At 40.0% G+C, this 144,179-nt stretch overlaps 1 pseudogene; it reads left to right on the top strand.

Moving 5' to 3' along the window:
• Positions 1 to 26,131: 26,131 nt before the first annotated feature.
• LOC122477121 lies at positions 26,132 to 106,475 on the top strand (annotated as a pseudogene).
• The last annotated feature ends 37,704 nt before the right edge of the window (positions 106,476 to 144,179 follow it).

Below are 144,179 nucleotides of genomic sequence, written 5' to 3'. Positions count from 1 at the left end.
ATCTCACTTGAGGTCACCATCTCATGGTTCATGAGATTGAGTCCTGCGTTGGACTCTGCGCTGAACAGTGCAGAGACTGCTTGGGATTCTCTCTCTCTGCCCCTTCTGCTCTCTTTCTCTCAAAATAAATGAATACAATTTTTAAAAAATCAATAAAACTTAGCAAGACTTACCAAGGAAAAAAGAGAAAGGACTCAAATAAATGAAATCACAAAGGAGAGAGGAGAAATGACAACATCACCAAAGTACAAATAATTATAAAAAAATATTATGAAAAATTATTTGCCAACAAATTGCACAACCTAAAAGAAATGGATAAATTCCTCGAAATAAACTACCAAAACTGAAACAGGAAGAAATAGAAAATTAGAACAGAGTAATTGGCAGCAATGAAATTGAATCAGTAATCAAAAAACACCCAACAAACAAAAGTTCAGGACCAAATGGCTTCACAGGCAAATTCTACCAAACATTTAAAGAAGAGTTAATACTTATTCTTCTCAAACTATATTTAAAAAAAAAGGAAAGGAAGGAAATCCTCCAAACTCATTCTATATGCCAGCATTACCCTGATTCCAAAATCCGATAAAGACACCACTAAAAAAACAGAACTACTGGCCAATATCCTTGATGACATAGATGCAAAAATCCTCAACAAAATATTGGCAAGCCAAATCCAACAATACATTAAAAAAAATCATTCACCACGATCAAGTGTGATTTATTCCTGGATTGCAACAGTAGTTAAATATTGGCAAATCAATGTGCTACATCACATCAATAAGAGAGAGGCTAAGAACCATATATGATTATTTTAACAAACACAGAGAAAGCATTTGACAAAGTACAACACCCATTCATGATAAAAACCCTCTGCAAATTAGGTCTAGAGGGAACATACCTCAACATGTGAAAAACCCACAGCTAACATCATCCTAAATGGGCAAAAACAGAGATTTTCCTCCATGGTCCGGTACAAGACAAGAATGTCCATTCTCACCACGTTATTTAATATAGTACTGGAAGTCCTAGCCATAGCAACCAGACAACAAAAAGAAATAAAAAGCATCCAAATTGTCAAGGAAGAAGTAAAACTTTCACTATTTTCAGGTGACATGATACTATATACAGAAAACCTGAAAGACTTTGCCAAAAACCTGCTAGAACTGATAAACTCAGTAAATTCACAGGATGCAAAAATCAATGTACAGAAATATGTTGCATTTCTATACACCAATAATTAAACTGCAGAAAGATAAGTTAAGAAAACAATCTCATTTACAATTGTACCAAAAATAATAAGATATCTAGGAATAAACCTAACCAAAGAGGTGAAAGACCTGTACGCTGCAAACTTTTAAAACATTGATGAAAGAAACTGAAGAAGACACAAATAAATGGAAAGATATTCCATGTTTATGGATTGGAAGAACAAATATTGTTAAAATGTCTATACTACCCAAATAAACCTACACATTTAATGCAATCCTTATCACGATAACATTTTTCACAGAACTAGAACAATTAAAATTGATATAGAACCATAAAAACCTGAATAGCCAAAGGAATCTTGAAAAAGAAAAGCAAAGCTGGAGGCATCCCAATTCTGGATTTCAAGTTATATTACAAAGCTGTAGTAATCAAAATGGTATGGTGCTGGCACAAAGATAGGCACATAGATCAATGGAACAGGACAGAAAACCCAGAAATAAACCCACAACTTTATGGGTCAATTAATGTTCAACAAAGCAGGAAAGACTATCCAATGGGAAAAAGACAATCTCTTCAACAAATAGTGTTGAGAAAACTGGACAGCTACATGCAAAAGAATGAAACTGGACTGCTTTCTTACTCTGTTCACAAAAATAAATTCAAAGTTGATCAAAGACCTAAATGTAAGAACTGGAAACATAAAAATCCTAGAACACAGGCAGTAACTTCTTTGACGTCGGCCACAGCAACTTTTTCCAGATAGGTCTCCGGAGGCAAGAGAAACAAATGTAAAAAGAAACTATTAGGATTACATCAAAATAAAAAGCTTCTGCACAGCAAAGTTAATCAACAAAAGGCAACCCAGTAATGGGAGATGACATTTGCAAATTACATATCTGATAAAGGGTTAATTAATATCCAAAATATGTGAAGAACTTATACAACTCAACATCCAAAAAAAAACAAATAATCCAATTATAAAATGGGCAGAAGATTTCTCCAAAGACATACAAATGGCCAACAGACACATGAAAAGATTCTTATCACTTACATCAGGGAAATGCAAATCAAAACTACAATGAGATATCACCTCATCCCTGCCAGAATGGCTAAAATCAACAACACAAGAAACAACAGGTATTGATGAGGATGTGAAAAAAGGGGAACCCTCTTCCACTGCTGGTGGGAATGCAAACTGGTGCCGCCACTCTGGAAAACAGTATGGAAGTTCCTCAAAAAGTTTAAAATAGAAGTACCCTATGATCCATGAATTGCATTACTGGATATTTACCCAAAAAATACAAAACACTAATTCAAAGGGATACGTGCACCTCTGTTTATAGTAGCATTATTTATAATAGCTAAATTATGGAAGCAGCCCAAATGTCCATCGACTGAGGAATGGATAAAGAAGATGTAGTATGTATACACACACACAAACACACACACAAAAATGGAATGTTACACAGCCATAAAAAGAATGAAATCTTGTCATTTGCAATGACATGGATGGAAGTAGAGAGAATTATGCTAAGCAAAAGAAGTCAGTCAGAGAAAGAGAAATACTATGATTTCATTTATATGTAGATTTCAAGAAACAAAACAAAGGAGTAGAGGGGGAAAAAGGGAGAGGGAGAGAGGAAGAGGGAGAGGGAGAGGGAGAGGGAGAGGGAGAGGGAGAGGGAGAGGGAGAGGGAGAGAGGAAGAGGGAGAGGGAGAGGGAGAGGGAGAGGGAGAGGGAGAGGGAGAGGGAGAGGGAGAGGGAGAGGGAGAGGGAGAGAGGGAGAGGGAGAGGGAGAGGGAGAGAGGGAGAGGGAGAGAGGGAGAGAGGAAGAGGGAGAGGGAGAGAGGAAGAGGGAGAGGGAGAGAGGAAGAGGGAGAGGGAGAGAGGAAGAGGGAGAGAGGAAGAGGGAGAGAGGAAGAGGGAGAGAGGAAGAGGGAGAGGGAGAGAGGGAGAGGGAGAGAGGGGGAGAGGGAGAGGAGGGGGGAGAGGGAGAGAGGAAGAGGGAGAGGGAGAGGGAGAGAGGAAGAGGGAGAGGGAGAGAGGGAGAGGGAGAGGGAGAGAGGAAGAGGGAGAGAGGAAGAGGGAGAGAGGCAGAGGGAGAGAGGAAGAGGGAGAGGGAGAGAGAGAGAGGGGGAGAGGGAGAGGAGGGGGGAGAGAAAGAGAAGGGGGAGAGAAAGGGGGGGGAGGGAGGGGGAAAGGGAGAGGGAGAGAGAGGGAGGGGGCAAGGGGGAGGGAGGGAGAGAGAGAGGCAAAGAAACAGACTCTTAACTCTAGAGAACTGATGGTTACCAGAGGAGATGCCCCCCCCCCCCCCCCCCCCCCCCCCCCCCCGCGGGTGGCTTAAACAGGTGATGGGAATTAAGGAGGGCACGTGTGATGAGCACCAGGTGTTGTGTGTAATTGCTGAATCACTATATTGCACACCTGCAAGTAATATTACCTGCAGTTCACCAACTGGAATTAAAAGCTTAAAAAATAATTCTCTTAAGTTTATTTTTCACTATACCTATTATTGTCTAACAGTTGTGTTTATTAATCTGTTAAACACATGCACTGAACTCTCAATCTTTATATTTTTTAGTTCTAGATGTCCTATTTGATTATTTTTCAAATTGACTGTCACTTTTTATGATTTTTTTTCTTCCCTGCAGCTATTTTAAAGCATATTTTAAAAAAATTTTTAACATTGTTTTGAGAGACAGAGACAGCCGGTGAGTGGGGGAGGGGCAGAGAGAGAGGGAGACACAGAATCTGAAGCAGGCTCCAGGCTCTGAGCTGTCAGCACAGAGCCCGACTCGGGGTTGAACCCACAAACTGTAAGAACATGACCTGAGCCAAAGTCGGATGCTTAACCGACTGAGCCACCCAGGCGCCCCATTAAAGCTTATTTTTTATTTTTTTGAACTATAGTAATCCATAGTCATAGTCTGTGTGTCATAATTTTGATATCTGAAGTCTCTCTGAATTTTTGTCTATTTTTTCTTCCAGTTGTCACAATGATTTTTTTTCTTTGAGTGCCTACTTATTTTTAACTACGTGCGGATATATTATTGAAAAATTATTTGTGAGACAGATTTCAGACATAGAAGACAAAACCTTTCTGTGGAGAGTATTTTCACTTGCTCTTGTCAAATGCCTGGTAACAGTACCTATCCAAGACTACTTTAATCCAGGTTCAGGAAAGGGAGTTCTTTGGATCACCCTGGTGATGGGTATCTAGGCTGCAAGCCCAAATGTCTGGCAACAGTGCTTGTCCAAGATTTCTTTTTTATATTTATTTTTTAGACACACATGCGCGTACACACGTGCACACTTGAGCAGGGGAGAGGCAGAGAGAGAGAATCCAAAGCTGGCTGTGCACTGACAGTAGTGAGCCCCTGGCAGGGCTTGAACTCACAAACTGTGAGAACATAACCTGAGCCAAAGTCAGATGCTTAACTGAGTGAGCCACCAAGGTGCCCCTGACCAAGACTCCTTTAATCCAACTTCAGGGATTGGGAGTTCCTTGGATCACCCTGCTGATGGGTATCTAGGCTACAAGTCCATGCAAGATCTTGTTACTTCTGATTCATTATTATCCTGGAGGGTAGCCACTTAGTTTCAGCTTAAAGTGGATGAGTGGCTTATTAGATCTACTCATTTGGGAAGGTTTCAACTTCTTGTCCCCTTTGCCCATGAGGTCATGAAAACCACAGCTCAGTTTCACAATACTTCCTTTTGGATTCAGCAAATTCCCTTGGGCAAAAGTGGATTATAGTGTCGGGCTTTTCTATCCAGGTCCTTGTCTTCTTCTAGATTTTAGCCTCATCATTTCTTAGCTCTTAGCGAAGGTAATTACTTTTTATGTTTTATCTAGTTTTTTTTTTTAGTTGTCCTTATTTGGGATGATTAGTCCAAATTACTCAGTCTGCCATTACCAGAAGCAGAGGTATACAATATTCTCCTAACTGCTCTCCTCCCCAGTCTCTTCCTTCCAGTTTCTCCTTCTCCCTCACAGAGGTACTGAATATTTCTTCCTCATTGTATCATTTCCCCTGCACGAATCCGTCAAAAGCTTACCATTGAATGTACAACAGAAATCAAATTCCTTAGTTTGGACAATCAGATCTAAAACTCTTTTTTTGGTGTACTTATTCACTGAATACGTATTTACTGTGTGACCCTCACTAGGCCAGGTGCTACCTATTCTTTTTATTCTTACCTCTTTTACCTCTTGTCTTACCTCCCAACTCACATTACACTCCAGCCAAACTGGAATACTCTCTGTAATGTGGCAGAGCTGGGTCAGAACACAGATGGGTTAACGCCTAGGTCAGTACACCATGATCCTGTATTCAGGTTTAAGTCCATTAATCCTGGATATTTATGTTTATTCTAATAAATTAACTATACAAAAGCTGAACACATACAAATTATACTGGCTTTTATAGATTTCTTGTTGACTTTGGGGGCATTTGTCATGGGAGTCTGGGATGTAAGCTCTGGAAGTAAACTATTGCCATCAAGTTTTTAGCAATCACTGTAGTCACAAGGACACCTAGGGAGAAAATAATTCAGGCTTGCTTTGACAAATGTGGGACTGAGTGTGCAATTTGTTCCAGGGTGCTAAGAACAACCTGCTTGCAAACAAATTTACTCCCACCTGCTGGTGGTTGACTGAAATACCAGGCAAAACCAATTTATCACTGGAAAAACAAAAACAAAAACAAAAACAAAAACCAGTTCTGGAACTAGGTCATTCTGGAAACAAGATTCTAGTTTTGGCCTCTGCCATGTAACCTTGGGCCAATTCCTCTTCCTTCTCTAGGCTTCAGTGTCCCCACATGTACAATTCAGGTGCTTGGGCAAAATTACCTGGAATGGCCTTTCCATCTTTGGTAAGCAAGGACTGTCTCCAAGGATGCCTGAGTGACCAGGGACAAGGGATGAAGGATTAAGGGCAGTAGCGGTAGGCTTGACAGACCCACTCCTGTATGTAATGGTTAGTGATATATAGATACTCCCACCTATTTTTTTTTTTCTAATCTTGCACTGGTGGGAAGGAAGCATTTGCTGCAATGAAAGGAAAAAAAGGTACGAGGGAAAAGAGGGGAAAGGAAGGTGCTAGGGTGCTCTGCTGCTTGTAAGAAGGCAGAAAATGATGAGATATATTTTAAAAGTGATTCAAAAATGGTAAAAAAAATAGATGGGTGGTTGTTGAGGTGGGGTAATGAGTTAAATCTTTAGCTGTGCAAAACACTCAGCTACCCCCAGGAGTTCCAAACAGAAGATTTGCAATATGCTGGGTACAAGCAGTCCCAACTCATTTACCAAATACTCAAGGAAAGACAAAGGGAACAATGTTTCTGTTTGAATGTTCTAAATTTTTTTTTACATTTATTTATTTTGAGAGACAGAGCATAAGTGGGGAAGAGGCAGAGGGAGACAGGGACACAGAATCTGAAGCAGACTCCAGGCTCTGAGCTGTCAGCACACAGTCCGACGTGGGGCTTGAACTCACAAACCGTGAGATCATGACCTGAGCCCAAGTCAGACACTTAATCGACTGAGCCACCCAGGCGCCCCTCTGTTTGAATGTTATAGTTAACCAAAAGCGAACTTGAAATCTGTTTTGATTTTATCACTTTTACTTTTTTCTTTAATATTGTTTTGTTTTTGAGAGAGAGTACGAGCATAAGCAGGGCAGGGGCAGAGAGAAGGGGACAGACGCAGAGAACAGAGGACAAGGACACAAAGCAGGCTCTGTGTTGACAGCAGCGAGCCTGACATGGGGCTCAAACTCAGGGAACTGTGAGATCATGATCTGAGCTGAAGTCGGAGGCTCAACTGACTGAGCCACCCAGGTGCCCCTGATTTCAACACTTTTAAATGACATGCCATCACTGAGTTCTATTTGTTGACTGCCTGTCTGGCTTATGCGCTCTAAAGAGGCCTCTTTCTAAACTTGTTTCATTTTTTTAAGCTTTTTATTTTTTAACGTTTATTTATTTATTTTTGAGAGACAGAGAGAGCATGAGTGGGAGAGGAGCAGAGAGAGAGTGAGACACAGAATCTGAAGCAGGCTCCAGGCTCTGAAGAGGTTAGTACAGAGCCCAACGCAGGGCTTGAACTCATGGACCCCGATATCATGACCTGAGCCGAAGACGGATGCTTAACCAACTAAGCCACCCAGGTGCCCCTTTAAAGTTTTTTTAATATTTATGAGAGAAAGAGAGAGACAGAGACAGAGAGAGAGAGAGAAAACGAGCGGGGAGAGGGGCAGAGAGAGAAAGAGAGACAGAATCGAAGCGGCCTCCAGGCTCTGAGCTGTCAGCACAGAGCCAGATGTGGGGCTCTAACCCATGTACCACGAGATCATGACCTGAGTGGAAGATGGACACTTAAAAGACTGAGCCACCCAGGCGCCCCAAAACTTGCTTCATCTTGGAGATGGGAAGGACAGAGGGTAATGAGTGGAGGCATTTCCTCATTCTCTGATATCCTTCTATCCCACAGGACTATGTTCAGGGTAGTGGAAAGAACAGATGCCCTCTACACAAAATGCCAGGCTTTTCCATATGATGGGGCCAGAATGCTGGAACAGTAGAATGGCCTGCTCTCTAGGGGCTAACTCCCTTAAAGATACACTTACCTTTGCCTTCTTTTCCCCTTCCATGGTGTCAGCCAAGAACACTCCAACTCTGCATCCTCTAGTTGGGGGGTGGTGGTGAGGAGTAAAACAAAGGCAAGAGAAATGTAGTTTAAATTAAATCTTACAGTTTGCAGCCCACTGATAGATATCCGAAACATGCAGAGAGTGACCTTCCTTGAGGAATGCATGGCTGCCTTACTTCCTTAATGTTTGTGTTTTGTTAAAAACTAAAAGTAACCTTATCTTAACAACAGCTAGTCCTCAAGGTCCTGAAAGCCTTGCTTCCAAATTCCTTAGAAACTTACTTTATCTCTATCTCCCTCCCTCCACAAACTTAAAAATATATAATCAGTCACTCCTCACAACCCCAGTGCAGCTCTTTCTGGCCACGGGTCCTGTCCCAGTGCTTTAATAAAATCACCTTTTTGCACCAAAAACGTCTCAGGAATTCTTTCTTAGCCGTTTGCTCATGAACCCCATTAGAGGGGATGCTCCTGGAGCCCAATTTCTGTCCTACTGAAGGTTCACTATTGCTGTGGCCAGAGTCCCCTCATAAAACTTATTTGCTGACCCTCCTCCACTCCACCCAGAGGCGAGGCACTGAGGTTTACTGGAGGCTCAAGCGTCTGGGAATGATAAGCAGTCTAGTACCTCCTGATTCCCCCAAGGTGTCCAGCTCTTTTAGAATACAGATTCAGCCAGGGCACTCAAAGCACTGCACTTCCTTCACCAAAACAAAAACAAACATAACAACAACAACAACAACAACAACACCCACCAAACTCTTGGGCACACGCTCTTCCAAGAGAAAAGCAAATTTTGCATTTTTGCAGAGGCGGAGGTGCTGCAGGCGGAGGAGGGTAAGTCAAGCAGCTGATTCCGGCCCAGTCCTCCAGCAACCAAGGTGCTGAAGCCTGCCCCAGGAGAAACCGCAGAGGCCTGAAAGAGCAGAGGACTGAGCAGCGCCCTAGTTGGAGAAGGTAGTAGGATTGCACGTCTTTTTGTGTGGCTCCTGGAATCTCCCGATTGGCTAGGCAGACGCTGCCATGGAGTGGGCGGAGCCAGCGGCGCAGCTGGCTCAGTGCCCACCCAGTTGCAGATGGGACTGGCTTCAGACCGAGCGCAATTCAAAGCACAGGACGTGTGCTACGGGCGCAGCGTGGAGTAGAGCTCCTACCTGGCTGCTCCTCTCGCCGCTCGCGGGGCTCTGGGCTCCTGAGCGACTCCCGCACTTTCTGTTCCCCTTGGTTTCAGTTCTTAAAAGTGATTTTTTGCGGAAGACCTACCGCCTCCTGCCTCCCTCCCCCAGCTCCCTTTCGCCTCGTGCTTCCTGCTCACCTCCCTCTGTTCTTTTCCTGGTCCGAGGCCTTCCCTGTGGTCGGTCTCAGCTATGCCATCCCGGGCTTGCTGGGAGCCGCTGTCCTCCTACGGCTCTTCGGAACCTGGCTCCTGGAGGGTGACGACCCCCCCCCCTCCACTCACCTTGAAATTCCACTTTGGCCTGTAGTGAATCCTCCTCCGATGTTCCCAACGTCATCCTGGACCTCTTTTATTGGTAAGCGGGTTGCTAGGCTACGGTGAATGGAGAGGAGGAGAAGAGAGAGGTGGCGGAGGGGGTGGTGAGTGGGCGAGTGATCTCTTGGTAGGAGCCCACTGGGGGGACACATAGACCTGGGCTTCTGAGCCCCCCCTATGCAACCTGCCCTTCGGCCCCTGAAGGGGTTGGTGGTGGTGATGAGGGTGGCCAGTTAAGATGGAGCCATGTGTTTCAGGCTATATATTACAGTGGCACCTGATAGCACCCAGTTTCAGTGTGTGCCCATATAGCAGGGGGTGAGGATACCACCACCCATTCATTCCCAGGGACTAAGGTTCCAGGCAGTTTGTGGTCGCAGGCATTGGCCATTGTGTGTGCGGGGGGGGGGGGGGGGGGGCGGTGAGGGTTGTTGGGTGTTAACATTACACAGAACAACCATTTTATTTATGTAAAAGAATGAGATTATTTGGGAAGAGCAGAGGAATTACAATTTGTGATAAGCTATGGCAAACCATAGGCAAGTCTGAAGAGACAAAGGGAAGGCCAGCTTTTATTAGGTTTTAAGGAGAAATTGGGGAGAGTTCTGGACAAAAGTTGACTGGAGAAGAACAAGAGTTTGAGGATGGGGGCGGGTTTCTCATTGGCTGTAGGTGGTGGTTAGTGTGTCTTGCTGGGTGGGGCGGGGATCTTCCTGTTCTTAAAGATAAGAGATAAATTCCTATGTGAAAAGTGCCTTCTTTTGGCAAAGTAATTATCTTCCTTCTTGCTAGTTTTGTAGGCTGCAGTGAGAGGTTTGTACTTGAGAAGTCCCACTCCTGGGCTTCCTGACTCCATTTTAAATGATGTTTCCTTCATTTATTTTCACATATCCCCCTTTTGATCAAGATTTTTCCTCGAAAGTATTGCTGAACAAGAGTCAGATTTTTTTAAATTTAGTGGTTTGTCCCTCAGTACCAGGAAAGATCTTCTTCAGTTGTCATTGACCCACATTGGAGGGAAAGTGCATAATGATTGGAAACCATCAAGGCCACATTTGAGGAATACGGAAGCGTAGGAAAGAGAAATCTCAGTCACTTTCCATCTAAGGTCTATGTCTTGTCAAGGTCATAAACATTGGAGATCATCTTGAAGTGCTGAGCTAGCATCACCCTATTTGATGCATTACTTCTGCAGAGATTTGACAGGCATCAGGTCAAGTTTAAAATTAATTATACAAGCAGGATTAAAAGTAATATGACAAATACAGTTTATGTGATGGCTCCATATGGAGACCCCAAACCCAGCTAAATAGATCAAAAGACCGGGGGTCATTAAGTGAGATTTGTTGTAACCAGTGCACTTGTTCCCTGATCTTGTGTAATTGAATTTCTGCGTCTCCAGATGAATTTATACATGTGCAACAGGTGGTATTTGTTATTGCACAAATACCTCCTTGTTCAGCAAGTAGATAACCAAGGGTTATGTGATTATCTAAAACTACATTAGTCAGTCAAGTGATAGTCAGTGGGCTGATATTGCTGTGGAATTGGCTAGCTCTCCTAAGGTTAGGGGGAGATATCTGATCATGTGTTCACTGGCACTTACTCCAACCCAAGGAAGAAAATCTCTTCCGATGGAGGCAAACTGGGAGTCATGTATGCCCCCCAGAATTTCACATTTAAGATGCTCTGGAAGCCTAATGGGGCAGACCGATGGGAAGTCTCTTGATTTGTTAAGGATGTTAACAGGAACAGTTAAATGCCCCAATAGCATTGAGTTCCAAGTTGCCAGCTATCTAAGCATTCATATGCCCATAGGAAATACTGTCCATTGCCAACAAATCCAGGTGGAGCATAGGAGACTCTAGCTAAGGTCTGGTTTTTGATAGAGCCCTTAGCTGGAAATGTCCTGATTGACCTTTTCAAGCCATGGGTCAGAGGAGTTGGGATGACATTCTGTGAGAGTCCATTTTTTCCTAAAGTCCATTTTTTTATTTTCTAAAAACCTTGCAGGAGCACCTGGGTGGTCAGATGGTTAAGCGTGGGACTCTGATTTTTGGTTCAGGTCATGAGCTTGGGGTTCATGAGATTGAGCCCTGCATCAGGCTCCATGATGACAGCACAGAGCCTGCTTGGTATTTTGTCTCTCCCTCTCTCTCTGCCCCTCCCCCGTTCTCTTTCTCTTTCTCTCTCTCAAAATAAAACATTGAAAAAAAAAAAAACCTTGCAAAAACCTTGCAAAGAGGAACAAATGTATCTGTATTTCCCTTGGGTACAGGGAGACATATTGCAGTTAGATAAGGAGAAGAACCTGGGGGAGTGAAGATGGTACAACTGGCAAAGATGGAGGGATTTAACTGAGCTAGTATGGTTATGACTAAGGAAAGTTTGAAACAAGATGTGGGAATGCCTGGTCACAATAGCCTAACCCTATAGTTAACATCTATAGGCTTTTGGTTGTATCAGCAATGGTATTTGGGACTAGAAGGAAATTCGTTTTAGGTAACACCAAGGGATCTCTGACATCGTGAACAGATTGGAGCTTCTCGTGACAGATCCAGCAGTCAGAAAGGTTACCCCATTTTGCAAAGGATTGGGAAATGTGGACATAAGGGCATTTTCTTTCCCAGAGAGGGCAAAGAAAGAGTGAGAACAACGAAGGGACAGAAGGTATATGTGTCTGGTCCCATCATCTTGGGAAAGCTGTTTCCTTCAGCTGCCATCTGCTTCATTTCCTCGAAATCTTTATTTTCAGGTCACCAGATGGTGTGCAGGTCTCGTCAGGGTTTGGTGTTTATATGTGACCCAGGAATCCAAAAGTTTGTTCCTTGGAATTTGGCAGCATGTGGGTTGGTTAGCAGTACCTGATAGGGGTCCTTTCAATGGGGTTGAAGAGAGTCTTTCTGGTCCTTGTGAGTGGTCCTGGTTCTGGCTTAGCTTGTACTGAAGTAGCCAAAGGCAAATATGCTGCTTCATTTACTTTGGAGGGAGTTAGAATTACATGTCTAGCACTGTGTTTTCCATATTCTCTTTTCATATAAGAAACACCAGTGAGCCATGACTAATTAGCATCATCCAAAGGACTTTCCTATAAGTTTTCACAGGGAGTCAGGAACTGATCTGTCAAACAGTCATGAGGAGTATTATCTTAGAAGAGGGAAGAAGTGTAGCAGGGTTAAGGTTCTTATAGTTGAAAAAAAAAGTTATATGAGGAGCTGTTAGCAAGAGGGAGGATTTCACAGGAGGTGAGATGACTGGCTGAAAGGTGTTGAGTATGGTGAGAATTTAGGTTGGAATGGAGGCTAGTAGACTATGAGGGTTGGGAACAACAGGGTGACGAGGGATAACATTATTGTTTACATTGTTCTGAGATCATGGACAGACCTCTATCCACAGTCATTAGGATTTAGGAAGGGTTCTATTTTGTGGGGCACAAAGGGGGTTAGAGGGGACTCCATGACTATTTCTTCAGTGGCCTTAACTAAGATGGCAGTATCAGGAATGGCTCTGAGGCAAGGGAGGTAACCTCAGGCCACAGGGTCTAGCTGTTGGCTATATTACCCTGTGGGTTGATGGTGGTCTCCACGTTTTTGGTTGAATACCCCAAGGGTATTCCCTTCCTTTTCATATGTAAAAGGAAAAAAAGGAAGCTGGTAATTGGGATGTCCAAGGGCAAGGGGATTTATTTTTTTTATTATTTTTTAGTTTATTTATTTACTTAGAGAGAGAGAAAGAGAGAGCTGGGGAGGGGTAGAGAGAAAGGGAGGGAGAGAGAATCCTAAGCAGGCACTGCACTGTAAGCTCAGAATCTGATGCAGGGCCCGAACCCACAAACCATGAGAAACCTGAGCTGAAATCAAGAATAGTAGGCTCAACTGACTAAGCCACCCAGGTGCCCCTCAAGGGCAAGGGGATTTATTTAATTTTCTTTTAAGGTATTAAAGCTAGGTCATCCCAAGCTTCCTAATTAATGGGGTCAGGTTTGGTGTTCTTTAGTAATGTATATAAAGGCTGGGCCATGAGAGAAAAGTTCAAAATCCATTTCTGACAGTAGGCAGCCAGGCTGCCTGAGAAAATCTTGTAATTGGCAGTTAGTCTTGAGTTTGGGGAAGTGCAGGGTGCTATGAAGCCTACTTGGATCTAGGTGCAGCCCTTGTTCTGAGATTAGGTGCCCTAAATAACGAACTTGAGTTTGAACAAACTGCAGTTTTTCCTTGGAGATCTTGTGTACCTTTAAGGCTAAAATTTTGGATAGATGGATGCTACCCTCCTGTGAAAAGGGGACAAATGATTAGTGTCCTTAGAACTAGCTCTAGTGCCATTAGAGATGGAACAAATAAATGACCTTAAAGGTTCATTTGCTTCACCTAATTGGCTATTTTGGTTGTTGCTGTCAAATTATAGAATTTATTTCTCTCTTTTGAGAGAATTTCCAGCATGGTATTTCTCCATGAAATCTCAGCCCAGTAAATGAACGGGGGGTGGGGTGGAAGACTAAGGAGTAAAGGGTGAGTATCTCTTAGAGGGCCTAAACAAAAGGTGATAGGTTCAGAGACAGGAACCTGTTGAGGTTTGACAATCCCCTCCCATTTGAATTGTTGTAATACTCAAGGCAGGGACTGTTTAATAACAGTGGGGTTGAGCACTGAGGGTGTAGTTCTGGTGTCAATAACAACACAGAGATTCATTCCTAGTCTGGAGAGTTGTTTCTCTGAACTGGTTAAGAGCAGGATTGGGAAAATCCCCTGTAGTTCCTTGGAGTCCCGTCATTGGCGGTTAGGAAGGCACTGGAAAGGTTGCTTAAAGAACTGAAGGCACTTGAAGTGCTTAAGCTTGTAACAGTCTTTTCCAATGCTCTGGATTTTTGCAATAATGACAAAGATCAGGAGCATTTTGGTTTTGTTTAGGGGCCTCCATTTATCAGAGTTGTAAATTAGGGACTTCAGTGGTCTTCCTTGTAGTTGAATCATCTAGGGTGTGGATGAGCTGATTTGCTAATTAACTAAACCTGGAGTGGACATAGTTTTCCATTCCATCATGGTCCTTTTTAACTAGACAAGATCCTGTTTCTGCCCATTCATGACCATAGAATTAAAAGCTACCCCAGTGGACTCAACATTTAAAAGAAGACCAGAATCTTCTTTGAAAACAATTTGGAGCTGGCTGTAATAATTATGCACTGGGCTCATTGGGCTTCTGGGTATAAGCATGAAACTTTTTCCAGTTGACAGGTTTTGGGAAAGCCCTAAGAATAGACTGGTAAAGTCATTTCACAATTGAAAGAGCTTGATCATATAACAAGTCAGGGGGACAGTGCCTCATTTGTAGTTCTAGAGATTGTTCAAGATTATGCTGGTTGGCAGTGTTATCCACTGTTGGACCTGGCCCCTCACCAATGAGCACGTGAACTAATACAAATCTGAGAAACTGTGTTGGTAAGTTTGGAAAACTATTAAATTCCTCAGCAAATCTATGAAGATCCTCAGTCACTTTGGGGAAGTTTTTGACTATAGCTCATAATTCAGTCCAGGGAACTAAGAAATTAGGGGCTTAGGTTAAGCGTCCGACTTCAGCTCAGGTCACGATCTCGCGGTCAGTGAGTTCGAGCCCCGCATCGGGCTCTGGGTTGATGGCTCAGAGCCTGGAGCCTGCTTCCGATTCTGTGTCTCCCTCTCTCTCTGCCCCTCCCCCGTTCATGCTCTGTCTCTCTCTGTCTCAAAAATAAATAAACGTTAAAAAAAATTAAAAAAAAAAGAAAGAAATTAGGGGCTTAGAATTTGAATCCTCAGGGGGTTTGACTTTATTTTTTGAAAGAGAGAGAGAGAGCAAGAGAGCACACATGTGCATTCGAGGAGGAGAGGGCAGAGAGAGAGAGAGAGAAAGAGAGAGAGAGAGGGAGAAAGGGAGAGAATGAATCTTAAGCAGGTTCCAGGATCAGCATGGAGCCTGACTTGGAGCTCAGTCTCATGATCTCATGAGTTCATGACCTGAGCCAAAATCAAGTCAAACATTTAACTAGCTGACCCAACCAGGTGCCCCTGGAGTGTTTGACTTTAAAGGGGAAGATTTTTTTTCTCCCCTGAGTTGTTAATTTTAGCCATTCTGACTGGTTTGAGATTGTATCTTATTGTGGTTTTGATTTGTATTTCTCTGATGATGAGTCAATGTTGAGCATCTTATTATGTGACTGTTTGCCATCTGGATGTCTTTTTTGGGTAAGTGTCTATTCTTGTCTTCTGCTCATTTCTTCACTGGATTATCTTTTGGGTGTTGAGTTTGGTAAGTTCTTTGTAGATTTTGGTTACTAACCCTTTATCCGATATGGGTGGGTTAAATGGGTGATGGGCATTAAGGAGGACACTTTTTGGGATGAGCACTGAGTGCCATATGTAAGAGATGAATCACTAGGTTTTCCTCCTGAAGCCAAGACTACACTGTGTGTTAACTAACTTCAGAATTAAAAAAAAAAAAAACTTTGGGAAAAAAAATAAAGGGGCAGGTTTCAATAACTTTGGGAGACGAGGACACAGGGAGAGATTCAAAAAGAGGAAAGTTCAGTGAGAGGATTAGAATGAGGAAGTGAGAATATTAAAGAAGGTGGAGCCAGCATAGGAGGGAAAGAGGAAGATGGTAGTAGGGACTCAGCATAAGATGGTTGTTGCATGTCCATAGACCAAGAAAAAGGAGTGGAACAATATGGTACCTGAGACCAAGAGGACAGGGGAGAGGAATAAAGGGCTTTAGAAGCTTTTTTGTCTTCCTTTTTTTTTTTTTTACCTCAGTTAATTTGGAAACATTATTTTGTGAAGAGGTGATTTTTGAGTCCTGAATATATTTTTGGAAGCCTCCAGGTACCAACTAAAATAAGCATCCCGTGTACTCTATTTTTAAAATTTAATTCCAGTTAGCATATAGTGTTATATTAGTTTCAGGTGTACACTATAGTGATTCAACACTTCCATACATCAGCCAGTGCTCATTCCAACAAGTACATTCCTTCCATGTAGTCTTATTTAATTTTAAGTTCAGAGTTTTCTAGTTTGGGGGTCAGAAGTCCCCCTAAAGGCAATTGAAGTTCTAAATTATTTTTGGCTAAGTTGGTCCAGGTAGTTAAAAATGTACATGAGGAGGGACCATAGTTTCAAAACTGTAAAATCAGTCAGAGTCCCAGAAGAAAGACCCTCTTGAGAATGTTTAGAAGATTGTAATCCCATTACTCAAAAACCAAGTGAGTACTCACCAAAAAGGATGGAGCCTTTAAATAGATCCCAAGGACAGGCAAAGAGCTCATCCAAAAGGAGGGAGCTCAAAATCCAAGAGGAGAATTATTGAACCGGAAGTAGATGGAGACTTGCAGAAGTGAGGTGCACAAAGGGCTCTCTCTGTGTGGATACCTCACTTGATTCTGAGAGTTGTTGTCCTTCGGGGTTTGTCTCCTTAGGATCCCACTTCTGACCACCAAGTAAGTTAACTGTAAATAGAGCAAAGAGCAATTTTATTTAAGTGAAACTATGAGTTTATTGGGAAAAGCAGAGAAGTTGCAATTTGGGACAAGGAAGCTATGGCAAACCATAGGCAAGTCCGAAGAAACCAAAGAAAGGTCGGCTTTTGTTAGGTTTTAGGAGGAAATTGGGGAGGGTTCAGGGGAAAAAAGTTTATTGGAGAAGAACAAGAGTTTGAGGTTTGGGTGGGGTTCTCATTGGCTTCAGATGGTGCTTAATGCTTTGTTGCTGGGGCAGGGAGGGATCTTTCCTGTTCTTTTTTTTTTTTTTTAAAGCTTTCTGACAGCATTTTTTTTTAATTTTTATTTTTTTTTCAACGTTTATTTATTTTTGGGACAGAGAGAGACAGAGCATGAACGGGGGAGGGGCAGAGAGAGAGAGAGAGACACAGAATCGGAAACAGGCTCCAGGCTCTGAGCCATCAGCCCAGAGCCCGACGCGGGGCTCGAACTCAGGGACCGCGAGATCGTGACCTGGCTGAAGTCGGACGCTTAACCGACTGCGCCACCCAGGCGCCCCAAGATCTTTCCTGTTCTTAAAGACAGGAGATAAATTCTTATGTGAAAAGTGACTTCCATGGCAAAAATTCTCTTCCTTCTTCCTGCTGGTTATGTAGGCTACAGTGAGGTATGTACTTGAGAGCTCCTCTTTCGGGGCTTCCCATCTCAATGTTAAATGAGGTTTCCTTTATTTTCACATGGGTAAAGGCTAAAATTATTATTTAAAAATTTTTTTTTTACATTTATTCATTTCTTTTGAGAGACAGAGACAGAGCACTAGCGGGGGAGGGGCAGAAAGAGAGGGAGACACAGAATCCGAATCAGGCTCCAGGCTCCGAGCTGTCAGCACAGAGCCTGATGTGGGGCTCGAACTCACAAACCGCGAGATCATGACCTGAGCCGCAGTCAGATGCTTAACCGACTGAGCCACCCAGGTGCCCCTAAAATTATTCTTTTATGCTGTATTGACATCTTGTAAAATCAGGAGAGCCTCGAATGGACTAATCATAAGTTCCTTTTCACACTTTGTTCCCCACCCCTCATAGGGTCCACTAGGCAACAATCCTCCTTATCAAATGGACTAGATGTATTCCTGTGTATTATCTTTGGGTAGTGGTTTCAGTTCCCTATCAGCCAGCACAGTAATTCAAACAAGCCAATCACATAACTCAGGAAGCAGGGGGTACCTCACCCTCCTAATACTACAAAGCCTGCTTTTCACAGATTCTTCTTTTTCTTTTTCTTTTTTTGAGGGGGGGCACAAGTGAGATAGAGAGAGAAGCAAAGCTCACCTGAAGCAGGGCTCGTGTTCTTACCTGAAGCGGGGGCTCATGCTCATGAACCATGAGATCATTACCTGAGCCCAAGTCAGATGCTTAAGGACTGAGCCACCCAGGCACCTTCTCACAGATCCTTCTGATTTATGCTATTTCAGAGTGCAACCCTCATGTGTTCTGCATGGTATGCAATGTTCTCTTTTGGACTGTGAATGTATGTGACTATTGATCTTTTCTGTCTGGAGTTGGGTGATGTGTGTTTAGCCATCCCTATAACTCTAGGATGAGCCTCCTTACCTCAACAAAGAGGAGAAGAGGAGGTGATTAAAACAATTGTCATCACACACATGATGATCCAGGCACAATCAAAGAGAACTGGTGAGCTTTTACTAGCTGTTCCTTGACCAACTGTTCTGTGATATAGTGAAGGCTGCCTGGGACAGGACCACCAATTCCTGGTGGGCTTGTGCTCTGGCCTGGGTGGCACTGTGTCGTTTTTGTTGGATATTGCCATCTCTTCCTTCCTTAATATAAGAATTGGAGTTAATTGACTGCATCTCAGTGTGAAGTGCCTTTGAGTTTGGGCTCAAAGTCAAACAGTGTGTGCCAGACAGTGTCTGAGGCTCCCACCCATAAAGGTAGCAACAACCCAGCATCCTAATCGGTCAGTACTTGAGTCCTTCTTACTAGGGGTTGGGTTAGTGACTTGTTAGGCAGTGACCACTGCTTCTAACCTGGTGAGCATTTCTGGTTACTTGGGGCAGCCAGCCATGTGGTCATTGTGATTGTGTACTCCTGGGATGGCCCTTTGTTAGGTTTGCAGATAGGAAGGGGATTACTACCACAGGGAGAATTAATGAAGCATGGCACCCTGGTTGCCTTAATAGTTATTGTCCTGGACAGGGTAGTGAGCTTGCTTATCTCCTGTGCTGTTGCTTCCCTTGCTGCTACCTACACACTATCCTGACACCAAAGGATATTGAAGTGCACACCCATGGTTGCTTGTGGCCCAGGAATTGATGAGAAAGGGGGAAGAAACATGTAGTATTAAACTGTTATCCCAATGCAAAAACCCCTCTCCAGTGCCAAAAAGCAACCATTGCTATAGGGGAGGCCCCTAAACCCTGATGATTCTGGTTCTGGTTGAAGAAATTTATAAATCTGAGCAGAGTAGAGAGGAGCCCCCTGGAACAAAGTATATCCAGTAACAAACAAGCAAAAAGAATGAAAGAAGGGAAAAAAGAGTGCATCAAACCTGAGTATAGGTGAATGTGATATTGTGATTTATAAGAAATAGGTATTTAATCATTCAGATGACTAAAATGTATTTTTCATATATATTTGGCCTTTGTCCGTGATTTCTGGCTCACAGCTTCCCCACAGATTTGTGTCCCCCACAGATTCATATGTTGAAACCTTAACCTTCAATATGACTGTATTTGGAGACATGGCTTTATGGAGGTAATCAAGGTTCAGTGAGGTCATGAGGGTGGGGCCCTAATCTAATAGGATTGGGTCTTTATAAGAAAAGGAGGAGACACCAGAGAGCTCTCTCCCTGTCTTTGTCCACTTTCATGTAAAGGAAGGCCATATGAGGGCATAGAAGATAGCCATCCACCAAGGACAGAGGTCTCATCAGAAACCAACCCTGCTGGTACCTTGATATCTGACTTCTAGACTTTAGAACTGTGAGAAAATAAATTTCTGTTGTTTAAGCCACCCAATCTGTGGTATTTTGTTATGACAGCCCTTGCAGACTAATTCAGAGGATACCAGATGTCTTTACATATACAGTTGATTCTTGTTATTTGTGGTAGTTACGTCCTGTAAAAGTCACCATGAGCACAGAACTAGTGAATAGGAAACCATTGCTCCTAGTGGAAATACCTGGTTACATTCTTGTGAACCTCTGGTCACGACATTGTCATCAACCAATCCAATACATAAATTCATTTTATGTGTATTTCTGTTTTAAAGGCCTCTTATTTTGTGTATAGTGTTGCTTCATTTAAATTGGTATTTAGCATATATTGTTGATTGACTTACATTGAACTCACTGATATCAGCACTATAATTCATGCCCAAAACATGTATTTTCTCCATAAGGCACATCACAGCCTTCTTGTGCTTAGGAACACTAGACAGGACATCAGCACTACACGTGGGGGAAAATTTAAACAGTGAAATCACTAACAAAAAGCACACAAGTGTGAATGACATGGCACTAAATATGCTGTTGAAAGACCACTTGTTGGGGCGCCTGGGTGGCTCAGTCAGTTAAGGATCCAACTCTTGATTTCAGCTCAGGTCATGATCTTATGGTTTGTGAGTTTGAGCCCTGCATCAGGCTCTGTACTGGCAGTGTGGAGACTGCTTGGGATTCTCTCTCTCTCTCTCTCTCTCTCTCTCTCTCTCTCTCTCTCTCTCTCTCTCTCAATAAATAAATGAACATTTAAAAAATTTAAAAAAGAAAGGTCATTGTATACAGTATGAGAGGTGAAATAAGAAGCTGGAATGCTGCCTTGTCTAAACCTGAGAACTTGTGGGTCCGATGACTCACATATTTTTGCCACTCTGCACATGTTTGCAAATAAGCACCCAAGCGCTGAGTATTGATTTTGGGGTCACAAGTACATTTTAGCAGGTAGACAAATTTGCAGATATAGAATCTGCAAATAATTAGGATCAGCTGTATTATGGTCACAGTGTAAGGGCTGCAACAGGAAACCCCTTATGCCATTTGGAGCCCCAGATCTTATTGTTATGACCAAAGCACTCATTTCAGTTCTCAGAGTACACAATGCTGGGCTCTTGAAAAAGGCAGTAAATGGAACTTCCAACTTCCGTGTAGGCCCCAAGTGGCTTGTTTAATTGAGAGGCATAATTGGCTCCTCAGAGAACTTCTACTTAGTTACAAAGTGGTAAATAGATCTCCTCTACAGTCATTGTTACAGGCATTGTTACAAGCACTAATTAGCCTAAATTCATGTCCCCTGAGGACTCGTTACACCAATGCCACACAGGTCTGTTAGTTGTCTTTATTAGCCACAAAGGAGGGCATCTTTTTTTATTTCAAATATTTTTATTTATTATTATTATTACTTTAAATATAATTTATTGTCAAGTTAGCTAGCATACAGTGTATGCAGTGTGCTGGTTTTTGGGGTAGATTCCCATGATTCATTGCTTACATACAACACCCAGTACTCATCCCAACAAGAGGAGGGCAACTTTAAAGTTCATGTTTTTCGATGACCACCTCACCATGTGGCCCTCTGTCTTTTGGAGCAAGTGCCTATGCCGTTTCCTAGGGAGGCACCACTACTCCCTGAAAGTCTCAGTCAACACCAAGGTTTAAACTGATGTGAAGGCATTCAGGCGTAAATTATGGTACAAGGCCTACAATTAATATTATATATTGTCTTGACATTTGGTAAAATTAGAAGGACCTCAAATGGTCTAACCACAAGTTCTCCTGCCTGTTTTGTGCCTGTGGACAAGGTCTCTTAGCCAAACAACTCTCCTTATTAAACAGACTCAGTGCTGTTCTATCGAGTTTCAGTTCCCTGCCAGCTGTGGAATTAATTATTCAAGCCAATAACATCCTCCCCTGGAAACCAGAGGCACTCTGTCCTTGACACTGCAAAGCCTGTCTCCTACAGACCCTGATTGTTCAGGGTTCCTGAGTGCAACTCGAGTGAGGCTCTCTCTGGTTTGCTGTGTCCTCCCTTTTCAGGCTGTGAGTATATGTGACTGATCCACTGCTGTCTTCACATTTGTCCAGTGTCAGGTGTTACGTTTTTGGCCATCCTCACAACCATAGGAAAGAATCCTTTCCTCCTTAATGGGGTGAATAGGAGGTGATCAAAATGGGTACAGAGTGATGGGCAAGACACAAAACATAGACATGAAAGATACCTGTTGAGTACAGATTTTGATTTTTTTAATGTTTATTTTTGTGAGAGACAGAATGCAAGTTGGGGAGGGGCAGAGAGAGAGGGAGACACAGAATCTGAAGCAGGCGACAGGCTCTGAGCTGTCAGCACAGAGCTGGAGGCGGGGCCTGAACTCAGGAACCACGGGATCATGACCTGAGCCCAAGTCAGACGCTTAATTGAGCCACCCAGGCACTTGTGAGTACAAATTTTAGCCCACTTTCAGGGGCATGTGTGTATGTGGAAAGGCTGGGAGACCCTATTCAATGTTACCAATGGAAATTATTGTCTCTGTTTCATTGGAGCCCAGATGGTGTAATCTATGGAAGTATATTCATGTGGCCTGAGATGGGTGTACTTTTGTACTTACTCTTGTGAAACTTTTGAAGATACAGGTTTTTTTTTCGTCTGGATTTCAGTTTAGGCCTGTAAATACCTGAAGAGATGGTCAGCTATTTGCACGCAGATCACACAGAAATATGTATTTGTTGTGGCCCCAAGATCCTGAGCACTGGCACATGGGTAACATATGGTTGGAAACAGGTAGGAACACATTGCTTTAATTCAGGAATAATTGATGCAACATACTTTGGAATATTACAAAATGAAATGTTATGATTGAAGATAATCGGGAATACGTTTTTAAATGGCAGAAATGAACATGTACCCAGGGGGAAGAAAAGGTAGTTGGGCAAGGTTCTGGGCAGCAGCTCAGCATTGTCCACAGTCTCACATACCAGAGTGTGCTATTGAACATACACACACAGTTTTGTAGGCACTAATGTTCCCTAGCCAACATATGGAAGATCCCAAGTGTCGCAGTGATGCTCAGGGCCTGTTCTCATTCACAAGCCCCTTCTGGCGGGGCGGGGGGGGGGGGGGGGAGTGGCCTCACTGAAGGTCTCAGGTGCCTTGGGTGAATATCTCAGAGACCTTAGGAAAGGCCAGCTAAATTAGGTTTTTGGGCTCAATCCCAACATCTGAGGTGGTCCCCCCCCCCACCATACTAATAAGCAATTCTTGGACACCATCAGGGTGTCTGAAAGTTCAACTCAATTCTGACACTACCTACCTGGAGACTGCATCAGATCCCACAGGTTAAGTGTTCAGTCCCAGAAGACCACCTTCCCCCCGTACCAGATTCTAGTCACAAGTCCAGGTTGTTACCTGTGCTTTTGACTGATTGCCTATAAAAGAGACATTACCACAAGTCTCTCCTAGGGTTTGGTTCATTTGCTGCAGAGGCTCACAGAACTAAGAGAAACATTTTACTTACTATATATAAAATTATGTAACCCAGGAACAGCCAGATGGAAGAGATGCATAGGACAAGGTACGGGGAAAGGGTGCAAAGCTTCCATGCCCTCTGCAGACTCACCACTCTCCCCAAATCTCCATATGTTCATCAAGCCAGAAACCCTCAAACCCTGTCCTTTTGGGTTTTTGTGGAGGCTGATTGACCAATGGCCATTGATTCAACCACCAGCCCCTCTTCCCTCCCGGGAGGTCAGGGATGTATGACTGGAAGTTTCAGCCCTCTAATCACTTTGTTGGTTCTCCTGGCAAACAGACCTTGTCCTTAGGTGCTGTTTATGTGCTCATTCACATAACAAGAGACACCTCTATCAGTCTCAACACTTAGGGAATTTCAAGGGTTTGGAAAGCTGTGAGCCAGGAAATAAGGAGGAAGGATAAGGAGGAAGAATATATATATATATATATATATATATATATATATATATATATATATATCACAATATTACACCAATTCTCTGCAGGGCTACAGTTAGGTACTTAATATATACTCACCCAAGACATCTCTAGGCTTGGAAACACATGACTAGTGAGACACATGCTAGATTCCAGAATGGATATCTTTGAGAAGACAGTGCTGAGGCCCAAGAATCTGAAATGGCTTTGTTGGGTAAGGGTCAAAAGGTTCTTTATATCATATGCCTTATGCCCTAAAAACAGAGGTGTATAAGAGCGAGGTTGACATCTATTTGACAACAAAATGCCCGGTCCCAGCCCAGAAAGGGGAAGTGTGACTTTTACCTGGAAAAGGTAAATTGGTTAGCACAGCTCAAGAGGGCACCAAGGGTGGAAGATTACTTTTCCTGGGTCAGTCAACCAACCTGGAGAGCTGTGTCCATGCTGATTGCAAGGTAGGCCTCTTTAAGGGGTTGAAGTAATACATTTTCCTGAGTGCTGCCTCCTGCCTGCTTCCTTCCCAGAAGGCCAGCTGCTACCCCTTCATCCTGCCTGATAACATGGACCCAGTCTTTGTGCCCCACCCTCTGGATAAAAGCTGAGGAAGAAGTAGAAGTCGGCCTTGTTACTGTGCTTTTGGCTGACTCTCTGTGGGGAGAGAGGTGGGTGGGAGAGTGAGCATGTACACATAGGACTACGTATGTCTTTATGTATACAGGAGAAGAGAAGGCCTTGGAAAATTTATAGCTGGGGTGACCTCTGCTGTATGCTAAGAAACCATGTATTTACTGATAATCAGTGACTTCTCTGGTTCAGCAAAAACTACAAATGAAATTGATTCAGAAAGTTTTGGACAGGATGCTGACAGGATATGATGTTCATCAGAGTCCAAAGTTTGGAGGTAAGCCACTTCTAGACACTTGAGATCTGTGTGTTAAGTTGAATAGAGCTGAGACACAGCAAATCAGTCCCACCAACTAAGCTGACCATTGACATACCTACAGGCTCTACACTTCCGCCTCTCCAGATCCCACCTTCCTGACCTGCAGTGGAGCACTCCTGGGCTGCCAATCTTCAGGCACTTTGTTTTGACCCCGGAGTCTCTCCCACTTCTCTCGCTTTATGTAGAAGAGGGCTTCTGCTCTCTCCACACTACCTTGTGAGGGTACCACATCTGAGGCTCATTCCCTGGTGTGACTGGAGGAGCACTACCCACAGAAATAGGCGTGCAGGACATAGGGCCCTATGCTTCTCAAGCTAGAATTTTCTGTAACATCTGTCATGCTGTAGGGCATACACATTTTTGAACACACATTCTTTGCACCCTGGACACTCACCCTATTCAGTTTGTTGAAAACTGGGCATGTGATCTACTCTATCCAGTCTCCTTTGCCTGCCCAGGCCCCAGGTGCTTGTCCCTCTGTCCCTTAAGCCTTCGACTCTCACCAAGTTTATTGGCTCTACCTCCAGAAAAACATCTTATCTCTTCTTTGATCATGGGCTCCCAATATCAGGCCTTGGGAATCTTGCTGCTGAGTTAGTGCAACAACTTCCTAACCTCTTGTGTGACTGATACCAGTTTTGGTATCTCTAGTCCATTCAACACACTGCAGTCAGCATCATCTTTATAAATCTAGCCTGATTACTTCAGGAATTGTTAATGGCTTTATTTAACTTCCACATAAAATCCAAACTCTTTGGCCTAGCATTCAAATATTGAGAGAATAGATGAGAAATAACAATGAAACTGAAGCACAAACTACCAGGAAGCCAATGAGTCAGTTTCTATATTTCCTCTCAGCCATCCCCTTGGGAAGGGCAAGTAGCCTGGATCACACAGCTTTAAGTGACAGAAAACCTATCCTGAGTCCACAGAGTAGAAGTAATGTTCTCTGACCCAGGGGACACCCAGGAAACCTAAGCCAATGACTGACAAAAGAAAGGGTGCATTAAATAGAGGTTCTGTGGGAGGTTGAACTTAATTCTAAAGGATTAATGAATGCTAAGGGTTTGCATTTGTGCAAACAAATAGAGTTCTTTTGTTTTTTTAATTTATTTTAGTGTTTATTTATATTTGAGAGAGATAGTGTGTGAGTGGGGGAGGGACAGAGAGAGAGGGAGAGAGAATCTGAAGCAGGCTCCAGGCTCTGTGCTGTCAGTACAGAGCCCAATGCAGGGCTTGAACCCATGAACCGTGAGATCATGACCTGAGCCGAAGTCAGACACTTAACCGACTTGAGCCACCCAGGCACCCCAAATAGAGTTTTTTGAATACTCATTGCCTCAGTCCTAAAGAACACACAGCTGTGAGGATTTGGCACATGAAATTAGACTAGTAGGGCCACTATGTTTGGCATGGGAGCCACCTTGAAAACCAAGGCCATTGCCCTAGGTCCTGAACTTTGGAGGTAGGTCTCTTAATTGATTTCCCTTTACTGCACTGGTCCCTGCAGCATGTGAGGGGGATAAGGTGTGGTGCACAGGTTCCAAGGTGAGTGTGCTCCTGAGAACTGGGAAACAGAGTGGAGAGGGCAGAGGGCAGGCTCTTTCAATGACTTTACCCTATAAGGACAGCAGTGCCTTATCTAGGTGGATTCCCTGGGGAGGAGGCCAAAACTCTTGAGGGAGAGAGGGCTGGGTACATGGGAGTTCAGGTGTTAGAGCAGAGCCAACTTCCCCTTATATGATACCAACATTTGCATCCATTGGGCCAGACACTGGTAGGTGTCAAGGAAGAGCAGCTACCTCATTTCTTTATTTCCTTGTTCTCTTATATCTTAGCAAAGTCTAACCAATGAGTATTTAGGTACCAAGCATGTTCTTCCCCTGTTTTAAGGCAAGGTAGCTATATCTTGGTAGGCATCCAGGGCCAGAGTGAGAGCAGCAGGCAAGGGCCGACCTCTGGGGATTGTCAGGTATGGATAGTCTGCATTGTCTCTGAGGTACCTTACCACCTCCTTTCAAACAGATTCTGATTTGTTTATGACCTGATGCCTAAGTGGCAGTGGTGGTTGGGGGTGGGTGGTGGGTTATATGAAGCTTTCTCAGCATGCAGACCTGTGGCACGGGGTAGGTCTTTGGATTGATTTGGTCAAACAGTAAATGAAGGGTGAAATGTAAGAACAACTCAGGACCTTATTTATACAGAAGGGGTCACTGTAGGCTCTAAGTCTGTGGCTGTGTATGTGTACATGGGGAGTGGGGAGGCCAGTAGATGGGGCAGCTTCAGTCTGAATGGAGTGGGCGGCAGGGATGGAGAAAGCAGAGAACAAAGCAGAACACCATGGTGCCAAGTGTTCTTCGTAGGTGATAGCCTCCCCTGCCTGGTCAGTGACCATAGCGTGCTCTAGAGAGGAGGCTTAGCTGAAGGGAGCAGGAGAAGAGGAAGGCAAGCACCTGCTGTGGGCTGTAAATAACAAGGAGGTGAGGTTAAAATAGCTGAGGGGAGTGTTTCACAGGGAGAAAAGAGGGCCTGGGTAGAGATGTACAACTTGATCTAGAAGAGAGTCAGACTCTCAAGATCAAAGAGTGAACATGCTAGATTACATTTTGAATTGCATATAATCAAAGGGGGAAAGATGCAGCAGGAGAATGAGGGCTGATGCTGGACAGAGAGGGATGAAGGTAAAGAAGAATAGTGAGGATAAGAAAGAAAACACTGCCCAGAAATAAGTAGTAATTGGTTTATCAGTAGCACTTAAAACCCATTCAAACCTGCTTCAAAGGCAGGTTGAGCCCAAGCCTGTCCCCATGTCTGTCAGGTCATCAGTGGTAAGCAGGATCCAGACAGTGGCACCTATCCCATGAGAGTCACCTGCCCTTATAAGCCTGGCTTCAAGGAAATTAGGCTAAGGGCTATAAAGTTTAGGGACCCCTAGATCTCCCTATGAGGCCTCCCACTAGACTCAGAGTCAAATCTCTCTTTGTGTCTAAGCTGCAGTAGAGTTTCAGAGTTCACAAACAGAGGCCTCCTCCTCCTACACAAGTTCGCAAACAGAGTCCTTAGTGACATGTCCTGTTAAGGTTTAAATAGGAGCTTTATTACTTCCTTAAGAAGGGAGGGGCAGTGAGAAGAGGAAGAGGAGCAGGAGCCAGGGAAAGCTAGCAAAGCTGCTTCCCTCTGAGCAAGAGGGAAGCCACAGTGTTGTGAAAAGCAGCTCCCTGAGGGCTTCAACCCAGCCCAGCACCTGGAATGACATAGGCTCTGCCATATTGTGAAGTGAAGGAATGAATGGGACATTTTTATCACCCCTTCCTTCATCTGCTCTTTGAGCTCTAGAACTGTGGTAGATACTAAGGAACAGAAGTTGGAGCAGTGAAGTTCTGAAGCAGGAGAGAAGTGGTTATTGCTGCCACTTTTCTTGCCTTCCAGAGCTCATCAGGGAGGATGGCACTGGGATACGGAGCTGAGGCCATCACTCCAAAGATGGATTTTAGGTACCTTATCTGGAAGCTTCTTTTCTTAGTTCTGGCTGCTATAACAAATACTGTAGACTGGGTGGAAACCACAAGACATTTATTTCTTACACTTCTGGAGTTTGAGAAGTCCAAGATCAAGGTGCTGGCTAATTCAGTTACTAGTTAGAGCTTTCAGCCTTTTGCAGAAGACAGCTGCCTTCTTGCTGTGTGCTCACATGGTGGAAGAGAGAGAGTTCTCATGTTTCTTTCTCTTATTATAAGGGCACTAATCATTATGGGGAGCCTACCCTCATGGCCTCATTTAAACCTGATTATCTCCCAAAGGCCCCACCTCCAAATGTAATCATATTGGTGGTTAGGCCTTTAACATATGAGTTTTTGAGGGAACACTAATATGTAGTCCATAACACTTCTCTTTCAATGATACTTTTAGAGATGTGGGGATACTTTAGCTATGTTTTCATACTGACCACTGCTAGCACATAAGATGGCCCTTATGGGCAGATAAAGTAGAAAAAGTTTTCCTTCCTCTGGGATACAGCTCCGTGCCAGGCTTATGGCTTGGTGAGGGGAATATGGACTGTTCTTTCAGCTGGGATCCCATGAACATGGCTTTGTGCTGGCCTTTTAGGGTCCCCAGGATTCCATTAGGAGGGATAGAATTGCCTGAATGGTCTAGAATGAGAAGAATGACCCTGGGATTGGTCTGGGGCCCTGGCTGCCTGGCCCAGTTCAGGTTTGTTAACTGCATAATAGCGTTTCCATCCTTAAAAGACATGTGGGAGGCCTGAAAGACTGTAATAGAAATCTGCATCTATAGAAAACCCTGTTAGTACATAGCACTTTGCCAGGGCTTGTTCACAATAGCCCTGAATGCTGGTGTCTGGGCTGCACCTTAACTCAGAAGCCCATTTACTTCTCCATTGTCATTCAGACAATTCTTTCCAGTAGCACTTTGCTTTCTGAAACACTGGACTTGGAGTAACACATTTCTTCCTTTGCCACTAAGCTTCTGGGCAGTCAGCCTGCAGTGTAGCCAGCAGGCTGAATCACAATAGTCATGCATATTTCCATAGCAGCAGTGTGATGTAATACATAGAGGATAATGTGGCTTTGCTGTAGAGCTAGTTATAGGCAGCTCTGAGCCAATAGAAAATTAAAATTTACTCATGCACAGCGCCTTATAGTTCACTGTATACTTTTAAACCCATAATCATGTTTGAATCCTGCCAATGGAAACAGAGACCTGAAAAAAAAGCCCAGGAGGAAGAAACATAGTGAAACACATGCTTACACATCCAGTTACATTTGCACATTAAAAAAAAACACACATACATGCATTTTCATTCACTCACACAAACATAATCACATGCTGACACATGCACTCATGCACACTTGCACATGCTTTTACATTTATACATTAACATGCTCACACATTTTCCACATATGAACATGCTAGTGCATTTACACACTGACTTCTACACTTACATTCACTCACACATGAACATGCTCACACACAAGGAAAAACATATATTCACTGAACACATAGTCACACGTCTATATGCACAAATTACATATGAACAAGCTCACACATGAAAAGGTTCACACGTTCACACAAACATACTTACATGAACATGCATGTTAAGCCAGCCACACAAGAACATGCTGACACAGTGACATAACACAAACACAGTTACTTGCACACAAACATGCTCACATACACTCATGCTCAGACATTCATGCACATACCTGAAAACGCTGATACATTCTTTTAAACACACATAAAATTACATATTCATCCACACTTGTACATGAACACATTCACACATACAAACTCAGAGTCACTCCCACACAAACATGCACATGCATTCAGTCACATTTATGAGTATACTTCCACATTCACTTACACATAGATACACTTGTACAGTCACAGGACACTCTCACACATGTGTTCAAACTAAGACATTAAAATTTTCACTGACATGAGCATGTGTAAACATACAACCTGGCTCCTACATTCACTGACATGAACATGTTTTTATATTCACACATGAGTGCACTCATACATTTACTCACATACTCTAAGCCAAATCTGTTTGCACATAGCACATTTTAATACAATCACACATGTAGTTACATGTTTGCTCACATGTATACCCATGTTCACACATTTGCTGAATGAACGTATTCACATTATAACATCAAACACCTCATGACACACATTCATTCGCATACAAAATGCTCAGACATTCATGCACATATTAAGACATTAACATGATCACAAACATACTCATACATTCACTCATATGAACTTGCTCAAAAATTAACTCACATATAGACACACTGACATACATTCACACACTTAAAACTTCACTTAAAATTGTACTTGATCACACTCACATACATGAACTTGCTTATGCATTAAAGTACACACAGGAAAAATATTCACATGTTAACACAGACACATACCAACTTGTTCATGTATTAATTCACACACAAATATATTCACATACATGTACATGCTCACAAATTCACTCATAGACATGAACGAAGACAATAATTCATCCATACACAAACATAAACTTTCATTCATACTAGCACATTAACATGCTAAAAACACAGACATGCTCATGCTTTCATTCAGGTATGTTCATGCTCACACACACGAACATGCTCACACATTCACCCACATGAGTATAAAAATGAACATTTCTACATACACAAACATGTTAACACAGTATTCCACAAGAGCACACTCCTATTTTCACTCCCATGCACACAAAAACACACACATTTTCATACATTCACACATGGATATGATTGCACCTACTTAGTTCCAACATTCACTCGTAGTCACATGCACTAACAGAATCACACATGCATGAACAATTTACACATTCACTTAGTTGACATGCTCATAAACACATATACACATGCATTAACACATTCACTTACCCCAAACACACACTCACACATATTAACATGAGCACACATTCACATACAGATAGGACCATATTCACTCAATCACACAAGAACCTACATATACTCACCCACACACATTCACTCACACTCATAGAAGAACACACAGTATTACTTCCATACAGATGAACACACATTGAGTCACATACAAACTTGCTCACGTTTGCTTACACAGAAGAACATACACGTTATCATGCCCCCCACAAACATGTTTGCATATTTACTAACTCACATACATGGACTCCTATTTTCACTCAAACCTGCATTTCAGTAATATGCACACATATCTATACCCTCATACATTTATTCAGACATAAACATCTTTTCACATTCACTCAAACACAGATACATAAAAACACAAATACAAAGCACACATTCACTCATACTCACACATGAACACACACATATGCTTACACATTCAAACATGTGATCATGCTCACATTTATATCACTTGCACAAAAACATGGACATATTCACATATATGCACAGTGAGTTTGCTCACATACTCACATGTACACTCATTAACACATTCATGTACATGGACATGATCAATATTCATACACAGATATTTGCACGTACATACACACTGATGTACTACACAATAACAGGCTCATATGAATGAACGTGGTTACATATTCATTCACAGATAAACATGCTAACATGCACTCTCAAAAATTAACTCTTATGCATGAACACATAGAAACACAAATTCACATTAACATTCACACATGAACAGGCTGAATTCACTCACACACATATATGCTATACATATCCACACAATTACATGTTTATTCACATGAACATACTAACAAATTTACTCCCCTTCATAGACATACTCATATGCACTGACACACACATACATTCATTCAAACAAATATATACTCCAATTAATATGTTTATACATTCACTTGCACACCCAAATATGCCTCATGTACCCTGGGTCACACATTTACTGATATGCATAAGCATACTCATCCTTAAGGTGTTCACATGCTCACATGCACAAAAATTCACCCACACAGACACAAACTTGGTCACAAATTCCTCAAATAGACACCTTTACATGTAATCATTTGCAAATACACACTAACATGGTCACATACGCAAACATGGTCACTACACATTCACGAGTATATTCATCACACTCAAAAATTCACTAACGTTAAAACCTATTCATGGACTCACACGAACATGTTCGTAGATTTACTTGCATAGACACATACAGTCATACATGTTCACTCACAAAAAATATTTAAATTCACTCACACATGGACATACAAATTCACATACAGACACTCATGCTCACAAGCATACACTCACAGAGTTTACACATGCATATTATTACCATGCTCGCACATTCACTTGAATACACATTTACTCACACGGATACACTCATGTGCATATTCTCATATATTCTGCACAGAAACACACTCACCCATTAAGAAGCTCACACAAATGAACACAGTTACACGTTCATTCATACAAGCATGCTTACACATGCATTCACTCAAATAAAATTTGCTCACACATTCACTCATGTAGACACACTCATATGTGCTCACAGTTATGTACTGACACATTTCCTCACTTACATGTGTTAACGCACACAATGGTACCATACTCATATTCTCACAAATGAGTATGCACATACCACAAAGCTCACACATTTACTCACCCATGTAGATAAGCTAACATATACTCATAAGCCTGTGCTTGCACATTAGCTCACAAAATATACTCAACTTTAACATGTCCACATGGACACACTTACACATGAATATGCTAACATTTATGCACATACTTACATAATCACTTATACATGTGAACAGTCCGACTCAAACACACAAACTCATACTTGAACAGGCTTCCACATTTACTGCCACACATATGTGCTTATATACATGCACAGTCATTATTAACTTGCACAAACATGCTCACACACTCACTCACCAAAACTTGCTCAGACATTCACTTAATGGAACATATTTACCAATTCATTCAGTCATGTTCACAGATGCTTGCGTACACACATTCACTTACACATGCACATTAACACACTCACAAATAGGAATGTGCCCACACATTTACTGATAAACATTCTCACACTCACCGGGATGTTCACACAGTCACTCACATAAAGACACATTCACATACATGGATCAAAACTCATGGATTCAAATATGCTAATACTTTAAAAATATCACACAAGTAAACATACTTACAAATTCACTCACACACACACAAATGTGCTAGTATCCATGCACATGGTAACCTGTTCACTCATGCTCATGAATGTGCACATTTACCTAATCACATAAATATACTATTAATACACTCATATTTGAACAGGCTCACACGTTCACCTTCCAGTGTGGACATTGTTATATAAAGGACACAAAGGTGGCCTCAGTTTATTGGTCCTATGTTGACTATTTTTTTCATAGTAGGTTAGAACCCATTAACTCAAAAGCTGGCCAGCACCAAACTCAAATGTTTACACATTAAATTGCTTTAAATATATCCCATATAAGCAGATTATTTTAGCTATTTAGAGCCTAGAGCTTTCCTGCTTTGCATAGCATGCACAACTGCACCCAACATCCGCTAACCATAGATAAGATACACCCTGTAGCTATACAAGACAGCAAGCTGCTGCTTCCCTTCAGCAGTCTTTGACCCTGAGAATCCTCATTGTATTGCTGAGTGGCATTGTCTAGACACATAAGTCCCTACAATGATCATGTTTTTCCCTGAGAGTTACCTTTCCTTCCTCTCCTTCTTAGAGGTGGCTCCCACATGGTAGCCTCTGGAAGGTCTCCTGTTATAAGAGCTATCCCCTGCATGCACACCTGTGAAAGCTTCCTCCAAATAAAGGTCATTGTGTGCTACTGCCAACTTTTGGGCATATCTTTTTCTGTGATCAGCCTCCAGATCCCTAGCACTTGCTACTAGTGGTGGTAAGCGTAGGGGAGGATTTTGGTGATAATTGGGAAGCCAACATAGGATCCACGCAGTCAGTAGGACAATGAGTTGGAAAAATGATCCTGGACATCCTTAAGTGGTTGAGACTCAAAATTTGGAATGTTTCCATGTCAGCTTTGCTGTATTCTATATTTTTCTGTGGTCTCTCCGTGAGTGAGTGTGTATGTGTGTTTAGCCTGACCAAGCAGTAGCACCAGCATTTGAGTCAACCTCTCTCATTGCAATTGACTTTTGGGGTTGGAGGCACTGAGTTCCCTAAGGACCTGTCCACCTGGGCCCCTCATTAGGCAGGCAGTGGACTTTGTAAGGCCTTTGGGCCTGAAGAGGAAAACAAGAGGAGTGGATGCCTCTGGACAGAGAGTGGGCTACCTCTGACCCCATAACAAGCTTCAGCAGGAGTTGCTCCCTGCAGCTGTGCTGGTGATTTGGGACACTGAGATGAGGGGATGGGGACATCCTTGTCCCTGGGGACCACTGTGGCAGGCAAAGGAATCAGTAAGTGAGAGATATTAGGCTGAGGCTGGTCTCTTTAGACCAATTGCAGATAGTATCATTCTAATCACTAACCTGAAGGATATGGAGACCTAATCCCTGGGCCTAGCCAGCTAAAGCACCACTTAAAGTGACTGAAAGCAAGAAGTTTATATTTCTGCCTCTCCCAGGGCCCCAAAAGAGGTGGCTGCCCTACTAAACAAGCATTCCAAACCATGAGATATGTGTTGGGCTCTGCTCACAGTTGCTTTTCACCAGACCACCACGTGGAGAGGAGGTTGGAGTTTTAATTCCCTGGGAAGTTGAGACAGATGGGAGAACGCTGAGCAAGAGGACTGGTACCCTCTAGAAGAATAGATGGTGCAATAGCATCAGGATAGTGATGAGAATTATTTTACCTACTGCTTTGCCGGTAACACAAAAGTCATAAAAACAGAAAAGACAGAAGGGGAGGGCCAAAAAGGTGAGGTCACTTCTAACTTGGAAGAAGGAGTACATCCTCTCATTTATCCCAAGACCCAGTCTTTCCTTAAGAGAGACTTGGCTCAAGAAGCAAATGACAAAAGGGCTGTCTGGCTGTGTAGAATTTATCTGATGGGAAGTGAGCTCCACCTAGCAGGGGCTGAAATTGAACAATTGATTGCCCTAATATGGAATGGAAAAATGTCTCCACTAAAAGACCCCACACAATTAGTGCAGATGGCAGGAGAATGACCCCAGAGAAGGCTTTGGACTCCAATATATAATGTTTCCTTTGGAAGTTTGCCCTGGGTGGTTTGGTAAGAATGTTTGGATTCTGGTACCAACATATTCCTAAGTTCAAAAATTTGCTGGCCCCCATCTTTTGACTCATCCATAATTCTTCCACTTTTCAGTGGGGACTTGATCAACAGTAGATATTAGATAAATTAAAGAAGGCTATCACTTCAGCTTTCCTGCTAGTGCTCTGAGAACAGAAGGTTGTTCACTCTAAAATTCACTTCTGGGAACCTCTGGACCGAATGGACAGGGAAATGCCTTACCTGTGGACTTTTGGTGACTCTCAGACTCAGCCCAAAGATGTTTGTCACTAGAGTGACAACTACTAGAAGTGTCCTGAGACCCTATTGAAACTGAAGCCTTTACTGGAACAGAGCCAGCTACCTTATGGACTGAGATTCCTATTATGTCCTTGTGTTGGGGGGTCTGGAGCTGGTGTATTAAATTAAGAATATGCAGATCATGAGCTGCCAAGCGGGGAGGCACAAGCCACCCACATGGGGTTGTCAGGTACCTCCCTCAGCATCTGAGCTCCCAATTTCAGGAAAATGAAAACCCAAAGGTTATTTTGATTGAAGGGACAGTTTCAGTACATTTGCATGAAGGAAGTCAGGTCACAAGATTTATTACTTACAGATCCAGGAAATGAGGCAGGATCAGGGTGGGGAGCACAGCAAACCAGGGGAAGGGTGGTGCTCCATCCCAGGTCAAGATCAAGCAGAAGGTACAGAGGGTAGCAAGCATCTTATAAGGTGGTTGGGGTGGAGGTCACTAACTTTTCACGAGCTCAACTCTAAGTGGTTATTTTATTTTATTTTATTTTTAAAGTTTTTTTTTTTTGAGAAAGAGAGAGAGAGAGACAGAGAGAGAGAGAGAGAGAGAGAGAGAGAGAACAAATGGGGGAGGGGCAGAGAATGAGGAGACAGAGAATCCCAAGCAGGCTCCATACTGTCAGCACAGAGCCTGACATGGGGCTCAAACTCACCAACCATGAGATCATGACCTGAGCCGAAGTCAAGAGTTGGACACTTTAACCAACTGAGCCACCAGGCACCATCCCCCCGCAAAAGGCACCTTGTAAAATAACCATTTAGAGGTGTGCCGAGGTGGCTCAGTTGATTAAGCATCTGACTCTTCATTTCGGCTCAGGTCACGATTTCATGGTTCATGAGATCAAGCCCCAGCACGGAGCCTGCTTGAGAGTCTCTGTCTCCCTCTCTGTCTCCCTCTCTCTCTCCCTCTGCCCCTGCACCGCACATTCTCTCTCTCAAAATAAATAAACTTGAAAAATAAAATGTGCCTTGGGAAAAGCAAAGTGGGAACTTGTGATGGGAGTCCTAAACTCTGGTCCTTATCTCAATGTCAACTCAGGGTGTGAGTAGGGTTGCTATACTATAAAATGCATAGGTAGCGACTCAGAATAGCTTTTTTTTCTCATCACAGCACTAGGCATGCTTGCATACATGCACCCACACATTTATTCACTGACATGATCATGCCTAGAAGTTACTCACACTGGTGGGTGTACTTATCCATTCACATGCACATGCTCACTCATTCACTCACTCAAACAAATATGCTCAAATCAACATGGTTACACACGTGAAGTGCTTACATGTTCAATCGCCCAAATAATCTTATATACTCAGTTACTTATTTATTCATATGTGTCAATACTGATGCATTCTTGAATTTATGTGCACTCTTTAATTTATGTTCACAGACACATATTTCTTTAAAAACATAAACATGCTTAAAAATTCATTCACATACATAGACACTCACTTTTAATCACTTGTACATCTTCACATACCCAGTCATAGATGCATATCAATATACTAATTATAAAAGCCTGGCTGCTGTTCATTCGTATATCTGTGCTCAAACACACAAACATAAATTTACTCAAGCACACGTAGATAATACATATGCACATGCTCATGTTCAGTTACTAACAATAACATGCTAACAGTTTACTCAAGAATAGTGACATATTAACTCACACAGTCATACACACATATAATTTCATGCACTCTCTCACACAAGCATTCTCAGAATTCACTCCCATAAACATGATCACAAAATCACTCACATATCAGACTTATTTATACTTAGATGTACATATTCACACTTTAATTTATTTTAAAGTTTATTTCAGAGAGAGAGAGAGAGAGAGACAGAGCATGAGTGGGGAAGGCGCAGAGAGAGAGGGAGACAGAATCTGAAGCATGTTTCAGGCTGTGAGCTGTCAGCACAGAGCCCGACACGGGGCTCAAACTCACCAATGGTGAGATCATGACCTGAGTAGAAGTTGGATGCTTAACTGACTGAGCCACCCAGGTGTCCCCATATTCATGCTTTAACTTACACAAAATAACATGATTACAGAAGGAGCATGCTCATGTGTTCACTTTCACATGAACATGCTCATACTTAACAGATACACAATCACTCACATAAATACACCTACATATTAACAAGCTTTGAGATGAACTCACATTCACTTACAACATGCTTACAAGTTTACTAACACATAGACACACTCACATCCATGTGCACACATCTTCATTTGCTCACAGGGACATGCCCACAAATTCATTCTCACAAAGGACATGCTCATATATGCTCACATTCACACAATCGCATTTTCTCTCACACATGCATATAAACACTCACAAACAGGGACATACCCATACATTCAGTCACACACTTGGGCATCCTTAGCATGATCACACACACACATGATAACACATTCAATCATACAAACACATTTACAGAATCATTTGCTTATAGAGACACTCTTACATGTGAACATTTACACAAATCACATCTAGTCTAGTCATACAATCATATTTACATATTTTCATGTGCCAACATTCTCATGTTCACTCATGCACACACCTGTTCTCACCCATGAGCATGTCCACAATTTCACTAAAATTCATCCTCATGTGCATAAACACGTTCACACATTCATTAACACAGACATGCTCAATTTTTGCACACATGTAGGCACACATACATAAACTACCACCATCATGCATATTCACAAATTCATTCTTATAGAAGACACACTTATATATCTAACACAAACACATTCCCTCACACACATTACCAAGCTCAAAAACAGGGCCATGCTCACACATTCACTGACTCAACCTCTGCATTCTCATTAGCTCATACATAGTCACATATACCCTATGTGCTCACCCTCACCCATTCACTTACTCAGGCACATTAACACACTCACAAACAGAAGTAGATGTACATATTCAGTTATACCAGCACATCACACTTACCATAAACTCAAACATTCACTCACACTCAGATTCACTTACACACTCACATTAAATGTGCAATGCACTCATATGTTAACAGGGTCACAAAAACAAATGTGATAGTCACTCATTAACACAAATATACTAATACTTATGAACATGCTCACAAATTCCTTACACTTGGACATACCCAAACATTTGCTTCAATACTCAAATATGTTATATAACACACTCTAAAACATGAAAAAGGTCACACATTAACTCTTACAAATGTACATGCTCATATATATGTACATGCTCACACACTCACTCATTATCGTGTTTATAATTTACTCAAAGGAGCATACTGGCAAATTCCTCACACATGTAGGTACACTCATATACATTCATACCCACATGCTCACACATTCATTCATTCACACAAATATACTCCCACCTTCACTCACTCACATGAACATGTTCACAAATATACTAAAAAATGCAGATGTATCAGATACCTTCTCTCACACACTAATAAATGTACTCTATGCAAACATCTCAAACATTTACCCAGTCACATGAGCATACCCACAAATTCACACACACAGGGACACAAAAATATAAACTCAGATGTTCCCAGTGGCACAGACCCTTACATATACACATTAATACTCTCATAACCAGGAATATGCTTATAGAGACACTCATACACAAACATACTCATATCCACCACAAAGCACAAACCTTCACTCACATAAGAAAATGCACTCACATGTGCTTATGTTCAGATGCTAACATTTCACTCATACAAATACACTCACATTAACTACTTTACAGCAGTGAGTCTGATACACATTCACTTGCTCACATACATATGCTAACATCTGAGCATGTGGTCACAAATTCAGGCCTACACTTGAACGCACACAAACACATACCTCAGCACTCAAGTATCATGACACTAACCCACTCTCATATGTTCAAGTTTGTATATTTAATCTCTTATATATTCCTGCTTGTATATATACATACACTCACACATTCATTCACAGATATACTCATACCTCACTCCTTCAAATGAGCATTATCACACATTGACTCACACAGCAAACATACTCAGAAGAATTCTGTACACACACTCACACATTCACTTACACAGGCAAATTATCATTGACATAAGGAGAAACATTCTCATATAGTCACTTGCACATGGATCTAGTCACGCTCAATAGGAAGCTCACAAATTCAAACACATAAATACACTTATATTCACTGACACATATACATGCCTTTACACAAGTATAGTCATATGTTTGTAACATCATACCCCAAATCCACTTACCTATTCACTACATACAAACGTGCTAATGTGTGTATTTACACTCACAAATACACTCATACAAATGAGCACACACAAATACTCAATTAAACAAATTTATATACCATGGAACACTCTCCCCTGTGAATAGGTTCACACATACACTGTCACATTTATGCTCACATATATACAAATGCTCAACATTCAGTCATAAGAAAAGCTCACTAATTGGCTCACACAAGCATAATAAACATTTCACTCACATACCTACGCACACTAAAACTTGGTTTGCAACCTCAGCAGTTCTCTGAGTGAAATTTGAAATTGGCACTGTACATGGAGGGCAAAGAGAGACCCAAAGAAAGAGGCAGACCACTCCAGATTGGTGGATGGCGATTTCAATAAGCAAGAGAACTTACATACAAGGCTTGTCTTGGGTGGCCACAGAGGAGTAGATCTCCACACCTGCCTGCCATAATCTTAAAAGTTTGTATGGAGGCCTTAATGGGGTTCAGTTACATATCTAGTCCAGATGGTCTCAACAACATATTACCCTCTAAAGGCTGTATCCTTGAAATGGCTCCTAGTGGGTAACATGGGCAGCATGTACATTCCAAGGACAGTGGGGGGATAAGGAGCCTCTGATTGCACAGGTCCAGCTTGTAGGTCAATGTGCTTTCTTTCATGTTTGATAATCTCCTTCAATACTCTGTCCTTCAAGACTGGCTCTTAGAATTTTATATGCCCCCTTCTTTTACATTGTGCCCTGAGTGGTCAGCAAGGGATTTTCTTAGTGTGGAGGTGGCTCATTTGGTGGCTACCTGGCTTCACTACAGGATGATGCCGCAACGATAATATAAGCACATACAAAAGACTGATTAAGATAATGATTCCCAATAAGTAATGGTTGTTCCCACCAAGAGTCCCATGATCCAAATCACTGATTTATCAAGTCCCTTAGGCTGGGGGTTGGATCACTCAAGGCATTCACTTGTGGCCTCATGTGATTCAATAAAGATGGTAAGTTAGCAGACTCATTGAGTATGAACATATAACATTTTGTTTGGGTAATGGTACATGTCTCTCCTTATGAGGCAGTAGTAATGTCTAAGGCCATCCTAAGGAGCTAGAGAGGGGTAAATGCCTACATACCCAACAGTTGGATTGATTGCTTTGCTGGGCACATGAATGGACCCACTGCAGAAAGGTCTTTCCATCAGGGCCCATCCTGTGATTACAGGATACTGGAGCAACAGAAGTCTAAGGTTGAAAAGACATATTTAGTAGGAACTTGTGTGGAAAGGTCTTCCCTTTCTTTAAGAATTACACGTGTCGACTGATCCTAAGATGTTAATGTGACCACAGCATTAGGAATTTTATCTGGTTGGATATACCATTCATGAGCACCATACATGTTGGCCATGGCCAGGGGAGGCAGAACTGTCAGTCATGAGGAAATGGACTAGGGGTGAAATACGTCACACCAGGACCTCCACCTTTCCTCCGCTTTCAGTGGTGCGTGTTCCATTCCAGGTATAGTGTGTTCCAATAGGTCTGGCTTACAGCAAGACAGTAGGATCCCTGTGGAGATTGAATAGTTCCCTCTCACAGAGGGTTGCAAAATAAATCACCTATTTCAGTGGGATGTCTCATTGCAAATTCTAGTACGTAATGCCTTTCCTAAATGTGATGGATCTTGGTATTCTCAGCAGCATAGCATGTAGATCTGTGGTGAAAGTTGGAGCAATAGTTGTTTTCTGCATCTTGCATACCTTTACGGTACTAGGTGTCTTGGTAGGAGTCTTCATTCTGGCATATGGGGCAATCAGCCTTACTGGGTGATCATTCAAATGTATGAAGGCCTGGGATAGTACTTAGGTCTCCCAGTTAAGGTGGTTTTATCTGTTAGTAATTTAATCTGCTGCTTATAATATTCCATTTTTCCTTTCTGTCAACCCTGATGCTTGCAGGTTATAGGGGAGATGGAACCTCCATTCTGTGTCATGTTCTTTTGTCCAGTCTTGCACATCATGACTTTTGAAATGTGACTCCAATCATTGTCTATTCAATGAGGTATTTATATATGTTACTCACCTTTTCTAATCCTCTAATGGTGATAGTCTGATTTGCATGGCTGTAGGGGAGAGCTTGTGGTAGGCCAGATGAGGTGTCCACATAAACTAAGACATATTTAGGACCTTCACTCAGAGGAAAAGGGCCAATATATTCAGTTTGTCAATTGCTCACTGGTTAGGAACTTACTGAATGACCCCAGGCACCTTTGGCAGTTGCCTTGGGCATTGTTAAGAACACATAGGACATGCTGTTACTGCATTAACCAAGTCACCATATTTGAAGGACAATCTAGCATTCCCTGGCATTATACCATCTCACTTGGGTACTATGGTGACCACTCTATGCACTCAATCTTTTGTGTCTACTGAATGGTAGGTTACTAGAGTTCATACCCAGGCTAGCGTATTAGATTCCTGATTGTCAGGGGCTGTCAGCATCTTATGAGCTGGAACATGGGGAACAGTGAGGACTGCCTCAAGTTCTTGCAGGCAAATCCAAATGTCTTCCCACATATTCTGACCCTACAAGGGCTTATTATCATGTACTCCTTGGCTTCCCATTGTTCATGCCATAGGGTTATTCACCATAGAACAGTCCCGCTGTCAGAGTAAAGGGTTAACACCCAGGACTCATAAGAGATCACTAGTCAAACTGCTTTGAGTTCAGCTCACTGGCTGTGATTCATTCCTGTTTCCATCCAGATGGTGTCAGTGTTGGGCCGAATAGTGACTATAGTCTGTGAGGATGGGTTGCCTTGACTTGAGACTAGACCTATCTGTATATCAGGTATCAATGGGAATTTTCCTCATTATGTCTCTGCAGACCTCAGGGGCTGCCACAGGAATGGAGTGGAGGATTTATGTATTCTATAGGGCCTAGTAGCATTCATGTTTCTAGAGACAGTGGACTGGTGGACAGGGTGCTCCTCTGCTGCAAATAGGCATGCGACTTAGTCAGAGTAGGAGTTTGGGCCGTGGTAGAGGTAGGTTGATGGAACATATTCACAATCTACCCCTTGAAAGGAAGGGAGTTGCCTAACATAATATGCTGTTCATTAAAGCTGTTTGATCGTATCTGATTACGTGTACATTCTCAAATATGGTATTCCAGTCAAAGCCTTGTAATATAAACAATGTTTCTAAGTGTGTCCAGTTAGAAGAACAGATTCTTGTCCCAGACTATGAGTCTGGAGTTCACTCTTGTCCAGCAAGAGAGTAGATGCAGAATTGAAAATGAGAGAGACTAATGTCTGGGAAGAGATAAGAGCCTGGAACAGAGGTTTTGTCTATGTATTTAGTGAACACTCAAGATCTTACACACGTGGTGAACATGAAGAAAATCAGATAGTAATCATTAATTTGTGTGTGTAAGAAGCAAAGGGTCTGGGCGGAGGGGGGAGGGCAAGTGGAATTTGTGATCCAAGCATATTGGTGCCAGAGGGAAAGCATTTTCCTGCAGGTAATATAACAAGTTATTCATGATCCCATTATAATATCTCATTAATCAACCTTGGGAGCTTTAGCCCTGTGGCACCAGCTTTCCTCCCTAAGTTTTCTTCTACTTAATGACTAACCTTGGGTGCTTTTGCCCTGTGGTGGCAGCTTTCTGCCCTAAGCTTCTTTAACCCATTTAAGTATAAGGAAGTCTTGAACCTATTTCCCCACAGATTCTTAGTGAACTTATGCAAATATATTGCCATGAAAGCGAGAATACTTACTAAGAGTTTCCAAATTCTAGAGGGAACAGGTAGGGAGAATAGATAAATATTTCATCTCTCATCACAAAGTTATATGTTAGCAAATTTTTGATAGCTTAAGAGCAAAAAAGTTTTTCTTAAATCTGGAAAAACAGAGGGGGCATAAGTCAGTCTGAGGGCAAAGTACAAGTGAGCGTGTGCACATGTACACACACATACACACACACACACACACTGCAGGTGGGATGTATGTGATATTCCTCAGGCACTCCTGGCTTCCCAAGAACAAAGGAAAGGAAAAATCATTAACGGATAGAGATCACAGTCATACAGGACATGGGTCTCCATCAGTTTACAAATATCTTAGTTAATTACAAGAAAAAGGCAATATTATCAATATCCTAATCTGCAGAAACCTGTAGACTCAGTTTCCTCAAGCCCCAACATCACCACTCCATGGAAACATGGGGAACAAAAGTAAGAAGGAAATGGCAGGTATAATTAAATTTCCTTACAACCTGCAGCCCATTGACAAATACTTGAGGCTGGCAGAGTAAAACATTTCTCTAGTAACTCCCTACTGTCTTAATGTTAATGCTTTGCTAGAGGGAAAAAAACAACCATAGCTTGACAATAGGTAGGCCCCCAGTGTCCTGCGAATCTACTTTAACATATGAAAATCTCTTTGAAAACTTCCCCTTGACTTTCCCTCCTCCAACTCCATAGTATATAACCAACCAGTCACTTTTCACAGCTCCAGTGCAGCACTTTCTGCCCATGAGTCCTGTCTTCATGCTTTTATAAAATCACCTTTTTACACCAAAGATGTCTTTAAGAATTCTTTCTTGGCCATCAGCTCCAATCCACCCCACCATCACCCCAAAACCTCATCAAAAGTACCAACAATGTTTCAGACAAAAAGTTGTAAAGATTATAATCTTTTTCATCAGTTCATTCAGTTCAAGTAATTCATTTTTTGTTTTTTAATTTTTAACACTTATTTATTTTTGAAAAATAGAGCATGAGTGGGGGAGGAGCAGAGAGAGAGAGGGACACACAGAATCTGAAGCACGCTCCAGACTCTAAGCTGTCAGCACAGAGCCTGTTGCGGGGTTTGAACACACAAACTGTGAGATCATGTCTTGAGCTGAAGCCGGACACTTAACCGACTGAGCCAGCCAGGCGCCCCTCAAGTAATTCATTCTTGTTGCTCTTCTGTTAGCAGTTAAATGAATTCATGTTTTTCAAATAGAGTTCTATAAATTCTTGTTCAATTCAGTGGTATGATCTTAGTTACCACAAACCTGTACTTGCCGGTCTTTTCCACTAATCTAGTCTCTTTGAAGATGAAGCACTTTTGCAGGACTGCTTTTGCAAAACCATCAGAGTAAAACAATTGTCTGTAAATTGATGAAGTTTTGGGGTGATGGTGGGGTGGTTTGGAGCTGATGGCCAAAAATAATTCTTGAACACATCTTTGGTGGAAAAAAGTGATTTTATTAAAGCACGGGGACAGGACCCATGGGCAGAAAGAGCTGCACTGGGGTTGTGAAGAGTGACTGGTTACATTCTATGGGGCTGGGGGAAGGTAAAGTCAAAAGGGAAGTTTCCAAAGAGATTTTCATATGCTAAAGACTCACAGATTACTGGAGGCCTAGCTATTGTCAAGCTAAGGTGGTTTTTTCCTCTAGCAAAGCATTAAACCTTAAGACTGTAGGGAGTTACTGGAGAAATGTTCTACTCTGCCAGCCTCAAGTATTTGTCAATGGGCTGAAGGTTATAAGGAAATTTAATTTGATCTTTCATCTCCTTCTGCATTTGTTTCCCACATCATTCTCCCCTGAACAATTTTGACCCTTAAATCTCTAAGGTTGCTGAGGGTGGAAGGTCTTTTCTTCTGTAACTTCTTCCTCCTGAATAGGGGTACAGAAATATCCCTATCTATGGATCAACCTTGGACAGTTGGGATATTTATATAGGAATTATATAGGAATTTATATAGGCATTACAGCCTATATTGGCAAAGGCAGCCAATCCATGGTAGACAACATAGATGAACTTCCTTGAGTAGAAAGGATCATCTGTCAGCTAGAAGTTGTGGCAGTGAAGGAGTCTTGGCACCAAGCAGGGAGACACTGAAAAAGATAACAAAATAAGGTTAGTATTATGAGAAAGAGGAGCCTAAAAAAAACCCTTTGGTAATTTTCCTCCAGTCTATTACTGTCATTTGAAGAGAAATTTGAGGTCTTCTACTGGTTCACAGAAATAAGAAGGCATGCTGGCTTGCAAACTAGATTCCTGTGAGGAAGGTACAGGTTTAATTCTTGATATGTGAGTCCATGAGGAATGCCCTTCTTTAATGCAGTGGGAATACATAACATGACTTGATACGAGCCCTTATATTTTGGAGTTAAATCCCCTGCTGTATTAGCTTCCCAGGCCAGAAACCAAGCCAAGTACTTGCTATCATACAGACATGTCTGCAATACCTATAGGTTTGGGCAAATTGCTCTTCACGAGGTCCCCAATATATCTTGAGGTTCCTGTACCTGCCAGGAAGTGACATTCTTTACTCACCTGGTAAGGCTGTTGGGAACTCTGTAAGCAAGGTATCAAGCCAATATTTCGAAGGGGCTTTATTGGCTCCATGTTTCATAAAGTCAACCTTAGTTCCTTAAAGCTGTATGATCATATCTGAGTCTAGGCGTGTCTCTCAAATATGACATTCCAGTCAAAGCCTTGGTAAGATAACCAGTATTCCCAATGGTGTCCAGATTTCCAAGGAAAACAGATTCTTGTTGAACTTATGCCAATGAAAGAAAGAACACTCACTGAGAGTTTTTGAATTTCAGAGTGTTTAGGTAGAGAGAAAAGATAAATGATTCAGTTTACAATTGAATGCTTTATGACATTTCTGTATATCATAGATATCTTAAAAGAAAGTTTCCTCAATCTGGAAGAGCAAATATTAGAGAACCAGCAATATTTCCAACAACAGTCACAAAAACTATAATCTACCTCAGTTCATTTAGTCCCATGTTCCTAATTCTTGTTCAATTTGAATGCAGCTTTTTATTCTGGAAATTCTTACCCATTTTAGTATTAATCTTAAAGATGTCAAATACCTGTATTTGTCCTAAAAGTCCTTTTTGTGAATCTTCTTGAAGATGAAACATGTTTTGTGAAAGAATAACAATTATAAATGACAAAATCTCAGAAATGGACACTGTTAAAAACCTGATAAGAGTTCGTTATGATGCAATTGACAAGGAAATTCAGTTATTTTTCTGACACATAATATCTCAATAATCAGAATATCAAGTGAGGACCTTATACTAAATCATGAAAACTTTTGGAATTGCATATATATTTGAGCGGTTATAGCATTTACCCATACAATACCACCTAAGGTTTACCATTATTTGACATTGCTTTCCAAGTAACTTAGCATATCAAATAAAAAGGCCTAATTGGTCAAAAAGATTTCATTTACCATTTAAATCCTGGGAAGTTTGCTAAACCTTAGAAAGTTATAAAGCACATCCTAAATAGGATTACAGATCATTATAAATCTTATTTATTTAACCAAAATGGCAATAGGAGATTCCAGAGGCTTTTTGGGGTTATATTTAGGGTTATATAATTGTTAGCAAAACTTAGCTTCTTTAACATTGAGAAGTTTTAACTAAGTAATTAAAGAACTGAAAAGGAAAAAACATAAGCTTTGGTTTTCCCAGCAGACAAAAAGAGAAAAAAACCTTTGCATATTATTTTTTTTATCAAGAGCAGATCAACATTTCAAGAAAACTTTGTCTTTTGAACAGAGAGAAAAGCAGAATTTTAATCTTGCATCAGTGTACTTTTAAAATCCATTCATTGCAACCTTAGTCTATCCTGGCCACACATAAAATTCCTTTCCAAAGATTTCCCTTCATGAACCTTCTACAACTTTCTTTTGCATTCAGATTTTGTTCCAAGCCATTTCTCTCCAAACAACCAGTCTCATTTAGGACAGAATTACTTTCTTTTACCTGTAACAAAAATGTATTTCCATTCCTTATATCTTTCTTACACATCTCCTACTTTTTTACCTACAGAGTTGTTTTTCTTACTTTCACCAGTCGTAACTACATTTAGCAGAATTTTAACTCTTAGAAACCTTAGTCTCCAGTGAAAACTTAGTAGTAACCAATTGTGAATTGTTACACCAGAATTCCTTAGATGACTAATTTATGAACTACTTAAGCACAAAGCATGTTTACCAACAGACCCAAATAGCCTTAGTTTCTCTGCAATAAGAAGTCAAAAGCACAAACCTACATTCAGTAATCAATGCTTTAGCACTCCATTCTGTTTGGAAAAGATCTAGATGTCCCTTGAATTCAATCCCAATTATTATGCGAGCAAAACTAAAGTTTCAGGTTACCAAAGACTTTGAATCTTAACAATTACCTATCTTAACGATTACCCATGAAAACTTTGAGACAGAAAAAATTAACCATTAAATCATCCTTTTGCTAACAAATTCTAACAGAGATAACATGAGCTTATTTGACCTTTAGTAAAACTTGGTAGAATGAAAGTTTCATATTTAATGTTGATAACTCTAAAGACAGGTCCATCTTAATTAAACCAACAAACTTCAATTAGTTCAAACACTGAATATGTTTCACCTGCATCCACTTAAAAGTCAATCAGTTTTTTCCATTGTCAGTTTTTACCTGGGACACCAGTGGGGGAATCTGAAACGGACAGTCCAAGGGGGTGCTCTTCACTCCTTGACATTAAGTGTGGGAAGAGGAGCCAATGGTGCCTGAGGCACTGAGGATGGTATGGGAACCAGTTATGTAGGCCACACCCAAGGTGGTGCAAAAACAGGAGGGGGAGGGGAAGGAAGAAGAGGTGAGATGCCTACAGAAGGCAGAGAAGGAAGATTCCTGATTCTGAACCTTGTCAGCTCAGAGGAGCAGACACCATGTTTTTCTTTTTTCCCATCAAAATGGAAATATGGAGTCCATGTCAGGCCAGAGAAGACAAAGAATTTCCCCAAAACCAAGGGAGATTCAGCAACTGCTTGGGAATATTCCTTAAAGTCCCTGTCCTGAGGTAGACTTGGCCACAGTTGGTTCCAATTATCATAGCCATTAATCTGGGAAATGAATGAGGGGGAAGCCCTCACATCTATTAGGAGGATGGTACAGAGAGAAAGAGTCAGCATCCCCTTTGTCAGGAATGGCCTGTGTTTCCTGCAATAACCTGGGTTCTATTAGGAGGAGGCCTGTTTAGACAATTATCATCCAATATATCAGGAGGGAGTTTACTGGCCTGGTTACTGACCAAACACGTTCTGCAAGAGGCCCTTGGGTCCGGATCCCGATTTAGAGCTGTGAAGGCCTGGACCTTGGGTACCTCCGTCTATTTGCCTTGTTTACTAAGGCCATGCAGTGTTATAGGAGATCAGTCCTTTTCTGCATTTTGCAATCCAAATGGTTTACAGTGGGTTAAAAAGGCATTCCAAGGGAGAATCCTTGGGGACTGAAGAGAAGCTCCCATGTTCCTCCTAGAGAGAGTAGAGAAGGTCCATTACCACAAAAAATCCCCCCTGGCTCCCTCGGTTGGCATCCCACATGCAGGATATGTCAGAGGTTCCTAAGGTATCAAAGTGACCTGAGGCATCCCTCTAACGATGTCTCTGTGATCACCAGCCACCTGACTAAGAGCCCCTGAAGGAGGGCATCCTAGGCTACAAATGGGTGTCAGCATATGGACCTGAGTTTGCCTTGCTAAGAAGGCCATGAAGAACTGCTGTTTTTAACCCATGGAAAACACTGGAAAAGTTTTACAAGGGGGAATTACCCAATTTTGCAATTTTAGTTAGTAGAGGACATTGACAGAAAGCAACACAGATAGAAATCCATCACGATCTAAGTGACATTCCAACACATATAGCCTTTACAGCCAACTTCCTAGGAAACAGTTCCTGGTTGGGTTTTAATTCAATAGGATACTGGTTTCGGCTGGCTCCCAGTGGAGGTCTCCTGGCCAGAAGTGGCTAAACCAGGGATGTGGAGGAGATCACATTAGACCAATGAGGAGGAAGCCACACATAAATGTCTTAAGATTGGCAACTGTCCTGGTGACTTAGGTGGCTGTCCCATGCCCATGACAGACAACTTTGTATAAGGACAGGAATAAAGAGAGGGCATCAAGTTTCTGGGTCTTATTGCCATTCCAGCCAGGCTACTAACTTCCACCCAAAAGGCAGGCTTTGTCCTCCCCATAGAGTTGCCACAGATTAGAGGATTGCAGCCTGAGCAACACATGAAAGTGTTCCAGTAAGACCACACTTCTCAAAAAGCCCCTGAAATGAGAGTGAAGGAAGAAAAGAGAAACTACTCAGCAAGTTTGTACCAACTCAGAGTCCAGATGAAAAGACTCATCGCCCTTCATTCAGGTGCCAAATAATGAAGTTCTGGGGTGATGGTGGGGTGGTTTAGAGGTTATAGCCAAGAAAGAATTCTTGAACACATCTTTGGTGCAAAAAAGAGATTTTATTAAAGCATGGGGACAGGAGCCATGGACAGAAAGAGCTGCACTGAGGTTGTGAAGAATGGCTTGTTTTTTGTACCATGGGGCTGAGGGAGGTAAAGTCAAAAGGGAAGTTTCCAAAGAGATTTTCATATGCTAAAGACTCACAGATTACTGGAGGCCTAGCTATTGTCAAGCTAAGGTGGTTTTTCCCTCTAGCAAAGCATTAAACCTTAAGACTGTAGGGAGTTACTGGAGAAATGTTCTACTCTGCCAGCCTCAAGTATTTGTCAATGGTCTGCAAGTTATGAGGAAATTTAATTTTACCTGCCATTTCCTTCTGCCTTTGTTTTCCCACATCATAAATGGCCAAATATTTAAAAGGGGCCATGGTTAAAGGTTTGATGACAGTTCATTATAATGCAATTGGCAGGGGAATTTGATTATTTTTGTGATATAGATAAACATATGGACAGGCACAGAGACTCCATAACTTTTGTTTCACAACTTTAGCCATGAATCAGATATAATACAAAACTTACCATTTTATGAATAAGAGCTGAATCTAAATTGTGTCTCTGGCAGAAGGAACAAGTTAAGGTTACCCACTTATGTGACTAGAGCTTTTTACCAATATTTGAGAAGATTTTAAGCTTTGTAGGGACACCCGAGTAGCTCAGTTGGTTAAGTGACCGACTTCGGCTCAGGTCATGATCACACCGTTTGTGGGTTCAAGCCCCGTGTTGGGCTCTCTGCTGAAAGCTCAGAGCCTGGAGCCTGCTTTGGATTCTGTCTCTCCCTCTCTCTGCCCCTCCCCTGCTCACACTCTGTCTCTATCTCAAAAATAAATAAACATTAAAAATTTTAAAAAAAGATTTTAAGGTTTATATTTGCCCTTGAGTAATCTTATGGAGACTCTGGTCTAAATTTTGGGCAAGGGAGCTTCTTTAACAGCCTGGATTTTGAAAAGCCTCCTCCTTATTTTACCTTCAGTCTCAGACAACTGTGGGCTGTGTTTTAGGCATTTTCTGGGATATTTACATTTCATATACATGGTAAAATTTACAACTTCAAAGATCACAGAAAGAATGCAAGTTTTTCTCCTAGGATTCTTGGGTATATTTTCTCTATTATTGAAAGTCTATTGTAATTACTGCTTAAAATTTTCCTTTGGAGAAGAGGAAGATGGCGGCGTAGGAGGACGCTGGGCTCACCGCGCGTCCTGCTGATCACTTAGATTCCACCTACACCTGCCTAAATAACCCAGAAAACCTCGAGAGGATTAGCAGAACGGAGTCGCCCCAGCCAAGCGCAGACGAGAGGCCCACGGCAGAGGGTAGGAAGGGCGGCGAGGCAGTACGCGCTCCATGGACTGGCGGGAGAGAGCCGGGGCGGAGGGGCGGCTCGCCGGCCAAGCAGAGCCCCCAAGTCTGGCTTGCAAAAGCGGAGGGGCCTGACGGACTGTGTTCCGACAGCAAGCGCGACTTAGCCTCTGGGAGGTCATAAGTTAACAGCTCTGCTCGGAAAGTGGGAAGGCTGGAGGACAAAGGGAGGGAGAGCTGCTGAGCCCCCAGACGACAGAGCTCAGTTTGGTGGGGAACAAAGGCGCTCGCCAGCGCCATCTCCCCCGCCCATCCCCCAACCCAAATCCCAAAGAGAACCAGTTCCTGCCAGGGAACTTGCTCGCTCCGCACAAATACCCAACTCTGTGCTTCTGTGGAGCCAAACCTCCGGCAGCAGATCTGACTCCCTCCTGCTGCCACAGGGCCCCTCCTGAAGTGGATCACCTAAGGAGAAGCGAGCTAAGCCTGCCCCTCCTGCCCCTGTGCACCTTGCCTACCCACCACAGCTAATACGCCAGATCCCCAGCATCACAAGCCTGGCAGGGTGCAAGTAGCCCAGACAGGCCACGCCACCCCACAGTGAATCCCGCCCCTAGGAGAGGGGAAGAGAACGCACACACCAGTCTGACTGTGGCCCCAGCGGTGGGCTGAGGGCAGTCATCAGGTCTGACTGCGGCTCCGCCCACCAACTCCAGGTATACACCACAGCACAGGAGAAGTGCCCTGCAGGTCCTCACCACGCCAGGGACTATACAAAATGACCAAGCGGAAGAATTCCCCTCAGAAGAATCTCCAGGAAATAACAACAGCTAATGAGCTGATCAAAAAGGATTTAAATAATATAACAGAAAGTGAATTTAGAATAATAGTCATAAAATTAATCGCTGGGCTTGAAAACAGTATAGAGGACAGCAGAGAATCTGTTGCTACAGAGATCAAGGGACTAAGGAACAGTCACGAGGAGCTGAAAAACGCTTTAAACGAAATGCATAACAAAATGGAAACCACCACGGCTCGGATTGAAGAGGCAGAGGAGAGAATAGGTGAACTAGAAGATAAAGTTATGGAAAAAGAGGAAGCTGAGAAAAAGAGAGATAAAAAAATCCAGGAATATGAGGGGAAAATTAGAGAATTAAGTGATACACTAAAAAGAAATAATATACGCATAATTGGTATCCCAGAGGAGGAAGAGAGAGGGAAAGGTGCTGAAGGGGTACTTGAAGAAATCATAGCTGAGAACTTCCCTGAACTGGGGAAGGAAAAAGGCATTGAAATCCAAGAGGCACAGAGAACTCCCTTCAGACGTAACTTGAATCGATCTTCTGCACAGCATATCATAGTGAAACTGGCAAAATACAAGGATAAAGAGAAAATTCTGAAAGCAGCAAGGGGTAAACGTGCCCTCACATATAAAGGGAGACCTATAAGACTCGTGACTGATCTCTCTTTTGAAACTTGGCAGGCCAGAAAGAATTGGCACAAGATTTTCAGTGTGCTAGACAGAAAAAATATGCAGCCGAGAATCCTTTATCCAGCAAGTCTGTCATTTAGAATAGAAGGAGAGATAAAGGTCTTCCCAAACAAACAAAAACTGAAGGAATTTGTCACCACTAAACCAGCCCTACAAGAGATCCTAAGGGGGACCCTGTGAGACAAAGTCCCAGAGACATCACTACAAGCATAAAACATACAGACATCACAATGACTCTAAACCCGTATCTTTCTATAATAACACTGAATGTAAATGGATTAAATGCGCCAACCAAAAGACATAGGGTATCAGCATGGATAAAAAAACAAGACCCATCTATTTGCTGTCTACAAGAGACTCATTTTAGACCTGAGGACACCTTTAGATTGAGAGTGAGGGGATGGAGAACTATTTATCATGCTACTGGAAGCCAAAAGAAAGCTGGAGTAGCCATACTTATATCAGACAAACTAGACTTTAAATTAAAGGCTGTAACAAGAGATGAAGAAGGACATTATATAATAGTTACAGGGTCTATCCACCAGGAAGAGCTAACAATTATAAATGTCTATGCGCTGAATACCGGAGCCCCCAAATATATAAAACAATTGCTCATAAACATAAGCAACCTTATTGATAAAAATGTGGTAATTGCAGGGGACTTTAACACCCCACTTACAGAAATGGATAGATCATCTAGACACACGGTCAATAAAGAAACAAGGGCCCTGAATGAGACCTTGGATTAGATGGACTTGACAGATATATTTAGAACTCTGCATCCCAAAGCAACAGAATATACTTTCTTCTCGAGTGCACATGGAACATTCTCCAAGATAGATCATATACTGGGTCACAAAACAGCCCTTCATAAGTTTACCAGAATTGAAATTATACCATGCATACTTTCAGACCACAATGCTATGAAGCTTGAAATCAAGCACAGGAAAAAGTCTGGAAAACCTCCAAAAGCATGGAGGTTAAAGAACACCCTATTAACGAATGAGTGGGTCAACCAGGCAATTAGAGAAGAAATTAAAAAATATATGGAAACAAACGAAAATGAAAATACAACAATCCAAACGCTTTGGGATGCAGCGAAGGCAGTCCTGAGAGGAAAATACATTGCAATCCAGGCCTATCTCAAGAAACAAGAAAAATCCCGAAGACAAAATCTAACAGCACACCTAAAGGAACTCGAAGCAGAACAGCAAAGGCAGCCTAAGCCCAGCAGAAGAAGAGAAATAATAAAGATCAGAGCAGAAATAAACAATATAGAATCTAAAAAAACTGTAGAGCAGATCAATGAAACCAAGAGTTGGTTTTTTGAAAAAATAAACAAAATTGACAAACCTCTAGCCAGGCTTCTCAAAAAGAAAAGGGAGATGACCCAAATAGATAAAATCATGAATGAAAATGGAATTATTACAACCAATCCCTCAGAGATACAAACAATTATCAGGGAATACTATGAAAACTTATATGCCAACAAACTGGACAACCTGGAAGAAATGGACAAATTCCTGAACACCCACACTCTTCCAAAACTCAATCAGGAGGAAATAGAAAGCTTGAACAGACCCATAACCAGCGAAGAAATTGAATCGGTTATCAAAAATTTCCCAACAAATAAGAGCCCAGGACCAGATGGCTTCCCAGGGGAGTTCTACCAGACGTTTAAAGCAGAGATAATACCTATCCTTCTCAAGCTATTCCAAGAAATAGAAAGGGAAGGAAAACTTCCAGACTCATTGTATGAAGCCAGTATTACTTTGATTCCTAAACCAGACAGAGACCCAGTAAAAAAAGAGAACTACAGGCCAATATCCCTGATGAATATGGATGCAAAAATTCTCAATAAGATACTAGCAAATTGAATCCAACGGCATATAAAAAGAATTATTCACCATGATCAAGTGGGATTCATTCCTGGGATGCAGGCCTGGTCCAATAATCGCAAACCAATCAATGTGATACATCACATTAATAAAAAAAAAAAGAGAAGAACCATATGATCCTGTCAATCGATGCAGAAAAGGCCTTTGACAAAATCCAGCACCCTTTCTTAATAAAAACCCTTGAGAAAGTCGGGATAGAAGGAACATACTTACACATCATAAAAGCCATCTATGAAAAGCCCACAGCTAACATCATCCTCAACGGGGAAAAACTGAGAGCTTTTTCCCTGAGATCAGGAACATGACAGGGATGCCCACTCTCACCGCTGCTGTTTAACATAGTGTTGGAAGTTCTAGCATCAGCAATCAGACAACAAAAGGAAATCAAAGGCATCAAAATTGGCAAAGATGAAGTCAAGCTTTCGCTTTTTGCAGATGACATGATATTATACATGGAAAATCCGATAGACTCCACCAAAAGTCTGCTAGAACTGATACAGGAATTCAGCAAAGTTGCAGGTTACAAAATCAATGTACAGAAATGAGTTGCATTCTTATACACTAACAATGAAGCAACAGAAAGACAAATAAAGAAACTGATCCCATTCACAATTGCACCAAGAAGCATAAAATACCTAGGAATAAACCTAACCAAAGATGTAAAGGATCTGTATGCTGAAAACTATAGAAAGCTTATGAAGGTAATTGAAGAAGATTTAAAGAAAAGGAAAGACATTCCCTGCTCATGGATTGGAAGAATAAATATTGTCAAAATGTCAATACTCCCCAAAGCTATCTACACATTCAATGCAATCCCAATCAAAATTGCACCAGCATTCTTCTCAAAACTAGAATAAGCAATCCTAAAATTCGTATGGAACCACAAAAGGCCCCGAATAGCCAAAGTAATTTTGAGGAAGAAGACCAAAGCAGGAGGCATCACAATCCCAGACTTTAGCCTCTACTACAAAGCTGTCATCATCAAGACAGCATGGTATTGGCACCAAAACAGACACATAGACCAATGGAATAGAATAGAAACCCCAGAACTAGACCCACAAACGAATGGCAAACTCCTCTTTGACAAAGCAGGAAAGAACATCCAATGGAAAAAAGACAGTCTTTTTAACAAATGGTGCTGGGAGAACTGGACAGCAACATGCAGAAGGTTGAAACTAGACCACTTTGTCACACCATTCACAAAAATAAACTCAAAATGGATAAAGGACCTGAATGTGAGACAGGAAACCATCAAAACCTTAGAGGAGAAAGCAGGAAAAGACCTCTCTGACATCAGCCGTAGCAATCTCTTACTCGACACATCCCCAAAGGGAAGGGAATTAAAAGCAAAAGTGAATTACTGGGACCTTATGAAGATCAAAAGCTTCTGCACAGCAAAGGAAACAACCAACAAAACTAAAAGGCAACCAACGGAATGGGAAAAGATATTTGCAAATGACATATCGGACAAAGGGCTAGTATCCAAAATCTATAAAGAGCTCACCAAACTCCACACCTGAAAAACAAATAACCCAGTGAAGAAATGGGCAGAAAACATGAATAGACACTTCTCGAAAGAATACATCTGGATGGCCAAAAGGCACATGAAAAGATGTTCAGCGTCGCTCCTTATCAGGGAAATACAAATCAAAACCACACTCAGGTATCACCTCACGCCAGTCAGAGTGGCCAAAATGAACAAATCAGGAGACTATAGATGCTGGAGAGGATGTGGAGAAACGGGAACCCTCTTGCACTGTTGGTGGGAATGCAAACTGGTGCAGCCACTCTGGAAAGCAGTGTGGAGGTTCCTCAGAAAATTAAAAATAGACCTACCCTATGACCCAGCAATAGCACTGCTAGGAATTTATCCAAGGGATACAGGAGTACTGATGCATAGGGGCACTTGTACCCCAATGTTCATAGCAGCACTCTCAATAATAGCCAAATTATGGAAAGAGCCTAAATGTCCATCAACTGATGAATGGATAAAGAAAATGTGGTTTATATACACAATGGAGTACTACGTGGCAATGAGAAAAAATGAAATATGGCATTTTGTAGTAGCGTGGATGGAACTGGAGAGTGTGATGCTAAGTGAAATAAGCCATACAGAGAAAGACAGATATCATATGGTTTCACTCTTATGTGGATCCTGAGAAACTTAACAGGAACCCATGGGGGAGGGGAAGGAAAAAAAAAAAAAAGAGGTTAGAGTGGGAGACAGCCAAAGCATAAGAGACTGTTAAAAACTGAGAACAAACTGAGGGTTGATGGGGGGTGGGAGGGAGGAGAGGGTGGGTGATGGGTATTGAGGAGGGCACCTTTTGGGATGAGCACTGGGTGTTGTATGGAAACCAATTTGACAATAAATTTCATATATAAAAAAAATAAATAAAAATAAAAGTTAATTTAAGATAAAACAAACACAAATGCTTACTATTGAGATATTTACTAATTATAGATTATTCTAGGTTTGTTGCTAAAGAAAGCTGAAATTAAATGATAGAGGAATTAATTTTGATAAATCATTATTTTTTTCTATTTCAGCACATTATCATGAGATAAAAATAATAAAACACTCATATCTACCCTCCAAAAACATAAAATATGATTCAATAATTGTATTCAGATTATTGATTTGCATTTTGTCTTCTTGGGGGAAAATTTATCAGTATATGACATGAATCAAATAACATTAACAAGTCTCACTTGATCCAGCCTGCTGATGCTTATGAAATGCTAATATATTTCAGAAAAGGGAATAAAGGCAAGTGTAAAATGGTAAAATAAGACAAATATGAAAGAAATAACTTTTCTAGGGAAACCAAGTAACTTTTTTTTGAAAGAAAATAGAAAGCCCTTGATTGGTCATATCTTGGAAGAGTGTTGTTACTTACCATCCTCTGTTCATCATTATTTCTTCAAAATGCATGGTACAAAAATAAATAAATAAAATGTAGCTGCTCATTGACTACCAAGGAATCTTAGACTCAGAAGTTGAATCTTGGGTACAATGAATTTCTATTTTTATCCTTATCTCTAAGAACTCCATTTGATTGCAGCCGCTCTGGAAAACAGTGTGGAGGTTCCTCAAAAAATTAAAAATAGACCTACCCTATCACCCAGCAGTAGCACTGCTAGGAATTGACCCAAGGGATAGAGGAGTGCTGATGCATAGGGGCACTTGTACCCCAATGTTTATAACGGCACTTTCAACAATAGCCAAATTATGGAAAGAGCCTAAATGTCCATCAACTGGTGAATGGATAACGAAGTTGTGGTTTATATACACAATGGAGTAATACGTGGCAATGAGAAAGAATGAAATATGGCCCTTTGTAGCAACGTGGATGGAACTGGAGAGTGTTATGCTAAGTGAAATAAGCCATACAGAGAAAGACAGATACCGTATGTTTTCACTCTTATGTGGATCCTGAGAAACTTAACAGAAACCCATGGGGGAGGGGAAGGAAAAAAAAAAGGTTAGAGTGGGAGATAGCCAAAGCATAAGAGACTCTTAAAAGCTGAGAACAAACTGAGGGTTGATGGGGGGTGGGAGGGAGGGGAGGGTGGGTGATAGGTATTGAAGAGGGCATTTTTTGGGATGAGCACTGGGGGTTGTATGGAAAACAATTTGACAATGAATTTAATAAAAAAAAAGAACTGAAAAAAAAATAAAAAAATAAAATTTTCCTTTGTTTTAGAGGTCACACAGCATATGGTACTTTGTCCCTCATTGTCAATCACCACAACATTTTCCACTTGTTCTCTTCACCTTTCCAAAGATTCCACCTCTTGGCATCTCAATCAGGTTTTGTCACAAGTGCTGGGACCTTAATCCATGTTACTCTGCACCCTCCTAACTTTGTAAAACAGCATGCTGAAGTATTAAACTCATCTTACTCTCCCATCTTTTCTGCCAGCCCCAAAGCTAGCAGAGTCATGGACACCCACACGTTCTTCTCTAACCTCAGCTCTTCTTCTAACTTTATTTTAACAAATTAAAACATTTTTTAAATGTTTATTTATTTTTGGTAGGGAGAGACAGACAGAGACAGAGCGCAAGAAGGCAAGGGGCAGAGAGAGAGAGGGAGACACAGAATCTGAAGCAGGCTTCAGGCTCTGAGCTATCAGCACAGAGCCCAACATGGAGCCTCAACTCACAAATTGTGAGATCCTAACCTGAGCCAAAGTTGGACGCTTAACCGACTGAGCCACCCAGGCACCTCTGTTTTTCCAAATTTCTAACTTGAACTTTAGCCTTTAGTTGGGCATCAGTGGCCAGCTGAGCTTCCCACAGTAGAGGCCAGCTCACTGCTACAGCCATTTGTTTCCCTTGCTTTTGCCACATGCACTATGTGTAGTTCCTTCAACAAGTGCATTAGGCCAGCTGGTGTTTTCAGGACATCCCCATACACACACATTGTTCCTCTAACATACAAGCCACCCCCATCCATATACAGGTTGAAGGCCAACCCAGGATTTGTCTTGTGGATAGCTTTTCCCAAGATCCATTTCTTTGGTCTCCAGGCAGGGTCATCAATTTCTGGATTGTAAGCTTGGGAGTTCCTCTGGTGAAATTTGAAACTGGCTCCTGGATATGGAGGACAAGGAAAGATTAAAGAAAAACGCAGACCACTCCAGATTGGTAGGTTGCAGGTTTAATAATCAAGGAAACTTTTTTTGATGCTTGTCTTGGGTGGCTGCAAGAGGAGTAAATCTCTGCACTCATCCACCAGAATATTAAAAGTTTATGAGAGGCCTTAAATGGGCTTCAATCACATATCCAGTCTAAAATGGTCTCTATAACACATTACTCTTCCTAGGCTGCACCCTTGAAATGGCTCCTAGTGTGAGGACAGTGGGCAGCATGTAAATTCCAAGGACAGGGGAGGGAGTAAGGAACATCTGGTTGCCTGGGTCTAGTGTGTGGGTCAACCAGCAGTCACATCATATTGTGTTTTTCGTGTGATCCTGATAATACATAACTATTTTTGAATAAGGTAATTTGTGAGCATGTGTGTAAGTGAATGTAAGTGTTTTTAGATAACTGAGTGAATTGGTGAGATTCTTAGTGTGAGTGCATTCTTGTGCTAGTGAATATCAATTTGTTGCATTTGTGACAATGACAGTTTATGTGGGAGTGTGTTTGTTATAAATGCAATGAGTGTGCGTGGAGTGTGAATGAATTTCTATTTACATCCAAGTGTGTGAGTAAATGCATGATTATGCTTATGTGAGTGAGATATGAGCTATTTTGTGTGCGGATGTTTGAGCATCTGAATGTGAATATATGTTAATATATGTGTGAGAATCTGTCAGTATATGCATTTGAATGAGTAGATTATAAGCATGCTAATATGAGTGAGAGAAATGTTTAAGCATGTGAATGTACTTGAACACTATACATTCATAAGAATGAATGTGTGAACTTAATTAAACATATGAGTGGGTGTTAGGATAACAACATTTGAGCATTGACATGTATGTTTCATGGTGGATTTTAGCATGTTTTGTGTGCGTATCCATGTGAGCATGTCCCTGATTTTCACAATGTTAATATGCATGTATAAGTGAATGTGTGAGTGGGAACATATGAGTATATGTATTTGAGTTCCTCACTTACTCACACGAACATGCTAACCTCCATGAACAACTATTGTTAAAATGTCTATACCACCCAAAAGAATCTACACATTTAATGCAATCCCTATCAAGATACCAACAGCATTTTTCACAGAGCTAGAACAAATAGTCCTAAAATTTGTATGGAACACAGAAGACCCCTAATAGCTGAAGCAATGGCAATCTTGAAAAAGAAAGGCAAAGCTGGAGGCATCACAATTCCATACTTCAAGTTATATTACAAAACTGTAGTGATCAAGACAGTATGGTACCAGCACAAAAACAGACACATAGATCAATGGAACAGAATAGAAAACCAAGAAATGAACCCACAACTATGTGATCAACTAATCTTTGACAAAGTAGGAAAGAATATCCAATGGAAAAAAGAGTCTCTTCAACAAATGGTGTTGGGAAAACTGGACAAGCAACATGCTGAAGAATGAAACTGGACCACTTCCTTACACCATACAGAAAATAAATGCAAAATGGATGAAAGTCTTAAATGTGAGACAGAAACCATCAAAATCCTAGAGGAGAACAGAGGCAACAACCTCTTTGACATCAGCCATAGCAATTTCTTACTAGAATTGTCTCCAGAGACAAGGGAAACAAAAGCAAGAATGAACTATTGGGACTTCATCAAGATAATAAGCTTCTACACAGCAAAGGAAACAAAACTAAAAGACAACCTTTGGAATGGGAGAAGATATTTGCAAATGACATATCTGATAAAGGGTTAGTATCCAGAATATGTTAAGAACTTATCAAATTAAATGAGTAGAAGACATGAATAGACATTTTTCTAAAGAAGACATACAGATGGTTAATACATAGACACATGAAAAGATGCTCAGCATCACTCATCATCAGTGAAATACAAATCAAAACTTCAATGAGATACCACCTCACACCTATCAGAATAGCTAAAATTAACATAGGAAACAACAGATGTTGGTGAGGATGTGGAAAAAGGGTAACCCTCTTACACTGCTGGTGGGAATGCAAACTTTTGCAGACACTCTGGAAAACAGTATGGAGGTTCCTCAAATGTTAAATAGAACTACCCAACGATTCAGCAATTGTACTACTTGGTATTTATCCTCATGATACAAAAATACTGATTTGAAGGGATACATGTACCCCACTGCTTATAGCAGCATTATCAACTATAGCCAAATCACGGGAACAGCCCAAATGTCCATTGACTGTTGAATGGATAAAGAAGATGTGTTTTATATATACAATGGAATATTACTCAGCCATAAAAAGAATGAAATCCTGCTATTTACAATGACATGGATGGAGCTAGAGTGTATTCTAAGCAAAATAAGTCAGAGAAAGACAAATACCATATGATTTCACTCATTTGAGGAATTTAAGAAACGAAACAGATGAACATAGGGGAAAAAAGAGAGAGGCAAACCATAAAATGGACTCTTACCTAGAGGGAACAAACTGATGGTTACCAGAAGGGAGGTGGATGAGGGCGGGGTAAAATAAGTGATGGGGATTAAGGAGTGGACTTGTCATGATGAACACTGGTGTTGTATGTAAGTGATGAATTATTATATTCTATACCTGAAACTAATATTACACTGTATGTTAACTGGAAATTAAATAAAAACTTGAAACTATAAAAGAAAAAAGAAAATAAATTGGTCACACTATCACACATATACACAAATTTGTATACAAATTTCTTCACACACATAGGTACATTTATACTCACGCCCACATAGTTACACAGTCACAACATGCTCATAAATCATTCACCCAAACTTGCTCCCATATTCACTTATTCACCCACATGAACTTGCTCACAAATTCACTCACGTGTACTGGCACAACTACTTACACTCACACTTTCACACATAATCACTCACATGGGTATGCACAAAAATTCATGCACACAGACACATATTCCTCATATGTGTACACTTACACCTAACCTCAAACACATTAACTCACAAAAGATATTCTCACATACTCAATCACAAATGAACATTCTCAGGTTCAGCATGTTCACTCATACACACAGATACACTCACATGACCATGCTCAGAAATTCACTTTTACAAATATACATTAACAAACTCAACAAGTGGGCATGCCTATACATCCACATACACAAGCATGCCAACATTTTCACACATGCTAACAAATTCAGTCATATATACTAAAATGCACATTCACTTAAACACAAACTCACATTTACACATTTTAATAAGTGAAAAGGCTTATACTTTCAATCTCACATAGGCATCCTGATATACATACACATGGTCACACATTCACTCACATGAGTGTGCTCACAAGTTTATTCACACAGACACACTAACATATACACATGCTTACACATTCACTCACAGATACAAATACTTAAATTAACCTGCGTACACACATCACAAACATGAAAATACTTAAATATTCACGCACACACCTAAATATGCATATATAAATGAAGCCATTCATATATTCACTCACATACATCAGTATATTGAGACATTCATTCACTCACATGAGCATACTCAATGTTAATTTGCTTACACATTCATTCACACAAACATTCTTAAAAATTCACTCACATATCAAGTCCTTCCCCACATATCATCATTTATCCATGCTTACACTTTCAGTTACACTTGCATATTAACAAGCTCACATATATAAACATGCTCACTATTTACCAGCACACATGTACAATGCTCACACATAAACATGCTCACAAATTCATGATTTTAAGTATAAGATTCTTGGATATGTATAGGAATTGCATTAACCTATGGTCACATTGGAGAAAACTGGCATCCTTTACTGTGTGGATTCTTCCTCACAAACCTGTTTGTATGTCTCTCCATTTATTTAGATCTTCTTTGATTTCTCCCATAAGAATTTTGTAATTTTCAGCATGCAAACTGCTACATGTTTTCTTAAATTTTTACACAGATGTTGTCTAAATAAAATTTGCCTGGTCTTTGTCCCAGTTTCCTGGCCTAGAGCTTGTAAAAACCTTGGAATTTCTCAACTAATAAAAGTGTCTTTGTTTTTCATAAGCCCATTATATCACACCTGCGTTTATGTAATGAGATGATTCAGTATAGTAACTGACCACCCAAAAGACCAACTGTGGAATTAGAGGGTTGGGGCTTTGAGTCATCCTGATCTTAAGGTAGAGGAGGATCCTGGAAATTGAATTTAATCACGTGGCCAGTGATTCAACAATCATGTTTACATAATGAAACCCCAATAAAACCTTTGGACACTGAAGCTCAGAAGAGCTTCCTGATTGATGAATACATTGATTTGCTGAGATAGTGATACACTCTGATGCCATAAGGAAAGAGTACAGAAGCCCTGCATTTCCTCCCCAGCCTTGCCCTATGTGTCTCCTCATTTGGCTTGTCCTCCTGATTTTTACTGTATCCTTTGTAATAAAATTGAAATAATAAGTAAGGTACTTTTGAGTGAGTTCTGTGGGCCATTCTGGCAAACTCTCAAACTTAAGGCTGTCATGGGAACCCCCAAATGTGTAGCCAGTCATAAGTGTGTGTGACATGGAACACCCAGAGTGTGTCTGGCATCTAAAGTGGGGGCAGTCTTATGGAGGATATAGACACCTCATGTAATCTTATTGCTGTAAAATCAAGTAACAGTCTTATAAACATTATCAGATTTGCTATTTCATCTTCCCCTTATGGGTCTTACAGATACAGATAAAAATTAGATTCATTAACAAGAAAATGGGGAAAGGCAGAGGGGAGAATCAAGGGACTCATCCTAGTAGGAGAAGAATCTTTAGATAGTTATTAAGAAATGAGATGAATAAAGTGAACATTGATGGGGTTGAAACAAATGTATAATATAGGACTGATAATGGGTAAGTAAACCAATAGGAGCCACTGCTTGTTCCCCCATCATTAAAGGGTCCTAAAAACGTATGCTGTGTTTACCCCAGTTTGAAAGAATTTAAAAAGCTAGAAAGCAAAGATTATAATGAGAAACCCAACCTGTAATTGCAAGGGGCAATAATAGGCAGATTAATAAAGAAACAAAAATTGACAGAGGTTCAACCTTCTGCTGGGAATCCAAGGCCACTTTCACATGAGTGAGTGTGTAAAATGGTCAAAGGTTGGAGATGAGAAGTTTATGGGAATGCTTGACATGACATTCCATGTGCTGTGGTATCAAAACCTGCTGGTGAAGCCCTAACCTGGAGCTACAGTTAAATTGAGAGAATATAGAAAGTCAAGGGTTGATAGGATTAAGGTGAAAGTTTAGGTGAAAATTGGAATGTTTAACCAGGCTCATGTGAAGAGGTGGTATCTCCTTTACCTGAATGTTTTGTGGGAATGAATATTAAGTCTGACTGGAACATTTCTTGTACCTAGTGTTGTAAAGTGTAAATCCATGCTTCAGTAAATATTCATTGATCATGATAAATGGGAACTATTAAGATTTTTTGAACCCACACAGTATAGCATAGAGGTCAGTGTTTGTACAAATTCTCTGTACAACATCTTCGTTGTACAGAGCATTAGATAGGGGATTGTGGCAATAGCACGTAAGAGCCTCCCAGTGATAAGTACCAGGAATTTGGACTCCAGAATTTCCATGTAAGGGGAAATTACTAGCTTGTTATCAGACTTTAATTGAAAGTGTCCCATGACTTAAAGATATATCCTCAGACCTGAAATACACATAATATCTTAGGTAGTGTCAGAAATATTCTAGTGGGGAAGATTGCTCAAAAGAGTTCCATATTAACATGCAAATGGGATGTTCGGGACTATGCTACTGGGGAAATTCTGAGGACTACTCAGCATATTCATGACCAGGTAGACTTTTTCCCTAGGACTGACTTTTGGGAACTAACTACCTGAGAATGTACCAGGTTCTTTTGCCACTTGGACAGTTCCCTGAATGCCTGATAGAGTGGGTTGAATCTTTGTTCGATCTGGTGGAATTGCAGTTAACAGTGAATGCAGCTATACTGGTGAGAGGTAGATGGCCCACTAGTTCTGTACCTATGTAACCCTACTCTATAAGAACAGGAGTGCACTGACAGGCAGTTGTTTCAGAAGCACTGCTGCCTACAATCTAGACCAGTGCACTAATCAAACATGATGTCCCTTCCAAAGATGGAAAAGTTTGGGTATAAATGGAGAGAAGGAGGAATAGCAGCTAAAGGTAAAAGGAAGGCATAAATGTGCTATGCAAAAAGGAAGTTCAATATTGCATTAATACTTTGAAAGAAGCTCAGAGCAAGAGATAATATTGTCTTCTAATTCAGTTATACCAGATGCCTGAAAGCCATATATTGCTGAAACCACTCCTGTTTTTGGAACTGATCACATCAAATGGAAACCTGTAAAATGTCTTCCATGTAAAATGGAAGACATATTGGTCATATGGACTAGACTAATTATTAATGACTGAGTGAGACTTTAGTAATGTACCAACATTTTTTAACTCTGTTTTTTTGTAGGTGGAGGGGGTGTTTACATCTACCATATTTCAGGTGTGTTGGTAAGACTATAATACTGATACTGATAGTTAAATGTACTGGGAAATTGAGTTAAAAGTCTTCTGTTCTTTTTTTTTAAATATGAAATTTATTGTCAAATTGGTTTCCATACAACACCCAGTGCTCATCCCAACAGGTGCCCTCCTCAATGCCCATCACACACTTTCCCCTCAACCTCCCATCAACCCTCAGTTTATTCTTGGATTTTAAGAGTCTCTTATGGTTTGGCTTCCTCCCTCTCTAACTTTTTTTTTCTTCCCTTCCCCCAAGGTCTTCTGTTAAATTTCTCAAGATCCACATAAGATTGAAAACATATGGTATCTGCCTTTCTCTGTATGACTTATTTCATTTAGCATAACACTCTCCAGTTCCATCCAGGTTGCTACAAAAGGCCATATTTCATTCTTTCTCACTGCCAAGTAGTATTCCATTGTGTATGTAAACCACAATTTCTTTATCCATTCATCAGTTGATGGACATTTAGGCTCTTTCCATCATTTGGCTACTGTTGCAAGTGCTGCTATACACATTGTGGTACAAGTGCCCCTATGCATCAGCACTCCTGTATCCCTTGGGTAAATTCCTAGCAGTGCTATTGCTGGGTCATAGGGTAGATCTATTTTAAATTTTCTGAGGACCTTCCACACTGTTTTCCAGAGTGGCTGCACCAGTTTGCATTCCCACCAACAGTGCCAGAGGGTTCCCGTTTCTCCACATCCTCTCCAGCATCTATAGTCTCCTGATTTGTTCATTTTAGCCACTCTGACTGGCATGAGGTGGTATCTGAGAGTGGTTTTGATTTGTATTTCCCTGATGAGGAGCGACATGGAGCATCTTTTCATGTGCCTGTTGGCCATCTGGAAGTCTTCTTTAGAGAAGTGTCTATTCATGTTTTCTGCCCATTTCTTCACTGGGTTATTTGTTTTTCTGGTGTGGAGTTTGGTGAGTTCTTTATAGATTTTGGATACTAACCCTTTTCCTGATATGTTTTTTGCAAATATCTTTTCCCATTCCATTGGTTGCCTTTTAGTTTTGTTGATTGTTTCCTTTGCTATGCAAAAGATTTTTATCTTCATGAGGTCCCAATAGTTCATTTTTGCTTTTAATTCCCTTGCCTTTGGAGATGTGGCAAGTAAGAAATTGCTGCTGTTGAGGTCAAAGAGGTTTTTTTTCCTGCTTTCTCCTCTAGGGTTTTGATGGTTTCCTGTCTCACATTCAAGTCCTTTATCCACTTTGAGTTTATTTTCGTGAATGGTGTAAGAAAGTGGTCTAGTTTCATTCTTCTGCATGTTGCTGTCCAGTTCTCCCAGCACCATTTGTTAAAGAGACTGTCTTTTTTCCATTGGATATCCTTTCCTGCTTTGTCAAAGATGAGTTGGCCATACTTTTGTGGGTCCAATTATGAAGTCTCTATTCTATTCCATTGGTCTCTGTGTCTGGTTTTGTGTTAATACCTTGCTTTCTTGATGATTACAGCTTTGTAGTAGATGCTAAAGTCTGGGATTGTGATGCCTCCCACTTTGGTCTTCTTCTTCAATATTACTTTGGCTATTCGGGATCTTTTGTGGTTCCATGCAAATTTTGGGATTGCTTGTTCTAGCTTGGAGAAGAATGCTGGTGCAATTTTGATTGGGATTGCATTGAATGTGTAGATTGCTTTGGGTAGTATTGACATTTTAATAATATTTATTCTTCCAATCCTTGAGCACAGAATGTTTTTCCATTTCTTTGTATCTTCTTCAATTTCCTTCATAAGCTTTCTATAGTTTTCAGCATACAGATCTTTTACATCTTCGATTAGGTTTATTCCTAGGTATTTTATAATTCTTGGCGCAATTGTGAATGGGATCAGTTTCTTTATGTGTCTTTCTGTTGCTTCATTATTAGTGTATAAGAATGCAACTGATTTCTGTACATTAAGTTTGTATCCTGCAACTTTGCTGAATTCATGTACTAGTTCTAGAAGTTTTTGGGTGGAGTCTTTCAGGTTTTCCATGTATAGTATCATGTCTTCTGAAAGAAGTGAAAGCTTGACTTCATCTTTGCCAATTTGGATGCCTTTGATTTCCTTTTGTTGTCTGATTGCTGATGCTAGAACTTCCAACACTACGCTAAACAACAGCGGTGAGAGTGGACATCCCTGTCATGTTCCTGATCTCAGGAGGAAAGCTCTCAGTTTTTCCCCATTGAGGATGTTATTACCTGTGGGCTTTTCATAAATGGCTTTTATGATGTGTAAGTATGTTCCTTCTATCCCGACTTTCTTGAGGGTTTTTATTAAGAAAGGATGCTGAATTTTGTCAAAAGCTTTTTCTGCATCGATTGACAGGATCATATGGTTCTTATCTTTTCTTTTATTAAAGTGATGTATCACATTGATTGACTTGCAAATGTTGAACCAGCCCTGCATCCCAGGAATGAATCCCACTTGATCATGGTGAATAATTCTTTTTATATGCTGTTGAATTCGATTTGCTAGTATCTTGTTGAGAACTTTTGCCTCCATATTCATCAAGGATATTGGCCTGTACTTTTCTTTTGTTTTGCTAGGTCTCTGGTTTGGGAATCAAGGTAATGCTGAATTCATAGAATGAGTCTGAGACATTTCTTTCCCTTTCTATTTTTTGTAACAGCTTGATAAGGATAGGTATTATCTCTGCTTTAAATGTCTGGTAGAATTCCCCAGTGAAGCCATTTGGTCCTGGACTCTTATTTCTTGGGAGATTTTTGATATTTGATTCAATTTCTTCGCTGGTTATGGGTCTGTTCAAGTTTTCTATTTCTTCCTGTTTGAGTTTTGGAAGTGTGTGGGTGCTTAGGAATTCATCCATTTCTTCCAGGTTGTCCAGTTTGTTGGCATATAATTTTTCATAGTATTCCCTGATAATTGCTTGTTTTTCTGAGGGATTGGTTGTAATAATTCCATTTTCATTCATGATTTTATAGATTTGGATCATCTCTCTTTTCTTTTTGAGAAGCCTGGCTAGAGGTTTATCAATTTTGTTTAGTTTTTCAAAAAACCAACTCTTGGTTTCATTGATCTGCTCTACAGTTTCTTTGGATTCTATATTGTTTAATTCTGCTCTGATCTTTATTATTTCTCTTCTTCTGCTGGGTTTGGGGTGTCTTTGCTGTTCTGCCTCTATTTCCTTTAGGTGTGCTGCTAGATTTTGTATTTGGGATTTTTCTTGTTTCTTGAGATAGGCCTGGATTGCAATGTATTTTCCTCTCAGGACTGCCTTCGCTGCATCCCAAATCATTTGGAGAGTTGTCTTTTCATTTTCACTTGTTTCCATATATTTTTAAATTTCTTCTCTAATTGCCTGGTTGACCCATTCATTCTTTAGTAGGGCGTTCTTTAACCTCCATGCTTTTGGAGGTTTTCCAGACTTTTTCCTGTGGTTGATTTCATGCTTCATAGTGTTGTGGTCTGAAAGTGTGCATGTTATGATCTCAATTCTTGTATACTTATGAAGGGCTGTTTTGTGACCCAGTACATGATCTATCTTGGAGAATGTTCCATGTGCACTCGAGAAGAAAGTATATTCTGTTGCTTTGGGATGCAGAGTTCTAAATATATCTGTCAAGTCCATCTGACCCAATATATCATTCAGGGCCCTTGTTTCTTTATTGATCCTGTGTCTAGATGATCTATCCATTGTTGTAAATGGGGTGTTAAAGTCCCCTGCAATTACCACATTCTTATCAATAAGGTTGCTTATGTTTGTAATTAATTGTTTTATATATTTGGGGGCTCCCGTATTCGGCGCATAGACGTTTATAATTGTTAGTTCTTCCTGATGGATAGACTCTGTAATTATTATATAATGCCCTTCTTCATCTCTTGTTACAGCCTTTAATTTAAAGTCTAGTTTGTCTGATATAAGTATGACTACCCCAGCTTTCTTTTGACTTCCAGTAGCATGATAGATGTTTCTCCATCCTCTCACTTTCAATCTGAAGGTGTCCTCAGGTCTAAACTGAGTCTCTTGTAGATAGCAAATAGATGGGTCTTGTTTTTTTTAACCATTCTAATACCCTATGTCTTTTAGTTGGAGCATTTAGTCCATTTACATTCTGTGTTACTATAGAAAGATATGGGTTTAGAGTCATTGTGATGTCTGTAGGTTTCATGCTTGTAGTGATGTCTCTGGTACTTTGTGGTCCTTGCAACATCTCACTGACAGAATCCCCCCTTAGCATCTCTTGTAGGACTGGTTTAGTGGTGATGAATTCCTTCAGTTTTTGTTTGTTTGGGAAAACCTTTATCTCTCCTATTCTGAATGACAGACTTGCTGGATAGAGGATTCTCGGCTGCATATTTTTTCTGTTCATCACATTGATTTCCTGCCATTCCTTTCTGGCCTGCCAAGTTTCAGTAGATAGGTCTGCCACTACTCTTATGGGTATCCCTTTGTAAGTTAGAGCCTGTTTATCCCTAGCTGCTTTCAGAATTTTCTCTTTATCCTTGTATTTTGCCAGTTTCACTGTGATATGTTGTGCAGAAGATCGATTCAAGTTATGTCTGAAGGGAGTTCTCTGTGCCTCTTGGATCTCAATTCCTTTTTCCTTCCCCAGATCAGGGAAGTTCTCAGCTATGATTTCTTCAAGTACACCTTCAGCACCTTTCCCTCTCTCTTCCTCCTCTGGAATCCCAATTATGTGTATATTATTACGTTTAATTGTGTAACTTAGTTCTCTAATTGTCCCCTCATACTCCTGTATTTTTTATTCTCTCTTTTTCTCAACTTCTTCTTTTTCCATAATTTTATCTTCTAATTCACCCATTCTCTCCTCTGACTCTTCAAACCAAGCTGTGGTCGCCTCCATCTTATTTTGCACCTCATTTATAGCATTTTTAAGCTCCTCCTGACTGCTTCTTAGTCCTTTGATCTCTGTAGTAACAGATTCTCTGCTCTCCTCTATAGTTTTTTCAAGCCTAGCTATTAATTTTGTAAGTATTATTTAAATTCATTTTCTGTTACATTGCGTAAATCGTTTTTGATCAGTTTGTTAGTTGTCACTACTTCGTGGAGTTTCTTTTGAGGAGATTTCGTCCGTTTTGTCATTTTGGATAGTCCCTGAGTGGCAGGGACCTGCAGGGCTCTTCCCCTGTGCTGTCTGGATTAACTTGTGTTGGTGGGTGGGGCCGCAGTCAGACATGATATCTGTCCCCCACCCACTGCTGGGGCCACATTAGACTGGTGTGTACCTTATCTTCCCCTCTCCCAGGGGCAGTACTCACTATGGAGTGGTGTGGCCCCTGTCTGGGCTACTTGCACAGTGCCAGGCTCGTGGTGTTGCTTCAATGGGATCTGGCCAAGGGCTTATTAGCCGGGGTGGATCTGCAAGGTGCACAGGGGCGGGAGGGGCAGGCTTAGCTTGCTTTGCATTAGGTGGTCCCCTGTGGGAGGGGCCCTGCAGCACCAGGAGGGAGGCTGGTGGGAGGGATGGATCCAGAGAAGCACCTTGCAAGCAAGTTGGGTAATAGGAACTGGTTCCCTTTGGATTTTCGGCTGGGGGATGGGAGGGGGAAATGCTATTTGCCAGTGTCTTTGTTCCCCTGCTGAGCTGAGCTCTGTCTTCCAGGGCTCAACAACCTTCCCTCCTGGTGTCCTCTCACCTTCCCTGCTCTCCAAGAGCAGAGCTGTTGACTTTGAACATTTCAGATGTTAAGTCCCGCTGGCTGTCAGAACTCCTGGAGTCAGGCACCTCTGCTTTTGCAAGCTAAAGTTCGGGGGCTCTGACTTGCCTGGTGGGCTGGCCCTCTACCACCCCGGCTTCCTCCTGCCAGTCTTAGTAGCATGCACTGCCTCTCCGCCCTTCCTACCCTCTTCCATTGGCCTCTTGTCTATTTTTAGCCCCAGAGAGTCCATTCTGCTAGTCTTCTGGCAGTTTTCTGGGTTGTTTAGGCAGGTGTGGGTGGAATCTAAGTGATCAGCAGGATGAGGTGAGCCCAGCGTCCTTCTACGCCACCATCTTCCTATATCAAAAGCCTTCTGTTCTTACTCTACACTAAATTCTACAAAGGTTAGGCATATTCATATTGGTACTATTGTTTTATCAGTTATATAAATGCTACACCAAATGTAGATATTCATACAGGTATTATCATTTTGCCATAAGGAACTTGTGGCCATAGATCAGTGTGTGGACTTTTACATGATGAATTTGTTTGGTTTTTGTTCCAGATTTCTGGCACAGAGCTTCTAAAATCCTTAGTATTTCCCAAGTGATAGGATGCCATTGTTTTTCATGAGCCCCCTTGGATAACAACTGAAGTTTTGCTGACAAGATGATTTGGGTTGGGGCCTGGGCACCCAAAAGACCAGCCATGTGATTAGAAGGTTAGGCTTTAAGCTAGTCTGACCTCCAGAGAGTGGAGGGGTCTAGAGATTGAATTTGATCATGTGGCCAGTGGTTCAATCAATCATACTTATGTGATGAAACCCCAATAAAAGCTTTGGGCACTGAGGCTTGGTAGATCTTTCTGGTTAGTGAACACATCAGTGTGCTGGGAGGATGACATTCCCTGATTCCATGGGTAAGGGGAACTCCTGTTCTGCATTCAAGACCCTCCCAGACCCGGTATGTCTCTTCATTTGGTTAGTCCTCTTGATTATATCATTTATGATAAAACTATAAGTATATTCGTAAATTCTATGAGTCATTGTGGTGAATTATGAAACCTGAGTCCATCATGGGAACCCCCAAATTTGTTGCTAGTTGGTAAGACCTACAGATGACCTAGAGACTCCAAAGTTTAATTAATGTCTGAAGTGAGAGCAGTCTTCTGGAGGACTAAGTACTTAATTTGTGGTATCTGTCCTTGCTGGTGTTAGAATAATAGGTATTTAATTTCCTTTAGAGACTTTACACATGGTATTATATATTTAATTTGGTTTCTGTATGTTCATTGTGAGTATATAGAAATTCATTTTCTACTTTTGCCTTGATCTTGTATTCTATAAGCAAATATTTCTGAAAGGAAGTATTTTTTTCTAGGCCCTTGTTTCTAGGCCACATGAGGTTTTGTACATAGACAATCATTTCATTCACAGTTAGGGACATGTTTATTTCCCCTTTTCCAATCTATACTCTTGTTATTCCTCCCCCCACTTTGTACTATGTTGAATAAAAATGTGAGAGTATTCTTAACTTACTCCCTATCTTAGGCTGAAAGCATTTAATACTTCACCCATAACCTTATGTAATCTGTGGGTATCCTGTAGATGTTCTTTATCTTGCTGAGGAAATTATCCACTAATTATAACTTGTTTAAAGGTTTTATTATGAATGGGTATTAAATTTTTTTAGATTGTTTTTCTGTGTTAGATGATATGATCACATGATTTTTCTCCTTTATCCTGTTGATATGGTAGGTTACGTTGATTGGTTTTCAAATGTTGATCTGGCTTGCATACCTGAAATAAATCCCACTTGGTAATGGTGTACTATTGTTTTTACACATTATGGAAATTGATTTGCTATTATTTCATTTAGGATTGTTACATCAAAGATTATTAGCAGTATTAATCTGCATTTTTCTTTTTCTGTACTATTTTTGTCTAGTTTTAGTGTCAGAGTAGTAGTGGCCTTAAAAATGAACTTGAATGTGTTCCCTCTTCTATTTTCAAGAATAAATTATGTAAAATCAGAGCTTTTTGTGAAATGCTTGGTAGAATTACACAGTTGAAACCATCTGGGTATGAATTTCCTCCTTGGGAGCTCTTAATTATATATTCAAATTTTTTATTATTATAAAGTTATTCAGATTACCTGTTTTATCTCACTTATTTTTAGGTAGGTTTTGGTTTTTGAAGAATTTGTCTCTTTCTTTTAAGTTGCTGAATTTATGACTGAATTATCTGTAGTATTCCACTATTATCCTATAATGGCTATAGAATCTGTAGTAATATATTCAATTTAGCTCCTGATATTGGAGTTTCGTGTTTTCTTTTTATCTTTGTCATTTTTAGAGTTTTATCAATTTTAGTGTTTTTTTTCAGAGACAGTTTTCTGTTTATTTGATTTTTTCTGTACTCTGCCTGTTTTTAATTTAATTGATTTAAGTTTACATCAATATTATTTCCCTCTGTTTCTTATTTAAAAATGTTTATTTATTTTTGAGAGAGGGAAAGAGTGTGAGTGGGGGAGGGGCAGAGAGAGAGGGAGACACAGAATCTGAAGCAGGCTCCAAGCTCTGAGCTGTCAGCACAGAGCCTGATGCAGGGCCCGAACTCACGAACCATGAGATCATGACCTGAGCTGAAGTCGGACACTCAACTGACTGAGCCACCCAGGCATCTGGCTTCTTTCTGTTTCTTTGGGTACATTTTGAGCTATATGTTTTAATTGATATAGGAATTTAGATAATTGATTTAAGATAATCTATTTCAATATAAGCATTTAGTTATATAACTTTCCTTCTCAGCAGTCTTTTAGTTGTATCCTACATATTTTGATATATTGTATTTCCATTTTTAAGAGTTTTTTTAGCCTTCATCTTTGACTCTTGGATTATTTAGAAATCTGTTGATTAATATCCTAGTATTTGAAGAGTTTCTCCTAGTTATTGGTTACTAGTTACATCACATTATATTTATAGAACATATTCTATATTATTTCAATATTTTAAAGTTTATTTTATAGCCTGTGATATAATATATCTTGATGAGTATTTCATGGATGCTTGAAAAAATGTGTATTCTGCTGTTTGGGGGTGGATTGTTATGTAGATTTTAATTAGGTCATGCTACTGATAGTGTTAGGCAGTTCTTCTGTATTTTTATTGATTTTCTGTTAATTTTACCAGGTGCTGAGATCGTGATGTTTTGAATTCTCCAACTATAATTGTGAATTTGTCTACAGATTTTCCTTGACTTCTGGGGTTATGTCCCAATAAACCCAATGTAAGTTGAAAATGCATTTAATACACCTAATATATCAAACGTCATAGTTTAGCCTAGTCCACCTTAAACATGCTCAGAGCTCTAATATGAGCCTTCAGTTGTGTAGAATAATCTAATATAAATAATATTTTATAACAATGTGTTGAATACCAAATGTAATTTACAGAATACTATACTGAAGGTGCAAAACAGAATGGTTATGTGGGTACAGAAAAGTTGTAAGTGTATCAGTTGTTTATCCTTGTGATTGTGTGCTTGACCAGGAACTGTGGCTAGCTATCACTGCTTAGCATCTTGACAGAATGTCCTACCACATATTGCCAGCCTTGGAAAAGATTAAAATTCAAAATTTGAAGTATATATTTGAATGTGTATAAAGTTGAAAATTGTAAGTCAAAGCATTGTAATTTGGGGACTATATTTTTTCAGCTTTATCAGTTTTTGCTTCTTTTTGTTTTGAGGGTCTCTTGTTTGGTGTACATGCAATTAAACTCATGTCTTGTTTGTGGATTGATCCTTATGTCATTATGTAAAGTCCCTCTTTACTCTAGTAATTTCTTTGACCTGAAGCCTACTTTAACTAATTAGCTATTTAAAATTAATAATTAAAATAATTTAAATTAATAATTTAAAATTAATGCTTATGTATTATGTCTTTCCATATTTTTACTTTCAACCTATCAGACATCATTGTATTTAAAATGTGTTTCTCACAGAAAGAATATTGTTAGATCATGATTTTTTTTATCCATTCTGTCAATCTGTCTTATAATTTGTGAATTTAGATCATTTACTTTTAAGGATTATGATACAGTGTTTGTTAGGTTCTATGTCTGCCTTTATTGCTTGTTTTCTGTTTGTTTCCTCTTTTTTGCCTTTCTTTGGGTTATGTGAACATGTTTTAGGATTCTGTATTCATTTACTCATTTTTAGTATATTTCTTTTTGTCACCCTCTTTTTTTACGTGCTGATTTATTCAGCAATTTTCTTTTTTTTAATGTTTATTTATTTTTAAGGCAGAGAAAGACAGAGCATGTGCGTGGGAGGGGCATATAGAGAGGGAGACACAGAATTCGAAGCAGGCTCCAGGCTCTGAGCTGTTAGCACAGAACCCAATACGGGGCTTGAACTCACGAACCATGAGATCATGACCTCAGCCGAAGTCGGACACTTAACCGACTGAGCCACCCAAGCACCTCTCTTTTTATTACCTTCTTAGTGGTTGTTCAAAGTATTGCAATATATAGAGGCAAAACTTTTCACAGCATACAAGTACCAATGTTTTACTGCTTCAGGTGAAGTATTGAGACTTTGCTTTCTTGAGTCTCTTTACTCTTCTTACATTTAAGTTATAATTTTCTTAATTCTGTCCTTTACATACTTGAGCATCCCCTCAGAGTCGTGTTATAATGTTTGCTACAACCATCACATATGATTTTTTAAACTCATAATAAAGATAGTCTGTAATTTTTACCCAGAATTTTACCTATTCCCTTGTTCTTTCAATTCTGAAGTTCAAAGCTTCTTTTGTTATTTTTTTGCCATTCAGAGGACTTCTGTTAGCCATATTTTAGGGAAGAGTTTCTAATAACAAATTATCTTAGTTTACTTTATATTTGAATGTCTCCCCCCCCTTCATTCCTAAGAATATTTTTATTCAGGTACAGAATTCGCAGTTGGGAGTTATTTCCTTACATGTTTTAAAAATGGTCACTTCATTCTGGTGTCCACAGTTTCAGATGAGAAGTCTAGTTATCACTTACATTAATGTTCCCCTATAAGTAATGCATCTTTACTTTCTGATTTATTAATATTTTTCTCCATGTTTGGGAAACTTTCAGTCATATTATCTATTTTTTTAAAGTTTATTTATTTTGAGAGAGAGAACCAGCATGCATGTGTGCACAAGAGAGAGTGGGGAAGGGGCAGAGAGAGAGGGATAGAGAGCCCGACACAAGGTTCAAACTCACGAACCATGACTTGAGCCGAAATCAATAGTCAGAGGCTTGACTTAAGACTGAGCCACTCAGGTGCCCCGGTTATTTTATCTTTGTATACTTTTTCAGTCCCAGTTGTCTTTTTCTGGGACTCCAAATAATACATATGTTAGACTCTACTTATTGTCCCTCAGGACTCTGAGGCTCCATTAATTTTTTCTTTTTTTTTTTTTAATTTTTTTTTCAACGTTTATTTATTTTTGGGACAGAGAGAGACAGAGCATGAACGGGGTAGGGGCAGAGAGAGAGGGAGACACAGAATCGGAAACAGGCTCCAGGCTCTGAGCCATCAGCCCAGAGCCCGATGCGGGGCTCGAACTCACGGACCACGAGATCGTGACCTGGCTGAAGTCGGACGCTTAACCGACTGCACCACCCAGGCGCCCCATTAATTTTTTCTTTAAATTATTGTATCCCTGTTGTTTAGCTTTACTAAATTATATTATTCAGTCTTAAGGTCGCTAATTCTATTATCTGTCATCTCCACTTTGCTGGTGAACTCATCCAATATTACTTTTTTAGTTTATTATATTCTTCAGTTATAAAATCACTAATACCAAAAATGAAAGAGAAGTCATAACTAGTGATTTCCATATATATTAAAAGAATAGCGACTAAATATTATGGACAACTCTGTGTTCACAAATTTGATAACTTATATAAAATTGACCAGTTCATTGAAAGACACATCTACCAAAACTCACACAAGAAGAAATAATTTGAATAGAATTATGTCTATTAAAGACAATGAATCAATCATTTATAACCTTCCAAAATAATCACCTGGCATAGATGGTTTTACTGGTGAATACTACCAAACATTTCAGGAAGAATTAATACCAATTTTTAAAAATCTGTTGTTGAATTAGAAGCAGAGTGAACACTTCCTAACTCACTCTATAGGCCATCATTACCATAATACTCAAACCATACAAAGATTTAACAAGATAGAAAACTACATACCAATATATCTCATCTCGCAATGTTAAAATTCTCAAAAAATTATTAGCAAATGGAATCTAATAGTGTATAAATTATATATCATGACCAGTGAAATTTACTCTAGGTATGCAAGGCTGGTTCAACATTAAAAAATCAATTAATGTAATGCATTACACTAACAGGCTAATGAAGAAAAATCATATGATTATATATCAATATATTTCAACAAAGAATTTACAAAACCTGACACCCATTCATGATAAAAAGAATCCTCAGGATACTTAGAATAAAGGGGAAATTTCTCAATTCAATAAAGAATATTTACCAAAAAAATATGCCTATAGCTCAGATAATGTTTAATAGTGAGAAACTGGGATGCCTGGGTGGCTCAGTCAGTTGAGCGTTGGACTTCAGCTCAGGTCATGATCTCACAGTTTGTGGGTTTGAGCCCTGCATCAGGCTCTGTGCTGACCGCTTGCTCAGAGCTTGGAGCCTGCTTCAGATTCTGTGTCTCCTTCTCTCTCTGCCCCTCCCCCACTAACGCTTTGTCTCACTCTGTTTCTCAAAAATAAATAAATGTAAAAAAAAAATTTTTTAAATAGTGAGAAACTAAATATTTTCCCCCTAAGATCAGGAAAAAGGCAAGAATGTACCTTTTCACCATTCCTAATAGCATTATAACAGAAGTCCTAGTTAATGCAATAAGACAAGAAAATGAATTAAAAATTCCAAAAAAATCAACAACATCTTCATACACCTCTTAAGTGATTATAGCAAAATTACAGGATACAAGTTTAATATGTGTCAGCATAGCAACACATATATACCAACAGTGAACAATTGGAATTTAAAATTAAAAACACTCACCATTTATATTATCACCAAAAATGAAGCACTTATGTATAACCTAACAATATATGTATAAGATCTATATGAGGAAAGCTACAAAACTATGATGAATAATTCCTTTCATTTACTTAAAGGATCTAAATGAATGGAAAAATATTTCATATTCAATGATAGGAAGACTTAGTATTGTTATGATATAAGTTCTTTACAACTTGATATATAGAATCAGTGCAGTACAATACAATATTAAAGAACAAAGTTGGAGGACTCCCACTACTGAGTTTATGTCTTACTGTAAACTACTAGGTGGATGGATAAACAGTATGGTATATCTTTATAAGTATATATTATGCAGTGATAGAAAGAAATGAACTATTAAGCCATGAAAAGATATGGAGGAAACTTATCACACAGTAGTGAGTAAAAGAAGCAAATCTGAAAAAAGACTACCATTTGATTCCAACTATATAACATTCTGGAAGAGGAAAAATATGGAGAGAGCAAAAAGATCAATAGTGGCCCAGGATTGGGGCTGAGGAGAGGGATGAATAGGCAGAACACAGAGGGTTTTTAGGGCACTGAAAATGCTCTGTATGATGCTATAGCGATGGGTTACATGTCAGTATATATTTGTCCAAACCCATAGAATGTACAACACCAAGAGTGACTCCTACCAAGGTAAACCATGGACTTTGGGTGATAGTGAATTGTCAATGTAGGTTCATCAGTGGTAATTAATGTCCCACTATTATTGGGGGATGTTGATAATGAAGGAAGCTATGCATATGTGGGGGCAGAAAATATATTGGAAATCTCTGTATTTTTTCCCCAATTTTGTTGTGAAACTAAAACTACTCTAAAAATAAAGTCTTACGGAATAAAAAAAAAAACATATAACTAAGGAAAAGAAAGCACTCTGAAAAGTTGTATGATTCCAACTATATGATATTCTGGAATAATCAAAACTAGACCGTGAATGAAAAGATTAGTGGTTATTAGGACTTCGCAGGTAGGAGGGGGATAAAAGGGTGAGGTTGAATAGATAGAGCACAGAGACTTGAGTTTCAGAATACTGAAGCTATTTTGTATGATAATATAAAGGTGGACACATGACATTATATATTTAGCAAAACCTATACAGCAGTGCAAACATAAAGAGTGAAACCTAACATAAACTGTAGATTTTGTTAATAATAATGTGTCAATATATTGGTTCATCACCTCTAATGACTATAACACTAATGTATGATACTAATAGTAATGGAAACTGAGGGCAGAGGAGAGGGAGTATATGGGAACTCTGTATTTTCTAATCATTTTTTTCTGTAAGCCTAAAACTGCTTTAAAAAAATAAAATATTTACAAATTTTTTTAAAGCATCTCATTTGTAAAAGAATTTTAATTTGGTGCTTTGTTTAACTTTTATTCCTTTGCTGAGTACACTTGTTTCAAAAGACTATATGCTTTTCTATTGTGGTTAAATACATAACATAAAATATACTAGTTTAATCATTTTAAAGTGTACACTGCACATTTAGTACATCCACGGTGTTGTACAACTATCACCATTATCTAGTTCCAGCATATGTTTATCCCCCCAAAAGAAAACCCCATACCTGTATCTCTGTATCTTCTTTCCCCGGCACTTGGCAACCACTAATCTGCTTTCTGTTTCTATGGATTTGCCTATTCTAGATATGTCAAAATGGAATCATACAATATATTGTCTTTTGTTTTTTACAATATGTTGTCTTTTGATCTGGATTCATTTGTCATATATTCAAGGTTTACCCATGTTGTAACATGGATCAGTGCTATGTTCCTCTTTTTATGGCTGAATAACATTCTGTTGTATGGATATAATACTTTTGTTTATGCGTCCATCAATTGATGGACATTTGGGTTCTTTCCATTTGTAGCTATTGTGAATAGTTTTACTATGAACATATATACAAATTTTTATTTGATGGTGGGGAGGACAGCCTTAATGGTTGATGGGCATTAAGGAGAATACTTGTTGTGAGCACTGGGTGTTATATGTAAGTGATGAATTACTAAATTCTACTCCTAAAACCAATACCACACTATACATTAACTAAATTGAATTTAAATAAGATCTTGGGGGGAAAAAACCTATTATAACACTTTTGAACATGTACCTCAGAAATAAATTGCAGAGTCATAATGGTAATTTTATATTCAACTTATTGAAAAGCAGCCAAAATGTTTTTGAGAGTACCTACACCACTTTATATTCCCATCAGCAGTACATGAATGCTCTGATTTCTCCACAGCTATGCCAACACTGGTTATTTTCTGCTTTCATAGTTACAGCCTTTCTAGTAGGTGTTGTTGAGTTGTAAGAGCTGTTTCTATATTCTGGCTGATAGACCCTTATTGGATATATGATTTGCAAGTACTTTATCCTGTTCTGTAGGTTGCATTTTTACTTTCTTAAAAGTGACCCTTGATGTATAAAAGTTTTTAATTTTGATGAAGGTCAATTTATTTTCTTATTGCTTGTGCTTTTGGTATCTTTTCTAAAAAAACATTGCCAAATCTAAGGCCACGAGCATTTATTCCTGTGTTTTCATGTAAGAGTTTATGGGTTTCCCTCTTTGTCCTATTTTCAGTTAATTTTTGTATCTGGTATGAGGTAAGGTTGAATTTTATTCTTTTGCATGTTAATATGCAGTTGTCTCAGCACCATTTGTTAAAGAGACTATTTCTTCCCACTAAATGGTCTTGGCACCCTTGTTGAAAATCAGTTGACCATAAATCTATATGTCTGTCTTTATGCCAGTACCATAGTGCTTTGATTACTGTAGCTTTGTAAAAAGTTTTAAAATTGGGAAATGTGATTCCTCCATGTTTATTTTTCTTTATCAAGGTTGTTTTTGCTATTTGGGGTTACTTACAAATCCATATGAACTTTAGTACCAGCTTGTTCATTTCTACAAAAATGGCCACAAAATTTTGATGAGGGTTGCATAGAATCTATAGATTAATTTAGGGACAGTTGCCATTTTAACAATATTTTTTTCCAATCCACAAACTTAGATGTCCTTCCTATTATTTAGAACTTTAGTTCAGCAATGTTTTGTAGTTTTCAGTGCACAAATCTTGCCCTTCATTGGCTAAATTTAATCCTAAGAATTTTGTTCTTTCTGATGCTATTGTAAATGGAATTGCTTGCTGAATTTCCTTTTGGATTGTGCATTGCAAGCATATAGAAATAAAACTAATTTGGGGCGCCTGGGTGGCTCAGTCGGTTAAGCGTCCGACTTCGGCTCAGGTCATGATCTCACAGTTCGTGAGTTCGGGCCCCGCATCGGGCTCTGTGCTGACATCTCAGAGCCTGGAGCCTGCTTTAGATTCTGTGTCTCCCTCTCTGTCTGCCCCTCTCCCGCTCATACTCTGTGTCTCACTCTGTCTCTCAAAAAAATGAATAAATGTTAAAAAATTAAAAAAAAAATAAAACTAATTTTTGTATTTATTCTGCAACTTGCTGAATTTATTTATTATCTCTAATAGTTTTATTTGTGAATTGTTTAATTTTTAAAATATATAATATCATGTCATATGCAATTATAGTTTTGCCTTTTTTTTCCCATTAGGTTGCCTTTTATTTCCCTTCTAATATCTGACTAGAGCTCCTAGTGCAATGAATAGAAGTGGCAAAAGTAGACACTATTTATGTGGTATACTACTGATTGATTTTTGCATATCAAACTACTCTTGCATTCCTGGGATAAATCTCACTTTTTAAAAGAGTGTTTATCATTATTATTTTTTGGGGGGGAAAGATCAGCAAGAGTGGGTTAGGGGCAGAGAGAGAGGGAGACGGAAGATCCGAAACACGCTCTATGCCGACAGCAGAAAGCCTGACACAGGGCTCAAACCCATGAACTGTGAGATCATGACCTGAGCTGAGATGGGATGCTAAACTGACTGAGCCACCCAGGCACCCCTAAATCTCACTTTTGGTATGCTTCTGTTGGATTTAGTTTGCTTGTATTTTGTTGAGGGTTTGCATTTATATTAAAAAGGATATTGGTCTATGATTTTATTTTCTTGTGGTGTTTTATTTAGCTCTTGTATCAGGATAATGCTAGCTTCATGGAATGAGTTAGGAAGTATTCCCTCTTATAATTTTTGGGAAGAGTTTGGGAGGAATTGATATTCATTCTCTTTTACTGTTTGTTGATTTCACCAGTGAAACCATCTAGTTCTACTGGTCCTGGGCTTTTCTTTGAAGTCTTTTGGTTACTAATTCAATGGCTTCACTTGTTCTGTTCAGATTTTCCATTTATTTTCAACTCAGTATTGTTATTAGTTCATGTGTTTCTAGAAATTTGTCTATTTCATTTAGATTGTTATTTGTTGGCATACATTTGTTTATAAGTATTCTTGCATAATCTTTTAATTTCTGTCAGATTTATCGTAATTTTCTCATTTGTATCTCTGAATTAGAATTTGAAACTTTGTTGTTGTTGTTAGTCTAGTTAAAGCCTTGCCAATTTTGTTGATCTTTCCCAAGAACCAATTTTTTTACATTAATTCTCTTCATTATTTTTCTATTCTTTATTTAATTTACCTCTGCTCTAATATTTATTATCTCATTTTCTTTTCTGCTATATTTGGGTTTAATTTGCTCTTCTTTTTCTGTCTTTAATGTGTAAAGTTATATCACTGACCTGAGATTTCTCTTGTTTTCAGTGAAGGCATTTGCAGCTTTAAATTTCCCTCTGAGCAGTTTTTGCTACATCTCATCAGTTTTGATATATTGTCTGTTAATTTTAATTCATCTCATCGTATTTCTAATTTCCCTTGTGATTTCCTGTTTTACTCATTGGTTTTTGAAGAGTGTATTGCTTAATTATCACATATGCAAATTTTTTATATTAACTCCTGTTGTTGATTTCTAGTTAATTTTTTTGTGATTAAAGAAGGTATTTTGTGTTTTAGATTTTTAAAAATTATTTAGACACTTTTTATGGCCTACCATATGGTCTATCCTGGAGAATGTTTCATGTGCACTTTAGAAGAATATATATTCTATTGTTTGCTGAAGTGTTCTGTGCATGTCTGTTAGGTCTCTAATTTATTGTTGTTTAAGTTCCTTCTTATTAATGTTTTGAATAGTTATTCTAATTACTCTTGAAAGTGGGTTTGAAATCTCTAAATATTATTATAGAATGGTCTGTTTCACTCTTCAATTCTGTCAGTTTTTCCCCCTTATATTTTGAGGTTCTTTTATTATGTGCTTATATATTTATCATTATATGTTCTTGGGGGATAGTCCCTTCATCAATACCTAAATGTTCATTTTGCCTGTTGCAAAATTATTTGGGTTAAAGTCTTCTTTCCCTGATATTAGTATAGCTACCCCATCACTTTTTTGTTGCTATTTGTGGAGGAAATATTTTGTCATTTCAATTTCCACCTACTTGTGTCTTTGTATCTAAAGTGAGTCTCCTATAAGAAACATAGATGGATTATGATTTAAAAAATTTTTATTATAGGTGATATACAATGTTATATTAGTTTTGGGTATAAAACAGTGATTACCCAATTCTTTTCATTATTCAGTGCTCACCATGATAAGTATAGTCACCATCTGTCACTATACAACATTATTACAATATTATTGACTATTCCTTTTTTCCCCCAATTTTTATTTGAATTCTGGTTAGTCAACATACAGTTCAATATTGGTTTCAAGAGTAGAATTCAGTGATTCATCACTTACATACAACACCCAGTGCTCATCATAACAAGTGCCCTCCTTAATACTCATCACCCATCTAGCCCATCACCCACCCACCTCCCTCCATCAACCCTGTCTCTATATTTAAGAGTCTTTCATGCTTTGTTTCCCTCTATTTTCCCCCCTCCCATATATTCATCTGTTTTGTTTCTTAAATTCCTCATATGAATGAAATCATATGGCATTTGTCTTTCTCTGACTTATTTCACTTAGCGTGATACACTTAGCTTCATCTATGTTGTTGCAAATGGCAAGACTTCATTCTTTTTGATGGCTGAAGATATTATGTCTTCATTATTCATTTATCAACTGATGGGCATTTGGGCTCTTTCTATAGCTTGGCTATTGTTGATAATGCTGCTGTAAACATTGGGGTGCATGTAATGCTTATAATCTATATTTTTGTAACCTTTGCATAAATACTGAGTAGTGCAGTTGCAGGAATGTGAGGTAGTTCTATTTTTAACATTTTTTTTTTTTAACATTTTTATTTATTTCTGGGACAGAGAGAGACAGAGCATGAACGGGGGAGGGGCAGAGAGAGAGGGAGACACAGAGTCGGAAACAGGCTCCAGGCTCCGAGCCATCAGCCCAGAGCCTGACGCGGGGCTCGAACTCACGGACCGTGAGATCGTGACCTGGCTGAAGTCGGACGCTTAACCGACTGCGCCACCCAGGCGCCCCTATTTTTAACATTTTGAGGAAACTCCTTACAGTTCTTCAGAGTGGCTGCATCAGTTTTTATACCCACCAACAGTGCAAGAGAGTTCCCCTTTCTCTGCATCCTTGACAACACCTGTTGTTTCTTGTGTTACTAATTTTAGCCATTTTGACTGGTGTGAGGTGATATCTCATTATGGTTTTGATTTGTATTTCCCTGATGATGAGTGATGTTGAGCATCTTTTCATGTGCCTGTTAGCCATTGGGATGTCTTCTTTGGAAAAGTGTCTATTCATGTCTTCTGCCCATTTCTTCACTGGATTATTTGTTTTTTGGGTGTTTGAGTTTGATACATTCTTTATATATTTTGGATACTAACCGTTTATCAGATATGCCATTTGCAAATATCTTCCCCCATTCTGAAGGTTACCTTTTAGTTTTGTTGGTTGTTTCCTTTATTGTGCAGACGGTTTTCATCTTGATTAAGTTTCAGTAGTTCATTTTTGCTTTTGTTTCCATTGCCTCTGGTGATGTGTCTAGTAAGAAGTTGCTCCAGCTGGGGTCAAAGAAGCTGCCTGTGTTCTCCTCTAGGATTTTGATGGTTTCCTGGCTCACATTTAGTTCTTTCCTCCATTTTGAATTTATTTTTGTGTATGGTGTAAGAAAGTGGTCCAGTTTCATTCTTCTGCATGTTGCTGTTCAGTTTTATTGACACCATTTGTTGAAGAGACTGTCTTTTTTTCCATTGGATAATCTTTCCTGCTTTTTCAAAGATTAGTTGACTATATAGTTGTGGGTCCATTTCTTGGTTTTTCTGTTCTGTTCCATTGATCTATACATCTGTTTTCTGCCAATACCATACGTCTTGATGACTATAGCTTTATAATACAGCTCAAAGTCTAGACTCATGATACCTTCAGTTTTGCTTTTCATTTTCAGGATTGCTTTGGATATTCAGGATATTCTGTGGTTCCACACAAATTTTAGGATTGTTTGTTATGGCTCTGTGAAAAATACTGGTGGTATTTTGATGGGGATTGCATTGAATTTGTAGATTGCTTTGGGTAGTATAGGCATTTTAACAATGTTTGTTCTTCTAATCCATAAGCATGGAATGCTTTTCCACCTCTTTGTGTCCTTTTCAGTTTCTTTCATAAGTGTTCTATAGTTTTCAGAGCACAGATCTTTTACCTCTTTGTTTAGGTTTATTCCTAGGTATCTAAATGTTTTTGGTACAATTGCACATGGGATCAATTCCTTGATTTCTTTTTCTACTGTTTCATTATTGGTGTATAGAAATTCACGAGATTTCTGTATGTGGATTTTATATCCTGCAACATTGCTAAATTCATGTATTCTAGCAATATTTTTGGTGGAATATTTGGGGTTTTCTACATAAAGTATCATGTCTGCAAATGGTGAAAGTTTGACTTCTTCCTTGTCCATTTGGATGCTTTTTATTTCCTTTTGTCATCTGATTGCTGAGACTAAGATTTCCAGTACTGTATTAAATAGTAATGGTGAGAGTGGAAATCTTCGTCTTATTCCTGACTATAGGGGAAAGGCTGTCAGTTTTTCCCCAATAAGGATGATATTAGCTGAGGGTCTTTTGTGTTTTTTTTAAAAAAATGTTTAATTAAAAATGTTTGTTTGTTTATTTATTCTGAGAGAAATAAAGCACAAGTAAGAGAGATGCAGAGAAAGAGAAAATAGAGAATCCCAAGAAGGCTCTGCACTGTCAGCTAAGAGTCCAATGTTGGGCGTGATCTCATGAACCGTGAGATCAGGACCTGAGCCAAAATCAAGAGCAGGACACTCAACCAGGGACTGAGCCACCCAGGCACCCCTAGCTGTGGGTCTTTTGTTCATGGCCTTTATGGTGTTGAGGTATGTTCCATCTATCCCTACTTTGTTGAGGATTTTTTTCAAGAATGGATATTGTACTTTGTCAAATGCTTTTTTCTGCATCTGTTGAGACAACCATATGTTTCTTATCCTTTCTTTTATTAATGTGGTATATCATGTTGATTGATTTGCAAATATTGAACCAGCCCTGCAGTCCAGGAATAAATCCCACTTGATCGTGGTGAATAATTCTTTTAATGTACTGTTGAATTCAACTTGTTAGTATCTTATTCAGAATTTTTACATCCATGTTCATCAGGGATATTGGCTGTAATTCTCCTTTTTAGTGGGGTCTTTGTTTCGTTTTAGAATCAAGGTAAAATGAGTTTTACCAGTTTAGAAGTAAAACTGGCCAGTTTAGAAGTTTTCCTTACATTTCTTTTTCTTTCCTTCTTTTTTTTTTTAGAATAGTGCAAAAAGAATTGGTATTAACTCTTCTTTAAATGGATGGCGTAATTCCCCTGGGAAGCCATCTGGCCCTGGACCTTTGTTTGTTGGTATATTTTTTATTACTGTTTCAATTTCTTTGCTTGTTATGGGTCTGTTCAAATTTTTCTATTTCTTCCTGTTTTAGTTTTGGTAGTTTGTATGTCTCTAGGAATTTATCCATTTCTTCCAGGTTGCCCAGTTTCTTGGCATATAATTTTTCATAGTTTTCTCTTATAATTGTTGTGTTTCTGTGGTGTTGTTTGTGATCTCTCTGTCCCTTTTCATTTGTGATTTTATTTATTTGGGTCCTTTCTCTTTCTTTTTGATAAGTCTGGCTAGAAGTTTAGAAATTTTACTAATTCTGTCAAAGAATCAGCTTTTAGTTCTGTTGATCTATTCTGTGTTGATCTGTTGATCTGTTCTGTGTTTTTTTTTTTGTTTCCATATTGTTTATTTCTGCTCTTGTCTTTATTATTTACCTTCTACTGGCTTTAGACTTTATTTGCTGTTCCTTTACTGGTTCCTTTAGGTGTAAGGTTAGGTTGTGTATTTGATACCTTTCTTGCTTCTTGATGTAGGCCTGTATTGCAATATCCTTGTTTCTTAGGATATTGCAATATCCTTTGTTGCATTGCCATGGTGTGGACTGTTGGGTTTTCATGTTCATTTGTTTGAATGTACTTTTTAATTTCCTCTTTAATTTCCTGGTTAACCCATTCATTATTTAGTAGGGTGTTCTTTAACCTCCAAGTATTTGTGGTCTTTCCAAATTTTTTCTTACAGTTGACTTCAAATTTCATGGCGTTGTGATCTGAAAATATGCATGGTATGATCTCAGTTTTTTTGTAGTTGTTAAGGGCTGATTTGTGACCCAGTATGTGATCTATTCTGGAGAATGTTCCATGTGCACTTGAAAAGAATGTGCATTTTCCTGCTTTAGGATGGAATCTTCTGAATATATGTGTTAATAAGTCCATCTGGTCTAGTGTGTCATTCAATGCCATTGTTTCTTTGTTGATTTTCTGCTTAGATGATCTGTTCATTGCTATAAGTTAGGTGTTAAAATCCCCTATGATTATTGTATTATTCTCAATGAGTTTCTTTGTTTTTAATTGATTTATATATTTGGGTTAATCAAGTTGGGGGCATAAATATTTAAAATTGTTAGATCTCCTTGATGGATACAGCTCTTAATTATGATGTAATGTCCTTCTTCATCTCTTATTACAGTCTTTGGTTTAAAATTTAGTTTGTCTGATATAAGTGTGGCTACCCTGGCTTTCTTTTGGCATCCATTAGCATGATAGAAGTTTCTCCATTCTCTCACTTTCAATATCCCAATGTCTTTAGGTCTATAATGAGTCTCCTGTAGACAGCATATAGGTGGGTCTTTTTTTTTTTTTATCCATTTTGATACCTGTGTCTTTTGATTGGAGCATTTAGTCCATTTACATTCAGGGTGATTATTCAAAAGCTATGAGTTTAGTGCCATTGTTTTCATTATATATTTGGTGTTTCTGGTGATGTTCTCTGTTCCTTTCTACTCTTTGTTGCATTTGGTCTTTCTTTCCCCCCAAAGAGTCCCCCTTAATATTTCTTGCAGGGCTGATTTAGTTGTTTCGAACTCCTTTAGTTTTTGTTTGCCTGGAAAACTCTTTATCTCTATTTCTATTCTGAATGACAGCTATCTCTACTTCTATTCTGAATGACAGCTTTGCTGGATAGAGTGTATGTGGCTGCAAACTTTTCCCACTTAACATGTTATATATATCCTGCCATTCCCTTCTGGCCTGCCAAATTTCTTTGGACAGATCTGCTGTGAATCTCCTCTTTCTTTTTTTCCCCTTGTTGCTTTAAGGATTCTTTCTTTTTCATTTTGTGAATTTCACTGTTATACACCTGGGTGATGGCCAGGTTTTGTAGAATTTAATTGGAGATCTCTGTGCTTCTTGGATTTTGATGTCTGTGTTCTTCCCCAGATTAAGGAAGTTTTGAGCTATAATTTGCTCACATAAAACTTTTGCCCATTTTTCTCTCTCTTCATCTTCTGGGACTCCTATGATATGAATATTATTCTGTTTTAATGTGTCACTGAATTCCCTAAGTCAATATTCATTATCTGTTTCCTTTGTTTCACTCTTCTTTTCAGTTTAATTATTTTCCATAATTTTATTTTCTGTATCATTAATTCATTCCTCTGCTTCATCCATTCTCACTATTATGGCATACATTAGGGTTTGCATCTCTGTTCTAGCATTTTTAATTTTGGCCTGACTTCTCTTGTATCTTCTATGCTTTTTTCAAGCCCAGCTAGAATCTTTATAGTTGTTATTGTAAATTCTAGTTCAGATGTCTTACCTATATATGTAGTGATTACATCCCTGGCCGGCATTTCTTCCTGTTCTTTCTTTTGAGGTGAATTCCTTCATCTTGTCATTTTGGTGGAAGAAAAAATGAAATTAAAATTAAATTTTTTTTTAAATCAAATAAAGGAAGCTGGATCCTAGGTGTGTTTTGGTCTGCTTGTTAAGAGAAGCTTGATAGAAAAAAGAAAAGGAAAAAAATTAAAATTAAATAAACAAAATTTAAAAATACAATAAAAATTTGTGCTTTCTGTATCCAATAAACAACAACAACAAAAACAGAAGCAAAGAAAATGAACAAATGAACAAATAAAATCCAAATAAAGCTAGATCCAGTTTCACCTAGATCTGAAACTTTTGAGCACTCTATCATCAATAGACTAAGAATGTGGAGGTGATTTTGTGCTGGTCTTTTGGGGGAGGGACCTGCTGCACTGATTCTCAGACACACTTGCCCTAGTGGAGATGTCCCTGGAGGGCAGAGAGGGCACATCTTGGTGTAACAGCTCTGTTCTCCACTTAGTGGCACTGTTAAGTTCACTGGGGTCAATGAAAATGTCTTCATCCTGCTCTCTATTCTCCAGAGCAGGAAGTTCATGCCCTCACAGACATGCGATCAATCACCCCTCCTGTGTTCCTGGCCTCTGTCAGCTCCCCACTTCCTTCTTGTCTGTGCCTGAGCTTTCCTCCTACCAGGCGGTGCCTCCCTCCAGTGTTTTATCTTGGGCATGGGTGTGTTTCAAAACCCCTTACTTCAGAGGCCCCCAAGTCTTGGACCCACATTGATCCTTTGCAGGAGGGTCTCACCATGATGTGGCAGGTACCAGCTTGTCCCAGAAAACATTTACACAACCATGCAGTGGCAGTAGCTCAGAGTTGATGATAAATAACAACACACAACTAGTGCCAGTGTCTGCCTTCAGCCGGCATCTTTGTTCCTATACCAGTGACAGGGCAGCTCTTTGGTGCCTGCCAGGTCTTTTGTACGCAGAAAGGCCATGTCATGTCTACCAAGTACACTTCAAGCAGGGAAACTTCTTCTCCCAGTGTGACCCAGGGGATCCTTAGACTGAGCTGCCCACTCCCAGGGCTTTACCCTGCTTTCTTGCTGGAACACCACTAGGTGCTGAGTTCCAAAATTTCAGATTCTGTGTTCCACTGCCTATAAAAAAAACTGGTGGTATTGAAACCCTCTCTGCTTTTCCCCATCAGTGGTTTTAGGGAATTTTCTTGTGAAGTAACCTGTGCGTGTTTTCACTCTTCCTCTCTAGCTACTTTAAGGGGGAGTGCTTTTCTTATGCGAACCCCATGTGCTGCTCAATCTGCCTCTCTCTTTCTCCTCTCTGTGAAAATGGCTCCCACCCCTTGCAGCACCATGGCTTTTCTCTCCACCACTTCACCTCTCCACACCACATACCTGCCATGTTCTCTCCCTCAAATTATGCAGATTGTTCTCTTTATCTTCAAACCGATTTCCTAGGTGTTCAAAATGGTTTCATGTTGATATAGCTGTATTTAAGGGATGAGATAAGCCCAGGGTCCCCTTATTATACTGTATCCTCCTCCTCTTACTGATTATACCTTGTGATGTACTCTTCATCTTTATATCTTATTTATTTTTTCATTACTTTTATTTTTTTTGAGAGAGAGCATGTGAGCAGAAGAGGGGCAGAGGGAGAGAGAGAAAATCTTAAGCAGGCTCCATGCCCATTATAGAGCCCTACCTAGGACTTGATCTCATGACCACGAGATCATGACCTGAGCTGAAATCAAGAGTCAGACACTAACTTAAATGAACCACCCAGGTGTGCCAATAACTTATTTATTTTTAACTGGAAATTTATACCTCTTAATCCTCTTCACCTGCTTCACTCATCCTCCCACCCCCTTCTCTCTGGCAGCCATGTATGTTCTTTGTATTTATGAGTCTGTTTATGTTTGTTTTTTAGATTCCACATATAAGTGAAATCATGCAGTGTATGTCTTTCTGTTTCTGATTTATTTCACTGAGCATAATGCCCTCTATATGTACTTATGTTTTCCCAACTGGAAATATCTCATTCTTATTTATGGCTGAGTAGTATTCTGGTGTGTGTGTGTGTGCACACACCACATCTTCTTTATCCATTCATCCAACAATGGGCACTTTGCTTTTATATCTTGACTGTTGTAAATAATGCTGCAATAAACATAGAGGTACATATGTCTTTTAGAATTAGTGTTTTCATTTTCTTTGGGTACAAGCCTAGTAGTGGAATTACTGGCTCACATGGTATTTCTGTTTTTAATTTTTTGAGGAATCGCCATACTGGTTTCCACCTTAGTTGCACACATTTGCATTCCCAAAAACAGTACACAAGCATTCCTTTTTCTCCATATCCTCACCAACATTAGTTATTTCTTGTCTTTTTGATTCAAGCCATTTTGGCTGGTGTGAGATGTTATGTCTTTGTGGTTTTGATTTGTATTTCCCTAATGTGTAGGTTTATGTATTTAGTCAAATATGTAGATTGTGGCTATTATTCTTCAAATATTCTTTGTGCCCCTTTCTCTTCTCCTTCTGGGAATTCCATTATGCATACGTTAGTGTACCTCATTGTGTCCCAAAATTTCATTCACTCTAGTCATTTTTCTTTATTTATTTTTTATTTATGCTTCTCTGAATAATTTCAATCAAACCAACTTTAAGTTTATGATTCTTTCAACTATGCAAATACCTTCTTGGACCCCTCTAGTAAATTTTTCAGTTTAGTTATTGTACTATTCAGCTCTAGATATACTATTTGCTTTTACTTTTTATATTTTCTGTCCCTTTATTGATATTTTATATTTGCTAAAATATTTCTCTGCTGGCTTCCTTTAGTTATTTGTCCATATTGTCCTTGAGCATTTTGAGCATATTTAAGGGAGTAGATTTAAAGTCTTTATCTAGTATGTCCAATGTCTGGGCTTCTTCAGAGACAATTTATTAAATTACATTTTCCCCTTTGAATCAACCATATGTTTTTTTTTCCTTTTTTATTAAGGTTTTTATTTTAATTCCAGTATGATTAATTTACAGTGTTGTATTACTTTGAGATGTAAAATATAGTGACTTGGCAATTCTATACATTACTCTGTTCTCATCATGGTAAGTGTACTCTTAATCCACTTCTCCTATTTCACCCATCCCCCAACCCACCTCCCCTCTGGTAACCATAAGTTTGTTCTCAATAGTTAAAGTCTGTTTCTTCATTTGTCTCTATCTTTATTCCTTTGTTCACTTGTTTTGTTTCTTTAATTCCACACATGAGTGAAATCATATGGTATTTGTCTTTCTCTGACTGATGTATTTCACTTAGCATTATACTCTCTAGCTCCATCCATGTCCATGCAAATGGACAGATTTCATTCTTCTTATGACTCAGTAATATTCCAATATATACATACCACATCTCCTCTATCCATTCATCTATCAATGGACATGTGGGCTGCTTCCATAACTTGGCTATTGTAAATATTACTACAGTAAATACAGGGGTGCATATATTCTTTCAAATGAGTGTTTTTGTATTTTTTGGGTAAATTCTCAGTAGTGAAATTACTGTATCATAGTATAGTTCTATTTTCAACTTTTTGAGATGCCTTCATACTTTCTTCCACAATGGCTGCACCAATTTGTCTTCCCATCAACAGTGCATGAGGGTTCCATTTTCTCCACATCCTCATCAACACTTGTTGTTTCTTGTGTTTTTGATTTTAACCATTCTGACAGGGGTGAGGTAATATCTCATTGTAGTTTTGATTTACATTTCCCTGATGATGGATCATGTTGAGCATCTTTTTGTGTCTCTGTTGGCCATCTGGATATCCTCTTTGGATAAATACCTAGTCATATCTCCTGCCCATTTTTAATTGGATTATCTATATTTTAGGTGCTGAGTTATATAAGTTCTTTATTTATTTTGGATATAAACCCTTTATCAGTTATATCATTTGGAAATATTGTCTCCTATTCAATAGGTTGTCTTTTAGTTTTGCTGATTGTTTTCTTTGCTGTGGAGAAAATTTCTGTTTTGATATACTTCCCAATAATTTATTTTTGCTTTTATTTCCCTGGCCTTAGGAGAGATATCTAGAAAAAGCTGCTACAGCTGATGACAGAGATTACTGCCTGTGGTTTCTTGTAGAATTTTTATGTGTTCAGGTATCACATTGAAGTCTTTAATCCATTTTGAATTTATTTTTGTGTATGTTATAAGAAGTGGTCCAGTTTCATTCTTTTGCATGTAGGTGTCTGATTCTTCTAACACCATTTGTTGAAGAGGCTGTCTTTTTCCCATTATATATTATTTCCTCCTTTGTAGAAGATTACTTGACTATGTTATTGTGGGTTTATTTCTGAGATTTTTATTCTGTTTCATTGTTTTATGTGTCTGTGTTTATTCAAGTACCACACAGTTTTGATTACTATAGCTTTATAATATAACTTGAAGCTTGGGATTGTGATACCTCCAGATTTGTTTTTCCTTCTCAAGGTTGCTTTAGCTATTCTGGGTCTTTTGTGGTTCCATACAAATTTTAGTAGTTCTGTGAAAAATGCTGTGGGTATTTTGATAGGGATTGCATTAAATGTGTGGATTGCCTTGGGTAGTACATACATTTTAACAATGTTGTTCTTCCAATCCATGAAATTGGAATATCTTTCCATTTCTTTGTATTGTTTTCAATGTCTTTCATCAGTGTTTTCAGAGTACAGATATTTTACCTCATTGGTTAAGTTTATTCCTAGGTATTTCATTGCTTTTGGTGCAAATGTAAATTGAGGAATCTTAATACTTTCTTCCACACTTCTCAGTTTCACTTTCTGCTGCTTCATTATTAGTTTTTAGGAAATAACAGATTTCTGTACAATGATTTTTGTATCCCACCACATTACTGAATTCATTTATCAGTTCCAGTAGTTTTTTGTGGGGTCTTTAGAGTTTTCTGTATATAGTATCATGACATCGTCAAATAGTGAAAGTTTTAATTCTTCTTTACTGATTTGATTGCCTTTTATTTCTTTTGGTTGTCTGATTGCTGCAGCTGGAACTTCCAGTACTATGTTGAATAAAAATGGTGAGTGGACATCCTTGTCTTGTTTCTGACCTTAGGGGAAAATCTGAATTTTTCACCATTGACTATGATATTAGCCATGTGTTTTTCATATATGGCTTATTTGAGTCATCGCTCTGTTTTGTTTTGATGAGTCTGGCTTAAGGCTTATCAATTTTGTTGATCTTCACAAAGAACCAGCTCCTGGTTTTATTGATCTGTTTTATTGTTTATTTTGTTTCCATATTATGCATTTCTGCTCTAATCTTTATCATATTTTTTCTTCTGCTGGTTTCAGGCTTTGTTTTCTAGCTCCTGTAGGTGTAAGGTTATATTGGTTGTTTGAGATTTTTCTTGCTCCTTGAAGTAGGACTGTATTGCTATAATCTTTCTGCTTAGAACTGATTTTCCTGCATCCCAAAAATTTAGGACCATTGTATTTTCATTTTCAAAATTTTTTCTTTATCACTACATTTTTGCCATTGTAATTACATGATGTCTTTGGTATGTATCTGCTTTTGTTGACTTTTTAGGGGTTTTCTGTGCCTCCTGGATCTGGATATCTGTTTCCTTCCCCAGATTAGGAATATTTTCAACTATTATTTCTTCAAATAAATTTTCTACCCCCTTTTCTCTCTTTTCTTCTTCTGGGATTCCTATAATATAATTGCTATTACATCTGTTGGAGTCACTGAGTTCCCTACTCATTTTGCATAATTCCTTTTTCTCTTTTTTGTTCAGCTTGGTTACTTTCCATTACTCTGTCTTCTAGGTCACTAATTTGTTCATCTGCTTCTTCCAGCCTGTTGTTCATTCCATCTAGTGTATTTCTTATTTCATTTATTGAGCACTTTATCTATGTTATGTTATTCCTTTTCTCTGTGTTAAGGGTCTCACTGGTGTCTTCCATTCTTTTCTCAAGTCCAGTGAGTATCTTTATGGTCATTACTTTAAATTCTCTATATGGCATATTACTTATGTCTATTTCACTTAGATCTCTGGATGTGGCCTTGTTCCATTATTTCATTTGAAACAAGTTCCTTTGTCTTCTCATTTTATCTAAGTCTCTGTGTCTATTTCTCTGTTTTAGGAAAGTCAGCTATATCTCCTGTGTTTGAGAGTAGTGGTCGTATGAAGAAGAGGTTCTGTAGTGCCTGAAGTATCATGCTCCCTGTTCCCCAGGGCCTGGTGCTTCAGGGAGTGTCCCCAATGTGTGTTGAGTGTGCTCTGCTATTGTGTCCTCACCACTTTATCTTTCAGTGCAGTTATCTGTAGAGGCTCTCTTTTCCTCTTTTGGGCAGTTTTTGGTCCCTGGCCTGAATTTGGTGAGTTTTAACCAGGTGTGCTGTGGTCAGTTTGTGAAATGAGAGCTATCATCACTGTTGCTGGAAATGAGGCCCTGCAAAACTCCAGATTTGGTAGACGTGATATTGGCAGGGGTCTGGGCCGGTATTCTGAGGGAGGGGGCACAACATGCTGGGATTGAGGCAAGCATTACTGGGAAGGGAAGTTCCACTGAAGCACAGCAGAGGGCGGGGCTTGATGTAAACAACTAGGTAGCAGTTTAAGCGATGTGCTGGTTCTTAGGCTGAGGGGCAGGGTGGGGGGGGATGGCACCTCCCACTTACTTTTTTCCCAGAGGGGTCCCTCAGTGAATGCTGACTTTGTGGGACACACTCCAAGATGAGCAAATAACCTTCTTGTTGTGTACTTCTGGCACTCTTCACATGACTGTGTCCACCCTATGTGTCTTTGGACTGTTTGCCTTGCCTTCTCAACAAGAGCAGCCCTAGTGTCCTCTGGGTCTCTCCAATCCCAGGGTGTTGATCTTTAAATAACCAAGCTTTTAGCCCTCCTGGTTGGCAGAACTCACAAAATTTAGCCCCTCTCGCTTTCCAAGCCAATTGCTGTGGGGATTAATCTTCCCTGTTTGGGCTCCCCTATATGCTAGACTGTCTCTTACCCTTCTCTGTGACTGCAGCTCCTTCCCCACTGTAGCAGCCACAATCCATTTCTCTCTGTCTCTGTACTTCCTGCCTTCTTTGATGTGGTCTTTTCTTTACCTTTAGTTGTGCAGTTTGTTCTGTTAGTCTTGAGGTTGATTTTGGGGGTATTTAGGTTGATTTGATAGTTATCTAGCTGTATTTGTGGGAAGAGGCAAGACTAGGGTCCTTCTATTCTGCCTCCATCTTCTCTCTTAATTTGTATCATATAAAAAGTCATTTTAAGAACTTGATTCCATGAAGATATTTGTGTATGTGTGTGTGCATGTGCACACATGGCTATGCTATGGGTTCTTGCATTTGTAATTTCAGAAATTAAGTAGGAACACTAGTAAAACAACATTTAATGCACCATCATTGGGTGGATGGATGGATGGATGTGTAAGTGTCAGTAACAGGAAATCTGGGAAGGTGAAAGGAAAATGGGGTTTGATGTTGAGCAGAATGGAAAGTGAATACATCTGATTATTCTCTTCAGTGGGTGATTGAGGAAAACTGTACCTAGTGAGCAATCATGATCTAATGCTGTGGTTACTGAGAAGATGATATAAGGGAATGACTACTGCTTCACTAAAATTATAAGCAACAATGACATGTGAAAATAGTATTAACAGCATAAGTATACCCAAGTGAAATGTGTTTCAATACTACTCATATTATGCAATTCATTGAAAAGCATAAACTAAAACCCCAAATCAGTACAGAATTATCTAAATCCAAAAGTTCAGAAAACCTCTTAGGCTCCCTATAAACTGAAGTTACTGCTCTCAGTCACTCAGACTTATCTGAGTCTGTTTCTTTCAGGCTACCAATTTTTGATTTGGAAAAACTCAATTTCATGACTTACAACACCTCATCTTAGGGATGGTGGAAGTGTTCAGTCAGTGCAGCTCAAGCACCAGTTTGAATTAGCTAATGAAGGACCCACAACAACTGAGCTACAGTATGAGGAGATATCTCAACGTGAGCCAGTAAGATATCTCCTTGTTGCTCCATGTTGAAGATTGAGGAGGAAGCTGCTGTATTTTTTACTTTTTGTTTTTCCTTTGATTATTTGTATGTTTTGAGTCATGGTTATTTCAGGGTATTGTATTACTTTTCTAGGGATGCAAAACCAAATATCAGGAACTGGTCAAATTAAGTAACATACCATTTGTTTCCTTACAATCTGAATGATTGAAGTTTATAATTGTGTGTTACATGATTGGGTGAGTCTCAGTGTTGTGAGACATGTATCTTTTGTAGGCCATTCTCTTTGACTTAAAATAGCCATGTTTTCACAATATGTACTTATATACTCTACCCTCTGTGCGTGTCTGTGACTCCAAATTTCCCCTTTTTATAAGGACAGCAGCCCTATTGGATGAGGCCTACCCTAATTATTTCATTTAAACATGATTACCCCAGTAAAGTCTCTATTACCAAATAAGGTCACATTTGAAGGGGGTCAGGAATACAACATATCAATTTTAGGGCACAAAATTCAATCTATAAAAGCCCACTAGAATTCCAAAATTCCCATCCTAATGTGCGCAATACATTCTTCCTATGTGAATGTCACCAAAAGTCTTCACCGATTTCAGCATCAACACTAAGGAGAAATCTAATCTAAATATCCTGTATCAAATATGGATGCATTTCCAGCTATGATTAATACTCAGGCTATATTCTTGTCCAAGTGAGAATGTGTGAACACAGTCAACAAGTTGTCATCTCCCAAATACAATGGCCAGACAGGCACAAGATAGACATCACTATTCCAAAATCGAGAAATTGGAAAGGAAGATAGGGTTTCATGTGTCAAGAGCAAGCTTGGATCCTAGTAAGAAAAAAAATTTTTTGTTTCAAGTTTTTATTTAAATTCCAGTTATAGTTTATGGTATGTTAGTTTCAGGAGTAGAATTCAGTGATTCATCGCTTACATATAACATCCAGTGCTCATTACAGCAAGTGCCCTCCTTAATACCCATCACCCATTTAACCCATCCCCCTACCCACCTTCTTCCAACAACCCTCAGTTTGTTCTCTATAGTCAAGAGTCTGTTTATGGTTTGCTGCTCTTTTTTTTCCCTTCGTTCATCTGTTTCATTTCTTAAATTCTACGTATGAGTGAAAATTAAATTACATCATAATGACTCAAAAGTATCCTCTTTGGCTCTAGGCTCTGACCTCTGATGTGAAGTGGCAGCTTCACATTCTTGGCCATTGTAATTAATGGCTTCCCACCCTTTCAGAGCTGCTGCAGTACATTCTTCTGAACACCTTAGGTGGTCCTAACATTTGGAACCCAGGAGATGACATCAGTCTCAGGATGGAGGAGATGACTGTAACCCTTGGCATTGTGACTCTAGGTCTGGAGTGGCAGTGGCAGCCCTGCCAGCCTCTGAACCTTCTTTGGGTTCATTTGCTCCCTTTCTGAAGGATAATGCATGTTCTCAGCCAGATGCATCTGTAGGCCTTTTACTTGCCTGTAGAATCCCAGTAGTCCAACAGTCTTCTTTCATTTTGTCCTGTTTCTCCATCAATACCAGCTGTCCACATTTCTGCCAATATTAAAATTTCAGAATAAAGCACTTGTTTGCTTCTCTTGCAATTAAAGGTGTTAAAGACATCACACAGGAGGGTACTACACCCCCCTTTTGACAACCTTATCTCAATTCCTGGCTACTGATACAATGTTTGAGTTTACCCACATTTCACATGCCTAACCTCCTAATTGATGGTTTTCTAGCCACACCTTTGTGTCCCCCCCTTTTTCTTAAAGGAGGCTATCTGGATAGGGTGAGATGATTGCAAATCATCACATGCTAGTTTCTTTTTGTTTTGTGGTACATTATTTAATTTATGTCTCTCCTCTGGCATTTACTATGAACATCAAGGGGAAACCAAGCCATGCCTTCAACACTGTGCTTAGAAATCTCCTCAGTTTACTGTCCCAGTTTATCATGTAAAAGTCATATTCTTCATAAAATACTAGAACATAGTCCAACTAAATGCTATGCTACTTTTTAACAATGATGGCCATTTTGCAAGTTTCTAATAACATGTTCCTAATTCCCATATGCTATCCTACTAGAAGCACCCTTGATACTCATATTTCTAGAAATATGTTTTTTCATGATTCTATATGTATTCTCTGAGATGATAGAGTCTTTCTCCACAGCTCTACTCTTTTCTTTATGAGCCCTTACCTGAAGTACATTGAATGTCCATATTTCACCCACCAGTCCCTTAAGAAATCTTGGCTTGTTCTTTCATACTCCTCAAAACTGCCATCTTTACTCATTACCCAACCACAAAGCCACTCCTACATTATTAATTCTTTGTTACAATTTCACTCTACTTTCAGAACCCAAATCTATGTTAGTGTGATAGATCTATCATTATAAATTATCATACACTGAGGAGCTTAAAGAACAGAAATGTGTTGTCTTACAGTTCTGGAGGTTAGAAGTCCAAATCAATAGTTGTGGGCCACGTTGATTATTTCTGAGATGTGTGAGGGAAGAATGTATTCCTTGTCTCTCTCCTAAAACTCTTACATGGTTGACTCCCATTGTCTTTTCACATTTTCTTCTGTATATGCATATCTCTGTATCTGCCTTTTCCCTTTTTATATAGAAAGCAGTCATTTTGGATTAGGGCCCATGTTAATATATTTTAACTTAATTGACTCATTATGGACCCTATCTCCAAATATGATCCTATTGGAGGTACTGTGAGTTAGGACTACATGTTATGAGGCTGGGGGGACATTATTCAATTCAACCCACCTGCGATATGAAATCAGAACTGTACATGGGAAATTGTGCTGCCTATTCCATGATACTGATTATATAATATCCCATTAGAGAACTATTATGAACTCATTAACCCTTCTCTTACAGCTCTTTGAATGCTGCTTAATTTTGTTATATTTTAATTTTTGTATCTTATCACTGTTAAAGACAAGATATTTGATTTCAATCCTTAGAAACTAATTACGATTTCCTTTAGCAACCAATATTTGATCATTTTAAGAATGACATTTTTACTTTTAAAATAATAAGTAAATGCCCCTATGAAGGATGATATTTTCAACCAAACAAAGAGACAAATCTGGAAAATCTAGAAAAATTGAAAACTTTTTTTTTCATATGTAATTTCAGAAATCAGATAGGAACACAAGTAAAGCAATGTTGTATATACACCATGTAGACTATTATAAAGGCTGGGATTCCATGCATGAATGACAGGTAAGAAATCCAAGGTACAGTGAGGAAAAATGGGTGTTGATGTCAAAGACAAGAAGAGGAAGTGAGTACATCTGATTCTTCACTTCAGAAGGTTATTGAATATAAAGGACATCTGGTAAGCATTCATTCTCTAATAGTGTGGTTACCATAAAGACTAATTGAGAGAAAAGGATTTATGGCTTAAATAACAAATTATAAGCAAAAGCCCTGGGGAAGTAGTATTAATAAGTCAAACATACCCCATTCAAACTTACTCAACATTACCTTTGTTGTAGAATTCATTGAAAAACTGAAGTGAGAATCCAAACTCAATACAGAAATTGCTAAATCTAAAAGCTCATCCTATCACAGGCTCCCAAGTAACTGGAGTTTCTACTCTAAGTCATTCAGATTTATTCTGTAATCTTTCCTGTAGATAACACAAACTTTCATGACTTACACATTGGTATCATGAGGATGATGGAGGCATCCAGTTAAAGCATCTCAGGCCACACTCAGCTCTGAGCTAGCCAATCAGGGATTTACAGCCACTGACTCACAACCATGGGCCCAATGTGAGTCAATGGGTACTCAGCCTCTGAGATTGAGGGGAGATCTGGTATTATACTTTACCTGCCATTTGCTTCTTTGTTTGATTAGTTGTATGCTTTTACTCATGATAAGGATATGAATCCAGAACTATGAGTGGACATATATTATGCTAATTCCATCAAGTTAGAGCAGAGTTGTACAAATTAATAGTATTAAAATGATTTTCCTTGATACTGACCATGTATTTTAATTTAGGCTATTTGAATGCTCAGGGTATTTGTTTTGTTCTGTTCTGTTTTTTACCTCTAACTACATTGTCCTGATAACATAAGACCCATAACAATAAATAGTCAGATTTTCATGATGTTGTGCTTGAAGACTACAGTCTGTATGAAAACTTTACTTTTTTCTATTGGGAAAAGAAGATGCCAAGGAAAATTCTATTCCCAGCCCTCAGCTTAGTGAGGGGGAAAAAAGGTCTCTGAGAATTTGCAATAGCATGACTATTTTGTATGGTCCTGGTGTTCAAATTAACACTGTCAGCATGATCCAAATAATTCCTGGTGGCAACCCAGTCAAATGGCAAATGTACAACTAATCCGTTCTGGACGGGTTTGGTCTTAATTAAGGCTTTTCCAAGATCCCTGCAGATAAACTCCTTCATTACAAGCACATAATCTAAAAATAAGCCTCCATCGGGAAAAAATGAACAAGAAACCAGAATGGATACCACCACAGAATTATTACCAAATTCCAACATAAAAAATAAATGTGTCACACATACATACACACACGTACCACACACAAACACATATATGCACATATATATGACAGAACATATAACATAAGGAAGAAACAGCTCATTGTCAAAAAATGCTAAATGAGTGTTTTGGACTTAATCATTATAACCACTAGAACAAAACATTAAAGAAATTTTACACAACAAAGGATACATACCTAGGTAAAGAATTGGTGAACTAGAAGATAGGTTAAAGAAATAATACAGAACACCTTATAGAAAGATAAAAAGAGAAATGTGAACCCATTGTAGTAAAGCTATGATGTAAACGTAGAGAACATAATAGCAGACAAAAGGGCACAATGCCTAAAAACAGAAAACCAAATAGTGTGATAGCATACCTCTTTTCATCAAGAAATGGAAGCCAGGGGCACCTGGGTAGCTCAATTGGTTGAGTGTCTGACTCTTGATTTTGGCTATAGGTCATGATCCCAGGGTTGTGGGGTCAAGTCCTGTGTTGGGCTCCACGCTGAACATGGAGCCTGCTTTAGATTCTCTCTCTCTCTCTCTCTCTCTCTCTCTCTCTCCCAAAAATAAAAAATAAAAACATTTAAAATTAAAAAAATGGAAGCCAAAAGCAAGTGCTGAGAGAAAAACCTACAGTTGCCTACCTGGCCAGAGTATCATTTGATAATGAGGCTGTGATAAACATGAATATGGGCCACCCTGAACCACCTCCAAAGATAGACTTTCTGCTTCAGCTGCTTAGAATGCAGTTGAAAGTCCCCAGCCATTAGCCTTTTCAGTCATTACCTCCCCTACAGAGAGCTGGCATGCCCAAGCCTAGGGACTTCCTCTGATAGCCACATCTCATGTTGATCAAGGAACGTTGATTAATATATGTCTGGTCCCTTCCCCATCTATTAATCCTGATTAATTGTCCTGCACACTGAATACTGTTTCAATTCTGGCTCCCTTAAGATCTTAATTCCAAAATACAGACACATGAGAAAAGTCCCATTTGTATATTTAAAGGAACGTCTCAAGAATGCTATTTGGGAAAATGGAAGATGATCTGAGATACAAATAGAAATGGTAATAGAATTAGCCAACAGGGGTAAATGACAAACAGTGCTTATATAAAACAGTGGTAGTAATGATTACAGCTACTTTGATAATTGGAGTACACAACATAACTACTAACAAGAGTACATCACTTGGATAATGGGAGTGTGCAATGAAAGCAGCCCATATCCCACTCTTCACTGGCTTCTCCAGTGGAGGACTTGGAGCCCCTGTGCCATAGCCACTAGCCCAAAGAGTGGGAAGATGACCTGGCATGAGCCAGTAAGAACATTTCTGGAATATCACCTGTGGAGATGGAGGAGGGAATTGATGTGGTTATTTCCCTGGACTCTGTTTGCTAGCTTCCTGGTAATCAGGATGACTTAATGATAGGAATCTGGAGAAAATGACATATTTCTTGTGTCTTTCATCAAATTAAGGAAGATTTGATTGATAATATCTCAAGTGTGACTTTTGTATCCTCATTTGTAAATGGGAGTGTTCTGAAATCTGTTTAGTAAGTCTCCTTCACTCCCTTAATCATATTTTAATTTCTAGTAATAAAAATTATGCATTTTCCATTAATAATAAGATTCCTTTTTATTAGCAATAGCATCTTGTTGTAGACTTTAAGTCTAAAGTTCTCTCTTGGCCAGCAAGAGAGTGGGACACAGGATGAAAAGCGAGAGACTGCTAATGTCTGGGAAAAGCAAGAGCCCCAAATAAGGGTCTTTGCCCTGTATTTATTAAGATCAGAAGGCTTACAAATGTGATGGGCGTGCACAAAGAGACAATGAACCGGTTAACATTAACTCATGGGCATGAGGAAAAGGGGTTTTTGAAGATATAGGGTGTTTGTGGTTTGGGTCAATATAAAACAAAATCCTGGTGCAGGCAGATGGGCAGATGGTTGTTAACAGCAGACAGGAGGTGTGTCTGTTTATCTTAGCTAGCCTAGGGGATAAGACAGGGGAATAACCTCAGGGTTAACAAGCACCTTTTCTTTTGCTAATCAACTCCACTCTGGGCAGCTTCACCTGCAGTGCAGTGGTCTATAACCCTATTTACCTGTTTGCCTAACTTGGTCCTTCCGTCCTATGAAAGCAGCTTTCTGCTATGGTACTAAAGTGGGGGGCACTTTTGCCCTAAATGCCTAATCTTGCTTACCTCATATACCTTTGCATTGGGGGCCTTTGCCTCCCTTTCTATTCTGGGGCCTTTGCCCCTCCCTCTCTATTCTGGGGGCCCTGGCGCCTCCCTACTTTATTCTGGGGGGGTCTTACCTTGTTTACCCAAACTTGGGTGAGAGCATCCTATGGCTTTGTAATTCTTATGCCTTGTTAACCCACTGGTGTAAGCCCAGGGAATTTCCAAGCTTATTCCTCACAGCATCTGCTGTTCCTTAAAGTTCTCACAGAAAACACCCCTGGAAGCTTTGCCATTTTGACAATAGCTTATTGATTGCCTGCATTTCTTTGATGCTTCTTAACTCTTTTTTTTTTTTCATTTAATTTCTGTAATTTATTTTTACATGAGTACATGCAAAGTCGTTTTTGGCATGCATCTCATGGATTATTGAAAAGAATATGTGGGAGAGCCTGGTGCTTGGGTGGCTCAGTTGATTAAGCATTCAACTTTGGCCCAGGTCATGATCTCATGGCTGGTGAATTCGAGCCCTGTATCAGTCTCTGTGCTGACAGCTCAGAGCCTGGACCCTGTTTCAGATTCTGTGTCTCCCTCTCTCTCTTCCCCTCCCCTGCTCATGCTGTCTCTTTCTGTCTCAAAAATAAAAATAAACATTAAGAATTTTTTTTAATTTAAAAGAAAAGAAAACCACCAAACATTGAGTCATGTAGCCTGGGTCTTACCTGAATCAGGACGAGGGAGTGGTAGTTCAGGTGGGGCTACTGGCTTGCAGCCTGTCTGCATATCCCACCCCCATGACAACTTTCTTCTGTTCCTCACTCATGGAAGTCGTCACCTAATTTTTTCACCTAAAATTTTTTTTCACCTAAAAGGGACTGTGCATCTTTTACCAAGACTATATGGATATGGTTGGAAGTCCTGAGATGGTTGTGCTTTCACATGGCTTTCTAATATCTAGGTATTCTTGGTACAAGATATGGGAAGGTCTATCCCTTAGGTTTCATTGAGTGATTACCCTGGATTTCTTGGGCATTGGCTTCAGTGACAAACCGAAACCATATCACTATTTCATATTTGAATAGGCCAGCACTGTGAAGGCACTTTTGCGGCATCTGGGGCTCTAGAACCACAGGCCCAACATTTTGTCTCATGATTATAGAGCTGTCATTGTTCAGGAAATGCTATATAGTTTTGAGCAGAATTGATCTTGTCAGCTTACCATGAAGAGTCCTGTCTGTCAAATGGAGGTATATTTCCAGAGACTCACCATCCTCTACTTCTCTGAATGCTTCTCAAAGATGGAGGCATCCTGTCACCCGTTCTCACATAATTGAACTTCTTTGTATTCTCCTGAGGTCTTACCCTAGTCTTTGGACCATACACTCGATTCTCTGAGAATGAACTGTGGGACATGTAGGCAGGGATATGCAACAATTATGGGAACTTAGTTATCAACCAGAGGAAGAAGTTTAGAAAACAGTGTGTAGGAGCTCTTGCTTCTGTAACCATTCCCATTCATCTTATCTATGGGCCATTGGATCCTGTGAATCCCTATCGAGAGTTTTTGGAACTATACAGATAAATGCTGTTGCAGTCCAGTGTCCATCCTGGATGACCACATTAGGCACTATCCATAGCTTGAGGATCACATGGGCTTCTTGAATGCATATTTGGTCTTCATCAGCTCCTTCTGAGCTGGTAAGAGTAGCTTCCTTGTATTACCTCTCCTACTCCCTTATCTGTCATATATTCCACCTAGGAAGAAGTGCCCAAAGAGGTCTTGGCCACCAAACACTATTCTCTCACAAAACTCCACCTAACTTACACTGGTGATCAGCATTTAGTAAAAGCCCAGCAGAAACTCCAACTGAGAGTGACCTAATAGTGCACCTCCCATTCTTCTAACATCTGAATGAGTGTATCCATTTGCCTTTGTTTTGGTGCTATTAGGAGATTCTGATGAGCACTAACACTCACTGATACAGAAAGACAGACATTCTTAAAAATCTTTTCAACACTTTTTAACACACTTTCTGAAATATTTAGAAATGCTAATTTCTGGCCCATCCTTGATTGGAATCATATGGTAAACAATGAAGAGAGTCATTCCTTGAATGGCTTTAAGGGTACATGCCTTTTTTTAAATGTTTATTTTTGAGAGAGAGAGAGAGAGAGAGAGAGAGAAACAGCAAGAGTGGGAGAGGGGCAGAGAGAGAGGGAGACATAGAATCTGAAGCAGGCTCCAGCCTCTAAGCTGTCAGCACAGAGCCCTACACAGGGCTCCAACTTGTGAACTGAGATCACAACCTGAGCCAAAGTCAGACACTTAAGTGAGCCACCCAGTTGCCCCGCTTACATAGTTTAAGTTATCTGAGCAACATAGCTTGTAAATTTGGATTTCATTTCACCGGCCGCTTTTAATTATAGAAATTTTGTTAAAATATGTTTGGGTTTGAATAATGCAGCATTTTATGTATACTTTAAAATTATGATTTACCTATACATATTATGTATTTTTATAAGGATACTAAACCAGCAGATACTCTGGCAGCATAGTGAAATTTTGTTTCCTTTGTTTTCCTTTTCCTATAGATACATACTGAGTTTCTACCTTCCAATAACTGTGGAAGGGAAACACATTGTAGGATATCAATCCTTTGAAATTTATTACAACTTTTATTAAAACCCAGTATTTCATTACGTATGTGAAGTGTTCCACCAGAACTTATAAAATAAGCTGTAAATAACTCTTTATTTAAATGTAGAAACCAGTAAAGAATGTCACTCTGAGCCAAACAATGAGATAAAAGCTAGGTAAGCCACAGACATCCAACTTTTCCTTTAGCTCATTAGAATAGAGATAGGGGCACCTGGATGGATCAGTCAATTAAGCATTGCACTCTTGGTTTTGGCTGAGGTCATGACCTCATGACTGCTGAGTTCAAGCCCTGCATTGGGCTCTGCACTGACAGCCTGGAACCTGCTTGGGGTTCTGCCTCTCCCACTCTCTCTCCCCCACCACACCCACATGCTCTCTCTCTCTCTAAAAATAAATAAACATGAAAAAAAAAACTTTTAAAGAAGAGAGATAAGGCCAAAGTGATTTGACAAAAAGAGTTGCTGCATAAAAATCCAAGAAATACTCTCATAAAATCAAGTGCAACAAATCCTTATGAATGGTGCCCAGAAGTTGCCAAATATATTGGGAAGAAAATTTTGGAAGCCAGAGGCTCACACAGAGCCATTTGACTCTACAGAGAAAGAAGTGTGGACCATTCAGAAAAATATAATTCCATTTTACCAAGTCACTTAATTTGTATCAACATATGCTAATTGTTGCTACTTCAAAATGCCCATGTTTGTCAATATAACTTACAGATGTTTTTCAAGGTTCATGTATATTGTTCTCATACATACTGTATTATGTAAAAAGTCATTTTCTTACTTTTAATATTTTAATATATTTCTTCTTTTTAAAATTTTAATTCCAGTAGTTAATGTTCAGTGTTATATGAGTTTCAGGTGTAAAATAGAGTGATTCAACAATTCCATACATTACTCAGTGCTTATGACATCAAGTGCACTACCTAATCCCCATCACCTATTTCACACATCTCCCCATCAACCTCCCCTCTGGTAACTATCAGTTTGTTCTCAATAGTTAAGAATCTATTTCTTGGCTTGTTTCTTTCTCTTTTTTACATTTTCTCCTTTGTTTTATTTTTTTAAATTCCACATGTGAGTGAAATCATATACTATTTGTGTTTCTTTGACTTATTTCATTTAGCATAATATACTCTAGCTCCATCCATATCATTGCAAATGGAAAGATTTCATTCTTTTTAATGGGTGAATAATACTTCACTGATTGTGTGTGTAAGTGTGTGTGTGTATGTGTGTGTGTGTGTACCACAACTTTTTTGTCCATTCATCAATTGATGGACATGGGCTGATTACATAATTTGGGAATGTTAAATAATGCTGCTGTAAACATAGGGGTCCATGTATCCCTCTGAATTAGTGTCTTTATATACTTTCAGTATATTTCTAGTGGTGCCATTATGGGAAGGTAGAGTAGTTCTATTTTTAACATTTTGAGGAACCTCCATATTATCTTTCACAGTGGCTGCACCAGTTTTGCATTCCCATCAACAGTGCACAAGGGTTCCTTTTTCTCAACATCCTTGCCAACACTTGTTCTTTCTTGCATTTTTTATTTTGGCCGTTTTGAAGGTGTGAGGTGGTATCTCATAGTTTTGATTTGCACTTGCCTGATGATGGATGAAGTTGAGCGTATTTTCATGTATCTGTTGGCCTTCTGTAGGTCTTCTTTGGAGAAGTGTCTGTTCGTGTCTTCTGCCTATTTTTTAATTGGGTTATTTATGTTTTTTTATGTTAAGTTGTATAAGTTTTGTTATGTTTTAGATACAAACCAGTTATCAGATATGTTATTTACAAATATCTTCTCCCATTCGAAAGGTTGCCTGTGGGTTTTGTTGATTGTTATATTTGCTCTGTAAAAGCTTTTTTATTTTGATGCGGTCCCAATAGTTTATTTTTGCCTTAGTTTCTCTTGTCTCAGGAGACATGTATAGAAAAACATTGCTACCAATGATCTCATAGAAATTACTGCCTGTGCACTCTTCTAGGATTTTTGTGGTTTCAGGTCTCGCTTTTAGGTCTTTAATCATTTTGAGTTTATTATTATACATAGTGTATCCATTTGAGTTTATTATTGTATATAGTGTAATAAAGCAGTCCAGTTTCATTCGTTTGCATTTAGAGGACAAGTTTCCCACACCATTTGTTGAAGAGACTGTCCTTTTTTCCATGGCATTGTCTTGCCTCTTTTGTCCTAGATGAATTGGCTATACAGGTGTGTCTTTATTTCTGGGATTGGTATCCTGTTCTACAGATCTATCTGCCTCATTTTGAGTCAGTATCATACTGTTTTTTTTTATGAAATTTATTGACAAATTGGTTTCCATACAACACCCAGTGCTCATCCCAAAAGGTGCCCTCCTCAATACCCATCACCCACCCTCTCCTCCCTCCCACCCCCCATCAACCCTCAGTTTGTTCTCAGTTTTTAACAGTCTCTTATGCTTTGGCTCTCTCCCATTCTAACCTCTTTTTTTTTTTCCTTCCCCTCCCCCATGGGTTCCTGTTAAGTTTCTCAGGATCCACATAAGAGTAAAACCATATGGTATCTGTCTTTCTCTGTATGGCTTATTTCACTTAGCATCACACTCTCCAGTTCCATCCACGTTGCTACAAAAGGCCATATTTCATTTTTTCTCATTGCCATGTAATATTCCATTGTGTATATAAACCACAATTTCTTTATCCATTCATCAGTTGATGGACATTTAGGCTCTTTCCATAATTTGGCTATTGTTGAGAGTGCTGCTATGAACATTGGGGTACAAGTGGCCCTATGCATCAGTGCTCCTGTATCCCTTGGATAAATTCCTAGCAGTGCTATTGCTGGGTCATAGGGTAGGTCTATTTTTAATTTTCTGAGGAACCTCCACACTGCTTTCCAGAGCGGCTGCACCAATTTGCATTCCCACCAACAGTGCAAGAGGGTTCCCATTTCTCCACATCCTCTCCAGCATCTATAGTCTCCTGATTTGTTCATTTTGGCCACTCTGACTGGCGTGAGGTGATACCTGAGTGTGGTTTTGATTTGTATTTCCCTGATAAGGAGCGACGCTGAACATCTTTTCATGTGCCTGTTGGCCATCCGGATGTCTTCTTTAGAGAAGTGTCTATTCATGTTTTCTGCCCATTTCTTCACTGGGTTATTTGTTTTTCGGGTGTGGAGTTTGGTGAGCTCTTTATAGATTTTGGATACTAGCCCTTTGTCCGATATGTCATTTGCGAATATCTTTTCCCATTCCGTTGGTTGCCTTTTAGTTGTGTTGGTTGTTTCCTTTGCTGTGCAGAAGCTTTTTATCTTCATAAGGTCCCAGTAATTCACTTTTGCTTTTAATTCCCTTGCCTTTGGGGATGTGTCGAGTAAGAGATTGCTACGGCTGAGGTCAGAGAGGTCTTTTCCTGCTTTCTCCTCTAAGGTTTTGATGGTTTCCTGTCTCACATTTAGGTCCTTTATCCATTTTGAGTTTATTTTTGTGAATGGTGTGAGAAAGTGGTCTAGTTTCAACCTTCTGCATGTGGCTGTCCAGTTCTCCCAGCACCATTTGTTAAAGAGGCTGTCTTTTTTCCATTGGATGTTCTTTCCTGCTTTGTCAAAGATGAGTTGGCCATACGTTTGTGGGTCTAGTTCTGGGGTTTCTATTCTATTCCATTGGTCTATGTGTCTGTTTTTGTGCCATCATACTGTTTTGATTAATATAATTTTGTTTTATATCTTGAAATCTGTGACTCTGGTATCTGTAGAACTTTCTTTCTCAAGATTGCTTTGGCTGTTTGGGATCATTTGTGTTTCCATATACATTTTATGAATATTTGTTCTAGTTCTATGGGAAATGCTATTGGTATGTTGATAGAAATTGCATTGAATCTGTAGATTGCTTCAGTTAGCATGGACATGTTAACAATGTTAACACTTCCAATTCATCAGCATGGAATATCTTTCCATTTGTATGTACCATCTTCAATTTTTTTCATCAATGACTTAGGGTTTTCAGAGTATAGATCTTTCATCTCTTTGGTTAAATTTATTTATAGGTGTTTTATTCCTTTTGGTGCAGTTGTAAATGGGATTATTTATCTCAATTTCTCTTTCTGCTGCTTCATTACAAGTGCATGGAAACACAACATATTTTTGCACATTGATTTTGTATCCTGAAACAAACTGAATTGATTTATCATTTCTAGTAGTTTTTTGGTGGAGCCTTTAGGATTTTCTGTACAGTGTATCACATCATCAGCAAATAGGGAAAGTTTTAATTCTATCTTACCAACTAAGCTGGCTTTTATTCATTTTGTTGTCTGATTGCCGGAGCTAGGACTTCCAGTACTATGTTGAAGAAAACTGGTGAGAACAGACATTCTTGTCTTCTTCCTTGCCTTAAAGGAAAAGCTCTCAGTTTTTGATCATTGAGAATTATTTAAGTTGTGGGTTTTTCATATACGGCCTTTATCATGCTGAGTTATGTACCTATAAACGCACTTTGTTGAACAAATACATTTTGTCAAATGGTTGAGATGATTATATGCTTTTTATCTTTCCTCTTATGAATGGGGGTGTATCATATTGATTGATTTATAAATATTGTACCACCTTTGCTTCCCTTGAATACATCCCACTTTGTCATGGTGAATGACCCTTTTAATGTACTGTTGAATTGGTTTGTGAATATTTTGTTGAGGATTTTTGCATCTATGTTCATGAGAGATATTGGCCTACAGTTTTGGGGTGTTTGTTTGTAATGGTTATGTCTGGTTTTCATATCAGGGTAATGCTGGCCTCATAAAAGGAATTTGGAAGTTAGCCTTTCTCTTCCATTTTTTTTTTTAATAGCTCGAGCGGAGTAAGTATTAACTCTTTTTTTTTTTATGCTTGGTAGAATTTGCCTGTGAAACCATCTGGTCCTGGACTTTCATTTGTTGAGAATTTTTTTGTTCCTGATTCAATTTTGTTACTAGTAATCAGACTGTTTAAATTTTCTAATTCTTCCTTATCCAGTTTTTGAAAGATTGTATGTTTCTAGGAATTCATCCAGTTCTTCTAAGTTGTCCAATTTGTTGCCATATAATTTTTAATAATACTCTCTTATAATTCTTTGCATCTCTGTGGTGTTGGTTGTTATTTTTCCTTCTTCAGTTCTGATTTTATTTATCTGAGTCCTCTTCTTGATGCCTGTGGCTAAAGGTTTACCAACTTTTATTATCTTTTTGAAGAACCATGTCTTGGTTTCATTGATCTTTTCTATTCAAGTTTTTGGCTCTATTTCAGTTAGATCCACTCTAATCTTTATTATACTTTCCTTCCTTCTGCCAGCATTGGCCTTTGCTTCTTCGTCTCTTTCTAGTCCCTTTAGGTATAAGGTTAGGTTGTTTATTTGTGATTTTTCTTGTTTCTTGAAGTAGACCTATATTACTATAAACTTCCCTCTAAGAACTGCTTTTGCTGTGTCCTCCAAATTTTGGATGATTGTATTTTCATTATCATTTCCCTGTATGTATTTTTAAATGTTCCCTTTGATTTCTTTGTTGACACATTGGTTGTTTAGAAATATGTTGTTTAGCCTACGTATGTTTGTGCTTTTCCCCTTTTTTCCCTTGTAATTGATTTCTAGCTTCATAGTGATGTCCTTGGAAAAGATGCTTGATACGATTTCAACTTTCTTAAATTTCTTGCAACTTGTTTTGTGGCCTAACATGTGATTTATCCTACCAAATGACTTTTTTTTTAATTTTTTAAATGTTTTTATTTATTTTTGAAGGAGAGAGAGAGAGAGAGACAGAGCATGAGCGGGGGAGGAGCAGAGAGAGAGGGAGACACAGAATCTGAAGCAGGCTTCAGGCTCTGAGCTGTCAGCGCAGAGCCCGATGGGGGGCTCAAACTCCCAAACTCTGAGATCATGATCTGAGCCAAAGCCGGACACTCAACCGGCTGAGCCACCCAGGTGCCCCAGCCTACCGAATGATAATGATTTATGTCCACTTGGAAGTAATGTGTATTCTGCTGTTTGTGGATGGAATGTTATGTATATACCTCTTAGGTCCATCTGATCTAATATATCATTCAAAGCCACTGTTTCCTTGTTGGTTTTTTGTCTAATGATCTGTCCATTGATGGAAGTGCAGTGTTAAATTTCCTACTAATATTTTATTGTTGTCAATGTCTCCCTTTATGTCAAATTTGCTTTATGTGTTTAGGTGCTTCTATATTGGGTTCATAGATATTTACAATTGTTATATCCCTTGTTGGATCGATACATGTATTACTATGTAATACACTTCTTTCTTTACCTTAAAGATTATTTCATATGATACAAGTACTGCTGTCACCAATGATATATATTATGTGTATATATATGTGTGTGTATATATATATATATATTTTTTTTCTTGCTTACTTTTGCAAGGAATGTCGTTTTCCATCCCTTCACTTTCATCCTTATGTGTCTTTGGGTCTGGAGTGAATCTCCTGTAGGCAGCCTATAGATGGGTCGTGTTTTTAATCCATTCAGTCACTTTGTGTCTTTTGATTGGAGCACTTAGTCCATGTACCTACTGCCATTTTGTTAATTGTTTCCTGGCTCTTTGTGTAGTTCTTCTCTGTTCCTTTCTTCTTCTCTTGCTCTCTTCCCTTGTGGTGTGATGGCTTTCTTTAGGGTTATGCTTCAATTTCTTTCTTTATTTTTTTGTACCTATTATAGGTTTTTGACTTGTAGATGCCATGGAGTTCACATCTAGCATCTTGTGTGTATAGCAGTTGGAGGTCGCTATATATTCTAAAAGCGCTAAATTTCACTCTCCCCTCCATGTTTTATGCCTATGATGCTATATTTTATACCTTTTTATTTTCTGTATCCATTGATGAATATTTGTAGATAAAATTGATTTTCTACTTTTGCGTTATAACCTCCATACCAGCTTTGTAGCCGATTAATCTACCACCTTTGGTATACGTTTGCTTTTGCTTGTGAACTTTTCATAACTTTCATAATGTTCCTCTAGTTATGTCTTTTTTCCCCACTCAAAGAATCCCCTTTAGCATTTCTTTTAAGGCTGGTTTAGTTATGATAAACTCCTTTAACATCTGTTTGTCTAAGAAACTCATTATCCCTCTTTTTATTCTGAATGATAACCTTTTATTCCGAATGATACCAGGTATTCCTGGTTTTATTTTTCCTTTCAACACTTTAAATATATCATGCCACTCCCTTCTGGCCTGCAGAGGTTCTGCTGAAACTTCAACTGATGGCTTTGTGGGGTTTCCCTTGTATATAACTATTTTCTTTTCTTTTGCTGTTTTTAAAGTTCTCTCTTTACCGTTATGTTTTGCCTTTTAAATTACTGTGTGCCTTGGTGTGGACCTTCTTGGGTTCATATTGTTAGGGCTGTCTGTGATTCCTGGACCCAGATGTATTTTTCCTTTCCCAGATTAAGGAAGATTTTTTGCTATTATTTTTTCAAATAACATTTCTTCTCATTTCTTTATCTCTTCCTTTTCTGAGATCTGTGAAATGCTATTGGTATTTTGCTTAATTTAGTTTGCAGAGCTCCCTTAAGTTATTCTCATTGTCTTATTATTCTTTGTTCTTTTTGCTGTTTGGCTTGGTTGCTTTGCAGTACTCTGTCTTCCAGATAACTGATCCATTCTTGTGCATCCTCTCATCTGCTATTGATTTCTTCTAGTGTATTTTTCATTTTAGCTGTTAAATTCTTCGGCTCTGACTGGTTCTTTTTCACATTTTCTGTCTTTTGTCTGAAGTTCTCATAGAGTTCACCCACTGTTTTCTCAAGTACAGTGAGCATCTTTATGACCATTACTTTGAACAATTTCAGGCATATTTCTCTTTATTTAGCTCTTTTACTGTCACTTTGTCTTGTTCTTTCATTTGGGACATATTCATCTGTCTCTTTAAATTGTCCAATTCTCTGTGATTGTTTCTATGTATTAGGTAGATCAGCTATATCTCCCAGTCTCAAAAGTAGTCGCCTCATGTAGAAGAGGTCCTGTTTTGCCCTACAGCACACCTCCCCAGTCAGCAGAGAACCAGGAACTCCAGGGGTGTCCACTGTATGGGCTGCATGCACCACCCTGTTGTGTGTGAGCTGTGATTGCCTTCAGCCCAGTCAGCTGCAATGACTCACTTTGCCTATAGTGGGTGCGCTGGGCAGAGTTTGCTCCCTGTGCTGTTGAAAGGTCTGGTTGAAGGAACTATGAGTGAACTGGGGTGTGGGGTATCTCTCCCCCTCCCCTGAGCAGGAATCACTTTAGTGTGGCACTAGTCCTGGCTCTGGCTGCCTGCCAGGTGTGGCAGAGGCAGGAACCACTTTGACGAGATGCCTGCTGAGGAGGGTGGCTTGGGTGGGACACATCCACAGAGGAATGTTGGGACAGGGCATGCCATGCTAGCAAGATAGATGGGGAGTGTTGGAAGTGGTTTGTGCAAGTGTCTGGCTATCTAGGCTGAGGGAAGGGAAGAAACATGGCACCCACCAGCACTTTTGTTCCTGGAGAAATCTCCTGCAGATCCCTGCCCCTCTGGCACAAGTTCTAAGATTCAATAAATCTTCACTATATAGCCTGGGCACTTTTCAAACTACTGCTTCTGTGCTGTGTCTCAAGCTGAGTTATTTAGTATGCTAGCTCCTTAGAGGTGGGGACTTGGTTGTCTATCACCCTTTGACTCTCTCAGAGTTAAGCCCCACTGATTTTTAAAGCTTTCCAAGTTAACCCCCACTGGTTTTCAAACCAGACATAATGGAGACTTGTCCTCCCAGTGAGGGTCCCCAGTGCCAGAAGTGCTTGATGAGGGGTCTGGTCCTCTCACTTTTCTGTGCTTGTAATGTCTCCCCCATTGGTGCTTAGTCACACTGAGGGTTTGGTTTCCAACTGCATTTCTACCCTTCCTACCCCTTTTTAGTGTGGTCTTTTCTCTATGACTAGCTGTGGAAGATCTGTTCTACCAGTCATCAGGTCGATTACAAAGTTAATTGCATAGATGTACGTGTTGCTTCAGTGTGTCCATGGGATACGACGAGCTCAAGATCTTCCTGTTCTACCATCTTAGACCACAATCCCAAGGCCCATTTTTATGCAGTGGATCAGGGATGAATGGACTGTGCACAAGTACTTTTCCCCACAATTACATTGATTGATTTTCATATTTTGCTTGATGTTTTATTCTTGGAATAAATTCCACAATGCCATGGTAAATCATTATTTTTTTTATGCTGCTGGATTAGTAATATATATATTTTGTTGACAATTTTTCCATCTCTATTTGTAAGGAATTTTGACATGCAGGGATTTTTTTTCTCTTGTTATTACTTTGACTCAATGAGTGCTAGGGTAATACTGGACTTATGGTATGAGTTGGGAAATGTTTCTTCCTCATCCGTTTTTTGGAAGAGTTTTTAAAGATTGATGTTAGGTCTCTTTTATTTTAATTTATTTAATTTTTTTTAATGTTTATTCATTTTTGAATGAAAGAGCATGAGCAGGGGAGGAGCAGAGAGAGAGGGAGACACAGAATCTGAAGCAGGCTCCAGGCTCTGAGCTGTCAGCACAGAGCCCAGTGCAGGGCTCAAACACCTTGGGCGGTGAGATCATGACCTGAGCCAAAGTCGGTTGCTCAACCCACTGGGCCACCCAGTCACCCCAATGTTAGGTCTCTTTTAAATATAGAGTAGACCAGTGAAGCCATTTGGTCCTGGGCTTTTTTTTTTTTTTTAATTTTTTTCAACGTTTATTTATTTTTGGGACAGAGAGAGACAGAGCATGAACGGGGGAGGGGCAGAGAGAGAGGGAGACACAGAATCGGAAACAGGCTCCAGGCTCTGAGCCATCAGCCCAGAGCCCGACGCGGGGCTCGAACTCACGGACCGCGAGATCGTGACCTGGCTGAAGTCGGACGCTTAACCGACTGCGCCACCCAGGCGCCCCTGGTCCTGGGCTTTTTATCGTGTGTTGGGGTGTGGGTGCGGGTGCGGTCATTACCAAGTCAATCTCTTGTTATAGGGTCCATTCATATCTTCTACTTCTTCTTGAGTCAATCTCATTGCTTTGTGTCTTTCCAGTAATTTATGCATTTCATACAGATTATCTAATTTGTTGGAATACACTTTTTCATAGCCCTACCTTTCAATCCCCCTTAATTTTGTAGCGTTCATAGTGTGAAAAAACAAAATTCAACTGAATAAATTTTAAAGAGCTTATTGGCTTTATTCAATGATTCATGAATGAGACAGCACTCAACCTAGCAGATAGAAAAGAGGTCCACGGAACTGTGCAAAATGAAAGAGTTTTATAGGCAGAAGGGAGCAGGCACCAGGAAGTTAGCGAGGAAAATGTGGATTGGTTGTAGCAAGGCACTTTCCTTTTGAGGATGGCAGTGGTGTATCAGGCAGATTACTTATCTAGTGCTGATTAGGTGATTCCTGATTGACTGGTTTAAGTTTCCATTTCTGAGAGAGCTGAAACTGTAAGTTCAGTCTTGGTTTGATGACAGACATGGGGCTTAACATAAATGATTCACTTTGGTTCTGTTGTCTCATTTTTAACAACTGTGACATCCCTTCTTTCATTCCTGATATTTTCAATTTAAATCTCCTCAAATTGTTCCTTGGTCAATCTAGCTAAAGGTCTGGAACATTGTGTAACATTAAGGCATACTGTGACGTCTGGAGTTTCGACAATGTGCTATTTTTAAGGTTCAACTTAAACACACACACACACACACACACACACCCTACTACAAATTTGTGCAAACAGCCAAGAAAGTGTGGCTCATGGAAAAAGAAACAGCGAACATTAACCGTTCCCCAAGAAACCTAAGCATACGATTTACCAAACAAAGACTTTAAATCCACTATTCTTTTAAGTTTGATTTTGTTTTATTTTATTTTAATTAAATTTTTAAGTGTAGTTGACACACAGTGTTACTCTCAGGTGTACAACATAGTGATTCAACTTCTTTTTCCTTATGTTATGCTCACCACAAGTGTAGCTATTATCTGTCATCATAAAACACTATTACAATACCATTGACTATATTCCCTAGGCTTGTATACTTTGTACTCCCATGACTTCTCCATTCTATAATAGGAAGGCTGTATCTCTCACTCCCTTTCACCCACTTTACCCATCCCCTCATCTCCATTTCTTCTGGCAACCATCAATGTGTTCTCTTTATTTATAAGTCTGATTCTGCCTTTTGTTTGTTCATTTGTTTTATTTTTTAGATTCCACATATTAGTGAAACCATATGGCATTTGCATTTCCCAGTCTGAGTTATTTCACTTAGCATAATACCCCCTAAGTCCATCCATGCTGTTACAAATGGCACAATCTCATTCTCTTTTATGGCTGTGTAATACACCGGTGAGTGTGTGTGTGTGTGTGTGTGTGTGTGTGTGTGTGTCTGCATCTGCGTCTGTGTGTGCGTGTGAGTATCACATATTCCTTATCCATTCATCTGTCAGTGGATCCTTAGGTGGCTTCCATATCTTGGCTATTATAAATCATAGTACAATAAACATAGGGGATGCGTGTGTCTTTCTGAATTAGTGTTTTCATTTTCTTTGGGTACATACCCTGGAGTGGAATTACTGCATAATATGGTATTTTATTTTTAATTTTGGGGGTACCCTCCATACTGTTTTCCACAGAAGCTGTACCAGTTTGCATTCCCACTAACAGTACAAGAGTGTTCCTCTTCCTCCACATCTTCAGAAACACTTATTATTTCTTATCTTTTTAACTTATCCATTCTGACAGATGTAAGGTGATATCTCATTATGATTTTGCAAGACAACAATTATAAACATGCTTTGATAGTTTGTTTTCTCCTTTTCTTTCATATCAGAGTATTTGCTAATTTCTAATGCGATTCTTTTCCTTTATTCATGTCGTTTAGGGTTGTGTTGTTAATTTTTGTGAATTTCCCATGTCTTCTTATTATGGATTCCTACTTTCATACTCTGCCATGGCCGAGAATTTCCAAATCCCTTTTACTGTAATAAATTACTGAATGACGTTTTATATTAAAAAGGCAAGAATCATTTCATCCTTTGCCAAAGTTAAGACCTCCATTATGACTTCCAGGAGAGTGGAGCAGGTAATTTTCTCCTCACCTATTGAGAATCCTCAATGGTGCTCAGTACACACAGTGTCTCGTTGTCATAAGGAGATGTTTTCACGGTTATTCACTGCATTATCCTCTGTAATAACAAGAAAATGTCCTTTCATGAAGTTAGAGTGACTATCAAAGTATGAAAGAAAAATAGTCTGTAGTCTACCCAGAAAATGGAATATTATACATCAGTTAGAAAGAATGATGCTGGGGCGCCTGGGTGGCTCAGTCGGTTAAGCATCTGACTTTGGCTCAGGTCACGATCGCAGGGTCCGTGGGTTTGAGCCCCGCATCGGTGTCTGTGCTGACACCTCAGGGCCTGGAGCCTGTTTCAGATTCTGTGTCTCCCTCTCTCTCTCTCTGCCCCTCCCCCGCTCGCACTCTCTTTCTCTCTCTCTCAAAAATAAACATTACAAAAAGAAGAAAGCATGAGGCTGATACAAATATAACAAATAGAAAGACAATTCAAGTGAAATTAAGATTGCAAACAAGTACTAAATTATATCTTTTGTTTTAAAATCACAAATATGTATAAAGAAAAGAATATATTTCCTAGAATACACAAGGACATGTAAATCTACATAATAAAGCTCTTGAAGGATATACCATTGTCTGATGATGGGCTAACATATGAAGTGAGGAAGAATGAAGATGGTGACAGGTGGTAAAACAGGACTTTAGTATTCTCATAATGCTTGAAATTTTTACAAGAAGAATGACCTTATGATTCAGGTATGCAACTCAATTTTACTTTTTAAAAGCCTATAAAGAGACAAAAAATAGAGAAAACACATGTAGACAACAAAGCAAATATAGCAAAGTCTGTCCAAGAACTATAATTTGTGACAAATAACCTTCAGACAACCTGGGAGAGACGTTTTATTCTAATGGAAGAAACTAGTCATCATAAAATGTAAGGACATGACAGCATAATTTTGGAATCTATAAAACTAAGTAGGGTGGGGGCACCTGGGTGGCACACTCCATTAAGTATCCAACTCTTGATTTTGACTCAGGCCATGACCTCATGGTTTGTGAGATCAAGCCCTGCATCAGGCTCCACGCTGACAGTATGGAGCCTGTTTGGGATTCTCTCTCTCCCTCTCTTTCTTCCCATCCCCTACTCCTTCTCTCTCTCTCTCTCTCTCAAAATAAATAAACTTTAAAAAAGTAGGGTGGAACTACAAGGAAAACAAACAGATCACAATGGAATTTCTACAACTAAAAGGAACACTTACTGACATGAAGAAATGAGTTAGAGTAGCACTTCTGGAATGGAGATGTAAGGACCTCCGAAAATCTGTTCTTCCATATATGCAATGAGAACACTGGAAACGATTGCCAAAATCAAATTTTCAGAACTCTGGAAATTAATGAAATGCTGCCAGTCATCCAAAGAACATTTATTCAAGGAAAATGGCCCAATTTTATTATGAACAATAAGCTGTATGGTATTTTAATTTGGCCTATTCTGAACCCCTTCACCCCAGATCTGTGGTAGCATTGAAAAGCGATAGATCTGAAATCGTGTGACCCGTGAGACTGCAGCCTGGCACCTAGTGGAGGGGCAGAAAGATTGAGAGCTCCCCAACAATCCAGTCCTCAAAGGATTGTCAATATTTGACCTGTCTGGCAGCTCTCTAAATGTTCCATTCTCAGACATGACTTCATTTGTTTTCCCTTAGAATCTGTTTTGTGTAAACTGGCCTATCCTCAAGGCGTTTGGAAAAAATATTCAGCAGCAATTGTTTATCACTGCATCTCCCAAATGTGGTGCTACTAGTTGGGGCTAATAAGAAGAAGCCATTCAAAAAATTAAAGATGAAAAACTGGGAAAGGAAATGTCCATAAGATGCTTTGAAAAGTTCCAACATATAACTGGGATCTAGAAGGTCATGAGTACGTGTAGAATGGTTGGTGTGCGTGCTCAGAAAATATCTGAGGAGGCCGAGCTCTCACCTCTAGCTGACAAGAATGCCCGGTCCATGCAGAACCTGAAGGGGTCAGGCAGAGTTGTAAACTGCCCACCCGAGCATCGAAGCCATCTCAAATCATACACACAAAGTACCCTGATAAAGACTGGAAGATTTATTGGTTCGAGGGATTTAATTAAATCTCTGTATGATCACTAGCTCATCAGTAAGCTATCAGACAAGAGAATTGAGTGGACACAGTTGAAAAAGTATCTGGGTTTTAATGAATTATTTAGGCAAAGTCACTATACAATTAAACAATAACAACAAAAGGAACACACAATAACAATGAGTCTGGAGAGGGAGGCATAGTGTGACTCCTGGAGTTTCCATGATGTATTATCTTAAAAGTTCAACTTTAAAAAAAAACACACAATACTACAATATTGTGCAAACAGCCAAGAAAGTATGACTCATGGAAAAAGAAACAGCGAACATAAACTGTTCCTCATGAAGCCTAGGCATACGATTTACCAAACAAAGACTTTAAATCCACTATTCTTTTAAATTTGATTTTGTGTTATTTTATTTTAATTTAATATTTTTAATTTAAGTATAGTGGAAACACAGTGTTACATTAGTCTCAGGTGTACAACATAGTGATTCAACTTTTTTCCCCCCCTTATATTATGCTCACTACAAGTATAGCTATTATCTGTCATCATAAAACACTATTACAATACCATTGACTATATTCCCCATGCTGTGCCTTTTATTCGCATGACTTATTCATTCTATAATAGGAAGGGTATATCTCTCACTCCCTTTCACCCACTTTACTCATCCCCTCATCCCCCTTCCCTCTGGCAACCATCAATTTGTTGTCTTTATTTATAGGTCTGATTCTGCTTTTGGTTTGTTTATTAGTTTTGTTTTTTTAGATTCCACATATTAGTGAAAATCATATGGTATTTGCCTTTCCCAGTCTGACTGATTTCACTTAGCATAATGGCCTCTAGGTCCATCCATGCTGTTACAAATGGCACAATCTCATTCTCTTTTATGGCTATGTAATATTCTAGCCTGTGTGTGTGTGTGTGTGTGTGTGTGTGTGTGTGTATCACATATTCCTTATCCATTCATCTGTCAGTGGATCCTTAGGTGGCTTCCATATCTTGGCTATTATAAATAATACTACTACAATAAACATAGGGGATACATATATCTTTCTGAATTAGTGTTTTCATTTTCTTTGGGTGCATACCCAGGAGTGGAATTACTGAATAATACGGTATTTCGATTTTTAATTTTGGGGGTACCCTCCATACTGTTTTCCACAGCAGCTGTACCAGTTTGCATTCCCACCAACAGTACAAAAGTGTTTCTCTTCCTCCACAGTCTCAGAAACACTTATTATCTTGTCTTTCTAATTTACCCATTCTGACATATGTAAGGTGATATCTCATTATGATTTTGTAAGACAACTATTATAAACCAACTAAAGGAAAGCATGTCTACATAATTAAAGTTAAACATGAGAACAATATTTCACCAAATTTAAAATATAAATGAAGAGACATAATTTTAAAATATGGAAATTCTGGGGCACCTGGGTGGCTCAGTCCAACTTCAGCCCAGGTCATGATCTCAGGGCTCATAAGTTGGATCCCTGCATTGGGCTCTGTGCTGGAGCCTGCTTTGGATTCTGTGTCTCCCTCCTTCTCTACACTTCCCCTGCTCACTCGTGCTCTCTCTCTCTCTCTCTCCCCCTCTCTCTCTCCCTCTCCCTCTCCCTCTCTCTCTCTCTCTCAAAAATAAATAAACATTTAAAATATAGAAAATTTTGAGTTTAAAGCACAGTAAGTGAAATGAAAAATTCCCCCATTGGGATCTCAATAGCAGATTTGAGCTAACAAAAGAAAGAATCAGTGAATGGGAAGGTAGGTCAATAAAGATTATCCAGACTGAGGAATAGAAAGAAAAATATTAAGAACAAAGAGTCAGAGGCCTATTGAACAAAAATCAAGCATGTCAATATACACATAACGGGAGTCTCAGAAATAGAGGAGATAGGGGAAAGGGCAGGAGGAGTATATGAGGAAATAATCACCAAAACTTCCCAAATTAGTTGAGAAATGTTAATCTACACCTTCAAGAAATTCAATAGATCCAAGTAGGATGAACTCATAGTGAGATACACCAAGGCACAATATAATTAAACTTTCAAAACCCAATGCAAAAAGAAGATCTTGAAAGTAACAAGAGAAAAGCAACTCTTTACATATGAGAGATCCTTACTTCTCTTCTACAACCATGGAAACCCAAAGCCAGCAAGATGATGTATTTCAGGTGTTGAAAGAAAAAGACTGTCAGTGAGTAATTCTATATCTAACAAATAAAATCTATCCATCAAAATTGAAGAAGAATTAAGACCTTTACACATAAACAAAAACCTAGAGACCCTGTCACTAGCAGACATTTCCTACAAGCAATATTAAAATGAATCTTTGAGGCTGAAATAAGAGAACACCAAACAAAAACTCTAATTTCCAGGAAGAGATAAAAAGTGCAAACAAATGTTACTAGATAGGTAAATACAAAGACAGAGCACATGGATTTTTGTTTGTTTCTCTTTTCTTATCTGATTCAAGACACACTTCTACAAAAAATAATTATAAACCTGCATCAATGGGCCTATAACATGTACACCCATAACATATATAACACCAGTAGCTTTAAGAAAGAAGGAGGGAATGGTAATAGTTACAAAGTTTTTGTTTACTACTGAAATTAAGTTGGTATTACTGTATCCTAGGTTATTTTAAGATAAAATGTCACTTGTAATCTCTAGGGCAACCATGAAGAAAATAACTCAAGAATTTAGTAAAATTGACAATAAGGCAATTACATTGTATAATAAAAGTATCTGTTTAACTTTGAGAAGGGCAATTTTTTAAAGTTCATTTATTTTGAGAGAGAGACAGAGCAAGAGCGTGGGTGGGGGAGGGGCAGAGAAGGAGAGAGAGAATCCCAAGCAGGCTCAGTGCTGTCAGCACGGAGCCCAATGCAGGGCTAGATATCACAAACAGTGAGATCATGACCTGAGTTGAAATCAAGAGTCAGACACTTAACCAAGTGTAACCAACTGAGCCACCCAGGCACCCCTAAGAAGAGCAATATTAAATGAATAAAGGAATGAAAGACATAAAACGTACGGAAAAGGAGTAGCCAAATGGTAAACATAAATCCTATCTTGCCATTAATTACATTTAATGCAAATGGACTAAATCTTCCAATGGAAAATCATCTATCTGTAGAATGGATTTAAAAAGCCATTGTCCAATGATATGCTGCCTACAAGGCACACACTTTAGATTCAAAATAAATTGAAAGTAAAAAGATCGAAAATATAGAATATGGAAAGAATAACCAAAAGTAACCTTTTTTTTCCCCTTTGGCTATCATAAGATCAGATAAAATAGAGTTTAACACAAAAGAGAGTTACTGACCAAAGAAGGACTGTTGATAATGACTAAAGGGACAATTCATAGAAAAGATATAATGATTAAAAATATAAATGCACCTAACAACAAAGTGCCTAAATACATGAAACAAAAACTAACACAGTTGAAGGGAGAAATACACAATTCATCACTAGTTGGAGGCTTCAACAACTCACTTTTACAAATGAATAGACCAACTAGGCTGAAGATCAGGCAGAAATTAAGAGATGCAATCAACACTATAAGTCATACTAACAGACATCTATAGAATACTCAACAGCAGAATATGCATTCTTTTCAATAGGGCATGGATTATTCTGCAGGACAGACCTTGTATGGGCCCTAAAATAAGCCACAATAAACTTAAAACATTTTAATTTATACAAATTATGTCCTCTGAACAATATAATGCCATACAGATGCTAAGGTGATGAGATCGAAAGGAGTGGTATTCACATCCCTCTGTAGAGAAGGGGGGGGGTGTAAAATGATGTCAGGCGGTATGATAAAGGGAAATTGCAGAAGGGTCTGTATTAAAAAATCTCATTTTGTGGCCAAATGTAAACACAACGAAACTGATAAAAACATGATATCATTTGTGTACACATATAGGCCCTCTATACTTGTCTCTACAAAGTTTGGTGCAATTTTCTGGGCACTCAAAAAAGGCTGCACACCATAGAGTGGGTCTGAAGTTGACGGATGGAACTTTTAATGCCTCACAGAAATGCATGCTGCAGCTTTGGCTTGACAGCTCTCCCGTGTGTGTGTATGTGTGTGTGTGTGTGTGTGTGTGTGTGTGATGTGCATGTGTAAGTATATCTCTATATGTGTGTGTATATACACATATATGTGTGTGTACATATATACATGTATTTGTATGTATAAATTTGTATTTATAGGTGCATGTGTATAGAGATTGAAAAATTAGAGAATAGCATTCCTTTTTGATTTAGTTTTTTACCAACAGCTGTTACTTCTTGTAGTATAATAGCTGCTTTAATATCTTTTTCTTCTATTTCCAATACTTGTGTCATCTTGGTGTTTGCCCCTGTTGCTTGTGTTTTCCTTTGGAATTTATTGACATTCTCCTGGTTCTTCATATAGTAATTAATTCTACGTATAGCCTGAATATTTTAGTATTATGTGTTTAGACACTGTATCGTTGAATCCTACGGAGCATGTTTATATTTTTTGCTAAGTTCAGTTTAGCTTTGTTTTATGTTCAGGCCAAAATTCGTATCTAAATTTTGTTGGCTGTTGTTCCAGTCTCCGTTCACCTTTCAAAGCCTTTGTGGTGCTATTCATATCTGGCTTATATATGTGGCAACCAGTGAGGAATGTGGGATAATGACAGTGGTCTACTTGCTTGATCAATACTCAAATCGTTTAATATTCTTTTTAGGTTCAGATACATGCATGTGCAGTTTGTTCGGAGCTCAGATCTTTATGCACAATTTTATGTGGTCATTTTCATGAACTCCATTATCTCAGCAAAATCCTTGGTGAATTCTAGTGCTTCAGGGTACCCGTACCGTCTTTTGGCTAAAATATCGGGGTTTAATTTCTCTCCTCTGCCTGGAAATTTCTCTGATGGGTTTCACCCCAAAGCTAAATAACAAAAGTATGGAAATGGAATGAATAAGAAAGACAACAACATCAATGGAAAAGACAAAGAGTGTTTCAGTAGGAGCTTTGTCTGTCCACACCTGGTATTTTAGTTTTCTAAGGCTGCCATCACAAAATGCCCCAGACTGGGTGGCTTAAACGACAGACAGAAATTTATTTCTTCACAGTTCCAGAGGGTAGAAGTACAAGATCAAGTTGTCAGCAGGTTTGGTTTCTTCTGTGCACTATCTCCTTGGCTTGCAGGTGGCCGCCTTCTCACTGTGTCCTTCCATGATCTTTCCTCTGTGTGTATGCATGTATCTCTGGTGTGTCTTTGTATGTTCAAATTATCTCTTCTTTTCTAGGACACCAGTCAGATTGGATTAGGACCCACCCGTGTGATCTCATTTGACTGTATTACCTTTTAAAAGGTCCAGTCACCAGATATACTGAAGTTTTGAGATAATGGGGTCTAGGGCTTCAACATATGAATTTGGGGGTATATAATTCAGTCAATTAGGGGCAAATATCCATGACCTTTCATTTGGCAATGGATTCTTAGATATGACAATAAAAGCACGAGGGAAAAAAAAAGAAAAAAATAGATAAATTGGCCTTTGCCAAACTAGAAACGTTTTTGTGTCAAAGGATATTAACAAGAAAGCAAAAACAACCTACAGAATGGGATAAAAAATTTTGTGGCAAGCATGTATCTAATAAGGGTCTAGTATCCAGAATGCATAAAAAACACAACCCAACAACAAGTAGCCAATCCAATTAAAAATGGACATAGGATGTGACTACAAATATCTCCAAAAAAGATACACAAATGTGCAATAAGGGCATGGAAATCAGCTCGGCGTCCTTATTCATTAGGGAAATGCAAACAAAACTACCATGTGATGCCACGGCATACTCACAAGGGTGGGTGTGATGGAATTTATTTTTAACTGAAAAATAAAACATATCGAGCATAATGTGGTGAAACTGAGATCCTTGCACATCACTGGTGGGTGTGTAAAATGATGCCGTCACTGTGGGGAAAGTTTGGCAGCTCCTCAAATAGTTTACTGTAGAATTACCATATGACTGACTCAGCAATTCCACTCTTAGGTAAATACCACTCCCATCCCCTGAAATCGGAAGCATTTATTCAAACAAAAACTTGCATACAGATGTACATAGCAGTCCTTTTCACCGTAATCAAAAGGTGAAATCATCCCAAGTGTCCACCAACTGATGGATGTAGAAATAAATGTGGTTTATCCATACAATGGAATATCATGCCGCCTTAAAGAAGAATGGAGTACTGATACATGCAACACCATGGATGAACCTCAAAACCATTATGCTAAGTGAGAGATACCAGACCCAAGAGGCCACATATTGTATGATTTCACTTGTATCAAATATAGGTAATATAAAATAAATGGAGAATAGGTAAATTCATAGAGAAAGAAAGCAGCATAAGTGGTTTTCAGAACCTGGGGGCAGGGAGGGGGAAATGGGGAAGAACTAATTAATGGGTACGGGGTTTCCTTTTGGGGTGATGGTTTATTTTGGAACTAGACAGAGGCGATGCCTGGACAACATTGTGAATGTACTAAATGCCACTGACATGTACCTTCCAAAATGGTGAATTCATCATCATCATCATCATCATCAACAACAACAACAACAACAGAAACAGATAAAAGGTGCTGATTGTCTTTACACTTTTACAGATAGACTGAATTAACTTCAACATCTGCTAAAATGCAACATTTAGGAACTCTCTATGTTCTCATTGTGTAGACTGAATTAATTTCAACATCTGCTAAAATGCAACATTTAGGAACTCTCTATGTTCTCATTGTGGGGCTCAAATTATAGTCATACTTGGAAATCACACCCCTACAATCTTAGGGTAGCTACTGATAGAGGAGAAATGGGTTTACCTTGCCTTATGCATTGGAAGTATTGCCTTGCCTCAATTCCCCATGGTCATGGTACCCATTGTCCTCCAGTATCTTACAGTAGGCATAGGCACTCTGACACAATGGTTAATAAAGTTAAATTAAGGGGCGCCTGGGTAGCTCAGTCGGTTAAGCGTCCGACTTCAGCTCAGGTCACGATCTCACGGGTCCGTGAGTTCGAGCCCCACGTCGGGCTCTGTGCTGACAGCTCAGAGCCTGGAGCCTGTTTCGGATTCTGTGTCTCCCTCTCTCTCTGACCCTCCCCTGTTCATGCTCTGTCTCTCTCTGTCTCAAAAATAAATAAACGTTAAAAAAAAAAAAAGTTAAATTAAGTCTTTGCCACTTGTAAATCGGCTTGGCAAAATGGGACCCACTGGACTATCCCCACTGAAAAACATTGATTATAGGCTTAGGGAAAATTAAACAGGGCCTATAACAGATTGAAATCCATGAGGTAAGTCCTCTGTAGAGAAGGAATGATTTTCCCCACTGCTTCTCCATTTAACCTTCTCCGGTTTGGCCTGTTCTTAAACTAGGAAAGAATGAATGGCACCTTAGGATGGGTTACCGCAGCCTTGGTACCTCAGTGCCTGGTCTCACACATTAAGGCCCCCATACCCAATGTTATTGAAATTATGGACTCCATCCAATCAGAAGCCGGTAAAGGCTTTGTTATTATAGACTTGGCTAATGTGCTCTGTTCGGTGGCTGTATATCAACAGTGTCTCAGTTTCAGTGTGCCTTCACTTCTGAGGGGACGCGATACACATTTACCTGGCGACACACAGGGTACCTCTGTATCAGCCCTGCCATCGTACATGGTCTACACAGGCAAGATTTTAACTGCATCCACATTTGTCTAGGATCACACGTATGATATTACATGGATGACCTCCTCCTCCAAGGATAGGCATTTGAAAGACTGAGGACATGCAAATACTCACAAAGGGGCTTACAAAAAGGGGACGGGCCATTGTTCCACACATAGGGCAAGGCCGTGCCACCTTCGTTAAATTCCTGAAAATTATTTGGTAAACCAAGGGCTGCTTCATCACTGACACTGTCAAGACGCAGCTATTGGCCCTCTTGGCACCTGCAATGTTAGAACAAACCCAGCATCTTTTAGACCTTGGTGGCTCCAGTGGGAAATTACTCATTGGCCAGTGTTAGGGAAGCCCATCAGTGCTGTTATTTAAAAATTGGCTCGCCTTGAAAGGGCCCCCTACAACAAAAGGTTCTAGAATCTGTCCAAATTATAAAATAGCAGGCACTCCTCTTAGGGCCTCCCAGAGAGTCCTTCACTGCAGATGCTTTGGCTACCTCTTCTCATGCCTCCTGGAATCTCTGGACTTCCCGTGATGACCATAAGTTGCCAGTGGGACTCTGATGTAAGAAACAGCCCTCCCCGGCCCCATGATACAAGACATTAGAGTGGCAATTGCTGGATGCATACTGAACTCTCCTGGATTTAGAAGTTCTCATGGGCCCCAGGCTTGTGACACTCAGTAGCCAGTTTCCCTTTAGGCCTTGGGTTATGGTAGCAGCACCCCCACCAGTCTGGCAAAGCCACCAAGGTCTCCTTGTTACATATAGAGGCAAACCTGGGCCTTCTGCCATACCCCACTTGCAGGAGGGCCTGGCCTTCCCCATTGTCACTCCTTTGCAGGATGCCATGGTACTGGAGGAGGTCACCCCTCTCTCAAACCCCATGGCTACCACAGATGCCACTTGGGATGACTTGAGTGAAGAGCAATGGGGGTTGGTCTGCTTGATGACTGTCACTCTGGGCACCTGTGATGGAGCTCTCAGCCTTTAACCAGGACATCTCTAATGTAAGAAGGGACCCACGGTCAGCACAACTGACTGCACTTCAGGCAGTCACCTTAGCGCTGGATGTGCTGCCAACAGTCAGCCCAATCTGCACATTTTTACAGACTATAGGGCCACTGTCCTTGTCTGGCCGGCTGATAGGGCCAATGGCAGCAACGACCATTCCTTGTTCAAGATTGTCCCCTTTGGGATAAAGAACTCCGGGGATCTCTTGCCCCGTGGTCTCCTAAAATATAAATCAAGGTTACACCTAACTCAGCATATACTAAAGCCACAATACAAGGCCTCGCCAAGACACCCCTTATCTGCTTTGGAGTCCCAGACGTCATTGGTAGTGACCGAGGCATTCATTTCGCTTTTCAGGATACACACTGCTGGGCTCCTGAACAGGCAGTCAAGGGGCCTTTCACCTCCCTATCCTGCCTCAGGCTGCAGGACTCACAGAGTGCCATAATGCCTTACTTCCATGAGTTCAAATTCAATTAAATAGAAGCAGCGCATTTTGGTGGTCATCAGTCACATGTCAGGAGTGAATTGTAACAAAGGGTCTGACTCCATTCTTTGACGTTTCATGGCTGAGGGCTTTTAAAACTTAGCCCTCCCTCTACCCCAGTGCCCCACATCTGGGCAAGCTTGTGAAAACACCTATGTGTTCTCTCCCTTGGTGCCCTTGGATGGGTGGGGTTCAAACTACACAAGCCCCTGCCTGCACATGGAAACCCTCATGTTGCCCCCATCCACTAACCACAATAAAACTCCCAAACCAGTCTCCTTTCCTGTCTGTCTCAAGCTTTTTTGGGGGAGCTGCCTGGGAAGCCTGTCATGCTCTCCGCTCCAAAGCCTCATTATGTAAGTAAGTAATACACTTTTCATATCCTCTCGGTGGTGTGTGTGGTGCCACTGGTCTTGACATTTGAACCAAATTCTCGGTAGGGGTCCATACTATCTCAGAGTAGCTGCAACAGCTCTCCTCATGATTATTCTCGTAGCACACTTGCAGAATGTGTGCTTCCCATCTGTGACACTTTTGTGTTTGTCAGAATCAAAGAGAGTGTGTCTCCAGTAAGGGACATAGCTCATGTTCTATTGAACTTGAAGTTACAACTAGCACCCGAGCTTGCTTCTGTGCTCAGTGGCAACAGCAGATGGAATTAGTAAAAAATGACTGTTGATTTCTTCCTAGCTTTAAGAATCTTTACACATGAAGTCTTGGCTAAGTAGGGCTTAATACAACAAAAAGTCTCGTACTGTTGACTGAGAGGTCGTTCTAGGAAGCTTACCCTTTCAGTGTCTGCCATGCTGTATTTGTCTGCTCAGGCTGCCATAACAAAACACCATAGACAGGTTGGCTTACAAAACAGACATTTATTTCTCATGGTTCTGGAGGCTGGGAAGTCCAAGGTCGGGGGGGGGGGGTTGCTATCTGGTCAGGTTCTTAGCGAGAACACTCATCCTGGCCTGCAGGTAGCTGCCTTCTTTCTGTGTCTTCACAAAAGGGGATCGGGGAGGGTGGGGCGGAGAGATGGAGAGCAAGCTCTCTAATCTCGTCTGATAAAGGCACTAATCCCAACAAGTGGACCCCACCCTCATCAAAGCCTAATTACCTACCAAAGACCACCCCCCCCCCATCTCCAAATACCATCACACTATGGGTATGGATTTGGGTGGGCACACAATTCAGTCCATAGTCTGTGCTTAGCCCAGGCTTTTCTTTACACGAAGTAACTCTCTTTCTTTATTCATTCTTTAGAGGCTTGAAGTGAATTGGGGCACATCCATGAATCACCTTGCACCTCCTACTTTAAAACTTCCTCCATTCTCTGTTCTCATGACATCCATTTCAACTTTGTACGTTCTTTTCTAAGCAGCTTGAGCAAGTTAAAACACCCAAATTCTCTTTCTCTCTTATGGGAGGTCTTTTACCATTACTGATTACCGTTATTTGATTTAAGCACCTTTTTATTTTATTTTTTCTTAAATAACTGTGTCTCTACTGGCATGAGCCACCCCGGGGCAGGAATTGGGGAAGAAAACGCAGTCTGCATACCCCAGGGTGCTGCCCTACAGGGACACTAGGTTCTGCTTGCAATCACAGAATTAAAAGGAAGGGGACATGTGTGGGACTGAAGGGTAACACAGGATACTAGAGCCTTGAGGGAAGCGGAGGACCTCGATCACTCATTGGATGCTGGGCATGTCAGTCATTGCTTCTCAGCAAATGAGCTTCGAGCTGGCGATGGGGGAAGTGACCCTTTGTTGACCCTTCCAAGTTCCTCCTCCCATCACCATCCCAACGGAATCTTCACCCCACCCCCACCCCCGTCCCCCGCGTCCACAGCCATCTGAGGCGCGGTCTGGCTCGGCCGCTCCTTGGGCTGCCCCTCTGCCCTTCCTGTCGCGGGGCTTCCACAGGCACCTTCACAGACTGTTGTGTCCTCTGAAGGCATCTTCTCTGCCGCCCCCACCGGCTCGGCACAGGCCCTGCTGCCAACAGCCTCCCCTTGAGGGCAGTCACTTCAGCGGACGCCATTTTCACCAAAGTTGTGGCTGCAGTCCAGTCAAAGCTCCAGTTGAGGCACTGACTGGCAAGTCGCTCCTGCCATGGCTGCCACAGAGGAGCAAAATCTGGTCCTAGGTGGCCAGGACAAAGCTGGTGATGGGGCAGGCCAGGACCCCAGGCCCCTCGGGGTCCGGGGGTCACCTTCAGAAGGGAAGGGCGGAGTCGAGGAGGGTGCGGCCTTCCTGCCTCCCGGAGAGGTTTCCAGAGCCCTTCCTGAAGAGGAGGATGGGCAGGAGGCCACCTGGGCCGCAGAAGAGAGCTGGGTTGTAAAGCTGCTAGAAGAGGAGGAAGAGGAAGAAGACAAGGAGGAAGACGAAGATGAGGATGGGGACGAAGACGACGAAGAAGAGGACTTCGAGTTCGAGTTTGGGGACGAGGACGACTATGATTACCCATCTCAAGATTTCGAATTTGAGTTTGGGAACCAGGGGGGGGGGGGGTCTGAATATGAGTCGGAAGAGCAGGACGAAAACCAGGAAGACAATCAGGAGGAAGAGGAAGAGACTGAAGAGGAGGAGGAAGACAGCAATGGCCAAGAGGGCCCACAAGTCCTCCCTGGGGGTGCTCCCGAGGCCCCCGTGGCACAGTTTCAGTCCCTCTTCAGGACTCTGGTCCATTTTCTTCTGCACCGTATCCATGATAACGACCATGTCCTGGTTGGGCCCCACGAAGGCTGCGTGGTGGTCAGCAGCCACTCCCGGGAATCCCAGGACCCTGGAGAGGGACCAGCACCCCAGGATCAGGAGAACCCGAGAGAGGAAGCAGAGGTCGGGGTGGGTGAGTCCCTGGCAGAGGGCACCTCGCCGCCGGGGCTGCAGGAACCAAAAGAGGGGGCTGCATCCCAAAAGGCCGGGGAACCTACAGCAGAGGCCCAGGTCAAAGAAAACGAGGCCCTGGGTGATGCCTCTGAGTTCTGGGAGGCTGGAGCCTGTGCACCCGCCAAGGTTCAGGTTGGCGAGTGGCCGTCAAGTCCTCAGGCCCTTGCAGCTCCCGTTGGGGCACCCAGCTCAAAGGCAGGCAGTGCTCAGCACTTGCCTTTAGCGGTGAAGCAGCAGGTCCTCGCTCTCAAAAACCTTCAGGCCCAATATGCGCAAGTAGAAGCTCAGTTCTATAAAGATCTTCACGATCTTGAGGAAAAGTATGCTGCCTTCTACCAACCTCTGTTTGATAAGAGATCGGAGATCATCAATGCAATCCATGAGCCCACAGAAGGCGAATGTCAGTGGCAAGTAGGTGTTCAGGAAGGCAGGGCGGGGGAAATGGAAAGAGAGCCTGAAGGAAAAGGGCAAGCAGATGGCATACCTCACTTTTGGTTGATGGCTTTTAAAAATGTGAAGACGCTTGGTAGGATGATCCGAAGAAATGATGAGCTTGTACTACAGCACTTGGAAGATGTAAAAATTAAATTTTCGGAAGTTGAGGAACCAATGAGCTTCACCATAGGATTTATCTTTAGGTCAAACGAATACTTTTTCAACAAAGTCCTGACGAAAACATACCGAATGCGATCAGACCCAGATGATTCTGACCCCTTCTTCTCCAAAGGGCCAGAAATTATCGGTAGCACAGGGTGTGAGATCTACTGGAAAGAGGGAAAAAATGTCACCGTGAAAACTACCAAGCTGCGGAAATGTGAGGGCCGAAGAAGTGTATCAACCACTAGGAAGATGCCCAGCTGTTCCTTCTTCACCTACTTCTATCCTCCTGATTATCCTGAGGGCAGAGTACTGGATGTGGCCACCGATTATAAATTGGGCTATTTTTTCCGTGAAGTTCTGGTCCCGAAGTCCGTATTATTCTTCACTAATGAAGCCAGTGGGTATAAACATGAAAGCTCTGATAATGAGGTCCAAGAAGCTGGAGGCGAGGAAAAGAAAGTAGAAGTGATGAGAAGTGAAGAACCTGAAAAAGGACCTGAAAAAGATCTGGACCCAGAAGAGAGCAATCCCTGAGAACCCAGGTATCTGTGTGTAGCTTTGTGTGTCACCCAACCGTGCCTCACATACATCAGTTATGTTTCTGAATTTCTTTTTTTTTTTAAACTTTATTTTTTATTTTTTAAAATTTATGTCCAAATTAGTTAGCATATAGTGAAGCAATGATTTCAGGAGTAGATTCCTTAATGCCCCTTACCCATTTAGCCCACCCCTCCCCCAACCCCTCCAGGAACCCTCAGTTTGTTCTCCATATTTATGAGTCTCTTCTGTTTTGTCCCCCTCCCTGTTTTTATACTATTTTTATTTCCTTTCCCTTATGTTCATCTGTTTTGTCTCTTAAAGTCCTCATGTGAGTGAAGTCATATGATTTTTGTCTTTCTCTGACTAATTTCACTTAGCATAATACCTTCCAGTTCCATCCACGTAGTTGCAAATGGCAAGATTTCATTCTTTTTGATTGCCGAGTAATACTCCATTGTGTGTGTGTGTGTGTGTGTGTGTGTGTGTGTATGTGTATATATATGTGTATATATATATATGTATATATACACCACATTTTCTTTATCCATTCATCCATCGAGGGACATTTGGGCTCTTTCCATACTTTGGCTATTGTTGATAGTACTGCTATTGTAAGGGTTAAATTGTACTGTAGGGCTAACGCTTAGCTTGAAAGATAACAACTTTGTTCTGACACTGAAGGTCAAAAGATAACAGCCTTGCTTTTACTCTTGTAAATCATACTTCATACTCTTGTGAATCAGGCTTTACCAATGAAGGAAACAAAAGCTCAAAAAAGAGCATCAGAGACAAGGTCAAGGAGATCCACTGGTTGCAACTTAGCGGCAGAAAGTCTAAAATAATCACCTCATTCGATAACTGTTTCTGACTCATCTGGCAACTGTTTCTGACTCATCTGAGAACTGTTTCTCTGTTCTGTTCCCAGATAACGATAAAACGATGTGATCGGCTTTAAAAGCTCTGTACCCCGGCTGTTCGGGGCCACACTCTTATCAAGAGTGTTGGTCCCGATCGGTCGGCCTTGCCTCTCATTGTAATAAACTTTGTTGTGACTGTCACTGGTGCCCGTAGCATTCTGTTTCAGGAGTCGCGTGGATGCAACACTATAAACATGGGGGTGCATGTGTCCCTTCAAAACAGCACACCTTTCCCCAGTAAAGTAAATAACAAAACCAATGTCAAAAATTTAGTTCTACCAGACAGTGTAATGTTAATGATGTATATTGTTACAGAATGTAGCACATTCTGTAATGTACTTCATTCATAGTTACAAGTCCTTTCAGTTATAGCTGTAAGTCTTCTACAAGTGAGAAATGTGTCAGCCCTGGCGGCAGAGACCAATGTTTGTTTCGAACACCACACTTACCAGAACAAAGGGCTAAAGGGACTTGAATGAACACTAGCTGGGCCTTCGTCAGTTAGCCAGAGAAATAAGTTCTCTTAGACTAACGAAGAGACAATTCTTTTTTTATTTTTTAATTATTTTTATATTAGAGAGATGCATGAGTGAGGGAGAGGGACAGAGAGGAAGAGAGAGAGCATCTTAGGCAAGATCCAAGTTCAGTGCAGAGCCTGACTTGGGGCTCACTCCCACAACCCTGGGATCATAACCTGAGCCGAAATCCAGAGTCGGTCAGTCACTAGACTGAGCCACTCAGGCGCCCCAAGGAGAGAATTCTTTTGAGAATGCGACTACTTACACAGGTTATCATAAGAATTTTATTTAGGACCACATTTAATGATTTTACCTAACCATTTATTCAGTTGTAAATTTTTATATTTTAGGGGACAATGAAAAGAAAAAAGAAACAATAGTCATGGTAAGATTATTGTTTATCTCTGGATTGATAATTAAGTTGATCTACATTCAGCATATTTTGTTCTTGGCTCTATTTCTCCTTTTACGGATACTGTGACTTGAGATCTAGGATCCCAAGAAGAGACGATAGTTTATGGATAGAGAAGAGTCTTTTAAAATGGAAAGAAATGTCTAAATACCAGAATGTTCTGTCAAAACAAAACAGGACAAGCCTTATTGGTGTTTGGGAAATAGGAGATGAGGTTGGTGTGTGACAGAATTGAGGACATCAGATGTGCAAGATCACCCTAATACCCAGGTGTCTGGGTTACAAGAGGAAAACATGTTTTCTCCTGTTAGCACAGACCTACATAGGATTGCCTATTCTTAGACTTAGAAAGTCACTGGGGCATTTTAATCGAGTTCAATTATTGTCTCTTATTTCTTATACAGTTTGAAGGCATAGAAAGACATGAACGAAGGAAGCCACAATGAGTTTGTTCTACAATGAATTGAGATTTTCTGGTTTTAAGTTGTCCATGGAAATTTTATCACCACTGGTTTTGTTCCAATGTTTATCACTAAACAAGTGATGTCACTTTTTTTTTTACACCTTTGAGAGATATGACAACATTTGTTCTAATTAAAAATGAAAGCCTGTTTAAAATGAATAAGCTGCAGGGTTTTAGATGTAGAACGCTGACTCAAACCTACCTTTGTATCTTTTTGTTTTGACCCACCTTACTATTATTGAAAGGAATCACTTTCAACCATTTGGCAAGCCTGTTTTAAGTTCTTTTATTGCATCCTCAAATTAATTACAAAATTATAAAGAATTTATATAAAGAAAGATGAAGGCTGTCCCTACTGCATGTTTTTGAAGTACCTGATGGATGACCTAGCTTACCTAGAGACAAGATGGTGCTGGGTCGGGGCGCCTGGGTGGCGCAGTCGGTTAAGCGTCCGACTTCAGCCAGGTCGCGATCTCGCGGTCCGTGAGTTCGAGCCCCGCGTCAGGCTCTTGGGCTGATGGCTCGGAGCCTGGAGCCTGTTTCCGATTCTGTGTCTCCCTCTCTCTCTGCCCCTCCCCGTTCATGCTCTGTCTCTCTCTGTCCCAAAAATAAACGTTGAAAAAAAGATGGTGCTGGGTTGTACTGGGCTGATGTGGACCAGCAACATCAGCATCACTCGGGAACTTTTTAGAAGTGCAAATTCTCAGGCCCCACTCCATACCTACTGACTTGGTAATCCTGATGCTGGGCCAGCAGTCCCAGTGTTGCAAGTCCACCCAGGTGGTACCGAATCTCAGTAATGTTTGAGAACCACACACTTCAAGCAATGAATGAGGGGAAACCTCAAGCTTCACCTATGGTAGGAGCAGCATTAATTCACTGATGTGAGGATGTTTCAGGTAGACAGTAAGGACTGACCGAGCTGGGGATGAGACTGGAATTCTTAAGGGCCTGGGACACACAGAAAGACCTCCTAGAAGGACAAACTTTGGGTGGTGGTGTTTCAAAATAATGGATAAGGGAACAAGCTCATTCCAGAAGGATAGAAACATTATGACACTATGTATATGAATTTTCAAAACATGCAAAACAAACATACTTATTATGGATACATATATATGTGGTAAAAGGCATGCATTGGAGCAATGCATGCATATGTAGCATGCAGAGAATCATGTAATGGAACAAAAAAGAGCATTCTAGGAGAGTGGTTATGTATTGTGTAGAGGGAGAGAGGAGAATTCAAATGGGGAGGGGCCATCTTAGTTTCCTCCTGTCATAACAAAGTACACAAAGTGGGGGGCTTCGAACAGAAATCTATACCCTCACACCCTGGGGGCTGATTCTGGCAGTTCTCTAGTTCTGAAGTTCTGATTTCAGGTGAAAACAGGTTGAGGACACAGCCACGCTTCCTTTGAAGGTCCAGGAGAGAATACCCCTTGCCTCTTCCAGATTCTGGTGGTTCCTGGAACCCCTTGGCTTGTGGCACCATAACTCCAATCTCTGCCTCCGTTTTCATATGACCTTCCCTGTGTGTCGGTAACTCAATCCTCCCTCTCCTTTGTCTTGCACTCACATTAATCATTGGGTTTAGTCTCACCCTTAATCCAAGATGATCTCATCTTGTGTCCCTTAACCTACTTATATTTGCAAAGACCCCCCCCCCCCTTTTTAAATAAGGTCACAGTTACAAGGACCAGATATTAGGACTTGAAAATCTCTTTTTGGAAGATGCAGTTTATCGCACTATAGGCTCACAGTGGGATTCAACTGTATTAGTAATGTATTTCTTTTTTTTTTTAATTTTTTTTAACGTTTTATTTATTTTTGAGACAGGGAGAGACAGAGCATGAACAGGGGAGGGTCAGAGAGAGGGAGACACAGAATCTGAAACAGGCTCCAGGCTCTGAGCTGTCAGCACAGAGCCCGATGCGGGGCTCGAACTCACAGACCGCGAGATCATGACCCGAGCCGAAGCCGGCCGCTCAACCGACTGAGCCACCCAGGCGCCCCAGTAATGTATTTCTTAAGTGGGGTGGTGGATAAATGGATGTAGTACCATAGACTGTGTACATCTGAAATATTTCCTAATAAAAATGGCAATGAATTAAAAGAGGAAAGGGAGAAAATGGGCCTATTATCTGGAAGCTGTTTAAGGAAAATGAAGTCTTAGTTTACCAGAGTGGAGGATCAGAGAAAGGCCAGAAGTTTGATGATAGAAGATCCTGTTCCTACATTTAGGTAAAGCTGCCTAGGTGCTTGTATTTTCCATCAATATCTCTTTCTTTCCTATTGTGTGGTAGCACATCTCATGTTCTAACTAATATTGCAAAAATCTATATATGTGTATTTACTGCTCCACCCCTCTTGACCCTATTCATGTGGATTGTGAAATCCTGAATAATTGCAAACTTAGAAGGTTTGTTTTTTTTTAACTTGAGATAGAGCTTGAGTTGGGGAGAGGAACAACGAGAGAGAGATAGAATCTTTTATTAAATATTTACTTATTTTGGGGAGAGCACACGCAGGGGAGGGGCAGGGAGAGAGGGAGAGAGGATCCTAAGTGGGCTCTGCACTGACAAGTTGACAGCAGCGAGTCCCGTGTGGGGCTCGAACTCACGAACTGTGAGATCATGACCTGAGCCAAAGTCGGACACTCAACCAACTGAGCCACCCAGGTGCCCCGGGGAGAGAGGGAGAATTTTAAGCAGGCCCCACACTCAGTGTTGGAGCCTGACGCTGGGCTCGACCCCATGAGCCTGGGATCCTGACCTGAGCTGAAATCAAGAGTTGGACACTCAACGGACTGTGCCACTCAGGTACACCAACAAACTTAGAAGGTTTTATTCTTCCTTCCCCAAATATCAAGCACTCTGTTCTCCATCTTCATAGGTGCTCAATTAATGTTTATTAAAGTGACTAAATGTAATGCATCCAAAAACTTTTCTTTTCACCAGTGCTGGCAGTTTAAAACGTATTATCACGTACTACACCTTATGGCTAGAACTACATGGTGAGAGAACATACAGTGCTCTTTCTCAGCATTAAGCAATTGGAAAGGGTGGGGCAAATAGACAGCCATCCGTGTAGTGTGATTTGAAGGCCCTCATTTTGTTTCTGATTGTTTAGTTCATGGTGTACCAGTTATTAAACACAACATTTTTCTTAGACCCTATCAAGAGAGGCCCGTCTCCTGAACTTCGTGCTTTGAAGACTCCCTTTGGTTCTCTTCTCAATATGTTCTCCCCACAGGGCCAAACGCCCAGTGTTGAGGCCAGAGGAATAAATGCACATGCAGTGTCCTAGCCTCCTCCATATCATCCTTGAGATACCTGGGACACCAGAACTCCTCATCCAAACGGACCCAAGCCTGCTTCCAGCACCAGCATGCCCTTTGTTGGGGCTATCCTTTGTGGCTTAACAGCCTTGTTGGTGTATGTACTTCCAGGTGGCTATGGCAGGAGCAGGGCTGTACATGAGGAACAGTTAATGACTGGCCCAGGTTGTCCACATACATACAAATGAGTCCTCAAAGGTGGGGGATAAAACTCGGGGTGGGAAGAAAATGCAGACTGGTGAATGAATGCCTGAGGCCTAGTCTAGGGCCATGGGCCTGGAAGGTTGGTGGTAATTCTTCCCACACTGAAGGCTCAAAAGGTAAAGCAGTCCATGAATGCAAAACCCAAACCAGACCTTTCAGGCCATTATGAAAGTCTATTTGTCATGGAAGGAGATGTAACATGTTTTAACGGTTTATTGGTTGAATTAAACATTTTGAATAATTAGGAATATGGCATGTAGGACCCCAACTGAAGTATTGCCTCCGACCTTGCAAATTTTATAAATCTTACAGGTGGGTCACGTCAAACATTTGGTTAACTTTACCCCACCACGAGCCATCAGGCCCTCTCACTGCTGTTTTGTGGTGCTTCAAGGAAACCACATGACTACATCATAGGAAACAGATGAGTTCCTGGTTGTGTACTTGTCCACTGCCCTTGTACTAATTGTGGTGTTTTCCATTTGGTTCTCCCCTCATAGTAAAGTATGACAAATACTTAAAACATAGAGCTCAAGGGAAGGTTCCTGCCCGTTCTTTTTTTTATTTATTTTTTAATGTTTATTTATTTTTAAGAGGGAGAGACAGAGCATGAGCGAGGGAGGGGCAGAGAGAAAGAGAGAGGGAGACGAAGAATCTGAAGCAAGCCCGATGCGAGTCTTGAACCCAAGATCCATGAGAGCATGACCTGAGCTGAAGTCAGATGCTTAACTGACTGAGCCACCCAGGTGCCCTGGTTCCTCCTGCCCATTCTTAACAAATGGCCTACAGGGGCTCTCTGCTGCCACTCTGTGGCTATCACTGGAATCTACCAGACATTGAAATGTATTCCACTGATGCAGTGCCATCCCTATGTGAGTGGCAGATTCTAGCCACATACTGGTAGTTCTTGAGTCCAAGAACGTCCACATTTTGTGATAATTGGGACACTTACATGCAGACAAAGCATTGCTGCCCATGGTGAGGGTGATGTAACAGTGCATGAATGGACATAGCATTCAGTGGCCATTTCATGCCCCCTTACATTCTCACACTGCTGGCATTTTGAGGTAGAACAGGCCCTTAAGGAGGTGACTAATAAAGATTGCTAGAAGTTGCACTACTGTCATGATAACCTGAGGAGCTCTATGAATCTGCTCCCCAATGAAACTGGTAAAAATTAGTTTTGTGGGTTTGCTGTTGTTGTTGTTGTTTAATCAAACAATCTAAATTATCTAGAAATGCTCCTAAGGGCATACAGCCAGTAAAGAAACATTTATTCAAGAATATCTGCTAAAATCTGATAAGGGCTGTGGGGTGACCATGTGGCTCAATCAGTTAAGCTTCCGAATCTTCGTTTCAGCTCAGGTCATGATATCACGTCGGTGGGTTCGAGCCCCACATTGGATTTCAAACTGAAAGCCGGGTGTGAGCTTGGGATTCTCTCTCCCACTCCCTATTTCTCCTCCGCTCCCCCACTTGCTCAAGCACATGTGCGTGCTCTCTCAATCTCTCAAAATAAATAAATAAACACAAATAATTGATAAGGACAGTGAGAATCAGTGGCATTTGAGCCGAAACCTATACCCCCTCTTTCCCTCCTTTGTCAGCAAGAAAGAAACTCCAAATTGGTACAGCCAAGAAAGCAGGGTACCTTCTCCCCCCTTCTCCCAGAATGATCTTTCCAGAAAAGGCAGAGCATCAACATTTCTCATATTGCTCCAGCTACCTATTGCTGACGTGAAGTCTAGGTGCGTATAGTCCGAGGTGGGGTTCCCGTCTTCCATGCAGTTTCCCCCTATAGGATTACCTTCGATGCAGCACAACTGAGAATATTGGGGCCCCCGTTTAGTAAGAGATTCCACACTAGGTGAGTCAAACCAAGAAGACCTGAAACTACTGTCCCCCTCCACTGAATCAGCAGCTCCCAAAGCAGGAGTGTTACCCATTAAGAAGTACACCATTCCCAGTTCCTCATCTATAGCTCATAGACTTTTTCCGAAGAAGCAGGCCATTAAACAGGGGGCTCTGCATCTCTTCCCAAGGGAAGTGAATCAATTTGCAATAGACGATGAAGAAGTTGAAGCTTATAGCCCTCTCAAAAATAATAGTTTGTGGTTAAGAGCAATTAAGAGTAAGAGCCTAAATGTCCATCAACTGATTAATGGATAAAGAAGACGTGGTTTATATATACAATGGAATTCTACTTGTCAATGAGAAAGAATGAAATCATGCCATTTGCAACAAGGTGGATGGAACTGGAGGGTATTATGCTGGGTCAAATAAGTCAGTCAGAGAAAGACAGATATCATATGCTTTCACTCATATGTGGATCTTGGGAAACTTAATAGAAGACCATGGGGGAAGGGAAGGGGGAAAAAGCAGTTACAAACAGAGAGGGAAGGAGGCAAACCATAAGAGACTCTTAAATGCAGAGAACAAACTGAGGGTTGATGGGGGGTGGGGGCGAGGGGAAAGTGGGTGATGGCACTGAGGAGGGCACTTGTTGGGATGAGCACTGGGTGTGGTATAGAAACCAATTTGACAATAAATTATATTTTAAAAAATGAATAAAAGAAGAGCTGGAAAAAAAGAGTGAGTAGAATTATTCAAATTAAAAACTAAACTGTAAGAAAGCTAGTTTACCAGGGTGCCTGGGTTGCTCAGTCGGTTAAGTGTCTCACTTCGGCTCAGGTCATGATCTTGTGGTTCGTGGGTTCAAGCCCCACATCAGGCTCTGTGCTGACACCTCATAGCCTAGAGTCTGCTTTGTTTTCTGTGTCTCACTCTCTGCCTCTCCCCCGCTTGTGTGCGCCCTCTCTCTTTCTCTCCTCTTTCTCTCTCTCTCTGTCAAAAATAAATAAACATTAAAAAATTTTTTAAAAAAAGAAAGCTAGTTTGCCAGAGAGAACCAGGGAAATGTACAACTAAGAAGAGCCCCACTGGGGTAAGAACAAATCACAAATACTAACCTGAAAACTGTCCCATCAAAGGAACCCAAATTTAATTGGTTCAGTCTATTGAGCAATTTATGCCCAATCCTGCAACTCATGAAGATTACCAGCTGAGTGTGGCCAGGGAAAGAGACAATCAAAAGTAGCCTTGCAAAAAATACTCATCCTTGAGTGATTGAAGGCATATCCAAGCCTGTGTTTGGTTCCTTGAGGAGGAAAATCAGAGGTTTCATGCTTTGGGGGAGGTGGAATAGACTTCCAAAATGTCACTAAGCAAATAAATAGAAAAGCAAAGAACAATTACAAGCACCAGAGGAGGAGTCAGTAGCCAGAGTTGCTACAACATATTATCTCAAATGTGCAATTTCCCACAAAAGATTAAGAGACATGCAAAGGAACAAGGAAGTCTGACCCCAGTTTTGATTTACTCCTATTCACCTCATTGGTGAGAAAGGGATGTTCCACCCTAAACAGTATGCGATGGCCAAA

Source organism: Prionailurus bengalensis, chromosome X, assembly GCF_016509475.1.
Source record: "Prionailurus bengalensis isolate Pbe53 chromosome X, Fcat_Pben_1.1_paternal_pri, whole genome shotgun sequence".
Lineage (NCBI taxonomy): Eukaryota > Metazoa > Chordata > Mammalia > Carnivora > Felidae > Prionailurus > Prionailurus bengalensis.
The sequence above is the reverse complement of the archived record's forward strand: the minus strand, read 5'-3'. Positions and strand labels throughout refer to the sequence as shown.